The following is a 144,179-nucleotide window of genomic DNA, read 5'->3' as shown; positions in this document are numbered from 1 at the left end:
CACGTACAGATCTTTGTGTGACGGAGTTTTAAAAATTGTGGCTTCACTGGCCAACAATGTCAACCCTTCAAGGCATAGGGGGCAAACTGATAGCGCAAAATACTCTTTCTAACAAATGTTAATCGTTCTGTTGATACCTCATGTTGATACCTTTAAAATGAGGCATTGAGTACTAGAAACATGGCGTGTCTAAGACTGCGTGGTCGTCAGATACAGGTTTGGTTTATTTCAGTAAAGATATCTGTCCCTTATGCCTTTCAACGTGCTCTATTCTCGTAAGACCTTCAAGTTTGCCGACGTGGCCTTTGTTAAATGTTAAATACAATAATGATTACCCTCTACCAGGGCCACAGATTGACTTTTCACTAGATACACGTTTTCACAGATATGTTTCTAGTTAAACGATGGGAATTTTCTGACCTGCATGCGCCAGAGAAAAGTGTACATGGAATTAGCGGCCCTGGGAGATTGTTGGTTATGATACCCGCGACCAAGAAAGTTCGGAAACGTGAAATTGTTTTTCAATAACCAAAAAAAAAAAAAAAAAAAAAAAATGTCATGTGTTGGGAAAATTTTCTGTGTAAATAAACATTAACAAATTGTGGGTTCATTAATCAACAATATTTGGTTAAAATATTTACCGTAACTAAATATGGTTGTTTTATAATTATTCAAAATAACGATGTTTCCGAACTTTTTAGGGCGAAAGTACCAGCAAGGTAACGAGTGGTGACTAAATCAAATAAATCATGTAAATATAGAAATAGTCACAAGTTATTGATCTTATTAGTCAGTGACGCACACATTTTGTGTAATAATTGATGAACTGCTTTATATCTCTTTAATTACTGTCAATTTCTCAAATTTGTTCTGATTTTTTTTAGGAATGCTTGTAGATATTGATAACACCAAACCGTAAACGAGTAATTAAGTTGACCATTTATTGGTGAAATGTAATACATTTGTTGTATATGTTACACCTTTGAGATATAACTTTGTTTTACATGCATGTCTTACAGATATTCAAAGTGATTAAGTAGTGATTTAAGTGTACTTAAACTTGGTAGTTTTACAATAAAATACTTAGATATAATTAATACATAGTTGTTTGGCACTAAATAAAAACTTTCCAAATATACAAAATGTCTTAGTTATTTCTTTGACGGTTGCGTTTCTCAGCGGCAACCTGGGGTTGGGCTTCAAACTTGTCTTACGTTTCTAAAATTTCTTTAAGGTATTACGATATGTTTAGAATTTTACTTAGGTTAGTACAATAATTCCATTGACTCAATGGTACCCCTCGGGTTTGGGTTCGTTTCTTGGTTCGGGTACTTGTAAATCATTGAATACTTTTCAAGGGGCTTTACAGAAATTTCCCTTTGGTTACTATAAGAGGAAAGTCTTCCCGTGGAGGGTGGGTGGGAACAGTTAGAGGAGTAGGTAACGCGCTTGCCTCTGAGTCAAAAAGTCCCAAGTTCGAAACCTGGCGCTCCTGGGTCCCAGCAAATTACCTTTTGCAAAAAAATATTCAAATAATCAAGGTAAACTAATACAAGAGGCTCTATAGGTAAGACCTGTGAACTAGAGAACGAGAGCTAAAGGGAACAGAAGGTGAAAAATTAAAGGGAATTCAACATACAAATATCTGTACATTATTTTCATTATTTATTGTTTCAATAAATTCCAAGTAATTTCAACGAAGTTTTATACAAAACAAAATACGTGAAGTTACGTTTTTTCTACGTTCATAGCAATCATTACAGTAGTGTCAAATTTCTAAAAAATTCTATAAATTATGCTTTTACAAAAATATACAAGAAGTCTACCAGATAGTAAACTAACTAACACATATGAAGGATTTTATGCACTTTGGAAATTGCTGCTCAAACAACAAATTCTATTTATTTTTATAAAAGATAATTTCGACATAATTCTTACTAAAACAAAATTCATATAAAAAAATGACCAGGACTGGAAGATAAATTGAAATCATATCGTACTTGTCAAATTTTGTTCAAAGTTGACGTTAATAATTGATTACTAATTTCATTGAGGAGCAAAGTATCCAATTTCAGTGGTGTGAATGATATCGAAATTCCAAAATGCATATAATCTCACATAGGCGTCTTCCCCTCACGTGCACTCGCACTCACGCACGCCTTGTTCTATGCCGTCGTGCTGATTCTCGCACAGAAAAGGGTAGACAAAAAAGTCATTTTTAAGAATCGAGTGTTTTACATTATTTTGTTTTCATTTCATTACATCCTTAATATTGGTAGGTTAATGACACGACTTTGAGCGAAAACTTAAATTTGCACACATGCGAATCAGGAACAGCATAAAAACATGGTCAATTTCAAAGCTTATTCTAGTCATGACATTTAAGAAAAATATACAAACAAATCTGAAAAGATTACGCAGAAACAAAAACGGTGACTTAAAATTCATTAATCTATAAATGCTAACGCCCTTACTCTGGTCTCCGGTGCTCAGTGATCAAGAAACACTTAGCAAAAATACCCCAACAGGACGCGCGGGACTGGCATCCAATCAGACCTTTTTCTCTCAATCACCCCTCAATCACAACCAAAGAAATATTAATTAATAATAGATATTTTCATGCATATGAACAAAAGTTTTTCCAGGAGAGCACTTACATTTCTGCTTTGCGATATTGGCAAAAAGTCGAACAACACACAAATGAGCTCATGCAATGCTGATAAATTTTGGTGGTCCTAAGAAGGGACAATTTTTATCACGCTGGTAACATATATTCCCCCTACTGCAATAACGAATGCGCAGTAATTTCGTGAAAATCCCTATTTCTCTCCTGGTTTCATTTTCTTAACACTGTTTTAGACCCCTCCAAGCACAGTACATGGGTCTCTGTCACTGATCAGACAAAAATATCAAAACACCGAAACCAAAGTAAGTTCATTCTTAACATGCGTCACAAACTTAAGTCCACAATTTAAAAACAGGATCGTTTCTTATACATGGGCAATTCTGCAATCACGTGGACAAATTTGATCATTTTCCTAACGCTGTAATGTCCAAAGCATTATAACTTGAACAACAGTGTTTGTAAGTTATTTTTAATTAACAACTTGTTCATTTCTCAAACTTAACGGTCACTGTATGAAACCGTTTGTGTCTCAAAAGTTTCATGTAATGAAGTTGAGATATTTTTCTTATCGGAATCTCAGAATTCAGTTCAATTTAATTCAAAATAAATATTTCAAATATCCTCAAATGCACAGCTAAGTGACTAATTGAAGATTTGCCCACAGACAATTTTTACCTTCAACTAGAAAATCAATAGTACTGGCACCTAAAAATCGCATAATAATAATAATAATAATAATAATAATAATAATATTTGATAACTATCATTTTTGTTTTCATCCATCATTTCAGCAAAATACTTTTTGAATTAAAATTATTTTGTTAAAGGTGAACTCCAAAAAGTGCCGTATTTTTGTTTGAGAATTGATGGGTACTTCCTTCCGACACAATAATAAATATACATAATAAATAAAATACCTTGAAACGATATGAGCGGATAAAATACTGTACTACGATTTAGAAACAAATCTATATTATATAACCAGCGACATGCAGGGTCGACGCCATCCATTTCTTTCTTTTTCTCTGATCATAAGTTTCGTTCAAAATTTTTGCTGCGTACAACAATTTTTTTATACACATTTTATGCAGAATATTACTATCCAAGGTAAAGATTACATTTCATATCAAATGTCAACCCTGTAAATAAACTACAAGACAAACTTCAACAAGCGAGACAATCTTGGCATGGGCTCAGGCGATGTCCAACATGAATCTGATGTCTTTGATCGGCGACGCATCCAATCACCCGGTAAACAGCAGTTGGGAGCCACTGAAATAAACGAAGAAAATCACATTCATGACACAGTTTGATGAAGCAGTATGTGTATATCTTTACAACATGCTATTTGGAACACAAGGGATTATGTTAACCAAACACTATTTTGCCATTCCTATTCTTTTCTACCCTATGCACTGTTTAATGACAACATACTTCTTTGCATTTATACGTAAGATGCGGTATGAAAGGACCAGGTGCCCGGATAACAGAAATATTCACGGAAATGAAAGTCAGTGAATGAAAACATTTGGCAGATGCGCCCAATTAGTTTAAAATTGACAGGATCTAAAAAAGACATTATCTAGGCACATTTTCACTGACCAAGCCAGGTTTTTTTAGTGGGAGGAAACGAAGAAATACATTATCTGGATTTCGTCTAGTTTCGTTTCATGTACAATTTTTTTCCGCTTTTCATTTGTTCTTGTTCTTGTTTTGATTTGTTAATATGGAAGAGAGAAGGGATACCTCTTAAATTAAGGGAAGGACACTGTACCCCCGCCCACCCCCACCCACCCCTCACCTCCCCACCCTGGTCCCGTCCCCACCCCTCACCTCCCCACCCTGGTCCCGTCCCCACCCCTCACCTCCCCACCCTGGTCCCGTCCCCACCCCTCACCTCCCAACCCTGGTCCCGTCCCCACCCCTCACCTCCCCACCCTGGTCCCGTCCCCACCCCTCACCTCCCCACACCTCCCGTCGTTTCCAGGAATGCAATGACACAATAGTTCAACATGTTGTTACTAAACGTGCATTTGTCTGTTTGAAGTTTACTTTTATAAACATGATATTTTTGATACTTTGAAAACAGGTCAATGACCTCACCAATAAAACAATTAGGAGAATGTAGATACCTGTCCAGTCGTATTACTTGTTGAGGACTTGTTCAGACCTTTGGACAGCGGCAATAAGCCTCTCACTTCCTCATTGTCAAGTGCGTTCCTTCTCTGAAATTACAGAAAATAAATCATTCAAACTCTGAGCTGATTTTGAAATTCTAATGGAGAGTGTATTGGACATAAGTGTAATGTCCCCACAGTCATAAGGATTAAAATGTCCCTGTGCGAAACGCATTATTTGGGCAAACGTCGTCTACACAAAATACACAGCGTTATCTTATATCATCTATACAATACTACGACAGCTTCCTGTCATTTTCTGTGCTAAATTTTTGGCCTACATGTGGAAATTGCAGCAACGTACCAAGGACCTCTGTCTTCTCCATCTTCTACTGACCTTGGTGCTACCTGAACACCTCTCACCGAAATGCTCACTTGTATTACATAATAATGTACAGGGCACCCGCTTTTTGAACACAAGTTTCGATTTAAACTTGTTTTTGTTATTTGATATGGCGCAAGGCGTCCTAATCCCGGGATTAAGGCTTTCTACCATCATAATTGCAAAAATAATGGCAAAAATAATGTTATCAACCATTAAGTTTGATGTCAAATTATTTGGCTGGCTGTTTCACCCCCCCCCCCCCCCCCGAAAAAAAATTCCCCTGTGCTGGGTTGTGTTAGAGAAGACAAGATGCGTTTTTTGTTTACTGATTCAGACTAGGTGTAAATATTCTCACCTCTCTCGGGAGGATACAGCCCAGCTGCCGTATGAGAGGGCACCACTGAGAATCACCGTGCATAAATATAATGACTTTGTTTCACGAATAACGGAAAATAAAAAAGCCACATTCACTAGTCACAGGAATGGGGTGCTTCACGCTAAATAAAATGAACGTTTCACGAATCTTGGGAGGTAAAAAGTGGCTTTCAAGGGCAAGCAAAATACCTAGTATGGGGATGTGATAACCAGAGTACGAACAATATTTCCAAATGTTTTTATTACCTTTGCGAACGAAAATTCAGCTACAATACCTACTCTTAGAATATTACTTTTGCTACAATACCTACTCTTAGAATATCACTTTTGCAAAGTTGAAGATGTTACCCCTCCCCCCCCCCCCCCCCCCCCCCCCATGCACCAAATTACCAATCAAGACGCCTGAAAAACGCATGTTCTCAGGCTGTACCAGTATTTCAGAGTAAGGACGCATTTTGTGACAGGGAACTTTCAAAATTTATATGATCAAATTACATGTTTTTATGGAGCTTAGTATATATTGAGGCGCAAATATCTCCGTATGTCTTTTTTTACACAGCACAAGTCTGAATAAAGAATAAAGTAACATTAAAGAGCTAGCAACGCTGTCAATGTTTGTATGGTAAACTGTATCAAACTTCAAGGTCGAGGGTAAATATAATGCTTTCTATAATAAATATCAAGGCGAAGTTTTAATTTAGTCATTGAAATTTAGTTACTGAGGGTAAAACATGGTAAATGTGTCTTCCCCATGACCCTCAAATAATGGTAATTGATGTTTAATCACAAGAAATAATCTTTATTTAATAACAAGTAAATAAGGTGAGCTTGTCAGAACATTTACCTATGACGACCACTGATGTTTCAGTACGTGTGCCTGTAATCTTTACTGTTATGTTACAGGCCCGTAGCCAGGGGGGGTTCGGGGGTTCGAAAGAACCCCCCTTTTTGCTGGAAAAAGGTCCACTCTGTGTAAAATTTGACCTAGGTACATGGGGATTATATGGTAAAAGGTCCACTTTTTCAGAAAAAGAACCCCCCCTTTAAAATTGCTGGCTACGGGCCTGTGTTATCAGATACCATGTACTCTCTGGGTTGTGATTTCTATAATTTTTAAGAAGCTCCATTTTCAAAAGCAGACTCTAGGCTATTATTCTGTCGGCACGTGCATTTATCGGTACATTTATGGGTTTACAGTGCCGGGTGTCGTTATTTGTCAAGAGGTATCTGTCGAGACGTACCTACAGTGTATCAGGACGGGTAGGAATTGAGACTGGATAGAGCTGGATGGCAAAATGTACTATTTAAATAAAAGTAACAAAAGTGTTGTGATAGACAGGTGCCAATCAAACTCATACCAGGAGCGGATTCAGAGATATTTTCTGACAGTCTTCCAAATTATCTTTGTTGCTCCATTCTTCATTTTTGACCGTCTTCCGACAGAAAAAATTAGATACCCGTGAATGTAAACTTGAAAATCTGACCGTCTTCCGGAAGACCCAGAAGACGCCCTGAATCCGCCCCTGCATACGGTTTAATTCAACTTTGACGGAAGCTGTCAAAAGCACACGACTTTGATAATTACGCAGTTGATAACTACAGTTGTCGAGCATGTAAAGTTTCAGCTTCCTTCACTATTTGATCGACAACGTGCAAATCAAATCATTCAGTTTTGACGATCCCGTCAGGTAATAACAGCTTGATTGACAGATTATATAAACAAACGTCAATCAAATTGTGATACGGACAAGCAGACGCAGAGACAAAAAATTCCCCATCTGATCTACCAGTGAATTCAGGATCATTCGGTGCCCATTCTGGTAGTTGGGTAGGCCTAGTATAGTATAGTATAGTATATGTTAGATTCACGACATTAACTCTTAAAAATAGCTTTCCAACACTATCCATGAATTATTACTTGGAGAACATCTTTACTCCCCCAGCCCCGTAAGTGTCTCACGTTGTCTTCACTAACACAATTGTGTGGATTTTGTGGAGTTCGTCACAATCATGGTTGAGACAGCGTCATAAACCAGACACCGCAGCCTGTGGCACATTTTTCTTATGAACAAAGGTTGTTCACTTAAAATATTCTTCACAGTGGCAGATAGATTAGCTAAAAAAGGGGAATGAAAAAGAGTTTTAACTTTAAAAAGGCCAATACGAGTAAAGTAGATTTAGCAAAGACGTTAAAAAATAATCACTTCGTTTAAAAGCAGGAGCTGCCAGGCCTTATCAATGGATTCTAGGCGTTAACTAACCTTACCCGCAGATCTTTTAGCTCTAACACCCATCTATACCACATAATCCGCGCGAATTAACCAGCACACCGTAAATGTATTTACCACTGCGCTCTTCCATTTGGTTTCAAATACAACAAAACCAGCCTAGTGTGTGTGTGTGTGTGTCTGTGTGTGTGTGTGTGTGTGCGTGTATGCTGTAACACACTTTTTATCATAGTCGTAAACTCTCCTGACACATCTACTGACAATCTGCCCCCCCCCCCCCCCCCCCCCCCCCCCCGTGCCAAGCACCGACCAATCTGCGTCCTAGGTACAGTTACAGTTTGCTAGAGTCCATCATATTACTAAATTTTTCATCTACCCATCAGTACAAGTGATGGCCTTTAATTTTAAGTTTAAATAGCATGTCATCACTGCCCATGACTTATTGCGTCAGTGAAATTTTATTTTCCTATACAAATATCTCATACATATTAGACACGTGGCCTTTAACGAGCACACCCTAATGCTAAATTGTGTAAATTTGGTGACATTTGGTGATGTCATTTTAATTTAATGGACATTTCTTTGCCCCTGTGAAAATCACAGAGAAACGTCGGATTTGAGGGGGTACATGTAATAAATGTGAATAAATGGTATTAAATATTGATATCTTCACCGATAGCTTGTATTTGCTGTATCAATAATCATGTTAGTTGTGGTATCTGGAATGAAAATCACTATTTATAACAATCTTCACCTGTGATGTGATCATTTATAAATAAAAGCACATGATACTGAGGGTGGGACAACCTTTTTGACCAATGTTGTATATCCCAGAGAAATATTTTCAGTCCTTAATTTTGCTCTTCATTTATTGCAATGGAATGAGCATCGCCTGTGTTTGTATGCAGATTTTTACGGCAAGGGGCATTGAACGGGTAGAGAGCGGCGAAGTGTTCTGGCTTGACGCCGGCGTTGCATATGGCCCACTTGATTTCCATATTTTGACCATGTCGTGTCGTACACACATCTCATTAAATATATTAATATGGCATCCGCTCACGTCCCTCATAACACTGGATATTTTGTTGAAGGCTGGTTTCATCACATTGCTTTTTAATCTACCGTACAGTATATATGTAAGTTTCAAGAAATTTACTCTTAAATTAAAATAGTTTTCCAACAGTACCCATGAATTATTATTTCATTACTTTAAGAACATCTCCCCCCCCCCACCTGTCTCACGTTATGTCTTCCCTAACACAGTTGGGTGATATTTGTGGAGTCCGTCACAATTATGGTTGAGACAGCATCAAAATTAAAACATAACAGCCTGCGGTACATTTCCCTTGTGAATAGAGATTGTTTACTTAAAAAATTTTCACAGATAAACAAATAAATAAATAAGAGAAGGGGATAAAAAAGAGTTCAAGGCTAATAAGAGAAGATTTGGCCGAGACATGAATAAAAATCGAAACAATTACTTCATTTCAAAGCTGGAGCTTCTGGTCAGACGAATGAACTGCACACAAAGATTATCTCTTGTTTATAAAACAAAACAAGCCTTCAGTGTGTGTGTGTGTGTGTGTGTGTGTGTGTGCGTGCGTGTGTTTGTGTGCGTGCGTGCATGCTGTAACACAGTTTCAGCGGAGTGATAAACTCTCCTGATAGGCCTACATGGGCTGACTCTTTACCTCCTCCCCCGACCAACCACCCCCAGGCAAAGCACTGAGCAATCCGGACCCAGGTACAGTTACAGTTTGCTTGAGTCCGTCATAACACTTTCCATTTTTCATCTAACGTGCAGTACAAGTGACGAGTCATGACTTATTACTTGAATAACATCTTTATTCCCCCAGCCCCGTCTCACGTTGTCTTCACTAACACACTTGGGTGATTTTTTTTTTTTTTTTTTTGTGGAGGCCGTCACAATCATGGTTGAGACAGCGTCATAAACCATACACCGCAGCCTGTGGCACATTTTACCTTTGAACGTTCACTTAAAATATTCTTCACAGTGGCAGATAGATTAGCTAAAAAAGAGGATGAAAAAGTTCAATACGAGTAAAGTACGAGTATTCTCCAGTGTATCACTTTTTTTAATTAAAAAATGTAACTTCTTTGGAAATTGTCACCTTCTGTTTCCAGTACGTGGACGCTCGTCTTTTCACCCAGCCAACCACCCTTAATTTTGGATCTTCCTCTCATAGTAATGGGACGGATTTTCTTTCAGTTATTTAGAGGAAAAGTATGTTATTTAGCTGGTAAAACTTGTACATAAAAGCATTAAATATATCATAGCAGTCAGGAGCTGGTGGTACCGTCAACATCTTTTTTACAGCTAATACATTTTAACTGAATTACTAATATTTTCATCTTTTATTTTTTACGATCGTCAGTCCAGAACTATTATTGTCTCTGTAGCAGCCAGTTGAAAACCTTCAAAATGTCATTCTCTTAATTTTACAATAAACATTAATTTTTGTAACCAAAAGAGTTTTATTTTTCTTTCTTTTTAATTTTAATTGAGGGTACCATTGGTGTGTGTGTGTGTGTGTGTGGGGGGGGGGGTGATCACGGTTCATGGGAAATAAAATCATTAATTTACAAATAAAACTTGAATCATATCTCACTGATTATGCAAATTGAAATTCTTGATAATCACGAATCACCGAGTACAATACTTCGTTTCACAAAGGGCAAAGAATAAAGCGGCACATTCATGAGTCACGGGAATGGGATGCTTCACAGACCACTCTAAATGACATGAGCATTTCACGCATCACGGGGAAATAAAAAGTGGCTTACACAGGTAACAAATTCGAAAATACGTATACCCCGTGGGACACATTATGTGAAAAAGTTTGAAAAAGCATAATAATAATAATAACAATAATAATAATAGCGATTCTTATTTAAAGTCATTTCGGACGTCAGGCAAGAAGCCAGCACATGACTTTTATTAACAATAAATGAAGCACTTTAATAATTACTTAATTCCAATACACCAATATTTGACTTCTGATTTACATTAAAAATTTTTAAAGTAAATTCTTTTTCTAAATCTATTTTATTGAACTTTTACTTTTAATAATTAATCTTAAAATAAATAAACTATACATCGTACAAACATTTAAACACGTATTCTATGTAAGGATTATTAAAGATGTATATTATAGAATGTATAAAATAGAATGTATATTTTCTTTAATTAGACTTAAGAAATAAGCATTAAAATGTGCAGTACAATCACTTTTCACATACACAATTTTCAAAAACATACCTACACATACATATCCGTATACCCTACCATGCCTCTTTATTGCGTGCTACATGTAACTACTGTGTAAAATAAATACATATAAAGACAAGCAAAGCATTATTTTTTAGTTCAGAAAACATTCCATGTCACTGAATTACAGATGCCCTCCAATTTTTGATTTTCTGTAAATGTATTTATTTACCTGAGAAATTAGTAGATTTATTTTATCATCATTTCTGAAAATAATATCCAATGCGTAAATCTGAACATTGGCTTCCTTTCCTTCCTTAATCCAGTTTTTGAGTTTTTCACAACATCAAAGTGTACGATATGTATATCATCTTTTAATTTTTAAGAATTAAACGCATTGGACTTCACTTGATTTCGATTGATGTAAAGTTCAGTAGGTGTGGCAGACATCTAAGCTGCTTAATCTGAACTCAAATTTAGTGAGAATTCCCTCAGAGATGGGTCAATCCTGTCAGATCAATCTTGGTACGGAAACAGGTCTAAGTTAATCTACTGGTCAAGACTTGTATTTGATGAACTGAACCAGATTTGTCCTTGCTGTCATACTGATAGGAATGTGGGCTCCCAGGCTGCTTTTCTGTTGATGAATCTGGAAAATTTTCACAATATTCTTTCGGAAGATATCCATTGCTTTAATTGATCAATATGTCTTGAAATAAAGATATTATTACACTGTAAAAAAAATATATTAAATACCCAACTGCAGGAATCAAAACATGACGCTTTTTTATATTGTTCACTATGCAGATGATGGATTTGCTGCTGATAAAGTTCTTAAGTTGTTTTGATTAATAAATAAATAAATAAATAAATAAATAAATAAAACCACAGGGAGTAGTTTTACCTTAGCTGTCAGCTGTGGTACCATATGGTCTGGAGTTTGTCGGTTACCCTGATCTCCATGACAACAGGTACAGATGATCAACGGTGTCCAGAGTCACAGTAACCACCCATAATTTCTGGTCCTTGCTCACTACTTCCACAAGAAATGTGCCAAAATTCTGAAGAGAAAAATCAACTAAACAACAAATCTGACATCGATCGTACCTTTGCAGGGACTCTTGCTGAGTGCAAACAGCTTAAGTGAATGACATGTCTCCTCTTGTTTCCAACATATTTGCATAATCAGCAGCTATTTTGTATTCTATTCAATGCCTGCGGAGACACGTCATTCAATTAAGCTGATTGCACTTGGTGAGAGTCCAGGCACAGAGTTGGATCACTCTAAGTAGATCTATGGTATCTGTGAGAATGAGCCCATAGAGATCAGAATATATACACACAAATACACACATCAAACAAATATCTTCTACGCTATATGAAGCAGATTCATTTATAGGCATAAGAGGTATGTGACACAAGAATTGTAAAATACTTTTAAAAAATCAGATATTTTCACCTCAGCAGGTATGGTCTGTCTATAATAGAAGTAAAATTTGTTTTTTCATTGTTCCAAATCTTTTAGTTTGGTTTGGTTTAATTTTTTGGCCAGTCATCAATACTACTGTGTCTGTACTCTTTCAACATTTTAATCTATCAACTGAACACAACCATTTATTAACACTGGCAGTATGAGTAAACCATCATCATATTTATATAAAACCCAAATAGGTTATATAATATTGATTCATATAATATTAATATTATGTAATAGGAGAAAATATTATCTATTAGAACATCAACCTTTAGACATAGCAAATATTAAGACTGGGTTCCCATACCTAGATCAATCTAATAGGATCGATCCATCTCCAAAGGGTTTCTCACTCAATTGCTTTCAGCTTAAGTGGCTTAATTAGATGTCTGACACACCTACTGAACCTGCTAAACAATAATTAATTACCCCCTAGCAGGTTTAGTAGGCATGACAGACATCTAGTACGTGAAATAATGTACATCATTTAGAAATTATGGTAATAACTCGAAATTTTAATAATTCTTTGAATCCTTTTCTATAACCGATAACTGAAGACAATTTAAAAACTATGCAATGGAATTGCCATACAGCAGGAATTCTTCTAAACTAATTTCATAGTGATAAAACAACAGGCAGTGCATATTGTTTTTACAAACTCATGACTCACCTACATAAACACCTTTCCAGTGTTGACATTATCTAGGTCTCTGAACTCTGTGCTAAAGAGGATCATTACACAACCCTTCTTTATATCCACATAATGATACCTACAGATTTTATACCAATTCTTGAAATAAATAATTGTTTTCATTTAAATTAGTCATGAGTTTGGGAAAATTATCCAATAATTTATTTAATATACATTTTACAAAATAAATCTTTATCAACTGCCACAATCAATAAATGAAATAACTATTTCACAATTTTTCTGAAAGATCTTTTCTATACACAAATATTTAAAAATGTTTAGCTGACAGTGAGGATTGATCAGTCTTACAGTGATATTATGCAATTTTGCATTTGCCAATAGCTTCCATAATATCTGTTAATCACATGGTTTCCTCACCTCTGCTATTGATCACAGCTCCCTTTCGTCCTACCTCCTCTTTTTCTTGGAATTCAAAGACTTTTCTAAATACAGAATCCTTCATGGCTACCTCTGGCCAATCACAGGAAATATTTTCTTCATCATGGACTTGTGAAACATTGCAGCTTGAAAATATATAAATGACTACATTAAAATTATAACACTTAGGCAATTTTCATAAAAATGAAAAGAAAGGGAACTCACATATCTTTAGACTTTACAAAGCCAAGGTATCTGTTAGAATGCGGCAATGTTGTGTGTGTGTGTGTGTGTGTGTGTGTGTGTGTGTGTGTGGACATGTGTTTGGGCATGAATGCTTGTTTTACTTCTGAAATCATACGAGTAAATTAATAACGAAAATATGTTTTTCCTGTCCATCTTCCAAAAATCACCCATTTTAAACTTTAAGCCAGCAGTATAATTATAACTAGAGGATCAGAGAGGCGATACCGCCTCCGAATATTGTACCACCAGCTGGAGCAAGCGCATTCGTACAGACCCCCACATACACAAAATAAGGGACACAGCCACCAGTCTTGTGCTTGACAAGCTGTAAAAATGCAATGAACAAGAATTTTCAAAATATGCAAAAAATATATATAACTAAAAATGGTACAATCAAATTAAAGTTCATCATAAGGTAGGTCAAAGTTCAATTTCAAGGTCACAGTAAGATTGCCAGTATATGTCTTCCTATTCAAGTTCAATAGTAACTATGGACTTTTCTCTGCCAGTTTTGAAGATAAAAGGGAAGCAAAATTTGCAAAGTTCAGTTCATGGTGAAAAGAAGGTCAAAGGTCACAGTTAATTGCCTCTAATGACTTTCTATTCAAATTCAATAGTAACTATGGGCGTATCTCTGAAAATAAAAGCATTAAAAAGTTGCAAAGCATAAAAAAGTTGCAAAGTTCAGTTTATGGTGTATAGTAGGTCAAAGGTCAATTTCAAGGTCACATTTAGATTGCCAGTATATGACTTCCTATTCAAGTTCAATAGTAGCTATGGGCCTATCTCTACCAGTTTTGGAGATAGAAGGGAAGCAAAACTTGCAAAGTTCAGTTCATGGTGAAAAGTAGGTCAAAGGTCAATTTCAAGGTCACAGTAAGATTGCCAGTATATGACTTCCTATTCAACTTCAATAGTAACTATGGACCTATCTCTGCCAGTTTTGGAGATATAAGGGAAGCAAAATTTGCAAAGTTCAGTTCATGGTGAAAAGTAGGTCAAAGGTCAATTTCAAGGTCACAGTAAGATTGCCAGTATATGACTTCCTAGTCAACTTCAATAGTAACTATGGACCTATCTCTGCCAGTTTTGGAGATAAAAGGGAAGCAAAATTTGCAAAGTTCAGTTCATGGTGAAAAGTAGGTCAAAGGTCAATTTTAAGGTCACATTTAGATTGCCAGTATATGACTTCCTATTCAACTTCAATAGTAACTATGGACCTATCTCTACCAGTTTTGGAGATAAAAGGGAAGCAAAATTTGCAAAGTTCAGTTCATGGTGAAAAGTAGGTCAAAGGTCAATTTTAAGGTCACATTTAGATTGCCAGTATATGACTTCCTATTCAACTTCAATAGTAACTATGGACCTATCTCTGCCAGTTTTGGAGATAAAAGGGAAGCAAAATTTGCAAAGTTCAGTTCATGGTGAAAAGTAGGTCAAAGGTCAATTTCAAGGTCACAGTAAGATTGCCAGTATATGACTTCCTATTCAACTTCAATAGTAACTATGGACCTATCTCTGCCAGTTTTGGAGATATAAGGGACTAAATGTTATAATTTTGGGGTTACCATAATGTGCCATAAATTTCCTACAGAAAAAATTAATTAAAATCAAGAAAAGGTCATTTTGGTCAAAATTCTTGAAATGGGAGGTGCTCTGAAGTTCTAGAAGTTCAAATTTGATGAAATAATGTCATTTTTGACCACAAGTTGTCTGCTTTACCAAGCCTTATGTTTTATTTTTCCAGAGTTTAAAATTTATTATCCATTACCGTACTGCACATTTTGCTTTCACCACCAATATGTACTTTTTGATACAGCGTAACTCGAAAACCATATGGAATAAAGAAAAAACAGAGACCATCTTCAGTGTTGGGCTTTACATGCTCTACAAAATGCAAAAAAGAATGGGTCTCTAGCATTAACGGTTCCTGAATTAGAGACAGTTTTCAGTTTCGGTATCTTATGGCCGCTACTCCCGTGAAAATGCACCGATTGACCCCAAATTTAAGGATATGAAAGATGACCTGAAGGGTAACATTTTCCAATAATATTTTTGGTTAAGTCTGTGTGGTGTCTGAATAACAGCGCAAATAATTTTTTTTTCGTAAAAAAAATTCATTTTTTTGAAAATTTTGCCCGTTTGACCTTGAAATAAAGGTCAAAGGTCAAATCCAAGGGCATATTTGAAATCTACACATATGACTTTTGTAGTCTGTAGAAATTTTTCCCATAATTCCTTCCGTAGGGTAGATAATTAGCATTTCATTTTGCCATTTTTGGACAAGGGTGCATTGCAATGAATGCCACACCTAGACCCCAATACCGACAAAGCCCAAATTTTACGTGGAACGAGTTGAGATTATAAGTGACCTAAATCCAAGAGATGGGTATGGGGGCCCTTACCGTCTAGGAGGAGAAGCGGTAACGGTAACATGGCTGCGGAGCCAGCGGAACGGACCGGACGGGACTAAAACCATGTGTACCGCCAGTGCTAACGCTGGTGGTACAATTAACTGTATAATTACCACCAATTATCTACTATTCATAACATGGACATTAAAAAAATATGATTACTACTGGGCTTCATGCACGTGCGAGTTCTAAGTCCCACAATGAAAATGCCAATATATGAAATATTAAAAAAAAAGCCAATTTAACTGGTTTTCCAACTCCAGCTGTATTTTACTCCTACGTTTCTTTCATGTAAGTTTAAGAAGAGTAAGAGTTTTTAATGGTCTCTATGGAGGCAGTGCCCAAAATCAATTTTTTCTTTAATTTTGATTATATATTACATAATGCTAAACAGCATAATAACCATCAATTTTTAATAATAAAATAAAAGTATCATGGTTATTCAGAAAATATGACTTGCAAAGGTATTCAAGCCAAATAAAGTTCAAAGTCACACCCTGAAAATGTCAATATGTGAAAGATATAAATGCTTCTGCTGCCGCCAACTGGAAATGAAAATTACACTCAACGAATCACCCATTCTTCAAATTATGTCTTCCCATAATACAACAGCAATTGTTGATGTCACAATCTTCAATGTCTTCACATAATACAACAGCAATTGTTGATGTCACAATCTTCAATATCTTTCCATAATACAACAGCAATTGTTGATGTCACAATCTTCAATGTCTTTCCATAATACAACAGCAATTGTTGATGTCACAATGTTCAATGTCTTACCATAATGCTACAGCAATTGTTGATGTCACAATGTTCAATGTATTCCCATAATGCAACAGCAATTGTTGATGTCACAATGTTCAATGTCTTACCATAATGCAACAGCAATTGTTGATGTCACAATGTTCAATGTCTTACCATAATGCAACAGCAATTGTTGATGTCACAATGTTCAATGTATTCCCATAATGCAATAGCAACTGTTGATGTCACAATGTTCAATGTATTCCCATAATCCAACAGCAACTATTGATGTCACAATGTTCAATGTCTTACCATAATACAACAGCAATTGTTGATGTCACAATGTTCAGTGTCTTACCATAATGCAACAGCAATTGTTGATGTCACAATGTTCAATGTATTATCATAATGCAATAGCAACTGTTGATGTCACAATTAACACCAAGCCGTTGTTACGTTTCTAGAGACTCACTACAATCTGTGTGATCTCTACCTTTATTCTGTACAATCCAGGTATTGGTGTCACTGGTCCACTTCTATCTGCTGACTATATGTTCTACTCTACACTACTTCTGACTACTTCACGTGAAGACACAAGACTCTAATGACAGTATATTGCAAATTCTTCTCCTTATATACTAATACATAAGGACAATTACATTACATTACAGTGATTCCTTAACAAGTCAGAGATATTGAAGCCAGTTAACAGAATTAAGACATACTGCAGGAGACCTTTAACACAATTAGACCAAGGCTGATTTAAACTTTAAATAGAAGATGAAGCCATAAATGAAGTTATTCAGTCCTGAAAACATCCTGCAGAACTTTAATGTAATTTTAACTTGGACATCTAAATACATTTATTATACGCTGACATCTGACTTGATTTGTGTAGAAGTTTAATGTAATTTACTTAAATATTCACTTAATATAATTTTAAGACATCTAAATATAATTTAATTACATATAACTTGAACTAAAATAGGGATTTTCTGAAATTAAATTTGGCCATGAAATCACCTCTATGATACAATGATCAATGTCTTCCCATAATACAACAGCAACTGTTGATGTCACAATGTTCAATGTCTTCCCATTGTAACATAAACGTGCTAACTCTGTAAGCCGCCATGCTGGAACACACGTGTATTATTCAAGTCGCTTACAACATTGTAAAATAAGAGGTGGTCGCTTAAGACAAATAAAATGTTACATCTCCCTCTTTATAATCAACTAAGATTAATAAAGTAAATAAATGCATTTAAATTAAAATAAATTCTGTTTTTGGTGTTCACAGTTCTTTGTGAGTGTTCACTTTAACTTAAAGTCTTTCAATGTTCAATGTGAGAAGAGCATTCAGAGTCTCTGATCTTCTAGTCCTTTTGTAAATTTTTTTTTTACTTTAACTTAAAATCATTTCATGCTCCACATGAATGTCTTTAACAGTCCATTTAAATGAAAGAAAAGAAAATTAAAGAAAAGTCTTTGGCTGAGTCTTTGCATCATAACTTAAAACTGCTTTAAAGCAAGTCCACATGAAAATCCACATGTAGTATTAAATTAATACTGAATCGTTCACAAAACACAAGTTATAAATTTAATCTGTCTGGCGGTTTCACCACACGACCAGATCTTGTTACAATCCTTGGGGTATTAATTGCTGGTGTCACTGTTTTTGTTGGTGTTTTACACTGATCCTTGACAATATCTCGGGTTGGTGATACGGTCTCCTCAGGTACTAATGCTGATCCTTGATAGGTGAATGTAATGGCTCATCACATGGCTCCAAGTCAACAAAATTAGGGTTATAGTGATGTGCTTTTTCTGTTGATGATCTTAAGTGCTGACGATTACGTCTGTATACACGGTCATTTCCTTCCACTATGTATGATCTTGGATGTGTATGACGTTTAACAACAATGGCTGGTGCCCATGTTTTTGAACCTGGATGAGGCTGCATTCTCACATGTTCTCCAGGGTTGAAAGCTTTCAGTTCTTTAGCACCTTTCCTTTGATCATAATAATATTTCTGCTTTAGTTTCTCCTGGCTAAAATGACGTTTCACCTCTCGTTGGTTATATGCCTGTGGTTTTAACAGATTTCGAGCTGCAGGCAGTGTGTTTCTAGGTCTGCGTCCCATTAACAACTGCGAAGGGGACAAGTTTATGCCTTCCAAAGGTGTAGTTCTGTAGTTGAGTAGAGCAAGATACTTGTCATCACATTTTTTCCACATTTTCTTCACAATTTGAATAGCTCTCTCAGCTTCCCCATTTGAACCTGGGTACTGAGGACTGGAGGTCATATGTTCAATATCATACACTTTGCAAAATTGTTTGAATTCACATGAACTAAACTGTGGTCCATTGTCTGATCTGATTTTAAGAGGTATGCCATGACAACTAAACACATATTTCATAGCATTGATTGTGGCAGTTGTAGTTGCGGCATTCAGTTCTACAACATCAATGTACTTTGAATAGTAATCAATGAGAAGTAGGTACTTCTTTGCTCCAAAGTCAAATATGTCACAACCAACTTCAGTATAGGGTAGATCTGGAGGGACGGTCGGTTTCAATGGTTCTGCGGGTAACCTGTTTTGATACTCAGAACATTTTGTGCAGTCTCTCACCATGTTTTCAATTTCCATATTCATTCCAGGCCAAAACATGACTTCCCTTCCACGCTGTTTGCATTTCACAACTCCAAGATGTGACTCGTGTATCAAGCTAAGCATGTACTTCTGTAATGACGGTGGAATAACTATTCTGAGGCCTTTGTAGATTACACCATCAAACACAGACAATTGGTCTCTGGAGTCCCAGAAATTTCTAATTTCATAAGGTGTCTCTCTACGCGTATCTGGCCATCCTTGAACAATTGTGTTGTATAGAGGCTGTAGCTCTCTTTGCATTCTTGTTCTAATATCAGAGTATCTCTCGCTGCTCACAGAGATCATATCAATTAAACATATATCATCTAGTCCTGTCACGTCAGAACTGGTGTCTGGTAAGTATGCTCTCGACAATGTATCTGCTACCACCATATCTTTGCCTTTCCTGTATACAACATTGAGATTGTACCACTGTAGACGTAGCAACATCTTCTGCAATCTCATTGGAGCTGACAGTAATGGCTTCTTAAGAATGCTCTCTAATGGCTTGTGGTCTGTGTACACTGTTGTTTCCTTACCGAAGATGTAGCAGTGGAATTTTATAGCTCCATGGACAATGGCGAGCATTTCCTTCTCTATTTGAGCATAACGCATTTCAACATCAGTAAGAGAACGTGACGTGTATGCTATAGGTCGGCCATCTTGTATTAGCACTGCCCCTAGTCCACTTCTTGATGCATCACACTGAATCTCTACGGGCTTGTTCACATCATAATAAGCTAATACAGGCGGTGTGCTACACAAGTGTTTGAGTTCCTCAAAACTTGCTTGTTGCTCATGTTCCCACTTGAATGACACATCATTCTTCAATAATGCTCTCAGTGGGGCATCCACCTGACTCGGGTTTGGTATGAACTTGGCTAGATACTGTACAAGACCAAGTATTCTTCGTATTCCATCCTTATCTGTGGGTGGTGTCATCTCAGTTATTGCGTGCACTTTTTCTGGATCTGGGCTCAGGCCCTCTGCTGTGAGGATATGTCCCACATACTGAACTCTGGGCTGACGCACCTGACACTTATCAAAATTGAGCTTTAGGTTGTATTCAGTAGCTCTCTGAATAACCTTCTTGAAAATCGAATCATGATGCTCACGATCTGTGCCTGCTATCAATATGTCATCCATTATAGCTGTGGCACCTTCTATGCCTTCAAGCATTTCATCCATGATTCTCTGAAAGATTTCTGGCGCTGATTAAATACCAAAGGGTAGGCGAAGCCATCTGTACCTGCCAATTGGAGTGTTGAAAGTAGTCAAAAAGGATGACTGCTCATCAAGCTGTATCTGCAAAAATCCCTGTGTGGCGTCTAACACAGAAAACACTGTGGCTTTTGGAATACTAGCTACAACTTCTTCAATAGTTTTCAGTGGATGATGCTCTCTTTTGATTGCATTGTTCAAATCACATGGGTCTATACAGATTCTCACTTTATCATTTCTTAATGAAACAACCATTGAACTGACCCATTCAGTTGGCTCATGGACTCGGGTAATGAAGCCATCTGATTCCATTTCCTGTAATTTCTCTACGATGCGTGGCTTCAGTGATGCTGGCTGTCGTCTGGCTGGATGTATAACTCCCTTTGCTGTTGGGTCTATCTTTATGGTATGCTTGCCTGGTAGCGTACCTGTGTTCTTGGCAAGTTCAGTGAAATCATCTACACTGTTTACCTTTTTACTCTGACTCTATGGAGGAGCCCAAGTTTCTCTGAAACTTCACCGTTAATGACATTTTCCTGGTCTATGTCTACTACTTCAAAGTCAACTGGCAACTGAGTAGTATTGTATGCCACTGAAAGCTGTGCTTTTCCGATTGGGCGGATCTTGTGATTAGAGTAGGAGCGAAGAACTTTAGTTGTTTGGTTCAAGTTCTTGTGAAGACTAAGTTTTTCATAATCAGCTTTCACTAGAATGTTACATTTTGCTCCAGTATCTATACGAAATTTAAGTGGCTTGTCTTGGACATCTAGTGTCACTATCCATTTATCTTCAGCTGCACTGACAGAGTCAACATTTTCATCATCAACTTCAGTTGTATGAATGTACAGTGGATCATTGTTGCTATCTTCACTCACTGAATCATCATAGTAAACATCATTATCACTTTCCTGTAAAGTGTGTACTGCCTTGGCTTTTCGTTTTCTGCATACTGAATACCAATGGTCTGGTTTCTTACAATATCTGCATTTGGTTCCTTTTGCCGGGCAAGTATTGTTTCTATGGGCTGTTGCAATATCTAAACCACACTGACCACATTTCTTGTTCTTTTGCTTCCAAGGTACGTGTTCCTGTCTCTTAGAGGCTTGTGAGGGATTTCTACTAGCATGGCTTTCCTTACTCTTATGTGACTTGTGATTAATGGCGGAAACTTCAACTTCTGGTCTTAGAATCTTCATTTGTTGCTGGGATGACTCATACTGTCTGCCTATTTCTAATGCTTGAGCTAGAGTAAGTCTTTCCCCTTTTTCTAACAGTTTCTCTTGAACTCGAGGATAATACACCCCACGTATTATACAGTCAATTAAAATGTCTTCAGCGTCTTGGTACTCACAATCCATAAGAATCAATCTGATGTCTTTTATAAAATTGTCAAATGTCTCACCTTCCTCCTGCTTCCTTTTCTGGAGGTTAAATCTTTGTGCACGTTTGTTTTTTCTGGGTCTTACATAATTTTCAAGCTTGCCGAATATTGCTTCTGGTTTATCCTCTTCATCTTCTTCCCAAGTGAATGTTTTGTAAATTTCTCTCCCTTGTTTTCCAATCCACATGCCTAACCATCCTGCCCTTATCTTATCATCGGTTTGTGATAGTGGACCCTTGAAAACGAGCTCAGCATGCTGTCGGAATCGAGTAAATTCCAAGTACAAATTTTTAGACTCCCAATCGAAACTGGGTTGCTCGAATGCATACGCCATTTTAATTAGTGTCTCGCACAATTAAAAATGTTATGTGGCATGTGTAAGGACTCACTAATAGCTTGAAAAGTTCAACTTCTGACACCATGTAACATAAACGTGCTAACTCTGTAAGCCGCCATGCTGGAACACACGTGTATTATTCAAGTCGCTTACAACATTGTAAAATAAGAGGTGGTCGCTTAAGACAAATAAAATGTTACACCCATAATACAACAGCAACTGTTGATGTCACAATGTTCAATGTCTTTCCCTAATACAACAGCAACTGTTGATGTCACAATGTTCAATGTCTTTCCATAATACAACAGCAACTGTTGATGTCACAATGTTCAATGTCTTTCCATAATACAACAGCAACTGTTGATGTCACAATGTTCAATGTCTTTCCATAATACAACAGCAATTGTTGATGTCACAATAACAATGTCTTTCCATAATAGCAGCAATTGTTGATGTCACAATGTTCAATGTCTTTCCATAATACAACATCAATTGTTGATCTCACAATGTTCAATGTCTTTCCATAATACAACAGCAATTGTTGATGTCACAATGTTCAATGGCTTCCCATAATACAACAGCAATTGTTGATGTCACAATGTTCAAAGTCTTCCCATAATACAACAGCAATTGTTGATGTCACAACGTTCAATGGCTTCCCATAATACAACAGCAATTGTTGATGTCACAATGTTCAATGTCTTCCCATAATGCAATAGCAACTGTTGATGTCACAATGTTCAATGTCTTTCCATAATACAACAGCAAATGTTGATGTCACAATGTTCAATGTATTCCCATAATGCAATAGCAACTGTTGATGTCACAATGTTCAATGTCTTCCCATAATACAACAGCAACTGTTGATGTCACAATGTTCAATGTCTTCCCATAATACAACAGCAACTGTTGATGTCACAATGTTCAATGTCTTCCCATAATACAACAGCAACTGTTGATGTCACAATGTTCAAAGTCCTACCATAATACAACAGCAATTGTTGATGTCACAATATTCAATGTCTTTCCATAATACAACAGCAATTGTTGATCTCACAATGTTCAATGTCTTTCCATAATACAACAGCAATTGTTGATGTCACAATGTTCAATGGCTTCCCATAATACAACAGCAATTGTTGATCTCACAATGTTCAATGTCTTTCCATAATACAACAGCAATTGTTGATGTCACAATGTTCAATGGCTTCCCATAATACAACAGCAATTGTTGATGTCACAATGTTCAAAGTCTTCCCATAATACAACAGCAATTGTTGATGTCACAATGTTCAATGGCTTCCCATAATACAACAGCAATTGTTGATGTCACAATGTTCAATGTATTCCCATAATGCAATAGCAACTGTTGATGTCACAATGTTCAATGTATTCCCGTAATTCAACAGCAACTATTGATGTCACAATGTTCAATGTCTTACCATAATACAACAGCAATTGTTGATGTCACAATGTTCAATGTCTTTCCATAATACAACAGCAAATGTTGATGTCACAATGTTCAATGTATTCCCATAATACAACAGCAACTGTTGATGTCACAATGTTCAATGTCCTCCCATAATACAACAGCAATTGTTGATGTCACAATATTCAATGTCTTTCCATAATACAACAGCAATTGTTGATGTCACAATAATGATGTCTTTCCATAATACAACAGCAATTGTTGATGTCACAATGTTCAATGGCTTCCCATAATACAACAGCAATTGTTGATGTCACAATGTTCAATGTCTTCCCATAATACAACAGTAACTGTTGATGTCACAATGTTCAATGTCTTTCCATGATACAACAGCAATTGTTGATGTCACAATCTTCAATGTCTTTCCATAATACAACAGCAAATGTCGAAGTCACAATGTTCAATGTCTTCCCATAATACAACAGCAATTGTTGATGTCACAATGTTCAATGTCTTTCCATAATACAACAGCAATTGTTGATGTCACAATGTTCAATGTCTTCCTATAATACAACAACTATTGTTGATGTCACAATGTTCAATGTCTTTCCGGCAATTGTTGTTTAAATGCCAATGCTCAATAAATTTTCATAATACAACAAGAGATACCAAATTGAATACAATATGCAGCAAAGTTTTATCTGGCATTATAAGGTGGTAAAGTGACCAAAATGATTTTCTTACCTGCCTTCCCTCATGACTGGGCCTATTCTGCAGGTTATACAGTGGTTAAAAGCTCTGAGATGCTTAGGGCAGCCACACTTTGTAAAGCACATCAGATAACAATACTGTAGTATGGGGTGACTGCATGAAGCTGCAATCTTCCTGGATAGCACATCTTACAGTGTATCATATCAGTTCTCTAAGTCCATCTTCTCCTTTTTTTGACAATATACCACATCTATTTCCTAACACTAAAATTCAAAGAAATAAAATATTTAAAACTTATTTGCATTTGTCATGAAAGAAAATAATTAAAACTAGAGAACAAAGCTGATAAATATACAAACACCAAAATTTTTTTCAACAATGCTAAAACAAGGCAGCAAAATTGTCAAATGTACAAACAACAAGAGATAACTATACTGAAATGAGTTTTCAACACTTTTTTACACAAAACAAAATAATCAATTATCGGTCATTTTTATATGATCAATAAGACAATTGCTGAGATAGGAATAGTACAGAATGGTGATCTGCAGACAATACTGAGACATTCTGAACTGGTTTCCATGATTCATGCTCTGCAATAACTCACAATCTACCCATTAGAATGTTACACATTCTACATACAGTTTTTCATCTTACGGTAATGTGCCATGAATTTCGAACAGCTCTTAAATGTGTAACAATTTAAAAATCAGTCGTCTGGAGTTTCTTATGGACCATGAATTTCGACCAGTAAGCAAGTTTGCGCAATCTTGATTTTCGTGAATTCCGTACACATTAAAATCGGCCATTGGGCTATTTTTGCGCTCATAAAGATCTAACAGTCGACAATGTTGCCCTAGCGTACCTTTACCTGAGTACTTTGTGTGTGGCCCCAGGCAAGATAATGATTGGTACAGTTAGCTTAGGATGCTAAACAACATCGTCATCACCATTCATTAAGATAACAGGAGAATCAATTATGAGTTGCACTGTCGTACTGTCAATTCTTTACCGGAGTACTCAGTGTGAGATAGCAATCGGTAGTTTTGCTGAGGCGAACAATAGCATTGTCAACAGTAGGCACTTCAGTAACAGAACAAAAGAAGCAATTAAAAACTGCAATAAAGATTACCACTATTGTTTTCTTGTCTCGCTCAGATCGTTCACGATCTCCGGCTTATGAAGTCCATTGAACAAATATGAAAACTACCTTCTTGTTTCGCTCAGATCGCTGTTGATATCCTGGTGACGATCTTCCGCTAACAAAGTCCTTGGAAGAAATAGGAAAATTGCCTTTCTGTCTTGCTTGGATTGCTAACAAATATGAAAATTGCCTTTTCGGTTTTGTCTAGATTATTATCACTCACGTGTTTGTTTGAAGATGGTTTAAATCATAAAATGTACATACTTTTCAAATTGGTGCAACTATGTGCCAGGAAATCAGTTGTGTTGTCGGACAGCTGCTGGTCAAGATTGGGTTGCCTGACCAAAAAAAAAGTGGTTGTAAAAGGCAACCACACAACCATGGATACCGAGCCCTGCACCTAGGGGTACCCCCCCCCCCCCCCCCCCCCCCAACGACCTACCGTAGTATATGTGATTGTAGACAACAATCAGCAGTTATCTTGGTTGCAGTGCACGGTGGAGAGAGACCATAATACACAGTTTGACTGCTGTGGTAAAGGCTACAGTACCTGTGCGCTGTACATATCAATCTGCGGTTGTAGTTGCCTCCCTGCACAGCAGAGAGAGGCCATAATGCCGAGGCCAGCTAGTTTCGCTTTTGAAAAAGGACACTACTGATAATGATGCTGTTTTGTGTCCCTAGCCAACAGTAACACTTGTTATCTAGCACCTTCAGCCGTACAGAGTGATCGTGTGAAAGTATGTGTATCCCTTGGGTCGCAATTACCGACAATCACCCATCATTCATCATGGTAACTCTAAATAGATCGTTGAAAGAAGGTAACATAAGGCCTAGTGACGAACAGACAACTTCTGGTCAAAACTGACCGAATTCCATGAAATTTTAACGTTTGGAAGTTCTGAGCACCCCCATTTCATGAATTACAACTAAAACGATCTTTTCCCAAATTTAATTATTTTCTACTGTACGAAATTCATGGCACATTACCGTAATTCCTGTTTATCCACAAACCGAAATACTACTATCCTAGTCAAAAGTAATAGGAAGGTACTTCAGTGTTATACATTAAACAAAGTATCCATGCAACTGTAACTTATCTGGATTGAAAGAAAACAGCAAAATAGTGTAATAACCAAAGATTGTTGAAATGAATCTATCATAAAGTCCAATTTAGAAATCTAATCTGGAAGGCTATAAATGACACTATGAAGGTAAAACTTTTGGCATACATTTTTAGGATAATGGAGCTATTAAAGGGCAAAAGATTCCCAATTTTATACATTTGTATTTTATTTATTTAGTAAATTATTATCTTATCTTATCTTATCTTATCTTATCTTATCTTATAAATACTCTTTTTAAGTGCCAGGTTGAAACCAGTAATGACAGCTGCAGTATATTAATGGCTTCCATGTCATGCCTGTCAACCTGCCATTTCATACCTAATGGGAAACAATGTTTATGCATGCATGTACTAGTGTATTACACCCCATTTCCATAGATTTTTAGATCGATCTATCCCTGTGGGGAGTCTCACTAGATTACTGTCAGCTTGGCCGGCTTAAGCGTCTGTCCCGCCTACTAAAAGCTGTAAGGGGGTAATTAACTATGGTGCCCGCTCGGCTGACTGCAATTTAGCGTGAACCCCCAGGGAGTTAGGTCGATCTAAATCTTAATCTTTAGATCGATCTAAATCTCTGGGAAAGCACCCTAAGTCAGAGAAGCTAACCCTGAGTTACATGCATCCTAACATGCACCTTACCATCTTACATTGGAGAAATAACAGAAATTGACTTAAACGATTTTACTGTACTTGGTAAGTTTTCAACAAAATGTGGCAAGTGCAATAATATGTTTAAGTGGCCAACAACAAAAGATGAAATCTGGATAAGTTTTGAAAAGATTATCCAGAAACTACCTGATCCACCCTACTCTTCTCGAAAGAGCAAATGATGTTTTACAACACCACCAGACATTTTGAACGGTTTAAATGATCGCATAATTTAGACTACTGTTTTACCTAACCTCTGTTGCTAAGATAATAAAATAAACTCTTTTTCTGGTAAAATATGGAATGTAAATTCTACAGACGTAGGAATCAACATATTAGTAATGAAATGTATCCAGTAGTGGTAAAGGTATGTATGTGGTCCTTGAAAAGCAAAACACCAATTGTAACCATTTACCATTTGTTGATTTGAATAAATGTTTTATTAATTTTGCTTTCTTATCGTGTGACATTTGTCATATCTGTAATACTACGAATCCCGAATTCAGCTTCTAAAGTTTACTTTTAACTTAAAAAAATTACAAGGCAGCAAAGCTGTCAAATGTACAGACAAAAAGCAGGAAATAACTATACACAAAATAGGCTTCTGTCAATTCTGATGCAAAAGTACATTATGTTAAACTGCAAATTCAACATCAAATTTTAATTATGCTCAACAGGTAATACCAATGTAAGTAAAACGTGTAACAAGCATAAGGCTTCAGGCCCATGGGAGTTCAAGTTCACACTTTGAAAATGTATAACTTCCAGAAAAAGAAGCCAATTAGACTACTTTTCCAACTTAGGTTGCATTTTAGTCCTGCATTTCTTTTTTGAACATTTGGCAATCATAAGTAACATGGTTTTCCCATAATGGTCATCATGGCAGCAGCACCCATAATTGTTTTCTTCTATTCTGATGCAATATTACTATTGGTTAACAGCATAATGACCGTCAATTTTCAATAATAAAATATACGTATCATGGATTTTCAGAAAATGTGACTAGCATGGGTCTTCAAGCATGTAGAACTTCAAAGTCACACCTTGAAAATGCCAATATGTGAAATATGCTGAAAAGTGAAAAAAAGCATGACTTCTACAATAATGGCCTGATCATGCTGATTTTCGAACTTGACCTGCGTTTTATGAATATTCATCAGCTCTGTAAATATAAAGCCCAAAAGTAAAACTGCCTTCCACTTATCGTGTTTACAATGAAAGTGCAAGGCGCCGGTGACGGCGCTGACGGCGACGACAGACGCAAGTGATGGCAATATGTACAGACACATCTGTACATATTTACTGTACTGTTTGAGAACAGTAAGTGACATGGTTTTTCTTAAATGGTCATCATGGGAGCAGTACCCAAAGTAGGTTCTTTTCAAATTTTGATGCAATATTACATAATGTTTAACAGCATAATGACCATCAATTTTTAATAATAAAATATTAGTATCATGGATATTCAGAAAATGTGACTAGCAAAGGTCTTCAGGCCCATGGAACTTCAAAGTCACAACTTGAAAATGCCAAAATGTAAACAAGACAGCACTGTTCTGAAATGTTTTTTTTTCTCCATTTTTAACAATTTTTAACATAAAATTAACAGCTTACTGCCATTTTTATATGATCAACTAAGAAAATTGATGAGATGGGAAAAATATCAATAGAGCAGTGTTAAATGTCCAATATATTCCATTCTGAGATTCTGAACATAGTGAATGATTGAATCTGACAATCTGCAATGATATGAGTTTATTTCCATTTTTGAAACTTTATTACACAATACATGATAACAAATTAACCATCATTTTTACAAAATCAACTAACAATGTTGTAAAGATGCAGGAAATGTCAAACAAACACTTTTAATATCTTATTAATTAAATAATGAAACTGTTAACATGCCTAAGAATTGAATCTGAGGAAATGTGAAAAAACAACATAACTTCTAAAATAATGGCCCGATTATGCTGATTTTTTAACTCAACCTGCGTTTAAGCAGGATTGACCACTCCTGTGAGTTTAATGACAATTGGTCTGTTTTTCGTATATTGTGTTTACAGTGTTGCATATATGCTGAAAAGTGAAAACTAGACAGCACTGTGCTGAAATGGGTTTATTTCCATTTTTAACACTTTTTTAATATAAAACATAAACAGTTTACTGCCATTTTTATATGATCAACTAAGAAAATTGATGAGATGGGACAAATATCAATAGAACTGTGTCAAATGTCCAATTTCCTCCATTCTGACATTCTGAACATAGTAAATGATTGAATCTGACTGATATGAGTTTATTTCCATTTTTGACACTTTATTACACAATACACGATAACAAGTTTACCATCATTTCTGCATAATCAACTAACAATGTTGTAAAGATGCAGGAAATGTCAAACAAACACTTATATGTGTCTTATTAATTAAATAATAAGACTGTTAACATGCCTAAGAATTGAATTTGAGGAAATGTGAAAAAACAGCATGACTTCTAAAACAATGGCCCGATTATACTAATTTTCAAAGTCAACCTGCATTTTAGTAAGATTGACCACTCCTGTGAGTTTAATGACAATTGGTCTATCTGTTTTTCTTATATTGTGTTTACAGTGTTGCATATATGCTAAAAAGTGAAAAAACAGCATAACTACTAAAATAGTGGCCCGATCATGCCGATTTTCGAACTTGACCTGTGTTTTAGTAAGATTGATTACTCCTGTGAGTTTCATGACAACAGGCCTATCGGTTTTCCTTAAAATGTGTTAACAGGGTTGCATATATGCTGAAAAGTGAAAAAACAGCATAACTTCTACAATAATGGCCCGATCATGCTGATTTTCGAACTTGACCTGCGTTTTATGAATATTCATCAGCTCTGTAAATATAAAGCCAAAAAGTAAAACTGCCCTCCACTTATCATGTTAACAAGGAAAGTGCACGGCGCCGGCATTGGCGACGGCATCAGCGACGGCGACGACAGACGCAGGTGATGGCAATATGTACAGACACATCTGTGTCTGTATATAAAAATGAATACTGTTGCTTTGGACCTAACCTTCATTACCAAACTGTTTATTTTTCATTTGCACATTGGATATGTTTGTGCTGATTGATCTACATTCATATTACAATAGATGGATAGCACTTTGTTTATAAACAACTAGTATGATATAAAAGCCTGTTCCCAGTGATTTCTAAAATCATTGTTTAAATTGGAATACCTCAGGCTTTGTATTTATAGAAAACATGTGACTTATTACCAAAGTGTTTGCACCACATTTTCTATAATTGAAGAGAAATGTTAAATTGGTAACAATATTTTTGAATTCATACAAAATCTTGGCAACTGAATCAAAAAATGGAACCTATGACCTATGGAATGATTGAATTATAACCCAATTTAGATGTTACCTAACCTCCATAACGAAAAATTATTGTATTATGTTTACACGTGGATATTTCTTGAAATACAGTAATGGTTTGGGTTAAAATTCTTCTGCTTCTATCTGAATACCTCTTCATTAAAATATTGTGAAAAGTTTCACAGTTTTGCAAAGTTCATATTTCTGCATTTCTCATTTTGGAATTGTACCCTTTCTTCTGGAATGACCGAGATGCTATGAAATGTTAATTAGCATGGTTCACCACCTCCCCTTCTCTTTATATAATAACAACAAACTTTTTATCCAATTACATCTAGCTCAGCATGCACTCCTAATTTATATACTTTAATTTACTATTAATAGATGTTAATTAGCATTGTTCACCACCTCCCCTTCTCTTTATATTATAACAGCAAACTTTTTATTCAATTGCATCTAGCTCAGTATGCATTCCTTATTTAAATACTTTCATGATATAGTATTAACAGATGTCAGAGAAGTCTTTATTGTAACACAACAAAAAATAAATCTTGTTTTAAACTTATCAAGGAAATTGTCACAACCACTTCAAAAACATTATGCTTAACCTCGAAGCCACGAAATACCCAAAAGCTCATGTTAGTCTGAATGAAGTGAAAACAATGATTTAAAAAAATGGGAAGGACCTAAGTGCAAGTGTAATCTCTGCAACGCCATGGAATGATGTCTCAATGTAAACTTAATTAATTACCCACTATAATCATGTATCATACTATGTCAGCTGCTAGGCCTTATTTTCCTGTTGTAATTTCAATCAACAGAAGTATTTAGAAACAATAGTAGTAAACACTGTATCATTATTTAATTTATGGTGACAAGCTGTATTTCAGTCCTACCATTCTTTTCTGTAGGTTTGAGAATTGTAAGTATCTGGTTTAATTACTTTAAATTGCCATTACTGTGGCAGTGCCCAAAATAGGGTTTTCTTCAAGTTAGATGCAATACTACATACATAATGCTTATAATCACCACCAATTTTAATGTTGTACTGCACATGATAGGTATTTAGAAATGAGACTAGCAAAAGTCTTCAGGCCCATTGAAGTTCAAAGGCATACTTTGAAAATACCATGATGAAAAAAAATTGAATTTTCCATACACACAAATACACACACATACACACAAACTCCTTTAATTACAACAAAAAAAAAAAGTACCGGTATACTATCAGACTGGTTTTAAAATGCCAGTTGTATCAAAGTCATAAAATATTCAGTATTGAAAGTTTAAAGACAGGCAATTTTTTTCCATGAAATAGGGTATCTGCATTGCATATTACGTATATATATATGTACTGGTAAGAATAATACATACTGAAAAAAAAACATAACTTTTAAAAAAACTGATGAAGCTGGTTTTGAAATCCAACCTGTATCTAAGTCACATTTGTCAGTCCTATAAGTTTTTATGAAAGGTGTTATCTTTATGCCATATACTATATGCTGAAAAATAAAACAAAAAGCACATAAATTCTAGAAAAATGGTCCCATCAAGCCAATTTCCAGACTCATCCTGTATATTGATACTATTGATCAGTCCTTCAGTCCTGCAAGTTTGAAGACAACAAGCCTGCCAATTTTCCTTGAAATGTGTTATCTGTATAGCATATATTACAGTGGCAGATTTAGAGGGAGGGGCCAGGGGGGTCCTGAACCCCCCCCCCCCCCTTACGATTTCTGGTCTCCTCTTGAAATTAGAATTTTGACTAGCTGAATCATAGTTCTAAACTGTACCAAATGCATGGCACCGTTCGCCCTCTAAAATACCAGAATTTTTCAGGGCCCTCTGAAGGGCCCTAAACCCCGTGCCAAGTGTGTGTGTGTGTATATGTTCTGCCAGTTTGAAGACAACAGATCTATCAGTTTTCAACTTATTGACAATGAAAGTGCACAACTAAAACAAAAATGCAAGTTAGCAATAGTTGAAATCACAATTTCCAATGTCTTTCCATTATAAAACAGCAATTATTGTTATTTAAATGTTCATTCTTTTAACACAACAAGAGAAACCAATGTGAGGCAAAGTTCTATCTGGTGTTATGCGGTGGTAAAGTTACCAAAATGATTTTCTTCGATCCCTCATAACTTTGACCCATTCATTGTATGTATGTTGCATTATATGTTGTGTAATGTACGTATATGACAAACATTAAAATAGTATATATGAACTGCAGAGGTTTAATTAGCAAGAACCAAGTTCAAAGATGAGATATTTGATTTTTGTTTGAGAAAGTATGACATTGCTTAACTGAATGCCAAGCACTATGAAAACAAGGCAGCAAAGCTGTTAAATATACTGTCATACATGTAAAGCAGATAATAATAATTCAACAATGTACAAAACAGGTTTGTTGTCAATTTTTATGTAATATTACTTTGTTTGCCAGCAAAATCACAATCACTTTTCCATAATGTGCACAAGTAAATAAAGGGATAACCATGCTTATACCACACTAGACAATGGTTCACCTATCCTTTCCAACATGTAAAGTTACACGGTGGTCCACTGAGACTACAACACACTTTAAGGTGATGCCAGATGCAAAACAAAGACAAACCCATCCCTATATGATAATGAAAAACTATCATAAATCAATCACTTCTGTCAAAAACTCATAAAATTTCACCGACCAGAAATTAACATGTTAATGAGAGCCCAAAGCAGCCTAGAGAGATTGCAATAAGGTCGCGCGACATGGTTATTTAAAGTAACAGCCCGGATTATCCACGCTGGCTCCGCAAGGTGGCGCCAGTGGTAGGCGGGCATCACAGTGACACGGCTCATACAGACAACAGTGGCGAAGGTGTCAGGTGCTTTAAATATTTCCCTTGACAGTGATTATTTTTCATTTTATTCACGAATTTGGTATTTATACCGCAATGGTACATAAGCATTGTGCTTCTGGCACCTGTAACAGCGACTCAAGGCACGCTGACAGGCCGCATATGGCAGGTGTTTTTTTCGTGCCATTTCCCAAACCAAAAACGAATGTGGAGAAGTGCAAGCGGTGGGTTCATTTATGTGGAAGGCATGTGGAGCAGTTCAACATAGACAAGGTTTCTAAATACACCTTCTTGTGTAGCAAACATTTTGTTGGTGGAAACGGGCCCACAGAGGAAAACCCTGATCCGATATCTGCACGAGCGTGTCCAGAACAAGTAAGTACATAAAACAGTAGGGCCCTGTGTTTTTACGGGTAGAGTCCTGAATAACACTACCGTTACCGATACTTTGAAGAATGCATCTTAATTATACATCCGGACAAAATGTAATACGATGCAATATTTATTAAAGACATAAAAAATAAAACAATTTTCTCAGAGAATTTTTAAAGGTGTAATATAATACTACCGGTTGGTTTTACCGATATATGCATTTCATATCAAACAGGTGTCCAAGATAAACCGCCGTCAGAGAAAAGCCCCCAAGCAGAGAACATTTCAACTCAGACATACTGAGAAACTGGCAAAAAATGAGCAACTAGAGGTTGCTGAGGCTTTATTAGATTTGGGCAGAAATCGTCCGCCGACATGTCAAACCCCTGAAATCCATAAATTGTCTCTTGAGATCAGTAACGCTTTGCCAAGTCAAGAATCTGAACAAGAAATCACTCTGCAGGTAAGCTAAATTTTCTATTGGCGTTTTTGTTATTTAATCAACTAGGTTGTTAACTGGTAGCCCTTTTCATAATATTAGTGACAAACTCTTTCAGATAACGATCTCACACTAAAAGCGGTGTAAGACCAGTTATCAGTGCTGTCATCTTTACCTGCCAGGTGGTTAGCTGGGCTTGTCATTTGAATGTGTTCACTTATTTAACCCTGCTTTTTTCGAAATTTTGATTTGATTTCCTAAACTCACATTTGTGACTGGCTTTTCGCCACAATTACATATGGAATGAAAACGAAACTGTTTTGAGTAACACATTCCAGTGCAGTTTTTAGGCATTGTGCAATCTTCTGTTGTTCGGAATTATTTTAATAATTAAAATACCTTTCTTGCTTTTGACCATAAAAAATGTCACTTTCACTTGTAATGGTTTTATTTTTCGGAGGAATTATTCACTGTCATGCATTTCAGTATCCGTCAACATGCCAAACCACTGAAATCCAAGATTTTGCCATTGACACCTTCAACGATCCGCCTTATCAAGAATCTGAACAAGGCAACGTTCGACAGGTATTATTTAATCTCTAACATCGTTTTTGTGATTTTATCAACTGTGTTGTTTAGTGCCAGTCCTTTTCATGGGTACTATAGTAGCAAACTTCCTTAGAAAACCATCCAACACTAACAGCGGTGTAAGACCAGTTATCAGTGCTGTCATCTTTACCTGGCAGGTGGTTAGCTGGGCTTGTCACTTGACTGTGTCACTTGATTTACGCTGAATCAAAGTCGCTATTTAATTTTTTATTTTAAAAGTTTGATTTCTAATTTGCTTCTTTGTTGATGGCTTAACGCCAGCATAATAAATGAAATTAAAATGACACTGTTTTAAAGAAAACGACGCAACTGCGGTTTTTAGTCATCGCGCCAATTTTATTTTAATATTAACACCTTTCTAAATTTAAGCAAGTAAAAGATAACATTCACACATTTGATTGTTCTTCTTTGTGTAAGAATTAGTTTTTCATTTCAGTATCGCAGCTTCGGGGTACAGACAGATGACCTGTTATGCAACTGCAACAAAGATGTGGAGACCACAGATGCCTCAGCACAGACCGTGTACACGAAATACGAACTCCAAGCAAAGATTGAGACCATAGCCCTAAAAAATGAACTAGTTCGTGCCCGGACTGTCGCCCCAACTAAAGCTTTCCAAGATAAGACAGACGCTCCTCTGCTGACAATTGATGGTATAAAGGATGATAAAAAGACATTCTTCTTTTTCACCGGTTTGGAGTATTTGCACTTTTTAGCCTTGTTTACTTTCCTCGGTCCGGCAGTTAATAATTTGACATACTGGAACGGCAAATCAACAAATAAATTACCTAGCAGAAGAAAGACCAAACCCATTGATGAACTTTTCATGACACTGGTTCGGCTTAGGAGAGGTTATTCTTTTTTTAGTATGAGTTTTTTCTTTAAGTTATCACAGACAGTCATAAGGTCAATATTTACAACTTGGATTCAACTTCTTTATCATCATTTTAATGACTTACGACCCCAGATGTTTGCAGACCGCCTTGAGGCCATTTCTTCCTAAGTCGTTTAGAAGTTTCCAGAATGTCCGATGTTCAGTGGACTGTACCGAATTTTATGTCCAAATGCTGAAAGATTTCGCCCGACAAGGGAATTTATACTCTAGTTATAAGCATCATCACACTTTCAAATGTTGCATAGCGGTAGCCCCGAATGGTTCTGGTGTATTCGTTTCTCATTTGTTTGAAGGGTCTATTAGTGACAGGGAAATTTTCAAAAAGTGTGGTATTTTAGATTATCTAAATCCTGGTGACATGATTCTTGTAGACCGTGGATTCACCGTAAAGGACATTTTACAAGAATTACATGTTGATGTCAACATGCCAGCTTTTTTAAACGGCCGTGAGAGCCTCACTCCCCAGGAAGAACTTTTGACTAAACGATTGGCAAAGGCACGAATTCACGTTGAAAGATATAACGGCAGAGTGAAGAACTTTAAATTAATTTCAGGCACGATTCCTTTGAGTTTGGCTCCACTAGCCAGCCAGTCAGTATTTGTAGTATGCTGCTTGGTCAATTTTCAAGACCAGTTAGCTAAGTGATCTGTACATACAAAACTCATAAGCATAATAATATTTCTATTATACCAGTGGTGCGTTTTATACATTTCAGTAAGGAAGTAAGCTGTGATGCTTATATATATTTGCAATTCTTCATCATTTTAAATGAAAACAGCCTTTCAATGCTATTATGCAATAACTGTATATAATAACTGGAGTTGTTTTGATTATCTGTTTATTTAGAAGAAATAATAAAAGGATATCATATTTGATATATAAAACAATGAGTTTATTCCTTTGGATGACTTCTCATATTTTTCTGAACATTTTATTATGAAAAATGATGCTTACTTTCGGACACATGCAAATACAACTGTAATAAAACCCTCCAGATACATACAGATGTACAGTACCAAAAAATTAAAATACCATCCAGACAATGACCACCAAGGAATTCATTATGCATAAAAGGGTTAAAATATCACATATGTGTATGGAAGATATTTCTACCTGGCATTCAACATTCCTGAATTCTTCATGAATTATTAAATTTGGACATTCATGTAACTTGGTTTGTTTGTTCTAGATGACATATATTAAATAGTTGTAAACGAGTCTCCCTCCCCCTCCAAATATTTTAATATTTTAGTCGGATTTGATGAATATATTGAAAAAAAAAGAAAAAAACCTAAAGACTTTTGCATTTTATATAAAGAATTTTTTAAATGCTAGGGTAACACTTGCTCTACCTGAATGCAACTATAAATACATATTTCATCCCTTATTTTGCTATTAAATCAGTTTGTATCCTGGGACTGAAAGCATATTATTTACAAAGATCTAAGGATGGTTTACTACCAGTACTCATTTCAACAGTACACATTTTTAGAATACACTTAACACACATTCTTTCAATACACTAAACCACTATGAATGGTTTCAGCCCTCGAGGTGCTCTCATTTCAAATATCTCGTAGGCAAAAGCTGACTTCCAAAGATTTCTACAAGACTTAAACATATCTTTTACAAAAGCATTGTCTCTCCAAATTCTCTGAACATTAGGTTGACCCTTAGCTGACCAGAGTACAAAGTCACACCATTCTCTTCCAGTGATTACCATTTGAAATTGAATCTGATAATAATATGCATGACTTTCTCTGAGCTTTATCTCACCCTTATCATTAATAGTGAAGCATTGGCCAGCAAGATCCTTTGTGCTTATACTACCATTTGCATACTGGGCTGCTACATCTTCTGGGGCAGACTTCTGAAACACCTTCAAAACTTTAATTTCCAACAGTCCGTCAGGGTCATCTGATGAAGTATCAAAAACAAGTCCGTCTGGAGAACAGGCAAGTTCTGGCACTGCTGGGTCAACCCAAAGGCCAGACTCACTGACCTTTGCATTGCTAATACTGGCATAGTCTTCCCGTGCCTGTTTTTCCATGGAAGACCCATGTTGCATATAGTATGTGCTGACGGCATCTAAGCCCCAAATGTGTTTTCTGAGTAACTTCAATACTCTCTGGCGTATGCCATCAGTGACTCCCTGCTCACTGATGGCCTTCCATATCTTCACTGCTTCATGTGCCACTGATGCTGTTATTCTGCGGGACCTCTCTTGAAACCATCCTGCACAATCTGCCTGTGATTTAGTGCCTTCAATCATTACTGGCCAGCAACCTTCCGGTGTAAGATCATGCAGCAGAATAAGTTTCAAGTCTTTCAAAGTCAACAACCTTTCAGAGGAGAGCTCATAATCCAAATATTGATAGGTAAGAAGGGTTTCCCACATGCTAACTGTGCCGGTGTTAGCATTAGCAAATGACAAACTGGACTTGAATGCATTGAGATCTTCACGGCTTACTTTGCTTCCAGGTGGACGCGGGTCAAAATTGATAACATCATTCCTTACTACCTTGTAGGAGGTGTAACTGGCTTCATGTAGGGCTGAAGGGTTCCTCCTCTTAGAACCTTTCTTCCATGCACATGGTAGACTAGTGCAAGAAGGTTTCTCATGCAGGAATATCAGAAGCGCAGCTACATGACTACACCTAATAACAATAAAAATCATTTGTTCATTTCATATAAACACAAAATATAAATCTGAAACTGGTGCAAATAAAACTATTAAGATGTGGAAATACAAAAAAAAAAACTGTCAATTCATGTATTTAACGGACAACTGAACAAAAAAGGATAAAAAAACGTATCCGAAAAAAATATTTATGTAAAATGATGAAGTTTATATGAAAATAAGATGACCAATTAATTTATGTACCAAAAAACAATAAAACTGAAATAGTTAAAAAAAAGTTTAAGGTTTATAAACTCTTTGAAAACCTATTACTGTTTTTAATTACCTGTTCAAAGAAGATGCCTTGCAGTGGCAACTTGCAGCCTTCACTGCACCACTATTAACAGACAATATAACAGTCACTGTGTACTTCTCATTACGCATAGATGCAAGAACAACTCCTTTGAAGTATACTGTGGAGGAGTCTCTCTTATAATAAATCTGCCCTACATAACCAGACTGCACATATTGTGATCCACGACGCAAAGGTTTCTCTGTGGTGTCAAAACTTGGTAACGACTCAACCAGCCACTGGTAAATATTGCCATAGTTAAAAACTTGTGGTACGGCTTCAGGTACAAGCCCAGACCAACTTCCGGAGTTTTCTTGCTGTGATGATGGATCTTCATTTTCAATGTTTTGTTCACGTAGTTTTCTCTGGTACCATTTCCCCTGATCCACACTCACATCAATTTCTCCAGCCTTGCCAGCAGCTATACAATTTTTGCATCTGCAAGTTAAAAAAAAAACTGTATTATAACATTTTCACTTGTTAAGACATATGACATGTTGCTTTCAGGTCAAGACAAAAGAGATATCATGTCATAATCAACATAACTGGAGTAAAATATCCTTGATCAGATAGCTTATTGTGCTTATGATGCTTTTATCCTTAACTTTAACTGAAGTTTTTCCTTGGGATTGTAATAACATAGCCACTGTGCTAGAACAACTTATAATTTAAAAAAAAACATGTTGGAGCAAGGGGATCAACTGCTACAAAATTTAGTTGACATGCACTGGGCAACCTTGGAAATAATATAAGGTATCAACTTAAGCAACTCTTATATCATACTTTGAACAACACAAGCATGCTGCCATGTTACTTTAAATTTCGTGTATTACTTCGGTAGTATATGCTCCCAGCCTACCGTACACCGCTCCCCACTACCGTGCACTGTAAGTTTTTTGTTTATTGTCATCACGTTCGAATACTGTTGCTAGTTTAATCTATGTATCTACATTCGTATAATATAGTTTGAGAAGTTATTTGCTAATTTAATTTTGTTTTTGCAACAAAGATTATCATTATCTTACGTAGTTCACGTGTACAGTACCTTGCTATCAATTCTGCTCTTTTCCCGCTCACTCTAAGTCCACGGCAGGCCAACCATCGTTTTAAAACAACATTCGTATGCTCCTCCACATTTGGAGTTGGTAGTTTTGCCCCTGGGACATCTTCTTCTGATAAAATCACCGTATGGCTTTCACTCATTTTCACACTGCTTCTAAACAAAATGTCCGCTTGTTGCCCCTCCAAGGGTAAAATCTTAGCGCATGCGCAGTACCGTACTGCATGTGACGTATAGCGCGCTCGTCGTTATTGTCTTTTGAGGAATAAAAATATCCCACGGTACAGTTCACTGGGACTTCGATTCACCTTTGGGTTAAATCAGATTATACTGTCAACCTCTTTTAAAGATCAGAACTGAATGAGGAAAGATGTTTAAAGGATATACAGACTGAAACATTGACTTAGGGCAATTTTCAAATGCCTACAGTGTGCAAGACTTTATATGCTGTAATAAACATTTTATCATAAGTTTGACATTTCAGCACCTTTTACAAAATTTATAACAATTTATTGAAAATAAGACATTATTTTTAGATAAGGAATATGAATTTACCTCTTTTTGCAGAGCAAACAATGGATTCAACACATCTGCATCAATCATTTTGTCACAAACATCAACGCTGTCATTTAGAGTCAACTTCCAGAAAATTATAAAGCAGATTTGAAAAAAAAGTTTATCTTAACAATCATATCATTTTTTAAAAGCAAATAACTTCTCCATTTACAAATATTTGTTGATAAGGCAATAAATATAAATCAAACAAGATCAAATTTAAGTCTTCTGTAAAAAGAAATCAAAGTTTTTCTGATTAACAAAATATGTGTACATTTGTAGGATAACTGAAGAAAAGAAAATGATATTCTTACATCAAAACATTAAAATATAATCATGTCACATGTTCCGAACTATAACATCTATTCCAAGACCTGGATGCTGTCATTAGGTGTTAACTGTGGCTATCTATCTGGACACTGTCCACAGGCATGTGAGAATACAGCTACATGTGTTAGTGTACTGGTTAAAATTTTTATTATTTTTTTCACCGAAATAAAAGAATGCATTTCAAAAGTAAACAGTTCTGCCGACGTAGAACTGAATATGTAGATTTCAAAACATGGAAAAGTGGTTCAGGGAAAAAATATTTTCTGTTCCTCTGCGTACACTGATTTTTACATCCTATCTGCACAGATTCCCAGAGCGAACTTTTAGACATAACAGAAAACGGTGACAGAAATCCTATGCCTGAACCCAGAAAGATACTGATGATAGATAAACATAGCATTGATACCAAATAGATTTATATATAATAATATCAATATAACCCACTGACAGTGACACTGACCACTGCATCGAGTTCACTGCTGACCACATCTCTAATCAGTTTACCTGAGTGTCCCAGGTACGGTCTTCCGCGAGCTGAGGGAAAGTATATAAATGTTAGTCCACAACACTCTCTCCGCTGAATACTGACGTGGTTGCAAATGTGTGTGTTGGGGGAGGGGAGGGGGTTAACCCACCCCGGCTACTGTGTGCACGTATCCGGTATCGTTGTCGGGTCTTATGCTGCCACAGGGCGCTGGATTCTCTGCGTTTCCCGGGAGCGGAAGAGTTAACGCGGTCAGCGCCATTTTAGGGAGAGGCAGATAAAATATAAAGATATCATACTATCTTTAAAATTGTACTCGCTGAAATTGATTGAATGGATTTTATTTTTTAGCTTTTCTTAAATTTCCAGTATATTCTGCTTTCAGTTATTCTAGGCATTCCAAATATTTTTGGTTATTTGACCTCACTCTATCTTCACCCTCCCCCTAAAATGTTCCACGTTAGTAAAAAATCAATAATCGTATGGGAGAATAACACAGGCAATTGACCTACTTCACCAGTCATCGCTATTTTACTACTTTTACTACTTTTGACTTGGGAGAGATTACGTCATACACGTCTGGCATATGTTGTTTTTATGATTATATAATTAATAAATTACACATATTGATAAAATATCTATAAATATGTCAGTAAAAAAGGAACATTGCCTTTGAAAAATAATGAAAAAATATGTAAAGGACCCAACAAAAGATAAAAACTTCATTTTTCTCATATATGCAAATTAGATTGTCTGTAGTAATAAAGCTGACAGGAAGTGATGCTTAAACCAGAGATTTCAAAGGTGGTGATCTTGATTAATCTATATTTTGGTATTTAATCAATTTGATAATATTAATAATAGTAAAATATAATTGAAGCTACCAAATCAAATATTCCTCAAGAGTTTTTTTTTTCTAATTACGAACCAATGCTCGACTCGCTCCTGGCAGGGAATCCGATATAATTCCTTGCTCCTGGGATGAATTTAGTAACAGCCAGAAGGGCCTGAGAGTACCCCCCCCCCCTCCCCCCATGTGGTCTACATTTGTAAAGGTATGCCCTATCCAGACAACATTTACCTTCTACACACTGTAATTTTATTTATATCTATTCCTTTTTATGAATGAACGATTGCTAATACTGAGGTGCTTATAAAAAGTAATTGCTATATATCTTTATTGAGTTGCGATTGGAAAAATTAGAGTTGTTTACAGGTACATCAACATTTCTAAGCGTCCCAGTAAAGAGAAAACGTGGCTGGCCAAGGTTTGGATGGAAAACCAACATACAAATGGACAAGAAAAAGTTTAACAGAGGTCACGAGGACGGCAGTTGATAGAAAGAAGTAGAGGGGCTTGGTCCATGGAGTGTGCCGACAATCTTCGATATGTGGAGGATCGGGATAATGATTATCACATCATAGTGTGTGTGGGAGGGGGGCACATTTTTTTTTTTTTTTTTTTTTTTTTTTTTTTTTTTTTTTTTTTTGTCTACTAAAAGGAGTGGGCCCAAAAATTAAGCCATTCATTTAGGGTGGGTCACAAGCTAACTAAGTTTTATTTTTGGCAACTACATGTACTATGTAATTGCACCCAGGGGCGGATCCAGGATTGTTTAAGGGCTAGGGGAGGGGTCCCGGATGCGAAGCGCCCCCCCTCTCCCAAATCTTGGCGTTGGGTTCGGGGCTCGCTGAAGTGGCCCAAAATTTTTTTTGGTATTTTAGACATCAGCTTCATTTTAATTGGCAATCTACACCTCCGTTTACATTGTTAGATATACCTGTATCTTCTGCAACTCATACGTGTGTGATAAGTTTAATAACTGACACAGAGATATTAGTTTAGATTTAGTTTAGATACATGTATTCTACATAAGGGACATATAAAATGTGTGTCTGTTAAAACAAAATTAAATTTCCTCAAAATAATTGTTCGTCCAGGTGTCTTGGAGACAGCTTTTGCAGTTTAATTTTTATGTAGAAATAGCGTTTCTCTCTCTCTCTCTCTCTCTCTCTCTCTCTCTCTCTGTGTATAATACATGTAGCTACGGAGTAATATTTTGATAGAGGTAAAAAAAAGATGAAGCAAGTAAATCCAACATTTGTCTTCATCATGATTCCAAGACACTTTCATATTCTCCGAAATCACATTCATCGGCAAAAGTTTACTCAGTTTTCATAATTATTCCAGACCTTTTACTATGGACCAGCGAGTAGGCCACTTTCTTGGCTTAACTCATTTAACCTTTAAAGGGATGATATTCAGGGAAGTTTAAGAAGAATGACTCTTTCTAAAAGCTATAGATATAGCCGTGTGAGTATTTAGGAGTGACCTTCTGTGCCAGCAGAAAATCTAACATTTGCCAATACAAATCTCAGGAAAGGTTGCCATAGTTACTGTAGATGCACAGGGAATAGGTGTAGTCTGTCTGTGAGGCGGCGGATGTCGGTGACTTTATTGTTCTTGCATGCGAGTGCGTACGCGAGAGAGTATTTATTAAATGTATATGTACTTTGTAGTTACCTCCGCCAAGGAGGTTATGTTTTCACCCCTGTCTGTCTGTCTGTCTGTCTGTTTGTTTGTTTGTTTGTTTGTCATCAACATAACTCAAAAAGTTATGGACCGATTTTGATGAAATTTTCAGGGTATGTCAGAAATGGGTTAACTTAGAAGTGATTAGTTTTTGGTGGTGATCCGGATTAACAATCAATCAATAATCAATAATAATCAAATATAGTTGCCTTGGATGAGGTCTGCGCTCTCGGAGTGCTTTTCTAGTTTAGTATGGAATTCAGGGGCGGATCCAGGATTATTTGAAGTGGGTCTGGTTTTTAGGAATGACAGGCAGCGGATGCGAAGCCGATCCTCGCCCCCCCCCCCCCCCATACCCTTATCGTGGGGTCTGGGTCTACTGAAGGGCCCCCAAAAATTTTGGTATTTCAAAAAGCGAACGGTGCCATTTGGTACAGTTTATACTATGATTCAGCTAGTCAAAATTCTAATTTCAAGAGGGGATTGTTGGTGTAATTGTTTTTCAGAAATCAAAGATGTGTGTGTGTGTGTGTGTGGGGGGGGGGGGGGGGGAGGGGTCAGGACCCCCACTGACATCCCCCTAAATTCGCCACTGGTATTAAACTTTACAATGTAACTTCTTTGACTCTCATTTGAGAAAAGAATGTCCTTTTTGAACGTGGTAGACATCATGTTTGTAGAATTTGACGTCACTTACAATGACCAATTGGAAAAAGAGTTTAAAATGACAAGGTTTTGCAATAACAAAAATAACAAAAATTGTCAAATTCAGGAAACATATATGTAACTGCATGTTTCTATTCGGCTGCAGATTTTTGTTTTTTTCTGCAACCCAAATGCAGTAAATTATCAGTTGATTTTGTCTTTTTAACTAAGAGCACATTCATTTATCTGATTTCTGAAAATTAATCGCATGATTTACATTTCTCATTTTTATTGCAGACTAAACAGTTATCTGAAAATTAACTTTCTGTGAACACATGAAATGAATAATCAAGAAAATTCAGATGCAACACTCGTGATAAACATATTCGGTTAAAATATAAACATGGTTGTCGTGAGGTACCAGCTAACATCACTGTGAGTTCCAGTCTTTCTCGAAATAGAATGCACCTCGACGAAGAGAGAATTAAGACACTCATCGTGTCATAAAAACCTATAAGTAGGGGAGACCGGGTAAGTTGGCCCCCTGTCAATTTATGAAAAAGTAACTACGCGGTAAAAAAATTGGCCACACACTCTTGTAAAGTGACTGTAACCTACAATGCTAAGTGTTATAGTGTGGAATGACGACAGCAGTTTGGAGCTTTCGAACGTTTATTCACCGACTCCCTCTTCATACAACTTCACAAATATATATAATCAATTTCTCCGTACTGATCACGCACTTACTTGTTTTCTTTTCCATTGTCTTTGCGTGATTACAAAATATTTTCCATTCGCATATTGCAAGTCACCATGCAACATTTCCTTATTAGGTAATCCCTTAGATACTTGTTTCAATTAAAGATATCTAAAATATTATTTGGATTACTCATACTTGGACCTTATCCAAAACTCAGTTATCATGTGATAAATAGATGATCAAAATTAAAATATGTTATGAAATTAACCAATCACATTAACTGTTACTGACTTTGACCTTTTCCATCTTTTTCTGACACTAAAAACATGTTCTACACTTGTTGACTCTTGGAGAAACTTAACTTACACTCAATAACTCTTTGTCCCTTTTACTCATTTGATTCCGCTTTAATTATTATCTGTGATTAGTGAAAGTGTTAGTAATTTGCTTTACAACATACACCCCTTCTTCAAAAGAATTCGTCCTCGAATTCTAAAACTTTACAACATACGCTCCTTTTTCATTTTTTTTTAAAGCAAAGCAAATACTAAATAACATAAAATTAAAAACACATTCGACATGAAACAAAAAACATAACCTGAAGGAAGATAAAGTAATACTTTTTAGAAAATGCAATTCTTCGTGGATATAGTTCGTATTGACATTTACAGCATTTAATGTGTAGTCCAATAGCACAGATACTTTTTGTTTGTTTTCTCATGCGGATATTTAAACCTGTTGCTCTCTTATTATGGTCTCTCTTTTATTGGTTGTCATTTTAGATATAGTAGGAATGCATTAAGTGAGACGGTACCTTCCCTGCCTAATGAGCAGTATTCACCACAACGTTGCGACCAGCGCATCGTTCATGACGAAGTACCTGTTCATCTTCATATTTGTCTACACTCTAGCTATCCTCTGTGATGACTATAAGAGAAACACTTGATCATATCAAATTCAATCCACGAATTTTATAAAATTATACCGATAAATAATTAAGTCGCAAAATGTGAGAATCTTCCTTAATGCATTTCATCAGTTTCATGTCATCATTATTAACAATCAAATACACTTTTTATATAAAACAATAATCATCTGTTCAAATATCGATAACCAACAATCATAAGATCAATATGCAATATGTTATTAATATGCAGTAACATTGTAAAGTAATTAAAATAAAGCATGCTAATAAATAATGACCATGGTTAACACACAATAAAATGTTCATTATTATATATCATAGTACATAGTGATTAAAAATTAATAATAATATTCATCAGAGCTTAATTGTCATGTTAATTCCGTGCATCTCGCACAATCTCAATGATAATAATCTGAAATGTCTGAAATCATTGAAGTAACAATAAGAATGAATCATAAAGTCATTAATATTTTGTGATCGTACACACACTTCTTACACCAAAAGTTCACTCGCAAAAATTAATGCGTTATGTTTATTATAGACACGTGTAGCAAGTCAAGTCAAATTCAGATTGGATTAAAATTAATCTGCATTGTGTTTATATGTTTCGAACTGAATATAGAAAAGTGCACAAGCATGTTAAATGCGCAAACATGTACAATATTCGTTTTTGAATAATTTTCTGGGATAACTCATTCTAAAATAACGTTTTTGGTTATCTAATGTTTATATTTGTCAAGCTATGCCAATGTTTTGACAGATGTAGTCTGTAGATACAATTACTTAAATGAACTTTTCTAAATTATTATAGTTATTACTTCACTTCGTAATATGAATGGATCTGTGGTTCTAAGTTTCTTCGGCTTATTAATTAATTTTGTTGCGAAATTTTATGATCACTACGGTATAGTAAGCACGTATTGTTTACGTGTACTTCTTTTTAGTAAAGTTACTACTAATGCCAATTGCTTGTCCTTGATATACAGACCAAATTTCATTGTGAGCAATAAGCTCTATGTCTCGAATAAATTTAAACTAGTATTTGAGATTAATCATCTGTAGAAAATATTTCGTTTTAGAATAGCATCTGCCATACAAGTATAAATTTGCTCTTGTCTCTCTCTGTTGTTTGAGTCACTTTCATAATCTCAAATAATCACTAACACTATTGGCAAGAACATGAAGAAAAATTGTTGAAATAGGGTTTATTAAATAAATCATTGCGTTTCATGTTGAAAATATGCATATTGAATGGAAATACTGCCACAACCCAATATTTATGTGATGTTGCTGTGCTATCTTTAGTGTTGTTTTGACAACTTGACACTTGGTTGGAAAATAAAAAATTCATCTTAGTTCACACTGTAGTAGCAAAAAAAAATTTTGATTGACACATTAATGACAACTATTTAAAGAGGTCGTTGTTCTAGGGCACTCCGGGGTAATGTCAGCGACTGACTTGTCAAAACATCTCGTCTTTATTTTGTCAGTTTACTATGCCTTCCATTATGATGTTAACCTTGTGATAACTTGTATTACATCGTTCGGATGTAACGTTTACTCATATGAATAAAATCAATGTTCTTTTTTAAACAGTTCTTCAGAAACAAAATTGTCTACACTCAACACCGCTGAGCGCGCTAATGCTGCCACAACATTACAGTGAGAATTTATAGAATCATCATTTCAAAAGGTCAATGCTCATGTTTTTTTTTTAGTGCACACTGCTTTAACTAAAGCCTCATTTGAGAAAATAAAGAGAGGAAATGAGATAGATAAGATAGATAGGAAAATAGTGAATCGATTCACATTTAGGGTTCAGTTAAGCTGGATCACTGTGTTGTCCAAATTATACATTTGACCTTTGTGTACTTTTTTTTACAATGTGTAAGTGTACTATCTTTTTATTTACCAGTGTATCGATTATCGAACTCGTCTCGAAGAGATGTGTTTCCTTTTTAATTTCTACGTTTTCTTCGTCTTCCTTGTAACGTCTTATTAATGTGATAATCTCTTTTTAATGCATCTGAAATATTTTCTTCAGGTTCCCAGGAAGTGTTCTTATAACCCTTCCATTTTACTTTGTAATGTCTCTTTGCGTTTATATTCTTACAACATAACAATTTTTCTACTTCATAATATTCGTACGCGTCTTGCTTACTGTCCGATGCAAAATCCGCTTTTTCTGTGTCATGAATGTCTCTATCTTGTGTTTCACTGGTCGTTTTATTCCCATTTGATTTGTTGTCTTGTTCATAATTACTTTCATTCAGCCTTTTATATTTATTGTAATCTTTAGGGTCATAATACATTTTCAATCTATTTGCATGAACAGGCGATTTATGTTCCTTGTGTGTTTTACAATCTCTCAAATAATACGTACACCCTGTTGATAATATCTTTGTAATGTAATATGGTCCTTTGTACTTGGTGTACAATTTAGAACTTAATCCTTTAGGTGTCATTGGTGTATATATCCAAACTCTATCACCTACTTTATAAATCGGTTGCTTTGACTTTAGGTCATACCTTTCTTTATACTGTTTCTGAGTTGCTTCCCTATTCTTTGTTGCAATTTCTTTTGCCGTTTTAAGGGTATCTTTCAGTTCTTCAATGTACTGAGGTAGATTTTTATTCTCATGACATTCAGGGATCAAATCACTATCCAATGGTGTACGCATTTCTCGTCCAAAAACTAAATAATAAGGAGAAAACTTTGTGGACTGCGTACAAGGAGTTGCACGTAATGCCATCATTACTCCTGGAAGTATATCAGGCCAATTAGTTTGATCTTTCTCACAATATGCTCTCAAAGTTTGAGCAATTATTGAATTAGTTCTTTCACAGGCTGCGTTACTTTGTGGATGCCATGCACTAGTATGATAGCGCTTTATGTGGAATTATTTACATAACGATTGAATAATTTGAGATAAAAAATTCTTTCCTCGATCAGAAACGAGATATGACGGACAACCATATCTTGTAAAGACTTCTCTGTAAAGAGTCATGGCGATTTCTTCGGCTTCCTGAGTTTTCAAAGGTATTGCTTCAGCAAAATTAGAAAAAGAACGCGTTACCAACAAAATGTACTTATATCCTTCTTTTGATTTGATTAAGGGACCTAATATATCCATGTGCATTTTTTCAAACACGCCTGCGATGGGTAAAGGGTTCAAAGGTGCTGAAGCATCTCTACGTAAATGCTTAACCTTTTGACACACTTCACATGATTTGACGTACTCCGTGACGTCTTTGTAAAGTGATTTCCAAAAATACTTATTCCTAATGGAGGCAAAAGTTCTATCACAACCTTGATGACCACCGGCTGTTAATGAATCATGATATGCATGTAAAACATCACTCCTTAGTGTTACTGGAATTACTAATTGTCTTATTATTCTCATCTTTTCTGGCATTCCCCGTGTACGAGGTTGATACAGATGATACAAAATATCATCTATCATTACATATTGTTCTGATTCTGCGATGATTTTACGCGCTTGTTTTAAATCACTAGGTAAATCACTTTGTTCTAGGTAACGTATTGTATCTTGAAACTCGAGGCATTCGCGTTGATCTTGTTTTAATTTCTCTTTATCGTTTACATTTGTTACATCAACACTGTTCATGTTATCATATTCACTTAAATCATGTTCAATTCTTTTATCTGTATGTTTTGGTAAGAAAAGTTTAGCTTGGGTCCAATGTTTATCTTGACACATGTCAATATGACCTTTTCTTAACTGACTGTTGTTAACAGTATCCAAAACATTTACTGGTTCATATTCGCGTCTTGATAATGCGTCAGCTGGGTTTGTTTTTCCAGGTCTGTGTATTATTTCAAAATCTAGGACTTGTAATTTTAATGACCATCTGATAAGCCTGCCAGATGTATGTTTAACATTTTGTAACCACGAAATCGCTTTATTATCTGTATACACTTTGAAGTGGTTGTTGGCCAAATACTGTTCAAATTGTTTTATCCCTTCAATAACTGCCAAACATTCTAATTCATGAATTGTGTAGTTCTTTTCGGCGTTGTTTAAAGATCTTCCTCCATACGCAATGACTCTATCATGGTTGTTGTCATTCTTTTGACCTAAAATATAACCTATAGCTGTAGTAGATGCGTCCGTCGTTAGTGTAAACTCGCGCGACATATCTGGATAAGCCAGTATTGGTGGTGACATTAAAGCTTCTTTTAATGTTTGAAATGACGCTTCACATTCAGGACTCCATAAGAATTGTACATCTTTCCTTAAAAGTTTATTTAAGGGATCTGCTATTTTGCTGAAACCTTTTATAAATTTTCTGTAGAAGTTACACAATCCTAGAAAACTTCTTACATCTTTTACAACTTTTGGTGTTGGAAACGATTTTATGGCTTCAAGATTTTTCTCGTCTGGTCTTATTCCATTTTTATTTATTACATGACCTAAATATTTAGCTTTTGGTGTTGCAAACTTACATTTTGATGGTTTAAGTCTGAGGTTTGCAGATCTTAGTTTTTGGAATACTTGATTTAAATGTTTTAAATGATCTTCAAACGTCTTACTCATGACCAAAATGTCATCAATGTATATCAGTATTGTTTTCCAATTCATGTCTCTAAAAACGTGACTCATTAAGGCCTGGAAGCTTACACCGGCGTTACGAAGGCCGTACGCTAAACGTAAGAATTGGAAGTGCCCGTGGTGTGTGATGAACGCAGTCTTGTGTTTAGTTTCAGGGTCAAGAGGTAATTGCCAGTATGCACCTGCCATATCTAAACTAGAGAAATATTTAGCACCTGATGTACCTATCGTTTCAAAAACATCTTCTAAACGTGGAAGTGGCCAGTGCATTGGTTTTGTAACTTTGTTCAACTTCCGGTAATCAATCGCGAACCTGTATTCTCCATTTTTCTTTTTTACAAGTACTACTGGACTACTGTACTCACTCATGCTTTCTTCGATTATACCGTGTTGTAACATTTCGTCTACTTGTTTGACAATTTCATCTTTCAGCTTCGGTGACGTACGATAAAACGTTTGTTTCACAGGGATATCATTTATTGTGTCAATTCTATGCTGATACATATTTGCTGAACCTAATTCTGATAGATTGGTAGCAAAAACTTCACGATTACGTCCTAACAACATTTTCAACTGTTGTTTCTGGTCTTCACTCATGTCTGAATTGGCAAAGTTTATATTTAATTCATCTGCATTCCGCAATGCTTCTTGATCTGATAACGTAACACCTTTTTGTGCTGTGTCTCCTTTTGACATTTCATTTAAAGCACTGATGCTTGCCAGACTCACTGAACTCGCAACAGCTAATATTGTTCTTTTAGGAATGAAAATACTTTCATCGCTAGGGTTCATTATTCTGTAAGCAGATTTATTTTTATCAATGGAAACCAAACATTTTGCTCCGATAAGTTTTTTTCTTTGACTCGAGCTTTCGTACTGGTTCTAGTAAAGCTACTGAAACAGAGGAAGAATGTGATATTTTCACTGGTATTAAGCATTCACATCTTGGTGGAATAAATTCTGATTTAAAGTTACGCACTAAACCTAATACAAGTGGACTATACAAAGGTAAGAGCAAATTATAATCAGGCAATGCCATGCTATCAGACGATAAATCAATTTTTACATTGTGTTTTCTTAAGAAATCTGTGCCTAATATCAAACCTCTTGGCAATTGACTAAATACGTGGACTTTATGTTTTATGATCACATCTCCAAAACAAAGAGGTAACTCTACTTTTCCTAGAACTTTAATCACAGATCCATCAACAACTGAAACTTCTTTTAATGACGGTTTTTCGTATTCATTTCGATCCTTTTTTTCCTAATTTTGATAAAAGAGATTCTGATACACAAGATATGACGGCACCCGTGTCAACCAAAGCATTGACATGCTGTTTGTCGATTTGAATTGATATTAGGTTATTAGCTTGGTAATCGGAAATAATAGAAATTGGCACTTTTCTATCTTCAATCTTGTTATAAAACCTTTTTCTTTTTCTTAGTCGTTTGTTTACACGTGCAGAATGACAGACTTTTGCTATGTGTCCTATTTTACCACAACAATTACAATTAAAATTGCGAGCAAAACAATCAGGTCTAAGATGCGTGTACTCACCACATCCCTGACACATCGACCATTTTCTTATTGGATTTCGTTGTTGAGGATAGTTTTGACTTCCAGATGATGTTAATTTGTACTCTGAGCGTCGCAGATGCCTGCCACGTTGGTGCATACGTCTGGGACCTATGAATTTTCCTGGATACGCGAATGGGCTTGCTCTCGTAGGTAAAAAGTTTGTTTCATTTCTGGTTTCGCTTGGTTCGTGCAATATATGGATTGCAGACTGTACATTGGCGGTGTCCTTAATTGAACTCTGAAGAGTGTCTATTTTCTCTGTTATCATTTTTATGTCATTTCGTTGACCTCTTCTCGTCGGCTAACTGCGTTTTCTGCAATGCGCGCGTGGTGCATAAGAGAATCAAAGTCAGAGGGCTCCTTTTGCAATACAAATGGGCGGAGTTCGGGTAGTAACCCATTCATTACCACTGTAAAGGCTGTTTTCTCATCTAAACGCGCACGTTTGGCGTCGTGACGCATCGACTCGATGTACTTCTGTACTGGTTCTTCTGGAAGTTGATGACGCTTGAAAAATTCTGAGGCTTTCTCCCAAGTTTCTCCGGATTTCAGTTCATATCGCTGTCGGAACTCGCGGACAAGCGATTTCCAGTCTTTCTGTACTTCTACTTACCAGTTTAACACTGTTTGATTCAGTAAGAGAGGAAATAAGGCGGTGATTTGTTCATCTTCTAGTTTTTTATACTGCGTATAGTTTTCAAATTGATTTAACCACCTTTCTACATCTTCGTTTGTGTTACCAGTAAACTTTTCTGGCGCTAAAGTCAAATCTGACAACATCTTCATTTCTTTTCAGTTATTAATTGTTGCTTGGGTAATGACTTTTGGCGATTTTCAATACCCAGCATACTCAGTTTTCGCTGCACTGAGGCACTGACGATGTTTGCCCTTGGGTGGATGGCATGAACCCATCGGTGTCTATGCTCCTGCCGCCGTCATCACCATAACTGTATCACCGTTCCACTTGCCTCGGTAGAGCGGGGATCGATTTTTCCTCCACCACTTGTTATAGTGAGGAATGACGACAGCAGTATTTGGAGCTTTCGAACGTTTATTCACCGACTCCCTCTTCATACAACTTCACAAATATTTATAATCAATTTCTCCGTACTGATCACGCACTTACTTGTTTTCTTTTCCATTGTCTTTGCGTGATTACAAAATATTTTCCATTCGCATATTGCAAGTCACCGTGCAACATTTCCTTATTAGGTTATCCCTTAGATACTTGTTTCAATTAAAGATATCTAAAATATTATTTGGATTACTCATACTTGGACCTTATCCAAAACTCAGTTATCATGTGATAAATAGATGATCAAAATTAAAATATGTTATGAAATTAACCAATTACATTAACTGTTACTGACTTTGACCTTTTCCATCTTTTTCTGACACTAAAAACATGTTCTACATTTGTTGACTCTTGGAGAAACTTAACTTACACTCAATAACTCTTTGTCCCTTTTACTCATTTGATTCCGCTTTAATTATTATCTGTGATTAGTGAAAGTGTAAGTAATTTGCTTTACAACATAAGGAAGTGTCGGGCATTAAAAAGTTTTACTTAAGAGGTGAGTCGAAATAAACGATTTTTGCACCTAAAAATAATTTTGTTTAAGAGGTTTAAAAATCTATTTTCATATGCTTTTGATCGAATATAATATATGTATAAGGCATCAAACTGAAGCTCATTGTTTCAAGTTTAACAGAGACGTATTATCGTTTCTCATTCTATGTGCACCCGGGGCTAGTTTGCCCCCGTGGCTCGGGGCAAGTTGGACCCTCGTATTACCCTCAAATCTTTACGACAGAGCTAGAGACCATTGTTGAAACAAACTTAATGGTTTAAAACTGAAGTTGTTACTTTCTTTTAAAATGAAAATTTATTTTTCGTTTTCATTCATTAAAAGCCTGCTTTATACCATTATTAATTTATTCTTAATTAAAACAAAACAAATTTTATTCATAGATATTTTGGTTCTTGCAACACTTACCCCCCCCCCCCCCCCCCCCTACAACGTGACGTACGGAAACCTCAATAAATCTGCCTCGTTTGAACTATTTATTCATCAAAGACTCTCAAAAATCAATTTAATAAATTTAAAAATGTATAAAATGTATTTCAAGGCATTTATATGTGATACTTCATTATCGTATAGGGAGCCAACTTGTCCCGACCCTGGGGCCAACTTGCCCCGTGGCGGGGCAAGTTGGCCCCCCTGACGTCAACTGCGTTTTTTGTCAAATTGTGAGCCATCTGGCATTATGTTTGAAAAATATTGACGTTGGATACGTAGCTTAGTTCATGGGGCTTACTTTTAAACCGGTTTTGTTACTGTCACTCATTCCTAGTTGGCACTACAAGGCCAAAAGTGTCTAATTGGGCCAACTAGCCCCGGTCTCCCCTATTTCACAGTTGACGTATTAACAATCACTCGAGGATCTAAGACTCTGTGTTGAAAGAGGAAGAGTGACATAGGATAAAATGTGTCTCTTTTCGCTCGGCTAATGTAAAACAGTGTAGTATGACACAAATAAAAAACACACTGTGTCTAGCGCTATGGTATTATACATGTACATTGCAAGTAATACTTCTTATTACAGATTTATGAACAACTTCATTCTACATTTGTCTTCTGTTTTTTCTGATCGGTAGATGAGGAACCAAAGTGCCAAGAGACATGCATTAAAACACTTTAACGATATTCTTTATTGAGAAAATGGTTAAAAACCGTTGATTTAATGGCATACTTCATGTACATATTTACAGCTGCCACGAGCTTGTCACATCATAGCACATTTCCATGAAATCTGTGGTTGTCGTCACAGCCATGTTGAGACAGGACAGAAGCCAAAATATACCGCGTGTAAAAATTGTTTTTAGTAGATGTCAAATTTAGTAGAGTAACTTACTTTACAATTACTTATAATATCATTTTACTTTGATCAGAATAGCTAGAAGTGCAAATGTGCGTGGAAGAGGGGTGGGATTGGGAAAATGTGTATTTCAGAAGTTATAGGTATAAAGGGAGGGGCACGTGGCCCCCTCCCTCTTAGATCCACTGAATAAGTGACCAAATCATAAAAAAATCCCTCTTACAAGTAATACTACGTTTGAAAGATTCATGAAAAACTTAATATTACAATTTCAACAATCCGTATCAGTAGATGAGGAAAACCGTTTAACAAGATATTTTAGGTAAATGGTTAAAAATCGGTTATTATGGCCTACTATATGCGGCTTGTCACATCTAGCACATTTCCATCAATTTTGTGGAAGACGTCACAACCATGTTGAGACAAGACAAACGTCAGAATATTACCGCGTATAAAAAGTAGTTTTTACATATGGACCGGGGCCCCTATGTCAAAATATCATTTCTCGGGGAAATAAAATACATGCATGGCTTTAAATTCTTATATAAGATAAAATTGTGTAAAAAGTGTTGTACTGGCATGTCAAATAATCATGTAATTTATGATATGTGTTGAAGACGTGTATTGACCGCTTGAAATGAGTGGAGGATTGGAGAGTTGTAATAAACCAGTGCCGATTTAGTCCCTTCGGTTTCTGTCCTCGCCACTTCACCTAACCCCAGCAGCTGAAGTCGCAAAAGCAACGGCACTGTGAGGGCGTTTTGAACTACATGCATTTTATCCACGCTTTACTGCAGTAAAATAAACCAACAAAATAGTTACAAGAGCGAAGTAGCGGTTTGTTTGTTAAGTAAGATAGTAATATTTTTGTTAAAAGTTATATTTTTCTTTCCCATCCACTTATCTTATTAACAAAGGTCCTAACATTTAGTCCCGCAAAAATTAAACCACTTACCTCAACCACAACACGAATGTCGCCTTTAATGAAGATGAATTAGTATCGTTTATTTATTTATTTATTTATTTATTTATTTATTTATTAATTTTTTTAAAATTTATTTGCAGAAAGTCTTTGACGATAAAAGAACCTGTCAATATTCCACTCAGCGTTGTCAATATTCCACTGCGCGTTTTGGAAAAAAACATGGAGTTTATGCTCCACCAAATACCGGACGGTCATAGGTTCTTCATTACCAACCATGGCTTGATCCGAGAAAAAACTCCTGAAATGTACAGAAGAGGTCAGCAGAACACGGGGGATAACACAAACACAATGAATGTGTGGACTGGGAAGCATGTTAGCAATCATCCAGGGATTTTTAACGGCCAACCACACCCAAACCCAGGGTTAGTTACCGCTCAAATGGGCCAACCTGTATATACTGTAAATAGCGTTCCAATTTTTAGGCCCAGAGTTCCTTCACCGCAGCTTTCAAGTACTCCAAGATAGGATCTAGTGGAGGGGAATGTAACTAGGAAAGAAAATGCTTCAACTTTAAAATTGTCTGTAACCATCTATACTCTTGACAGGCACAACCCTGTGGTTGAAATCTTTGTTGCTTATCTGTGGTTGCTTAAGATCAAACCGAGTATCACTGGTTTGAGAGATGGCATATTGATGTTCATAGTGTACATATATGTAACACATGAAGGTTCAACTTCTCGAAAGTATTATAATTGCGATCTTTATTGTGAGTTAGGAGGAAGTGTTTTGAATCATTCTCAACTGATCACAACTGACATAGTCGGCAGTATGCCTAGTAGACATGTTAACTCGATTTATTCTAATAGTCAAATTTCTACTAGTATAGCAAAATGCAAAACGGAGCCAAATTACGTTATATCCTTATTTTCATTTTCTTCTTTATCTCCAACACCCGTAACTTGCTGCTGGTTACCTCTGGTGACTATTATACTTCTACTGCTCTTAATTTCAGGGGAAGTCTACCCAAGCCCCGGTGACTCTCAGTCTTGGAAAGTGGAAACAATTTTAGTGTCTGCTACTTTTAATAACAGTACAAATTATCTCAAAATATACAATCGAAATAATGTGCTAAACAATAGATTGGCCAAAAGTATGTCTTTTCTTACCGGTACCTTTTTTCCATCCTCTCTGTTTATCTTACCAATAACTCCTGGTCTGCCCTATAAAACTAATTTATGTCTATTGCTCCTAATTTCAGGTGATATCCACCCAAATCCAGGCCCACATAAACGTCTGCAAAATCGGGTTGAGGAAGTCAATTTTTTGTTTTCAAACATCAGAAGCATCAGTGCGGAAAATGGTACAAGATTTGAGGCCTTAATGATCCGAGCCAAACTCCTAAAAGCGTCAATCATCGGCTTATAAGAGGTGGGAAAGTTATCTTCTTATCAGTTAAACACTGTCTACAACATCGAGGGTTACCATTCTCCCATCTACTACAACATTGGCCAAGGCTTATTAGGCTTCGTTCACATGCAATGTCTATTTTCTAAATTCTATTTTCTATTTGCGGTATGTCTTATGATCACGGTCTGTGCACTGAATATCCCGCCGCGTAATTATTGGCAGCGCGAGCCAGTTACTATAAGTTACTATAAGTAACTGGCTCGCGCTGCCAGTAATTACGCGGCGGGATATTCAGTGCACAGACCGTGATCATAAGATAGCGCGAATAGAAAATAGAATTTAGAAAATAGACCTTGCATGTGAACGAAGCCTTAATCTTTGTCAGCTCGAAAATAGTTTACAAAGAATGTCCTGAGTTAAAGAGTGACGATCTCAACTGCATTTGGATTGAATTTCAGTTACAGTTTAAGCGGTTTTTATATGGCATCTTCTATAGGTCGCCTAGTCAAACATCAACCGAAAGAGACAAGTTTGTGAACTTATGTAAAATGAGTCTCGAAAAAGCATGCCAACTAAATTCAAACGGTATTTTTATTAATGGAGACTTTAATGCTCACTCTCTTAGTTGGTTCAGAAAAGGTAAGGAAGACCTCACGGGTAAGCTTTTGAGCAGTTTGTTTCTAGAAAAAGGATTCGATCAACTGATCCACGAGCCTACCAGGATACAAGGAAAATCCGCTTCTTGTATCGATTTGACTCTGACAAACAGACCCGACTTAATTAACAGTGCCTTCGTTGACCCGCCCATTGGCCAAACGGATCATAGTACCCTCGTTACTGAACTTTGTATTACTCAACCCAAACACGATCCTGTATATAGAACAATATGGAAGTACGATCAGGCTAATTTGGTGGCTTTAGACAAAGACATAAGCGAATATGACTGGGAAACTTTATTTTTTAAAAATAATTATGATATGAACGTAAAAACTGAAGTTTTTACTGATTCTTTACTCTCTTTTTACAAACGCCATATACCCCATAAAAGGAGGCTGATCAGGTCAAATGACAAGCCATGGTTTAATGACCAAATCAAGCATGAGTTAAGAGCTTGTCCACGAGAGAACCAGCCCAGGGTGGCAAGGTGGGGGTCAGCGGATTTCAACCAAATTTGTTGTATGGAGGCATATTAGGAAGTTATTCATGAGTTAGGAAGGAATCCCAAAAATATCCTTTCTTCAGAGAATTATAGCCTATTATAAGTCATGGCTTATGTAGCCTCTTTGAGACTCCATTTTTACCTTGGAAAAATAATGATATATTTTGTGTAAATTAAACAAAAATGGAGAAAACTAAAAAATATTAGACCTTACAATCATTGAAAACAATCATTTGGCTTGCCACAGATATATGTAGAATTCAGATAAGACCCTGCTTGGGCGAGCCACACCCATTTATAACACCCCTCCCCCCAAAGTCCAATTTTGATACTACCATCTTTAATTGCATATATCTCCATCTTCACAGGGTTTACAGCTATAAAACTGCATGAATATTTTAGGCAGATATGGGTCATTCCAAATCAAGTTTCAAAAGTTACTGCTGTATTAAAACAGGTACTGAAAAATACCTCCAAAGTTGGCCATTTTTAAGGCAAAAAATCGTGGTGGATTCATTCAAGTCTATGTAGACGATAGGTTTGATTAATTTATTAAACCATTTTGCTCTACAATGATGTTACTAAATTAATAGGGCTGGTGAACATGGAAAGTGGGTGTGTACTAATGAATATCAGGTCAGTAGGTCAAGGTCACTGGGCTTCATATTTGTAAATTGCCATATATGGACTTCTTAATTTATATGGACAAAAAATTTAGAGGAAATAAATCATAGATTCTGTTACTTTGGATAGGCACTGGCAATTAACTTGAGAGTTTACAAGATAATTTTAATATATATTTTTTTTTTAATATCATCAATTTGGTGAATACAAATTAAAATCTTAGTTTAGTAGCAATTTCTTTTTGGTGCAATATTTATCATATAGAGATCAGGATATGCCATAGTATTTATGATAGCAAAGCCAGAACAAATCTTTTTCAATTATCAAGAGTTTTTTTTAAATCATCCACACCACTTTTTGGTGACTATTTATGAGCATACAGTAACTAAAAAATTATTCAATTTAGTTTATTGTTGTCTCAGATGAATAATTACAAATAATAAAAAAAATCACAAAATTATAATATAGCAATACATGCAAAGCAGTGCAACATTAGTTGTGATCATTACAAACTATATCATAATGTAGCAAAACAAGATAATTTTCTATTCAAAAAGCAAAACTAACACAACAAAATATATCCTGGTGTTATGAAACATCTTTGCAGTTTTGTATCAAACATTACAGCTCATAACATCAAAGTTTTTAATACATTCAAAAATAACTGCCGATTTTTTCTTCCTGAAGAGTCTGTAACCCTCCTTACTGACATTTCAATCTCATCTTCATGCTCACAAATGCTAGGTTCTGCTGGCCTGTTTCTTGTGCCCTTCTAAACTCCTTCAGTAAAAACTCCTTTACTTTATTTGAATATAGTTTCAAAGGTTTAGATGACTTTAAAGCTCATCCATTGTGTAACTCAGTGAGATATTCAAGAGGGTGGAGTTCTCTCACAGCTGATGTGCTTTAAGTTTTTCTTTAGTCAGATTGTTGGCCCACTAGACTTTAATTTGATCAAAAGCTTTTTTTTTTTTTGGCACATTTCATAACTGTGGTCTAAAAAAGGACCTTACAAATACTCTTCAGTCTTAGTAGCAAAAGATTTCAGAGAAAACTTCTCTGGACAAGAAAAAATTTCCCTGTTTGTGATCTTGCTTGGTATAGTCCCAGTTGGCATATTTGCCTCAGAAAAACCCAAATTAACTTTAACATCAGTATCACTCATGTTAAAACTGCTCAAGGAAGGAAGACACCTTTTCTCATGTTGTAGGAATCAAGAAAGCTAAATTGTTGTAATTGGACACTCCAGTCCACGCAGGTTTGGAAGATGTCTGTCTAGCTGGATGTAGAAAATGGCTCCAACTGCAGAAACTAGGGCCTCATGCATCTCCTCAGCATTTGTTATATTGTGGCTTTCATTTACATACATGCCTTTCTACAACAGCCATCATTTCCACACTAGTTTCAGTTTCTGCAAGACTTTGGACTCTTTTGCTGACCATAAGATCACTGTGTGTCAAATGACACTTCTCAAATATGCCTGAAATATAAATATAGCTTACTATAGACACATGAAAACACTTATCTGAAAGTTAATTGATACATTGATGAAAAATAAATTATTATCCCATTTGTCCATGTTTTATAAGTAAGGCATGGTTTCGAATATTAATTATGATGAGCCTAGCAATTTTGCCAAGACCAGCCCTAGCTTCAATCTAATTCCAATTGTTACCCTTAAATTTATTTTACCCAAGTACCATTAAACCTACATAAATACCCACACAAATATAGCTTAAAAGATAAAATTATCACAGGTCCTTAGGCTGCAATTTCATTATTTGAAAGGGGGCATTTTTCTTTTTAAAAAAATGGAGCGTTTACCATTAAAAAATTACACCTAGATCATTTTTCTGAGTGAACTTTTTTTCTGGATTTTAGCCTGTATTAAAATACAAACAAACCCGTTTCTTACCTGAACCAAGTGGCATCAGTATATTCAAATGGCTTTTTGTCTACACTGACATCTGCAGTTAATCCCATGACATATTTCGTTATAGGCTCGTTTTCCCCTGTGTGGATGGTTTCCAGCACAAACCAAGCCCATATCCCAGTGCTGGTCACATGGTGTAACCCATTTATTCTCCCAAAGATACTTGAAAAAGTCCAATTGCTGTCATCGGATACAAAAGAATTCACACCTGACAAGAATCAGTGTGCTTTCGTAACTCACGCTGTTTTGCTTCACGTAAACGCGACGAAGATGACTGTTAATATCTCTGTTGCAATTTTTCAATACACTACATGTTTTTTATATCTGTAGACAGAGTATAAACCACATGATATACGACTTCGTTGAGGAAGATTTGTAAACAAACAGTCTGCGATTTCCGCCATGTTGGATAATGACGTTGTGTTGTTCTGACGTTAGTACATTAGTTTCACATGGTTTTAAAATGTGTTAGATGCTTGTTTTAACCAGAAAAAAATTAGAATAGGTAAAATGAAAATAAAAAGTTCAACTAACAGTGTTTTAAACCATTCGTTGACTTGAAAGAGATGGCTGAAGTTCAGTGCACCGATATACGTGTTCGGATATATTTACGAAAAATGAAGAAATATTAGGTCATGTTCTATCTGTTACAACGGACAAGTTGTAGAACAGCAGTAAGTTTTGATTTCATGTATAAATAGATTAATGAGTTATCTGTTAGTCCTGAACACGCTTTACCCCAAAGACCTGTGAAGATGAAGATATTGTCAAAAATAGAAGGGGGGTGTTCAAAGCATGTGGTTTGTAGGCCTGAGAAAAACGCTTGGTTTGTTACCATGGAAACAAAGAGAGTGGAAAAAGTGTATATCATTTTAATCCCCTATCTTTAGGTTAAAATATATCACCAAACTAAATCATTTGGTGACACCTGTATAAACTTTAAGGCCAATCAATATAACCCTGTTTTTCAGAAGAATTTTTGGTTGATAAACCCCCCAAATTGTCACTGGCCATAGGCCCTATCTCTGTAAGTAGGGATTTTTTTCAGGAAATATTGCAGCCTCAGATATTGTTCATATAAAGGTTCAAACACACCAAATATGATGTAAATCCGTTCACCCCCACCTTGCCGCATTTTCTACATTTGGTTTGGTTTTCTCGTGGACACACACTTAAATAAGAAAAAGAAACTATATAAAAAAATGAGGATTAAACCTTCAGAAAGGAATGAAAATAATTACAAAAATCAGGCGATAAAAGTTAAAGAATTAATAATTAAAACAAAAGAATCATTCCTTAATTCTAAAATAGAGAGCCTCGACAATAAAGGTGATGATAGTAAATCATACTGGACCGTAATGAAAAATATTCTTGGGAAACAGCGATCGTCTTCTATTCCTATTCTCAATAACCCGAGAAATGGATCTGTCGCTTCTACTGATCAAGAAAAGGCTGATGAATTTTTGTCCTATTTCTCATCAATGTACCACTCGGACTCTGTAGCAAATGTTGGCGAAATTCTCTTTCCTGTAAGAACTGATGCTTCCCTATCTCAGATACAATCCACTATTAATGAAATTAAATCGATAATTGATGATTTAGACCCATCTAAAGCTAACGGCCCTGACCTGATTACCGTCAAGATGATAAAACTTACCAAAAACTCCGTGGTGAAGCCCCTAAATATTCTGTTTAACTCAATTATACAGTCTAATACCTTCCCCAACATCTGGAAAATTGCCGAAATTTGCCCAATCTTTAAAAAAGATGATAAAAAATCTATTTTAAACTATAGACCAATTTCTTTACTTAGTATTATATCTAAGATTTTAGAGCGAATAATATATAATAGAGTGATTAACTTTATTCTGAACAACAAGCTCCTATACCCTAAACAATCCGGCTTTTTGAAGGGTCATAGCACAGAGCACCAGCTCTTGGCGATTCATAATTTAATTACGAGTAATTCTATTAATGGTTATGACACCAGAGGAGTCTTTCTCGATATAGAGGCTGCATTCGACAGAGTTCCCCATTCACTCCTTCTCCTTAAACTCAAGTCTTACGGTCTAACCGGCAAACTTCATGCACTATTGTCATCGTACTTGACCAATAGAAGAGTTAAAGTACGTGTTGGTGGGAAATCGTCTAATTTATCTAAGGGAGGTTACATAAATACAAGTGTACCCCAAGGTAGCATACTTGGCCCGTTACTTTTTCTCATATATATAAATGACCTCCCTGACGGACTCTCTACTGATTGTTTCATCTATGCGGATGATACTTCCCTCTTTATGCCCTCGCGTCGGGGAGATGTTGATTCACATGCTATATTACAAGGTGACCTACGTACCATTGAAAATTGGTCCAATTAACCCATTACAGTGACGTCATATTTGCTCCGTAACACTCGTCCAGCGGCCATTCTGGAGGGAAAGAACGACGGGGAATAGTAGCGTAAATATAGGTGAACCAAATAAAATGAAATAATCTTCATATCGTGATCAAGTACACCAAAAGGAAAATAGTATATATATATATATATGTGAAAACTTCAGCTGATCAGCGTGATCGACCCATATAAACTCAAGACAGTCCAAAGACTTGAAATCCTGACCTACCCCTGTATCCCAACATCGTGGAATGTTGTCAGAAGCTACTGTAGTTCAGTTATCTTGTACTTCATTTTTCTTGTTCATTGGGTAATAACAGTTATAGTTTTAGAGAGTTTACTGTGTAATCATAAATTCAACCTTTCATAGAAGCAACTTTTTACATAAAGGATAGATATAAGGAGAAATTTGAGCTGACTATCGGGATCAACCCTTACGGACTCAAAGAAGACAGTATGCAGGGTTGTGACAAGAAATATTGCTGTCAGATATGATTTAACTATACATCATGAAGCTGTCAGAAATTATTTCAGCATTCTTGTGCCTCATTTTGGTTCATTAGGAAGTATTTGTAACATGACTGTTGTTTGAGAGTTCAACATTTTACCATGAATTCAACCATTCACAGTAGCAACATTGTTAGCATTTTATTATTAGTCCAGACCTTCACAGAAGCAATGTAATTTTCAAACTTATGACATTCAATGTAACATAACAACAAGTCAGTTCATGAATTGATCTTTATTTGATTGAAAATATAGGAAAATGCACATTTTGTATGGATAAAAGTAAACATAAAATGCAAAACATTGTTGCATAATTCAATGACAAATTATCAGGGTCCCTTTCCTTTTGGTTGATAACACTGACATGAAAATTATTTCCATACTTTTAATGATGCAATGCAACATGTACATGAGCATATTAAGTCGAATCAAGCCACCATAATTTGAGGAACCTGTTTAGTATATTTTTAATCTATGTCTAGAGAAATGCTTGATTGAAGACTCACAATTGATATGTGCTGTGTGGGTATGTAAGGCCTTAGATGGTGTTACTAAGCAGTTTGTAATTTTGTAATGGAAACTCAATTTTAAACCGGCAAAGTGCCGCGAAATTATATTCGGCAAAGAAAATGATAATAGTACATACCCTGAATTGTATATAAACAATACCATGATACCTAGGACAAAGAGCCACAAACACCTGGGACTAGTACTTGATTCAAAACTAAATTTTAATGATCATACTGATCATGTTTGCGAAAAGGTTCAACGGGCCGTAAATGCACTAAAACCTCTATACTGCAAAGTTAGGTCCAATCATTTAAATGTTATATATAATGCCTTTATCCAATCACAATTTGATTACTGTGACATCTTCTATCATAACTCACTCCAGAAGAAATTATCGAAACTATCGTCTCTTCAATACCAAGCCGGCAAAATAGTACTGGGAGCCTTACCTAGCTCTTGTACCTCCAAAATATTTGAACAACTAAATTGGATTTCTCTATTTGATAGAAGAAAAATGCATGCTCAAAAAATTATGTTTTCAGTCATGGCGAATTTGGTCCCCTCCTATGTTTCTGATATATTCCGCCCATTCAGAAACCCTTTTCCAATCATAACCCGAGAAAATAACAAAAGAGACTTTAAACTTCCTCCTAAATACCCCCGTACCTCAGTTAACTATCTTCTGATGTCTTCATGGGATCAACTCTCCTCCTCCACTAAATCTTTACCTTCAATCTCATCTTTCAAGAACTCGATAAAAAAAACACCTCACTGCTGGGTCGCTTTCAACAACAACACTTAACTTGAACAGAAATCATGAAAAAATTCTTAACAGAGCGAGGGTCGGGTGTTTATTTAGAGCAGAATTGTTTAGGCATAACTGGACTACTATTGATACACCACACTGCACCTGTGGTGCCCTTGAAACCCCTCTTCACTTTTTCTTCAGATGCCCTTTACTCAATTCAAGGTACCCTCCCCTTTACCAAAAAATAAATGAAACTCTACATGCAAGCAAGACCTCTTTCAAAACACAAAAAGAAAAGCTGTCGTTATTTCTCTACTGTCATAAATCCTTATCACCCACCCAAAATGAAATTATCTTCGACACTGTTGCAAATTTTCTTCTCGTAAACTTCGTTATCACTTAATAGGTACTATCTCTTTTCCTCTTCTTTCTTTCTGTACTTAACTTGTGCTCCTGATATATATGAAGTTTTACATTTACTCTGTTGTATATATGTATATACCTATCCATTTGTTTTATTTATTTACTTATTTACTTTAATTTTGTGGAGAGCATATAATGCTTCCAGCGCCTTGCCTCCACTTCATTCTTTTGAATAAACGTTGTTTAAAAAAAATAATGCAGAAAAAACATTTATTCTTCCTTCTTCCACGCACAAACTGGGGCACAAAGTTGAACTAATTTTGAAATGACCCAGCGCTACCTCCAGAATAACGTCAAATGTCATATTTCTTTACTTGAATCTGTTTTTAAATTAGTTTCTTTTGCTAAAATCTTCTTTTTTACAAAATAGTTTGTAATCTAGAGTGTCGTATTAGACACGCCGAAGGGTTCAAAAAGAGAACTAGTTTTGGAAACATGTTCCACATATTCTCTTGGAATATTTTGCAATTTAATTACTAACTTCAGATTTTAGCGCTCTCTTTTGGCGTACTCACTGTTTCACAGCGAAAGTATTCACAGTGCGCGATGATTGACGTTTGTTTATATAATCTGCCAATCAAACTGTTATAACTTGAAGCAACTATAAAAACTAACTGAATTTGATTGGCACCTTGTCAATCAAAGGGTGTAGGAAGCTTGAACTAAACGTGTTCGACGACTATAGTGATCCACTGTGTAATGATTGTGATTGACGTTTGTTTATATCACCTGCCATCAAGTTGTTATTACTTGACAGCAGCTATCAAAACTAATGAATTTGATTGGCATCTTGTCAATCAAAGGACATAGGGGTTTTTACATGTTCGGAGAGAAGAGTGTAATAATTGTGTTTGACCTTTATTAAAAAAAAAACAAAAAAAACTGTCATTCATAGTCGTGTGCGCTTCACAGCTTCCATCAAAGCTGAATTAGCCTGTTTGAATTTGATTCATACCTGTCTATAACAATACATGTCGTAACATTCTGGAGGTAGGGGGCATTTTCTTTTCTTTTCTTTTTGCAGCGTTAAAAAACGCCAGGTTCTTTATTTCAACCGAGAGACTGAAATTTAACAACGTGAAAGAATCCCGGGTTCTTTCACAGGCGTTTTTAAATGTACTAAAATCAGTTGTCATTCTTTTTCTGGATATGATGTAAAATGACTATACATGAATTAACGTTGTTGACGATGTTTGTTGCTCCATAATCCTTTCTTTGGTGCTCGTACGAAATCTGAACTTCGTATACGAACTGAACATAATACTTTTTTTAGGATCATTTTAAAAAAACGGATGGTATAAAAAGTAAAACCTTGTCATTTTTTTCATGAACTACGGAGAGAAAAGGCCGAGATAATGATGTTAGTGACCAGGTAAAATTAAAAACTACCGGTTTTGTTCGTTCCTTATAAAGGGCCGAGACAATAAGTAGCCCGTCTTTGTACAGACTTGACATTTAATATGGAATATTTCAGTTTCGAAGGTATACCTAGGCAAAAATGCGTTCTTTTTTAAAAAAACTCCGATCTCATATAAGATTTGTGAATGGAGAAGTGTGCAGTCAGGCGTGTCGCTACCAAGTAACTGACTTTCATGTCCGTTGCGCTGCTACATTATGTAATATGCAGTGATTTAATTGGGTAGTGTTCCTTTGGGCTGGTCAAAGCTTGGCTTAGGCAAAGCTTGGTTCTGTCAAAAAAGTATCCATATGTCGGCAACTACTGCATAGAAGAAATTGAAATTTTGCATGCAAGCGGTCAGTTTTGCAGTGCGTAAGATGGGTCAAGTAGTGCATTTAAAATTTATTAATCTATGGCAGAATGGCGCGAAAAAGACAGACATTACCAGACAGATCATAGAGCCAAACGGAACAGTCCATACAGTTTTATAGAGTAATGCCCAGACTGATGTACCTACACAGATGTCACCCCCAATGTATCAAAATCTTACCTACAGGGTACAGGACCCACTGTCTTTCGAGATACGCTGCTGCAACTAAACAAATAACACTTAGTCCGTTCAGAACGAGGGGTGAATTGCCACCAAAATGCGTTTTTCAAAGCCCTTAGCGAACACCAAACTGGTTTTAGCAGGTAAGAACACCAAACGACCTCCGAGGCACCCACTGTAAACAGCAAAACATCGTCGTCTGTTTCTCTAATTAATTGGAGGCCATAATCGTTTCTTGGTAGAACACTGAAACAGCGTGGCTTTCTTTATTGAGGTCAGATTTCACCTTTACCGCCCAATTAGTCAAAACAGAGTTAACAGATATCCAGAAGAGGCCTACGACGAAGCATATGCCGGGTCTAAAGTGACAAGGGTGATTGACAGCGTCAGTATTTGGAGTGGATACCACATTGGTGCCAAAACACCAATGGTAGTCATCGACGAAAACCTGAACCAGATCAAATTAAGGAATAATCTCGGAACCACTTGACTATCATTTGATAGGGGACACCTTAGGAACAATCTTAGGTTGCACGGTGAGGTTGCCGGTTCACACAGAGCACTTTTAATAGCAGATAACTTACAGAACCACGGGAATGAGCAGCTACCCTGGTCATCAAAATCGCCACATTTGAGCCACATAGACAATATTTCGGTAGGACATTACTCGCCGAATCAACTGCCCACATGTCCTACAATAAAACTGGACCAAATTGGACAATTTTAGACCGATGCCTGGAATTATATTCCAGATTGAACTAAAAAAACCTACCCCAAGGAATGCCTTGCCGCTTGAGAGCGCTGGCAACAGCCAGAAGAGGCCAGGCGTAACAGCGACCATTACTGTGACTATAGCAACTGACATGAGGGTCTTTTGTGGAGCGTATAACTCTTTTACAGACGATAATTAGGAAAATATGGAGACCCAAAATACCACTTTTAATGGAAAACGTATGACATAGAATAGGCAATGTGTTTTTGTTTGCTTCTCTGGCGAATTCCATTAATTAATTGATGTCACAGTGACATCAAAGAGATAATTTAAAGTTATTAAAACACGATTGTAATCCTTATTTTCATTCATCAGTCAGCAAAATAGAAAAAAAAACTGATGAAAAATGATTTGGAAAAAATATTCCATATTAAATGTCAAGTCTGTATATTGACAGGAGCCTGCGTGAAAACTGTTGTTTTCAAATAAACTACACAATAAGATAAAACTGCCAAATTAAAACTAAAACAAGTTTATGCAATGAGTTAACAATCTTTCGAGCGTCTTTCGAGCTTTAATCTGCTATATATTGCTAGTACTTCATAAGTATAAAAACTCCAGATTTCAATAACGTGTGAAAATAAATAAACTAATAGTGGAATAAATCGGTCTGGTTTAATCAAAGACTTGAAATTCTTGGTTTAATTTATTGAATTTGTTCGTTCAATATTTTATACTGTATTTCATCAGATTGGTAAAAAATCTTTTCATTATACACGTATATAAAATGGATGCTACGCCGTAAAAGAATTAATATTTGATCGAATATTTACTTGAAAACATACTTTTTTATCTAATTTATTTTATTCTATTTTTAAATTAACAAAATTAATTCAGCATTAACAACAGCATCTTTGTTTTGCCTCATCAAGTACATTCTGTGAATTTTTGTCCGAAGGCGCATATATTAATGTTAAAGATTTGTTATTGTTCTTATATTCTTATTGTTCAACCTCTCTCTCTTCATTTATTATAAACTATTTTAATATCCATATACGTAAGAATGATTTAGAATTTACTCAATAGGGAATCAGAAATTGATACAGGCTTGATATAAAAAGTCGTTCCATTTATTATTGAACTGGGTCTTTTAATGGTTTACAGTAACGCGTCTTCTCATGAACAGAGCAATTTTTGTAGAGAGCAATACGCTGTCTACTATAGAGACTAGTCCCACCTAGGTTTGTAAATTTTATTCATACAAGGCAGTCTATCTTCCATTTTAAAGACCAATATTTGATTTACATGACATAATCACAACATCAATGGCTTATTTCAAAATATATTGGGGGAAGGCCTCCTCCTCACACACATACTGCTGCCCAGGGCAGTCGGAGCGCGGGCTATAAAAAGAATGGTGTTTTTAAAGCCCCCTGCCCACTTTTTTCACGTCAACACAGGAAGGGACAGGCTGGTTCTTATATTTCTTCTTCTCTTTCTTCTTCTTCTTTTTTCTTTGTAGGATCGCAAACTAGTCGAAAGTTAACACTTTTTGAGACGTTTCCTGCCGTGCGTAAGCACAACCAGTACAACGTATGAATTTTGTGCTAGCCGTCACAATGAGACTATATAAGACCGCAGCACAGGCAAAACACTGCAGTCTGAGCAGTGGCTGGTTTAGGGGGGTTTCAGGGGGGTCCTGCCCCCCCCCCCTTCAGTTCCTGGATATTAAACCACACCAATACTCCTCTCTTTATATTAGAATTTTGACTAGCTTAATCCAAGGAGTTATAACAGTTATAAGTAGCAAATGGCTCCGTTGCGGACGTGAAGAAGAAGAGAAATTGTTCACCGAATCTTTGCAGGTAAGCGAGTTATATTTACCAAAAGTACTTTAAAATGGGAAGGTGGCAGTGGAAATCAAAATGTCTGGGAGTGGAAGTTAAAAAGCGTAGATAACAGCTAATAAACGTTTCCTCGGGTAACGCACTCGCAGCCAAACCACTGGGTACGTACTACTAGTGACATGAAGCGAGGGAGGGCGTCTCGATAGTCCGAAGGTTCATTGGTCCGAAGGTTCATTGGTCCGAAAAACGGTAACATTTTTATCGGTTTTTTAATCAAGGGTTCGTTGGTCCGAAGTTTCTGTAGTGAACATTCGGACCAATGAACCTTCGGACTATTGAACCTTCGGACTATTGCTACGGCCCCGAAGCGAGGTAGTGCACCCCTGAGGTGTATAGTACTGTAAAGCAGGAGGATACCCTTTTCTGCTCAATGTGGTCATCTACCAGTACTTACAGACTAACCTTACACCACATTCTCGCAGGGGAATCCCATGAGATATACAATGTAACTCGAGTACTAGTGGGGATAGAGAGTGTTCTTTGTATAACACGTAACTACGTTAACTTATTTGTAAATTTAATAATATTGTCAATGAATATGATTATAAGGAATGGATTTTTATTTAGGCTTTCAGATGACGAATTGGGTGATACACCCCTTCAAGCACGAGTGGAGAGATCAGGTATGTTAATAATTTTAGCAGTACAGCCGGTAACAGGGGCGGATCCAGGATTATTTGAAGGGGGGGGGGAGGGGTCAGATGCAAAGCCGACCCCCCCCCCCCCCCTCTAGTTGGCGTGGGCTTCTGGGCCTCCTTAAATTTTTATGTACAGACGCAGATGTGTCTGTACATAGGCCTATTGCCATCACCTGCGTCTGTCGTCGCCGTCGCCGATGCCATCGCCAGCGCTGTGCACTTTCAGCGTAAACACGATAAGTGGAACACAGTTTTACTTTTTGGTTTTATATTTACAGAGCTGATGAATATTCATAAAACGCAGGTCAAGTTCGAAAATCAGCATGATCGGGCCATTATAGTAGAAGTTATGCTGTTTTTTTCACTTTTCAGCAATATATGCAACACTGTAAACACATTTTAAGGAAAACCGTTAGGCCTGTTGTCATGAAACCCACAGGAGTAATCAATCTTACTAAAACGCAGGTCAAGTTCGAAAATCGGCATGATTGGGCCACTATTATAGTAGTTATGCTGTTTTTTCATTTTTCAGCATATATGCAACACTGTAAACACAATATAAGAAAAACAGATAGGCCAATTGTCATTAAACTCACAGGAGTGGTCAATCTTACTAAAACGCAGGTTGAGTTTGAAAATCAGCATAATCGGGCCATTATTTTAGAAGTTATGCTGTTTTTCCACATTTCCTCAGATTCAAATATTAGGCATGTTAATAGCCTTATTATTTAACTAATAAAATACGTAAAAGTGTTTGTTTGACATTTCCTGCATCTTTACAACATTGTTAGTTGATTATGTAAAAATGATGGTAAACTTGTTATCATGTATTGTGTAATAAAGTGTCAAAAAAGGAATCAAACTCATATCATTGCATTTTGTCAGATTCAATCATTCAGTATGTTTAGAATCTCAGAATGGAGGAAATTGGACATTTAACACTGTTTTATTGATAATTTTCCCATCTCATCAATTTTCTTAGTTGATCATATAAAAATTGCAGTAAACTGTTTATTTTGTTTTATGTTAAAAAAGTGTTAAAAATGGAAATAAACCCATGTCAGAACAGTGCTGTCTTGTTTACATTTTGGCATTTTCAAGGTGTGACTTTGAAGTTCCATTGGCCTGAAGACCTTTGCTGGGCACGTTTTCTGAATGTTCATGTTGCTAACATTTTATTATTAAAAATTGATGGTCATTATGCTGTTAAAAATTATATAATATTGCATCAAAATTTGAAGAAACCCCTATTTTGGGCACTGCTCCCATGATGACCATTTAAGAAAAACCATGTCACTTACTGTTCTCAAACTTACAGGAAAGAAACATGGGACTAAAATACAGCTTCAGTAGGCAATGCAGTCTGTTTGGTAAATTTTTCTGGCAATTAAACAGTTTTTTGTGAAAATTTAATTTTTCACATATTGGCATTTTCAAGGTGTGACTTAGAACCTCCACGGGCTTGAAGACCCATGCTAGTCACATTTTCTGAAAATCCATGATATGTTTATTTCATTGTTAAAAATTGATGGTCATTATGCTGTTAAGCATTATGTAATGTTGCATCAAAATAGAAGAAAACAATTTTTGGTGCTGCTGCCATGATGACCATTATGGGAAAACCATGTTACTTATGACTGTCAAACTTTCAAAAAAGAAACACAGGACTAAAATGCGGCCTGAACTGGAAAAGCAGGCTTCTTTTTCTGAAAGTTATACATTTTAGTGAAATATTCATTATTATTATCGTTTTGGCATATTCATTGTGGGACTCAGAGCTCCCATGGACATGAAGCTGAATGGTAATCAAGTTTTCTACATTTCCATGCTATTTATAGTCAACTATCAAAAATTGGTGATAATTATTCTGTTATTTATTATGTAATGTTACATCAAAATTGACAAAAATCTTTTTGCACTGCTACTACAAACATTATGAAAAGAAAACTGTGTTACTTATAATTATTTTCAACTTACAAGTATGATTTTTAGGATTGGCATGCAGTTCAAATTAGAAAGCCAGCTCAATTGGGTTATCATTTATTATTGAATTTATGCAGTTTTGTGTGAAATTTTCATTTTTCTCATTCTGGCACTTTCAAAGTGTGAACTTGAACTCCCATTGGCCTGAAGCCTTATGCTTGTTACACATTTTTTAGTATTTTAGAAGGTGAACAGTGCCATTTGGTATGGTTTATCACTATACTGTAGTGAATTAGCTAGTCAAAATTCCAATTCCAAGTGGGGAATATTAGTGTGTTTTTTTTTTACATCAGTTCTTTGAAACCATGTGTGATTATGTTATTTCTTCTTGTGGCCTTTATGATTTAATGCAGCTACAGATATTTAAATTTAATTTTTTTTTTTGCCATATTATAATCAGACTTGCTTCTTTATTAAAAGCTGGTTATCATGTAGTGATCATGCCCTCTAATTTGTTGATTTTTGTTAAAGAATAGTGATGTTATGATAATATCAATACATTTTTTCTTCATAACCATTTTATGTAATTTTACTATTACAGTGCCTCAAGTTATATCTAGAAAACTCATACCAGGAAGCACTCCAATCTTTCAATACTGCATCACTTCAATGTCGGCGTGACAAAAGACTGCTGTGTGTAAAAGACTGCTACAAAAAATTTGCATTGATGACCACATGATCCACCACCTTTTACCAAAACCAAGTGAACAGTTTTATATTATAATGCCCATGTACATGTATTTCAATTGGCAAGACTGAGATCAGCAAGAGCCTCAAGGACTTTATTTTCTAGGCATTGTCAACTCTTCAATAATTTTATAATTTTACCAAATACATCCAAAGATTCAAGTCTAATGCAAATCTTGAAAACTTTTTTAGAATATCTTTTAATGTCGAACATGTTTTTCTAAGAACTAGCCCTTTAGTAAATCAACAATATGTACTGTTATTATTAATTAACATATTGTTTTGTACAAAGCATAAGCTGCAGTATCAATGAAGCATTAACTGGGTAGAGATTATGAATGAAATAAAAGTTTAAATATTGAAACATCTTTTATTTTTATTTGGCAAAAATACAAGAATAAACAAAGTTTGCTACATAAGTTTGGAATTCGGCCAAATCATCTTTATTATTACCTGTCACGTGTAATGAATAAGACATATGCAGATTTTGTAAGTTAGAATGCATAATTATTTTCATACTTATTAATGCTCTCTTCATAAATAAGCCTTCCATTCAAGCATTCACAAACTTTCACATTGTGCAGTACACATTATAGTACGGTAACATTTTTGAAAGAGACTTATTAACAGCCGGGCTATCAAGTTAAGAGTCTGATGTACATGTACATGCAGACCCATGAGCATTGCAGATCAACAAATTATCCCCCTCTCTGTCAGTGTATTGACTCATGTGAGCTGATACAAAAGTCTCCATGCAAAGGGATGTGTCATAAGAAGGGACTAACCCGACTTACACAAACATAAATTGTTTCATTGGTAAGATATTCACACATACTTTTCCAAGACGTGCAGGGAATAAATAGAAAGGTATAAATATTTCTTTAAAAATACAGGCATGGCTTCCCTGCATGAATTCTAAATGATGGCTGAGTGGAGAATTGAATACGGGCACAAGTGTTCACTCAAATCATTTTTGTAGGTCTTAAAAGAAATGACATACAGCCATTTGCCAAATACAGAATTTTATGCTGTAACAAAGTCACAAAACTCTGCAACTGGTGATCTTACAAAATCTGACAACACACTGGTTTAAAATCAAGTTGAAGTCACAATATGCCACCATTGCCATATTCCATAAAACATTTGATGCCATTTAGATTTAAGAAGTAAATACTGGACCAAAATGGTTTCTTCTCAATATCAGGCATGACTTAGGTTTGGGAGGAAAGACCGACTTGACTTCCAATCTGTCTGCATTGTAGCATACATGCCAGTGCTAGATGGTTTGAAGTCAACAGATTATGCTTTGTCACTGTGGCAAGATGAGTTCACTGAATATATCCTGTAAGCAGCACTCGAAAGTCAGGAAAAGTCTCTCACTATCCAACTCATCCCCACTTTAGACCCTCAAGAAAAGTTCCTAGTCTTTTGGTGGAGAGCCATGGAGTTCCTCTTCCATGTAAAAAAAACTCTTCTTCAGGACATCATACTGGCAGTTGCTCATAATCTTAAGGTCTAAAAAAGCAAATCAAAATTTACATTATGTGTCGCCAATATGGAAAAATAATTGATAAAAGAGAAATCATGCACCTATAATGCCTAATATAAGATGAGTGAATATCAGCTTATTAAAATTCTGCTTACTCTAAAGACATGTTTTAGTCCCATGTTGGATCATCAGGATCCTTTAATTCCCTCTTCTTCAGCATCTTCCTCCTCTTCCATCTGCACTTCTTCCAGTTCAGGCATCCCATAGGAAAAAGTTACCTTGATACTGCAACCAAAAAAAAAAGCAACAGTACATAAAATTAAGATTGGTTTAATCTCTGAAATACTGGTTGGACGCTAATGTAAAAAATTGTATGATCTAAAATATTACTCTGGACTATTTAATACATTTTAGTGATATACCAAACATAAACATGCAATATCCCCTTTCTGATTTATTTATCTATTTTTAATGTAAAAAGGAGACAAATTGTCTTTAGAATATAAAATCAAAATACATCTCAAAGATATTTTCAATTATAGTTGACATGGCATTTAAAATTGAGTTAAACTTAGATACAATAACAGCTTAGATCTGCACATTTATTTTGGGATTTAGATGCCTAAAGAAATAGCATCTTGGTCATCTTAATCACTGTGTTTTGTATGCCTAGATGTTAGGGCACAAGATATGTGCCCTCGGTAAGTCAACAATTCGCCTCGGTCATTGTAATGTACATGTAATGAGACTAGTATCTTCCACCATGTCCATTTCTATTTAAACTTTCTTTGCTCTATAAACTATCCCAAACTCTGTCAGAGTCGACATATGAGTCATCGATACCACTCATATTAGTTACAATTTCATGGCATATTTTGACAGACGAGCCTGACAATCATTAAGAAATACAACGAACACACGTTAATAAACATTAATCTCTGTGCTTAATAAATATTTTCACTGGTGTCTTATCTCAAACATTATTGTAAATGGTACTCACAAATCCATTAAATACTTCGCGGCCAAGCGATCCTTCCTATCCATGGCCACCCAAGCAGGTTTTCATCTGTCCTTTTAAGAACTCGGCAAAAGTTGATGAAATAATGTTAAGAGTTTTACAAGTAAACCCTTCTTATTTCATACCGTATACGATTTATTTGGGCATTTTGTGACGGGGGCTTTTACGGATGATAAAAGCGCGTCACTGTATAGTTATGAACAACTCCCTTTTTCCTGTGAAAGGAATTTTATTTTGCTCATACAGACTACATCGAGTTGAAGATGTGACCACGATGTCTCTCCCTCAGTTTCTCCTTCCTATGGCTCGGATACGCTTCTTTTTTCGACTCGCCGAACACACCGAATGCGGCAAAAATGCTGCATTTTTATAATAAAATTATATTACGTTCACATCTCACGTCATGGATGGGAATTTTGATTCAACATTTACTTAATTATTAGAAATAATGATTCTCGACCTTCAACTTAAATATTGTGATTTGCCCGGTTCTTTGATTATTAATATTTAATTTTGACTGAACCGGAACTGGTCATTTTCCTGGATTCATCGAAGTGTCTCTTAAACATTCATGCATTATACCTTAATAGACGGAGGTGGTGTGTGTGTGTGTGTGTGTGTGTGTGTGTGTGTTCTGGGATTAATCGCTATGAAAAAAAATATAATCTTAGGTTCCTGTCAGAAGCCTTCGTAATCAAAACTAAATGAATGTAACATGAAAATAACAAAACATCTAGTGAAATCATAAATTTCTGTCAGATAACGCATTAGTAGGCCTAATGTAAATTACCTGAGTATTGCGTAAAAACGATCAAGTAGGATAATAAATTGCTGAAAGGATTAATATGCGTACTGTCGTTTAAAAAAATTGCATTTTATGTACTGAGTAGTATACCAACCATTTTGAGCAATAGTGTACCTGTAATGGATCTATCGGTATTTGGATCTAAAAATACGGGGATCTATAGGTATGCGGATTTAAAGGACGTGGGTTTATGAGGACGTCGTATCTATAGGAACGCAAATATATAGGACGGTGGTAAAAAATCGGATCTATCGGTATTTAAATTTAAAAAGACGTTTTTCAGTTTTTCCTTTATGTATCTATCGGTAACGGGAGTATAGGGACGTGTAATATTTTGGGACTAAATTTTATCCGTACGTACCCTCTAAAACGAACATAAGGAGGAAACAGAGAGAAAAAATTACCCTAACAATAACAGTCAAATATTTAAAAGTAAAAAGATTTCAGAGTTAAAAATCTTGTCGGCCAGTGGCGGATTTAGAGGGGGGGTCAGGGGGTCCACATACAAAGATATCTATAAATTTTTATTTCGATGCCAGTTTCATAGTCGCACAAAGGATGCAGAAAGGACGCCTTCCATTGTTAAGGGGTTTTAACTGAATATACGTAGATCAGCGGATGGGTAGCCTTTGGAATCTCCACTACAAAGACAAATGTGTACCTCAGCAAGATGGGACTGGAGTGCACAGAGTTGGATTTATCTTTATCTGAGTGCTGGTATAGTAATGAAAGACCGAGTCCTTCTAAATAAACACTGACATCTAAAACAGTACGGAATATCTATACACTTAATTTACAAAGAATTGATGTTCAAAGGTTCATTTACAAATAACGAAACTGAATGTATTTCTAAATTTAAAATAAAACAAAAAAATTTTAAAAATGGAGTAAACGTTATACCCGTCAAAAGTGAGAATTGGGTAAGGCTTTCACTTTTTGAATATGAATAAGCTTTAATTTTTTTCGTGTAAAGCTCTCTTTTGGCAGAACAATAAGACTTCACACTATCTTATTTGATGTAAAAGTTTCATATCGATAGCTGAATTAATAAACATTATGTTAATTCTTAATTCTATGTTAAACTCTAAGTCACCTCTGTACCAGTCACCAGTTCGAAGATACCCTCTCATGTGGAAACAGATGTGACGATTATTTCCCTTTATAGCCGAAATCGAATGAAATGTCCCATCATGGCATATCTACCTCGGCTCCAGCTGATCACTTGATCAACATTCCATGTTGCCATCTTAAGCTACATTTCCACACGTGAGCGCCACTGTCAAGTCTTCTACAGGTATATCCAGCGCCATCTTCACCCCCAGCATCAGGTGCGCCCCAGTGAGCAAGCCGTCTGGCTTGCCCCCTGAAGTAAGACCATGGCCGTCAGAGATGTTGCACTTGAGTGTCGTCTGTAGTCGTAGCATTAGTATTCCTTTAAGTGGTCGCCACGGGGCTGTGATCGTCCATCTCTTTCAGAAAGGATTGCTGTAAAATATGCCCACGTTCACAGATACTAGTATGTGTAGTAGACTAAACAAAACTTGAAGAAATCGACGTAATTTGAAACCTACTGACGATATTTCAGTGGTTATTATGTAACAAAACTGGATTTTAATTTGAACTACACTGTACACTGTATATCAACGGGTGGTGCGTGTGTAACTTATTGTTTGGTACATTGTAGTAGATAGCCTAATACGAGCTTCTTTTATGTAGTTCGATATTGAGACATAATTTCTATCTAAAACGACTATATCTGAAACGCAAAATGTAATTTATCCACGTTTAACAACCTACACACGAACAAATAAAAAGACAGAAAATCAAATGGTATTGAACAAGTAGGGTGGGGATTACTGCCTCTACAATGCTAAGAAAAAGAGAGATCTACAGTAAAGGACATTGGTGTAATATCAGCAAGTCAGTACTCTAATATGATCACTCAATAAGCACTATCTGTTCTCTACTTGACCTAACTGATTTGATTTTATGATTTCCTTTGTTATTAATGTAATCCAAATTGTATTTAGTTGTGTTGTACAACATTGGTCAAAAAGGTTGTCCCACCCCTATTTCCATGTACTTTTATTTACAAATGATCACCTCACAGCTGTAAATTGTCAGAAAAAGTGATTTTTATTTCTGATACCGTGTCTAACATGATTAATGGTTAAAAAAATACAAAATAGTGTTGAAAATACAGTATACACATTTTATACCATTTAGTAAAATTTATAAGAGGTACCCCCTCAAAACCACTTTTTCACTATGACTTCTACAGATGTAAAGAAAAGTCTATTAAATTGAAAAGATGCCATCAAATGTCACCAAATTTACACACAGTTAGCATTAGGGTGTGCTCGTTAAAGGTCATGTGCCTAACAGCATGTGCGTCTACCGCGTACTGCAATTATCTCCTGTAGACGGCGCGACAAGCCTTCAACACAGGCAACAATTCTGTAATGTGGGATATTTAATTATTTCTTTTAACTTTTGTGTTCCAATACTGAAATCTTTGAAGTTATTATATATATATATATATATATATATATATATATATATATATGATAAAAAGAAATAAAGAACAGCAGTTATTTTGCCCTGACCAGTTTCATTGCATCTTCAGGGGGTTTGTTTATTTTGGTTGCTAAGTGATGTCATAAAGACTCAATGTGATGTCTCTGACAATGGGTATTAGTCCATGGGCCAAATACTGAAACCCTCCCCCCCCCCTTAGTGATTTTCGTTCACTATGTTTTTTTAATAGCTTAGGTCCTAAGCTTAAATTTTCTGCTTGTTTGCCATTAAACTGGTGGTGGGTGTGTGTGCTACAGCCATTGAAAGTTTTGGCATGTTTGACCTTGAAATAAAGGTCAAAGGAAAAATCCAAGGGCATATTTGAAATCTCCACATATGACTTTCGGTCAGCCATCTGTAGAAAATTTTCCCATAATTCCTTCGATATGGGAGATATTTAGCATTGAATTTTCAAAAATTTTGACAAGGTACATTTCAACGAGTGTCACGCCCAGGCCAATGCACCAACTGAGACAAAAAAAAACAGGAGGTTCAAGCTGAGATTACATGTGACCTAAATCCAAGAGATGGGGACACAGGTCCTTGCGGTCTAGGAGGAGAAGTGGTAACGGTGACTTGTATCCCACACCATCCTGCGGAGCCACAAGAGCCGAGATTTAATGACTGTACCCCCACAGGGACGACGCATGGGGAGGCGTGTGAGAGGCAGGGAGACTATTAAAAGATTAGGCGGTTTTCCTTTCATGTATGTCCGCCATATTTAGTTCGTGATTTTGTAGAGCCATGGCTCAACTCGATGTGAATGCAGTCTTTGACATCAATAGATGTTTCAAAGTCTTGATACGAGTTGAATTACCAAAGATATCCTATTTAATAAAATTACCACTTCAACAATACCCCTATCATGACAAATACACTAGTAGTTTGATAATGGAGCTTGTTTTATGAAATCCCAGGCACATTCCATCAAGCAAAGCTTGGATATAATGAATAAATGCAATCTTTCATGGGTTGGAGGTTATAATTAGCTTTCAGACTGGTCTCAATCTTACTTTGAGGAAACTTATACCTCCTAAAGTGTTATACCTCCTACTTAAAGTGTTATACCTCCTCAAATAACTATCAGACAATAAAGTACTGTAATGAGATTGCGTTCATCTTCATCCTTAACCCCCAATTTTTTCTTGCAATAATGGATTACCCAAGGGGTTCTGTTAGATGACAATTCATACCAAAATGATTAAACTACATTGTACATGAAGAAAAACCAGAATCAACATGCATAAATAAAAATATTTCCTCAATCAAGAGAACTCAAAGCAGAATGCCCTATGCCTTAATCATTTTACTGATGTTTCATAAAGTGTCCCAAGGAATTACTCAAGGGCTTCTGCTAGAAGGCAATTCATACCAAAATGATCAAACTTGCTTTTTAACTGTCCAATCATCTGGTTATAACAAAATCTGGTGCATACATCCTGTTCAAGTTCTAGACAGTGAGCTGCAAGTAAGTGTTTGTACAATGAAATCACCTCGGACTGGTATTTTTGCATCTGGACAAATGGCATACTGTGGCCATACACCACTGGTGACTCCACTTTTTCTTGTAAATATTTGATTAAGCAGTGTCTTGTTTGATGCAAAACAGTTTCAAACTCTGCCTTATCATCACCTTTATTCATAGAGTTATCTTGTTCATGTCCCAATGCCTCACCAGTTGTAATGGGTGGTTTCCCACTTGTTTCTCTAGGTGGAGCTGTTGAGACAGATTGAATACCACACATCTCTGACAAAAGCTGCTTGGTAGCCTGTCCTTTAATTTTGTTAGCAGTAGCATATCTGCTATCCATATGGCGGAAATCAGGATTCCTAACCTGAAATACATTCTCCAGTGAGAGGACCTCAGATCTTTTTGTAGTGTTGATAAAATCATCATCAGCCATAGAGGAAGCTGGGGACTCGCCCTCATCTGATGACCAATCTGGGAGACTTTCTTTTGTGAGCACACTACTTTGATTTAAATTTCTAATTTGCTGTTCATCTACGCATGTGTTTTGCTCAGTTTGCATAATAAAAGACTTTTCATCCAATTCTTCATTAGTTCTCATCATGTTTGGACTTGCATGTAAACTTTTCATGCCACTTCCTCTGTTCATGTAATGGAGCAATTTTTGTAGATGTTTGGCTAAAAGCTGAGCAAAAGCCACCTCTTCTTGATAGGTATTTATCTCTCCCTTGTCAAATACACACTCTTCCATCTGAAAAAAAAATATGCAAAATTACAATTTAAATGGTTTGGCATTTGAAAGCAAAACTGACAAAGCTTTCAATGTCAAAAGAAAGAAAAATGTGTAGCTTTCGCAAAACAATGCTTAATTGTACACATCCTAATGAAGCTCTGAAACAAAGCTGACATATAGACAGAACCTCTATGACAGTTTTCATTTTCTTATATATTTGTTAGAACTGTACACCATTTTTTTTTTACTTATTTTGATTCAAATTACACCATTCTGATGAGTGTAACCCCCACAGATTTTCTATTATGTGCTCATGTTACTGTTGATGAATATGTATAAGAATTCGAAGTCACACCTTGAAAATGCCAATATGTGAGAAATTAACATTTCACAAAAATACTGCAAAACTGACAGAAAAATAATATACTTTTAGTCCTGTGTTCTTTCCTTTTAGTTTGAGAATCATAAGTAAAATGTTTTTCTTTCAATGGCGACTACGGAGGCAATGCCCGAAATTTGGCTTTCTGCCAAGTTTGATGCAATATTACAGAATGCTTAACAGCATAATTACCACCAAATTTTAACTAGAGGATCAGAGAGGCGATACCGCCTCCGAATATTGTACCAGCAGCTGGAGCAAGCGCATTCATATAGACCCCCACATATACAAAATAAGGAACACAGCCACCAGTCTTGTGCTTGACAAGCTGTAAAAATGCAATCAACAAGAATTTTCAAAATATGCAAAAAATATATATATTACTAAAAATGGTACAATCAAAGTTAAGTTCATCGCAAGGTTGGTCAAAGGTCAATTCCAAGGTCACAGTAAATTGCCAGTATATGACTTCCTATTCAACTTCAATAGTAACTATGGGCCTATCTCTGCCAGGTTTGGAGTTAAAAGAGAAAGAAATTAGCAGAGTTCAGTTCATGATAATAAGTAGGTCAAAGGTCAATTTCAAGGTCACACTTAGATTGCCAGTATATGACTTCCTATTCACGTTCAATAGTAACTATGGACCTATCTCTGCCAGTTTTGGAGATAAAGGGGAAGCAAACTATGCAAAGTTCAGTTCATGGTGAAAAGTAGGTCAAAGGTCCATTTTAAGGTCACATTTAGATTGCCAGTATATGACTTCCTATTCAAGTTCAATAGAAACTATGGACCTATCTCTGCCAGTTTTGGAGATAAAAGGGAAGCAAAATTTGCAAAGTTCAGTTCACGGTGAAAAGTAGGTCAAAGGTCAATTTTAAGGTCACATTTAGATTGCCAGTATATGACTTCCTATTCAAGTTCAATAGAAACTATGGACCTATCTCTGCCAGTTTTGGAGATAAAAGGAAGCAAAATTTGCAAAGTTCAGTTCATGGTGAAAAGTAGGTCAAAGGTCAATTTTAAGGTCACATTTATATTGCCAGTATATGTCTTCCTATTCAACTTCAATAGTAACTATGGACCTATCTCTGCCAGTTTTGGAGATAAAGGGGAAGCAAACTATGCAAAGTTCAGTTCATGGTGAAAAGTAGGTCAAAGGTCAATTTTAAGGTCACATTTAGATTGCCAGTATATGACTTCCTATTCAACTTCAATAGTAACTATGGACCTATCTCTGCCAGTTTTGGAGATAAAAGGGAAGCAAAATTTGCAAAGTTCAGTTCATGGTGAAAAGTAGGTCAAAGGTCAATTTTAAGGTCACATTTAGATTGCCAGTATATGACTTCCTATTCAAGTTCAATAGAAACTATGGACCTATCTCTGCCAGTTTTGGAGATAAAAGGAAGCAAAATTTGCAAAGTTCAGTTCATGGTGAAAAGTAGGTCAAAGGTCAATTTTAAGGTCACATTTAGATTGCCAGTATATGACTTCCTATTCAAGTTCAATAGTAACTATGGACCTATCTCTGCCAGTTTTGGAGATAAAAGGGAAGCAAAATTTGCAAAGTTCAGTTCATGGTGAAAAGTAGGTCAAAGGTCAATTTTAAGGTCACATTTAGATTGCCAGTATATGTCTTCCTATTCAACTTCAATAGTAACTATGGACCTATCTCTGCCAGTTTTGGAGATAAAGGGGAAGCAAACTATGCAAAGTTCAGTTCATGGTGAAAAGTAGGTCAAAGGTCAATTTTAAGGTCACATTTAGATTGCCAGTATATGACTTCCTATTCAACTTCAATAGTAACTATGGACCTATCTCTGCCAGTTTTGGAGATAAAAGGGAAGCAAAATTTGCAAAGTTCAGTTCATGGTGAAAAGTAGGTCAAAGGTCAATTTTAAGGTCACATTTAGATTGCCAGTATATGACTTCCTATTCAAGTTCAATAGAAACTATGGACCTATCTCTGCCAGTTTTGGAGATAAAAGGAAGCAAAATTTGCAAAGTTCAGTTCATGGTGAAAAGTAGGTCAAAGGTCAATTTTAAGGTCACATTTAGATTGCCAGTATATGACTTCCTATTCAAGTTCAATAGAAACTATGGACCTATCTCTGCCAGTTTTGGAGATAAAAGGAAGCAAAATTTGCAAAGTTCAGTTCATGGTGAAAAGTAGGTCAAAGGTCAATTTTAAGGTCACATTTATATTGCCAGTATATGTCTTCCTATTCAACTTCAATAGTAACTATGGACCTATCTCTGCCAGTTTTGGAGATAAAGGGGAAGCAAACTATGCAAAGTTCAGTTCATGGTGAAAAGTAGGTCAAAGGTCAATTTTAAGGTCACATTTAGATTGCCAGTATATGACTTCCTATTCAACTTCAATAGTAACTATGGACCTATCTCTGCCAGTTTTGGAGATAAAAGGGAAGCAAAATTTGCAAAGTTCAGTTCATGGTGAAAAGTAGGTCAAAGGTCAATTTTAAGGTCACATTTAGATTGCCAGTATATGACTTCCTATTCAAGTTCAATAGAAACTATGGACCTATCTCTGCCAGTTTTGGAGATAAAAGGAAGCAAAATTTGCAAAGTTCAGTTCATGGTGAAAAGTAGGTCAAAGGTCAATTTTAAGGTCACATTTAGATTGCCAGTATATGACTTCCTATTCAAGTTCAATAGTAACTATGGACCTATCTCTGCCAGTTTTGGAGATAAAAGGGAAGCAAAATTTGCAAAGTTCAGTTCATGGTGAAAAGTAGGTCAAAGGTCAATTTTAAGGTCACATTTAGATTGCCAGTATATGTCTTCCTATTCAACTTCAATAGTAACTATGGACCTATCTCTGCCAGTTTTGGAGATAAAAAGGAAGCAAAATTTGCAAAGTTCAGTTCATGGTGAAAAGTAGGTCAAAGGTCAATTTTAAGGTCACATTTAGATTGCCAGTGTATGACTTCCTATTCAAGTTCAATAGTAACTATGGACCTATCTCTGCCAGTTTTGGAGATATAAGGGACTAAGAGCGCATTCTCAACGAATTAAGCCAGGCTTTACAAAGCCGGTGACCTAAAAATGGCGGACGTACATGAAAGAAAAACCGCCTAATCTTTTAATAGTCTCTCCGCCTCCCCACACGTCGTCCCTGCGGGGTACAGTAATTAAATCTCGGCTCCGTTCGCCATGCGGAAGCTACCTGAGAAATATTAAGTGCGCATGCTCATCAGTTAAACTCGTGGTGAAGAAAGCATGGCGGCTGAAGGCGATCGAAGGAAAAAAGCTCTTCTGTTCTATTATCTTTGAAAACAGAGGCGAAAAAGGAATAATTTGGCCCGTAGAGCAGCAATGAATCGACTATCTACGGAGATAATATCACCAGAGATATTCACGGAAATATTAATGTTCGGAGCCGAGATTTAATCACTGTACCCTGCAGGGACGACGTGTGGGGAGGCGTGTGAGAGGCGGAGAGACTATTAAAAGATTAGGCGGTTTTTCTTTCATGTACGTCCGCCATTTTTAGGTCACCGGCTTTGTAAAGCCTGGCTTAATTCGTTGAGAATGCGCTCTAAATGTTATAATTTTGGAGTTACCATAATGTGCCATAAATTTCCTACCAAAAAAAATTAATTAAAATAAAGAAAAGGTCATTTTGGTCAAAATTCTTGAAATGGGAGGTGCTCTGAAGTTCCAGATGTTCAAATTTGATGAAATAATGTCATTTTTGACCACAAGTTGTCTGCTTTGCCAAGCCTTATGTTTTATTTTTCCGGAGTTCAAAATTTATTATCCATTACCGTACTGCACATTTTGCTTTCACCACCAATATGTACTTTTTGATACAGCGTAACTCGAAAACCGTATGGAATACAAAAAAAACGGAGACCACCTCCAGTGTTGGGCTTTACATGCTCTACAAAATGCAAAAAAGAATGGGTGTCTAGCATTAACGGTTCCCGAATTAGAGACAGTTTTCAGTTTCGATATCTTATAGCCGCTACTCCTGTGAAAATGCACCGATTGACCCCAAATTCACGGAGATGAAAGATGACCTGAAGCGTAACACTTTCCATTAATATCATTAGTTAAGTCTGTGTGGTGTCTGAATAAGACCGCAAATAATTTTTTTTTTCGGCAAAAATTTTGTTTTTTTGAAAATTTTGGCCCGTTTGACCTTAAAATAAAGGTCAAAGGTCAAATCCAAGGGCATATTTGAAATCTACACATATGACTTTTGGAAAGCTGTCTGTAGAAATTTTTCCCATAATTCCTTCTGTAGGGGAGATAATTAGCATTTAATTTTGCCATTTTTGGACAAGGGTGCATTGCAATGAGTGCCACACCTAGACCCCAATACCGACAAAGCCCAAATTTTACGTGGAACGAGTTGAGATTATAGGTGACCTAAATCCAAGAGATGGGTATGGAGGCCCTTACCGTCTAGGAGGAGAAGCGGTAACGGTGACTTGGCGGCGGAGCCGCAGGATCCGGCGGAGCCGGCGGAACATACGGGTCGGGACTAAAACCATGTGTACTGCCAGCGCCTACGCTGGTGGTACAATTATGCACTGCAGGTTACATAGGCCTATAGTCCCATGGAAGTTCAAAATTACATCTTGAAAATGCCAACATGTAAACCAGAGACAGCTAGCTGTACTGAAATGATTTCATTTTCAACACTTAATCATATAAAATACAGTAACCAATTTACTATCATTTTATATGATAAACTAACAAAATAGTTGAGGTGGGGAAAACATCAAAAGAACCATTTAAATGTCCAAAGAATGTAAATGTAAAAGAACCATTTAAAGGATTGAATCTGACAAACTGCACTGATATGAGTTTAGTTTCTTTATTACACAATACAAGATAACAGATTTAACATAATTTTTTTATTATCAACTAACAAAATTGTTAAGATGCAGAAAATTTCAAAAGAACACTTTTACATATCTAATTAGTTCAATACTGAGACTGTTAACATGAATTGAATCTGTGGAAAAACCACTTATATACAAACAAACAGCATAACTTTAAAAAATAAACAATCAACCTAATATTCAAAGTTGACATGTATATTAGTCTCAAGAATCAGTCCTGTAAATTTCAAAGCAAAGCACAAAATGGTTTTGTTTCTGTTTGTATAATGATGGATAATGTATGCAGAAAAAAAACAACATAACTTTTGGAAAAATGTTCCGATCAAGCTGATTTTTTAAACTTGTCCTGTAAGTTAATGAATATCCATGAGTACTGTAAACTTGAAAACAAAAGATAAAAAGGTTTTCATTTTATTAGAATAACAGTGGATAAAATATGCTGAAAAAAGCCAAAGAACACCATTATTTTTGGAAAAATGGTCTGTTCAAGCTGATTTTCTAACTCAACCTGTATTTTATGAATATTCATCAGTTCTTAAGTTTGAAGACAAAAGATCGCACAGTTTTCCACCAATCTAATAACACTGAAAATACACGGCAACCAGTATGATCATCATTAGTCTTTGCTTTAACCCTTAAATACACGGCAACCAGTATGATCATCATTAATCTTTGCTTTAACCCTTTACCTTTGGGAATAGTATTTAAAACCACCACTAGAGGGATACTTAGGCTGCAGGCTCAGGGATTGGTCAGCTAGCTCACGTGGCGCATTCAAAATAACTGGCAGTTAGAGCCTGGCAGTCGTTAAAGCTGGACAGCGTGTAAGGGCGCTTGAGCCCATTTTGCTTCAATTAGAATCGGCTTAAGCATAAGCGTCGAAGATTTTCCCACCCTCCTGTCCCTAATATGGGCAGAAGGCGCCTCGTACATTGGCATTACACAATCTGCTACATGATCTTCACTTAGTATCGGGTATTTTGAACAACTGCGCTTAGTAAATGGGAATTTAGAAATATTGCTACCTGTATCTGAAGTGTTGCAATTCATTAACATACGTGTTTGATGTACTTTGCTGAGTAGTTACCGTTTATTGTAGTTATAACTTTTATGTAACCTTTTATGTAGTTTTAATAAAATTTTCAAGCCCAATGGTGGTTCTGGTTTTAAACTAAAGATATCATGTACATTAAGAACATGTAAGTAGCAATGCTGCTTCAGTTCAAAACCCCACCTTAAAAATGCCAATACGTGAAAAAATGTATAATTCACTAAAAATTGCATAAAGAAAATAATCTTTTCGGGCTGCTTTTCAAAATAAAACTGTATTATAATTCTAAGAATTATTCTTGGAAGTTTGAGAGTAGTAAGTAATAGGGTTTTCCTTAATGCTAAAAGTTGCAGTGCAGAAAATAGGACTATGGGTTCATCCCTTATGACACTATCTAGTCTAATTGTTCTAGGCAGATCATTCCAACTCTGCAGGGCCTCTTGGTGAATGTAAACAAAGTAACAAATATTCCATTTCTTGTGTTTATGATGAAGAGCACAAAATAGTTTATTTTTGGCAAATTTTGATGCAATATTACATAAAGCACTACTAAAATACTACAGTTACTATGAATTGTGCAATTTATAAATTTAGAAAAAGAACTGTAACAGGTTTTCAGATCCATGGGAGTTCAATGTCAAATGGAGAAAATGTCAATTCGTGAAAAGTGTGAACTTAAGTAACCTGCATTTTTTTTTTACAAAACAAAGCCACTTAGAAAATTAAAAGTAAATATTACATAAAGCACTACCAATATACTACTGTTACCATGTATATTTAGAAAATGTGACTGTAACAGGTTTTAAGACACATGGGAATTCAAGGTCACATGGAGAAAATGCCAATTTGTGAAAAGTAACCTGCCTTTTTTTACGAAACAAAGCCACTTAGATAATTACAGGTAAACGAAAAATTTAATATGGTTTGGCAATAATATGGTGAATAAAAAGCCAGCAAAGCTGTTGAATGTACAGATAAAAAGCAGAAGATAATGATCACAGGGCAGAAAATAATATTGCACAATACCTAACAGCATAAATCAATTTTTATTCGTCATAATTTATATCTATTAAAAAGATATCTCTTTTTTTTTACAAGACCATTGATACAATTATTTATTTATTTAAATACTAGCAGTATATACTAATCCCTACAAATAGGTGGTCACATTTTGGTTGTGAAAAAAAAAACATGAATGCTTTCATGAATCACTTTCAAATACCTTTAAATTAAAAAGTGCATCAAAAGTCAAGACCTCAAAATATGTGTTTACTAAGCATACTGACGTACCTCCACCTTCTCTTCACTGAGCAACCATGTTGCCAGTAATGTAAAGCACTCCACAGGATGTGTTTGGTGATGAAGTTCTACCATGGTCTTCATGCAGATATCTATAGCCATAGAAGGCTGCAGGCATTGGTTTTTCTTTTCAGATTCTAAATAATAATAATAATGATAATAATTAAAACTTTTAATCACAATTAAATGCTTTCAATATTTGCAAACCAAGTAAGTAAGTTAATTAGAGCTTAAAGGAGCTCTCTATAGGAATTACAATGAATACATGTATGACTGTGGGGAATATTCAACACATGGAGAGTTCCATTAAGAACAAATCTGAAATAATGCTACTTCTGTGAATAAAGAACCTTGGTCTATTTCACTTTTTCATTTGTCTTTGTAATTAAAAATCACCAATTAATATTTGATGCATACATAAACCAATGCAATGGGTCTAAAATGTTTGTAAAACTATAAACTGTCTTTACCTTCTTCACAAGCAAAATTGTTCAAGTGATCCACAGCCCTGGCAGTGATATCTTTTACTAACATATCTTCATCTTGGAGAAGTATGATGACCGATTCCCATAAATGAAGTACATGGTGCTCTACAAGGTAACAAGGTAATTTGAACTGAAATGAACTATGGTACCTCTCTCTCTGGAACCATTCCCATACCCTGTTGTATTACCAGGATCGATCTATGTCTGAGGTGTTTCTCGCTAAATTGCATTTAAGTTAATTATCCCCCTAGCACCCTAGCAGCTTCAGTGGCCATGACAGACATTTAAGCCACTTAAACTGAATGCAACTTAGTGAGAGTCCTCTTGGAGTTGGATCGATCCTGCTAGTACAATAGGATTATGGGAACCCAGTCTCTCTCTCTCTCTCTCTCTCTCTCTCTGTATGTGTTGATGTGTGTGTGTGTGCATGACAGTGTTTATTTCAAGTGCAATGACAATCTACCTAAAACACGATTCTCATCCCTCAAAATACTTGTCATCTCTGGTTGAGCCAGGACCATAGCACAGGCCTCTCTCACAGAAACATTCTGTTCTGAATCACAGCTGGCCTTGATAATGCTGAGGGAATCTATAAGCAGATCCTCTTCAAACTGGTCCTGCAATCATTACAAAAAATTTAGATAAGATAGATTTTGTAGCTTGATTGTAGTAATAATTATTACTGGCAAAGTTATTTTGATCTTAATGAAATATCACAGCAGTGTGTAGTACAATGTACAAATGTAGTATTTCACATGGAATGATCTAGGCCCCATTCCCATAGACACATAGGTCTACTTGGATCGACCCAACCCTGCAGGGGTTCTTGCCAATTGCAATCAGCTTGATAGATTAACATGCCACATCCTCTTGCCAATAAGTAGAACATAGAAAACACTGTGCCGACCAGGATTCCACAGGCATTTTGTCTTTGTGCATACATGATTTACAGCCACCTTTACTTTAAACAGAGCCTGAATCCTTAGGAAATTAAACTGATGTCCACCTAGTCCACTTTAACATTCAGGTACACAATCATACTGAGGCCTGTTTAGTATGAAAAGTACCAACAGCCCCACGTGTAAGTTTTCAAAATGTCGACTATTGCCAGCATAGGACTGAATTGGCACCAGTGCCACCTGGTGCCAAGCGGGCTGGTAAACCCCATTAAAAAGTTAAATTAAAAGATGTTTTAATATTTGCCAAAAATGTACTCTTTACCTGCTCCAGCTGGTTGTACAGCAATGGCAGAATGACTCCTATCAGTCTGCAAGCTGCACTTCTCACCTCATCCCTGGAAAACAACAAAAACTAGACATCAAAACAGGTGACCAATATCAGTTTAACACATACTGTACAGGGTACATGTTAGCATCAGTGCCTGCGGAAAAGGGGATTATCTCACAAATTCAATAATAACAACTGATTTCCTCAACAAAACCTAATATTGACATTTACATTTTTGAAAGCAAATACTTACAGCTGCATTTCTACGACTGCTAACTATAGGAATGATAGTAATTTATGTATACAAAAACATGTAGTCCCTTCAATATGTTTTTTTTAAAAGTCCAATAAATTTTTTCATTTTATTGTGTATATTTTTTTCTTTTTCTTCAAGTATTTTTTATTGAAAATCTAACACAGTAGTTTCATATTATTTTCCCCTAATCATCTGCAAATGTCAGGGAGATAATTGTAGTTAAGAATTTTAGTTTTTACATGCAGTAAGCGACATCTTGTCTGGTGCTAAGCAATCTCAGAAAGGTCAGCGCATTTGGCGCGGAAAAAAAAGGGGAGAAAACATTGAATTTTGTATGAGATGGCTTGTGGTTCTAATCCAGTGGTGAAACAGCGAATATACACAACGTTCTGGTACAAACAGAAGAAAGATTAAAATGTTTAGAAGCCTCAGAGGTCTCCACAACTGCAGGCATTGAGCAACCACCTGGGTTTGCGTCACTGGACCGAGGCCCACCAGTATATTCAACGGTGCTCTTGGTGAGGAGCTACAGGGAAAGTTCCTGACATTAAAGGACTCCCTATAGAAGGTACGTCTTCCAGACGAACTAAAATTAAAAGAAACCCAACAAGGGATAAAGAAATCATAACTCACAGCTTATAACATCATAGCTAAAAGCGCTCGTCTGTGGAAACAACAATGAAACTCCTAGCATCCATGGACTCACCGGAGGAAACAAGGAGCCTCACTTCAACAGAAGAAGAATTGGGGAATATTCTAATGATTCAGTCGCTCACGTGAAATATCTGCAGGAAGAATATGCCACTCTGCTGGTGCAAAGCCAATGACCAGATGGCATTGCTAAGTGGTTTCGAAATTTAGGAAAAAATACATCTACCTTCACACCCGAGGTATGTGATAGACTCAAAATGGCAGTTGAAATAAATAAAGCTACCGACTCCAGAGACAATTACCAGTACAAACAGCGTGGTATTGGAAGAGGCTACCCTTACCGTGGCGGTAGAGGCAGGGCAATTACTATAACAGATTTGTAAAACCTGTCAATCAAGCAAATGACCAGTCTGACCTGGATTATGCACAGTAGCCCCAGGTGACTAGAATGACTTCACTTTCCGAGAATATTGATTATTGGATTAAGACTGGTGCATCTGACTTTTTACAGTCAATCATACTTGAAGGCCTTAAGATAAAATTTCAAGGTACCCCAGAACAATATGAGTTGCCAAATAGGCCAATAACTGAACAAGCACATGTCTTTTTAACTACAGAAATCAGTTCACTATTTAAATTGGGGTATGTGTCTCTATGTGATGAAAAACCACACTGCGTATCTCCTATATACTGTATACCTAAAAAGAAAGGAAAATGTAGACTTGCACAAACTCACTGAGTCGTACAAGCCTCCAAAGTTTGTCATCGAGGATATTAATATTGTCAAGAACATTATACAGGCTAATGATGAGTTGGTAACTCTGGACATTAAAGATGTTTTTTTCATGTACCAATCCATAAAGATTTTAGACAGATGTCATTCAGGAACACAAAAACATTGTGACATTTAAGTATTACAAAACTTCGGTTGGAAAATTAATTGGGACAAGTGTTCATTACAGCCCTGTTATTCAGTGGAATATATAGGATATCGAATAATTACAAAGATGAAAGAGGGGGTTCCTATTATAAAAGTTCCCTGCACCCGTACAAGAAATCTCCGTCGACTTATAAAGCATGCAGTAGAGACACAACATCTAACTGCACGTAGATTTGCAAAGATTGCAGGTACCTGTGTTGCTATGACTAAAGCAATCTTACCTGGTAAACTATTGGTAAGAAATACTTATCATCTACTAGCCACACAGGAAGGCTGGGATGATGTACTCATGTTAGATAAGGGAACAGTTAAAGATTTACTATGGTGGAAGGAAGCAACACTTTCCTGGAACAGTGCTCCCAAATCCTTAACTTAGCTTCGCTCCCTCATAACAACCACCCTTGACAATTAACATTGGCATGGCTTAGTAGTGAGTCTGCCGGCAGTACATGCAGGATGAAAAACTCATCAAAAGACACATATTTTGGTCTAGACTCAAAAGTATTATTTCATGCCATGTGAAATATATGTTTTTGATTATCATAAACATACAAAACCCTCAAAACATGGTTTTAGCCCAGCCTCCCACCACACCTCTTAACTCGATTGTTTTCAACTGAGAACAACAGTTCATTGAACACTGGCAATGTTCTTAATGAGAAAACCATCTGCAAACTTGATATAATACTCAACATTGTTTTCATTCTTTCTTGTAAATTAAATACATAAAATATATGATGCAAACACCAGCCAAATAATTTACAAGAGAAGTAAACCTACCTGGAGGAAGTCTTTTGGACTTTGATCAGGAGGTCTTGCACCTGCAAACAAAGGATATTGATTTTAGGCGTGTTTTAAAATAAATTTAAAAAAACCACTAGAATATGAGTTATTACTGTACAACTGTATATGTAAGATTAGGGCTTTGTAATTTATTTTTTATCAATTTCGAGAAGAATCAACATTTTTTTAAATATAATAATAAAAAAACTTTTAGATTAGTTAAATTAAATATGGGATTTAGCTACCCGACTGGACTGCCAAAGGCCACTGGAAAGTTTCCATGGAAATTGCTTGGCACAAGGATGGTGAACCAGAACTAAGAAAACCTGAATATTATTAAGACAAAAATGATCATTATATCCATAAAATTATCAAACAAATTTATCTCTTTAAGAACAAATGGGGGTGGGATGTCAAAAATACATATATATGTACAGATGATACAGAAAACTTTTATCATCAGAATAAACTACTTTTTCTGTCTTTCTCAAGCTCCAATTTTGCACAAAGTCTGAAGAATCCTATCCTTTCATTATCTTTTCTGTAACCATTTTGATTTGTGATGTCCCCAGCTATACTTATCTACCATCCAGATCGATATCATAAGATTAACGATCACCAAATTAATGTTGTTCTGCATATTAACCAATAACATTCCTATTCGAGGGTCCACAATGTGCTCATCAGGTTTTATATCTTATTAGGTACCTTTTTGAATCCCTGTCAAACTAGCACTGTCTGGATATTCAGTTTTAAAAATTTATTTATTAAGCAACCTGACTTTTAAGATGGCTCCATTAAAACAAATTACTACTGATTGCAGATTTAGTATAATAACTGTACAAATGAAAATATCAGGTAAAATATTTGCCTACATTTCCACTTTTGATTTTTCAATAATAGTGATGTGCTAGGATGTAGTCAAGTACCCTACCATGTTCCACTGAGAGAAAATACATTAACAAGAGCCACAAATAAAGTATTTCTGGTTGTATTTCTATTTTCCCTCAAAAATTGACAGCCATATTGAAAAATGCTCCTAAGTAGCAACCAAACTAACTTTTCTTTTCTAGCCCTAAGGGATGCATTTCTGTAATAAATGTTTACAGGAAAGAAGATTGCAGGGTGCAACTATTGGGCCTATGGGAGTGAGTAGATATTTGTCACTTTGTATTGAGTAATATCACCCACTGACGTTACTATGGCATCATTGTAGTCCTCATAGATATGAACAGTGCGTGCATGTTTCTTAAATTTATTAAAGATATAATTAGCGTAAGCATTGGTAGTGCACATTTTGGTGAAATCTGGATGTACATAAAAATGCAGAGTCAGCATATTAAACAAAGCCACTTATCTGGTTACTGATAAATTTCAGAATGGCCTCCCTATCCAAAATTGGCAAATACCCGATGATCATTCATTGCAGAAAGTTTTTCATGCTTTTATCAAATTTTGCACAATGCTAGAAAATGTTTGGACTTAACTGCCAGCTGACTTTTAAGATCTTATTTTATCATTTTTCAAATTTCAACAGATCAACAGATCAGTGTTTGTGCATACCTGAGCTAAACACCCTTGGTGGTGTTCCAATCCTGTTGCCATGGAAATCAACTTCTGAAAAAGCCTATTGCTTTCCTCCAATTTTGAGGATTTACTGACTGGGGTAGACATAAGCAAAGTCAAGTGCTGAAGAACAAGTAAACGAACTTCATAGAACGGAGACTCAAGAAAAAATGCAAGTAGGGTCCCATCGTCTATGTTTAGGAGCTCTTTCAGTTTGTTCCACACTTCATCACAGTTAATACTCAAGTTGGCCATGGCAACATTAACCTCTACGGATCCAGGAGAGATGTAACCTGAGGGGTGTTGGCTTGAAAGCTCCGTGAACACAACCTTGGCGAGATGGTCCACCAGAATATGAAGCTTGTCCACCTCTGCTCTCTGGCTTGACTGTAGCATTGCTTGAGCAACATGAAAGTATGCTGCCCTTGTAACTGGACATCTATTCTCCCTAAAATAAAGTAATATCAATACTGAGTTTCAGATAACAAAAATAGTATTACCTTTAAGGCCAGTTAGTGCAATAACAACCTGGCCTACAACAAACTTCATATATTTGCAAAATTAAATTTCCCCAGAAAAACATATTGGTACATGAGGGTCAAGCATTTTTTATGTATCAAAATTATTTTGGGTTGATAAAAATGTTTAAATCAACATATGACCTTTGATTAAAAGATTGAGTCACTCCTGTAATTCCTTACCTGAAGATAAGCCACTTTGCCTCCATAATCCCAGTCACTGTGACATCTAATGCTTCCTGCACAATGCTAGAAGGCAGGTTACTTAGTTCTTTCAGTAAATGTTCAACCTATTTGAAATATGATATTTGCACGTATATTAATTGTAGTTTACCATTTAGTATAATACAAAAAACTAAACTCAAAATCTTAAAGGACGTGGTACCCTTTAGCTACTGTGCAACTACGAAAGTGTAAGAAAATAAAACAATATTTATTGTAGAAAAGAGAAGAGAAACTAGAGGATCAGAGAGGCGATACCGCCTCCGAATATTGTACCACCAGCTGGAGCAAGCGCATTCGTATAGACCCCCACATACACAAAATAAGGGGTGCAGCCACCAGTCTTGTGCTTGACAAGCTGTAAAAATGCAATCAACAAGAATTTTCAAAATATGCAAAAAATATATATAACTAAAAATGGTGCAATCAAAGTTAAGTTCATTGTAAGGTAGGTCAAAGGTCAATTTCAAGGTCACAGTAAATTGCCAGTATATGACTTCCTATCCAACTTCAATAGTAACTATGGACCTATCTCTGCCAGTTTTGGAGATAAAAGGGAAGCAAAATTTGCAAAGTTCAGTTCATGGTGAAAAGTAGGTCAAAGGTCAATTTCAAGGTCACAGTAAGATTGCCAGTATATGACTTCCTATTCAACTTCAATAGTAACTATGGACCTATCTCTGCCAGTTTTGGAGATAAAAGGGAAGCAAAATTTGCAAAGTTCAGTTCATGGTGAAAAGTAGGTCAAAGGTCAATTTCAAGGTCACATTTAGATTGCCAGTATATGACTTCCTATTCAACTTCAATAGTAACTATGGACCTATCTCTGCCAGTTTTGGAGATAAAAGGGAAGCAAAATTTGCAAAGTTCAGTTCATGGTGAAAAGAAGGTCAAAGGTCAATTTCAAGGTCACAGTAAAATTGCCAGTATATGACTTCCTATGCAAGTTCAATAGTAACTATGGACCTATCTCTGCCAGTTTTGGAGATAAAAGGGAAGCAAATTTTGCAAAGTTCAGTTCAAGGTGAAAAGTAGGTCAAAGGTCAATTTCAAGGTCACAGTAAAATTGCCAGTATATGACTTCCTATTCAAGTTCAATAGTAACTATGGACCTATCTCTGCCAGTTTTGGAGATAAAAGGGAAGCAAAATTTGCAAAGTTCAGTTCATGGTGATAAGTAGGTCAAAGGTCAATTTCAAGGTCACAGTAAGATTGCCAGTATATGACTTCCTATTCAACTTCAATAGTAACTATGGACCTATCTCTGCCAGTTTTGGAGATAAAAGGGAAGCAAAATTTGCAAAGTTCAGTTCATGGTGAAAAGTAGGTCAAAGGTCAATGTCAAGGTCACAGTAAGATTGCCAGTATATGACTTCCTATTCAACTTCAATAGTAACTATGGACCTATCTCTGCCAGTTTTGGAGATATAAGGGACTAAATGTTATAATTTTGGAGTTACCATAATGTGCCATAAATTTCCTACAGAAAAAATTAATTAAAATAAAGAAAAGGTCATTTTGGTCAAAGTTCTTGAAATGGGAGGTTCTCTGAAGTTGCAGAAGTTTAAATTTGATAAAATAATGTCATTTTTGACCACAAGTTGTCTGCTTTGCCAAGCATTATGTTTTATTTTTCCGGAGTTCAAAATTTATTATCCATTACCGTACTGCACATTTTTACGGAAGCCGACTGGTGCCATATGTTGAAAAAAAAAATTATCTCGAAATTTCGAGATAGCATTTTTTTTGTTCAAATTTCAAAATACTATCTCGAAATTTCGAGATAAATTTTTTTGCTCAAATATCAAAATGCTATCTCGAAATTTCGAGATAATTTTTTTTTTGTTCAAATTTCAAAATGCTATCTCGAAATTTCGAGATAAAAATTTTTTTTGTTCAAATTTCAAAATAGTATCTCGAAATTTCGAGATAATTTTTTTTTCTACATATGGCACCAGTCGGCTTCCGTACATTTTCCTTTCACCACCAATATGTACTTTCTGATACAGCGTAACTCGAAAACCGTATGGAATACAAAAAAACCGAGACCACCTCCAGTGTTGGGCTTTACATGCTCTACAAAATGCAAAAAAGAATGGGTCTCTAGCATTAACGGTTCCCGAATTAGAGACAGTTTTCAGTTTCGGTATCTTATGGCCGCTACTCCTGTGAAAATGCACCGATTGACCCCAAATTCACGGAGATGAAAGATGACCTGAAGGGTAACACTTTCCAATAATATTATTGGTTAAGTCTGTGTGGCGTCTGAATAACAGGGCAAAAAAATTTTTTTTCGTAAAAAATTTCATTTTTTTGAAAATTTTGACCCATTTGACCTTGAAGTAAAGGTCAAAGGTCAAATCCGAGGGTATATTTGAAATCTACACATATGACTTTTGGAAAGCCGTCTATAGAAATTTTTCCCGTAACTCCTTCTGTAGGGTAGATAATTAGCATTTAATTTTGCCATTTTTAGACAAGGGTGCATTGCAATGAGTGCCACACCCAGACCCCAATACCGACAAAGCCCAAATTTTACGTGGAACGAGTTGAGATTATAGGTGACCTAAATCCATGAGATGGGTACGGGGGCCCTTACCGTCTAGGAGGAGAAGCGGTAACGGTAACATGGCGGCGGAGCCGGCGGAACGGACCGGACGGGACCGAAACCATGTGTACCGCCAGCGCTAACGCTGGTGGTAAATTTTTTGGTTCAAATTTCAAAATAGTATCTCGAAATTTCGAGATAATTTTTTTTTCTACATATGGCACCAGTGGGCTTCCGTACATTTTCCTTTCACCACCAATATGTACTTTTTGATACAGCGTAACTCGAAAACCGTATGGAATACAAAAAAACCGAGACCACCTCCAGTGTTGGGCTTTACATGCTCTACAAAATGCAAAAAAGAATGGGTCTCTAGCATTAACGGTTCCCGAATTAGAGACAGTTTTCAGTTTCGGTATCTTATGGCCGCTACTCCTGTGAAAATGCACCGATTGACCCCAAATTCACGGAGATGAAAGATGACCTGAAGGGTAACACTTTCCAATAATATTATTGGTTAAGTCTGTGTGGTGTCTGAATAACAGGGCAAAAAATTTTTTTTTCGTAAAAAATTTCATTTTTTTGAAAATTTTGGCCCATTTGACCTTGAAGTAAAGGTCAAAGGTCAAATCCGAGGGTATATTTGAAATCTACACATATGACTTTTGGAAAGCCGTCTGTAGAAATTTTTCCCGTAACTCCTTCCGTAGGGTAGATAATTAGCATTTAATTTTGCCATTTTTGGACAAGGGTGCATTGCAATGAGTGCCACACCCAGACCCCAATACCGACAAAGCCCAAATTTTACGTGGAACGAGTTGAGATTATAGGTGACCTAAATCCATGAGATGGGTATGGGGGGCCTTACCGTCTAGGAGGAGAAGCGGTAACGGTAGCCGTCCGGCGGAGCCGGCGGAGCCGGCGGAACGATCCGGACGAGACCGAAACCATGTGTACCGCCAGCGCTAACGCTGGTGGTACAATAACCCTCCCTCCCTTTTTTACCAATAAAACTATCACCTTCATATTTGAAAAATCAGTGCTGAGATTTATCATCTATCGTAATTTATCGATCTTTTCAATGGGTAAACAAGGCAGCAAAGCTGTCAAATGTACAGACAAAAAAAAAAAAAAAAAAAGAAAATAAAGATGCAAAATAGGTCATTTTGTCAATTTTGATGCAATAATAAATAATGCTTATAATAGCACTGTCAGTCAACACTGAATTTTAATCATGCACAACAGGTAACATGGTCAATAACAGGAGCAGACCCAGAGATATTTTCTGACAGTATTCCAAAGTATCTATGTTGATCCATCCTCCATTTTGATGGTCTTCCAACAGAAAAAAAAATAGATACCGGTCAATATAAACTTAAAAACCTGACCGTCTTCCGGAAGACCCAGAAGATGGTCTCAATCCACTCCTTCAATAAGATTACAGTTTCAGGACCATGAGAGTTCAAATTCACATGATGAAAGTCCCAATATTTGAAAAATGATGACAGTACATAAAATAATATTACATAATGTTTAAAGACATAAAAACCAATACAACTGCTTATGTGGAAATACAGAAAATGTGCAGAGCCGCAGGCGGATGGGAGTTAAAAGTCACAAATGCCAGTGTTTGAGAAAAAATTAAAAAGGAAAACATAACAAAACTAGAAAAGCACCCCGAGAGCACAGACCTCTGCCAAGGCAGCAATTTTTTTATTGTTATTGATTATTGATTGATTATTGATCCGGACCACCACCAAAAACTAATCATTGTCCTGCTTGACGCACTTCTGACAGTTCCTGAAAATTTCATCAAAATCAGTCCATAACTTTTTGAGTTATGTTGATGACAGACAAACAGGGGTGAAAACATAACCTCCTTGGCAGAGGTAAATATTATTCCAATGAAGCTGCTATTCAAACTTTTAATCGTTGAGTTTCATATATATATATATATATATATATATATATATATATATATATATATATATATATATATATTAAAAACTAATTTTCAATATTAAACAAAATTTACCTGCATAATTATCACTGCTTCCTTATTATAAATCTAGTAGAGAGCTTAACCTTTGGGAGTTTACAGGGAAATATCAATAAGTGTGCTTTATGTAATCTCATTTAATGGCCTATTAATTAGGCAAATGACTTTATAACTCTAAACTTAGCCTAGTGATACCCAAGGGAAATTTACAGACTGACACTCTCAAAGGTCTTCAGGCCCATAAGTCACACCTTAAGAAAAGCACAAAACAATAATGCACAAAATAGAAGACTACCAATTCTGATGCAATAATACATTATGTTTAACTGCACAGTCAACATCAAAATTTAATTATGCACAACAGGTAACACCAACGAAAGTAAAAGCATAAGGCTTCAGGCCCATCGGAGTTCAAGTTTATACTTGGAAAGTGCCAGAATGAGAAAAATGAAAAATTCACAAAAAATGCATAAATTTAATACAAATGATAATCCAATAGAGCTGGTTTTCTAATATGAGCTGTATGTCAATCCTAAGAATCATTCTTGTAAGACTAGTTGAAAAAATAAAAGTAAGTTTTCTTTCCATAACGTTAATGGTGGCAGTGCACAAAGTAGGTTTTTTGTCAATTTTGATGCAACATTACATAATGATTAACTGTATAAATACCACCAATTTTTAAATATCTACTATTAAAAACATGGACTTTAAAAAAATTTTGATTACCACTGGGCTTCATGCCAAAGGGAGCTCTGAGTCCCACATTGAAAATTCCAGTATGTGAAAGATAAAAATTTTCACAAAAAACTCTACAACTTCCAGAAAATTAACTAATGAGACAGATTTTCCAACTGAAGCTGTATTTCAGTCCTATGTTTCTTTCCTTTGAGTGTGAAAAGAGCAAGTGACATCGTTTTCCTTTCACGGTCACTACGGAGGCAGTGCCCAAAATAGGGTTTTGTTCAATTTTGATGCAATATTACACAATGCTTAACAGCATAATAACCATCAGTTTTTAATGATAAAATAAAACTATCATGGATATTCAGAAAATGTGACTAGCCCATAGAGTTCAGAGTCATACTTTGAAAATCCCAAAATGTAAACAAGAGAAAACTGTATTGAAAGAGTTTATTTCCATTTTCAACACCTTTTTTACATAAAGCAAAATAATCAATTTACTGTCATTTTTATATGTTCAATCAAAAAATATGATGTCAAAGCAAAAAAATCAATAGAACAATTATAAATGTCCAACTTGCTCCATTCTGAGATTCTGAACATAGTGAATGGTTGAATCTGACAAACTGTAAAGATATGAGGTTTTTTTTTTTCATTTTTGACACTTATTACACAATACACAATATCAGGTTTACCATCATTTTTATATTATCAACTAACAATGTTGTTAAGATGCAGAAAATGTCAAAAGAACAACTTAACATATCTAATTAGTTCAAAAATGAGACTGTTAACATGCTTGAGGATTAAATTTGAGGAAAAAACACTTATACAAAAAAAAAGGTATAACTTCACCAAACCTTTACTGATCAAGCTTATTTCAAAACTTAATCTGTATTTCAGTAACACTGATCACTACTATGAATTTCAAGACAATTGGCCAATTGATTTTTCTTAAAATGTGTTATAGGTGTTGCATATATGCTGAAAAAAAGTGAAAAAACAACAAAACTTTTATAAAAATGCCCTGATCATGCCAATTTTCAAACTTGACTTGTGTATTATAGACATTCATCAGTTCTGTAAGTTTCAAGCCAAAAAGGTAAAGCGGTTTTTCACTTATCGTGTCATCAGGGTTTCATATATGCTGAAAAAAGTGAAAAAACTGCATAACTTCCATAAAATTGTTCCTATCATGCTGATTTTCGAACTTGACCTGCGTGTTATGAATATTTATCAGTTCTGTAAGTTTCAAGCTACAAGGTAAAACGGTTTTTCAAACATTGTGTTATAGGTGTTGCATAAATGCTGAAAAAAGTGAAAAAACTGCATAACTTCCAAATAAAATTGTTCCTATCATGCTGATTTTCGAACTTGACCTGCGTATTATGAATATTCATCAGTTCTGTAAGTTTCAAGCCAAAAGGTAAAACGGTTTTCCACTTATTGTGTTATCGGTGCTACACAAATGCTGAAAAAAGTGAAAAAACAGCATAACTTCCCCAAAATAGGCCTGATCATGCTGATTTTCAAACTTGACCTGCGTTTTATGAATATTCATCAGTTACGTAAGTTTCAAGCCAAAAGAAAAAATGGTTTTCCACTTATCGTGTTATCGGTAAAAGTGCACGCGACGACGGCGACGGCGACGACAGATGCAGGTGATGGCTATATGTACAGACACATCTGTGTCTGTACATGAAACAGTTTTCCGCTTATCGTGTTATCGGTAAAAGTGCACAGCGATGACAGACGCAGGTGATGGTTATATGTACAGACACATCTGTGTCTGTACATAAAAACAGTTTTCCGCTTATCGTGTTATCAGTAAAAGTGCACGGTGACGACAGACGCAGGTGATGGCTATATGTACAGACACATCTGTGTCTGTACATAAAAATATCAAACTTTTAGATACATAATTTAATGATCATAGAGATTATATTTCTATAACATTTGTGTTGCTTTTACTGCATAGAATAAAAATACAGAGAAGTCTGCTTTTTAATTATGTTGCTACCACTCAAAAGGGATATTCTAATTTTAAGAAATTATGACTAAAAAAATGCAGTCTCTGTAAAATTAGCAATTTTCCCCATTGAAAAGATTGAGTAATTACCATAAATGTTAATATCAAAATCTATAGTAAATTAGAAATTATAATGAATACTTGAATAAAATAAAGAACATTTCTCAGAAACAAACTCACCTGAAGTAAGATTCCGTGTGTCAAGTTCTGAGAATGTCTCTGCTGCTGGTCTTTTGGCAAATATCCTGTGAGCTGAGCAAGAACTGATCCAAGCTGGTCTTTAAAAACCAGAGGTCTCAGGGCTCTGCCTGCCATGACTCTGGTCTTGAAAACTCGACTACCTGCACAGCTGCCAAATTATAATTATGCCTACACTTTAGTTCAGCATTTGATAACCAACAAAAAAGTCAACAAAAAATGTGTCAAGGTTGGACCCTTGAAAACATATATATCCATTTTGCTAACAATAAACTGTCTTAAGGGTCTTAGTTAAACTATAAAATACTGAAGCTGTGTTGTGTTTTAAATTTATGAAAGTTTAAGTTTGGTCAAGCATTTATGAGTGTGTTACACATACCTAGGCAGAACAATTTATATATACTGTTAACCACAATTTGCTAAATTGTTGTTGTCTTCTAAACTGACACACAAACATCACTCCATCCTCAACATTTAATTAAAATCAATCACTATTCATTCTAAAATTAAGACATTGCTTTCATGACCAATAAAAAAATGCAAATCCATACATGTATATGGCAATTAAAAACTTGAGAGTAGTTCAACTTTGAGCTATGCAAATTCTGTGAGCATTCACCTTGCCACCCCTGTCTAGTGCTCACTAAGTACAAAAACTTGCTCTTTACTTTGAAACATCAGAATCTCTAAATATTACTCAATAAAAGAATATGTTTCTTTCAATCTTTAACTTTGGTTTTTACCAGCACAAGTGAAAATTGCTAGTCTCCATCTCCATAATTAAACCTTTCTAAAAAATGCAAGGCTTAGAACTAAAAAACAGGATAATCATAATAATTTTGTCAACAGTTCTGGATATGGTATACCTCCTCCATTAAAAGAAAGTGTTCAAATTTCTGGGAAAACCAATATTGAGGTGTAGCGTTCATTGTGTACCTTTTATTAAATTTGTCTTCATTATATCATATCAAAATGTGTACCTGATCACAAAGGGAATGTACGCAGGCAGGTTCAGTTTGGGATCATTCCCCTCAACCATGGCAGGGAATAGTCTCCCCATTACCATTAGGATTGGATACAACCCTGGATGAAGGTGAAGCTGACCTTGGTCACTAAAAAGTATAAATAAACAAGGCAGCAAAGCTGTCAAATGTACAGACACAGAAAAAATACCCTATTTGTTACATTTTGAGATTCTTGACATGATTTGAGTTCATTTCCATTTTTGATAATTAAAGAATATACAATAACAGATTTACCATCATTTCATTATATTTAATCATTCAAGTAACATGACTGCTAGGATACACATAATGTCAAAAGAACACTTTTACAAATCTAATTAATTCATTACTGCGACTGTTAAAATGCCTTAGAACTGAATCTGAGGAAAACCCACTTATATTAAAACAAAACAGCAATAAAAATAAACTGATCAAGCTTATTTTTGAACTTGATCTGTTTATTAGACCATGAATCAGTCCGGCAAGTTTCAAAGCAAAATATGACATGGATTTTTTTTTTTGCATAACAGTGGATAAAACGTTTAAAAAAACAGCATAACTTTTGGGAAAAGGTCCATTTTTACACTTAACCTGAATTTCACAAATATTCACCAGTTCTGTAATTTTAAAGCCAAAAGGTAAAATGGTTTTCATTTTATTTGTATAATGGTGGGTAAAATATGCAGAAAAAGTGTAAAATAGCATAACTTCTGGGGAAATCGTCTGATAAAGCTAATTTTTAAACTTGACCTGCATTTCATGAATATTCATCCATTCTGTTAGTTTGAAAACAAAAGGTCAAACTATTTTTCACTTATTGTTATAAAACTGAAAGTGCACAGCTACAGCAATGACAGACCCAAGTGATGGCTATATGTACACATCTATTTCAACTTATTTATTGTTCCTCCCCACTTAATCGTGTTGAGTGGTAGATTTCATGATATATTTGTTTATTATTTTCCTCCCTACTACATTGGAGAGGTCCAAACCAAGTGTTGAGTGGCATGCTTTTACGATATATTTGCTTACTGATTTATATTTTTTCCTTCCCTGCTACGTCTGGTTGAATGGCATGTTTTTCTTACATACTTGTCTATTTAAATCTATATCATTTGTGGGGTTTTCCTTGGCCTATGTGAATCCAAGGTTATGGCCTCTTTGCAACCCCACAAACTGAAATATGACCCAGGCAGGTTCAGGCTGATTTATCATCTCTCCTTTCCCTCGGAGCGGTCAGTTATTGATGGTAGTGACAAGGAATTCTCCTCAGTCCAATATCATACTATTGAAAATGCTATATAACTCACAAGGTATAAGACCATCTAGATTGATGTAACAGGATCGGTCCATCTCCACAGGGTCTCTTGCTAAATTGTTTTCAGATCAAGCTGCTAAACGATAGTTAATTACCCCCTATCAGCTTCCGTAGGCGTGACAGACATCTACACTGCCCAAATTAATTGCAATTAAGTGGGAATCCCCTTGGAGAGAGTTCGATCCAAAGTTAGTATGATAGTCTCTGGGAATGGTCTCTTAGTCAATCTCAAATGAATTTTCCACGAAGACCCTTTGTCGTATAGTTATAAAAATTTTGGCATATCTGGAAAAGGTTCCTACTTTGATCATTCCATACCTTATATTTTTGGTACCTTCATCCAACCCTTTCAGGAGAAATTGAAACAGGCTTGGGTATCGATGAAAGAACACTCTACCTGTCATACTATAAAAAGACAAATAATAAATTTCAATTTTAATTCAAAGCAATTGAATCTAACTAGAAGGCAAAGCTGGCAAATATACAGACACCAAACAAAGCAGTTTTTATCAAACAAAAGTAATCAGAAAATTTAATTTGGAGGTTTATAGGGTAAAAAACATAAATAGTTGTAACAAAGGGCCAGACACAGCGATCAGAAGATATATATATAGTGATTATACATAACGTGCAAGAGAAAATTTTAAGACCTACCAGTTTTTCTTGGACATGTCTTCTTTGCTTCGTTTAACACCAAATATCCGAGTCATCATGGCACTGAACAGAAGGGTGGATGCATTTCTCACCTGTAAACATTTAAACAAAACATTTGTACATATAAAAAGACAATAAGCTGAAAGCTAGCAAACAAATAAATCTTTTTCATTGCCAAACTGGGAACTTTATCCCTGCTTCAACCCCTAAATGCTCAGTGCCAAGCAGTGAGACAGCAGGTACCATCTGTAAAGGACTGGTATGTCCCCTGATAGGTTAAAACTCACATCCTCCTTTCCTTAGGTGGACACTCTGACGACAATACCATCCAATCAATAATAAAACAAACTCATCTGCAATTTTGAAAATACCATGCCACTACTTGCCCATTAAACAGTAGCTCAGCAGCAGAGGAGGATAATTGTGGGGTTGGATGTATTCAATCAGCTGAACAGCTGGAATTATTGTATCTGACTCTATGGGAACTGATCACCTCAATTTCCACAGGATCAAATAAACTAATTTTGTAACAGACTACTAGCAGACCCTGTGGTCAGAGTGTTCAGTGTGAGGGATGTGAGGGGATATAATTGCTAAACCACTTAACTGGAATCAGTCCAATAATAATCTTACTCCTCCAGGGTTAGATCATTTTTTTTTTATCTTAAAGCAGTCAGTCCATGTATAGAGTTGGGTTGAACTACATAGACCGATGTTGTGTATGGAAATGAGCCCTTAATCATTAAGAAATGGTCTTTATATGGACTGACTGCTTTTAAGATTAAAATATGGTGTCTATGGGAATGTGTCATAAGACCAGGTAAGTTCATGTCTGATCTGAAGTTGCAGACTCAGACCATAAGTAATCTTTCATAGTAGCCACTGAAAACATTTTAAAATATGGTTGTCTTTGAATTTAGGCTTTCTGTCATTCAAGTCAGCCACTTTTTATAATGTATTTAGTCAATGTAGCCTCTATTTACATATCAAAATTAAGTCTACTTACAGCCCAGTAAGGAGAATTAAACCCAGCAATCCCAGCCTGTAGTCCATCTGCTACATAGGGGGCCACAGCTTCACCTAACCTGGAGTCTCTGAACAGAGCTCTGAGAATATTTAGAGAATGGACCTTGAAGTAGAAAACAAACAGGTTTTGTTGTTATACAATATGATGGTTTAATGTTTACCTTAACAGATACTTAAACATATCTAAAAAATTAACTTAATGTATATTATCTTTAACATCTTCATACCTAAGGATAAACAGATATTTAAATTTTGTATTGTAATATTTGAACTATTCTGAGAAAAATGAAAAATTTGCAAGAACATTTTAAGTTTGCAGTAGTTTGCAAGAAAGTATTCGTGCAAATTAACAGCAAAGTTTGTGGGAGGCCTAATATTTTGCTAAGGTATAGCTGGCCCATTTCTAAGGGAAAGCCATTCCTCTCACCTTCATGTAACTCACCTGTGAAATCCTTTCTTGCTCTGCTTCTGAACTGGGTAAAGCTAATTTTAGAAGCAATTCCAGTGCCTGGATCAAACATTTGCCTCCTGTGGAAGCTGGCTCAGTGGTCACAATAGCCTATATACCACAAAATCACAGTGAAATAAATTTAGTTTTTTATTTCATTCACATTTGCAGTGACTACAACAACCATGTTAACAAATTTTAAAACAAAAATTCAATAATATGTACTGTATATATATATATTGTAGCAATTATGGCAGTAATTACAATAACCATGACAACAAAATTTTTAACAAAAATTCAACAGCATGTGTGTACTATACATATTCAAAATGTTCTTGGACATTATGTGAGTGAAATATACTATTCAAAAGAAGTAGGGGAAGACCCACCATTTAAGATGCACAAGTTTCACCCGGGTCTAATATATACTATCATTAGAAATTATCTTAGACAGTCATTCTGTATTGAAAGATATTTCTACTTTAATTGTTTTGAAATGAAAATAACTTTTGTACTCATTAAAAGTAATAAGTATGATCAGGGTGAAACGTGAAAATTGGATACATTTGTTATATATAATGGAGAATGTTGATCTCCCAGCTGAATTGAATTGAGGTAAATTTGGATATTTTTTTAAAATTCTGTCTAAAATTTATTTCCCGTCTTTTACAAACAAAGAATTAAGTATATACTAAAGTGAACTTACTTGAACATAGAAAGGAACACCTGCACTCCTCCTTGTTGCACACAACTTGGTACCTGACTCATCTTGAATGTCCTTCATAATATCTAGTAGCCAAGAAGATGGCAGTTGGTGTAGGTCCCTAACTGTGCACCTAATTAGAAAACATTTAATCCAAATTCAAACTGTGCACCTAATAAGAAAACATTTAATCCAAATTCAAATCACATTTGGCCCTGTTTTGCAAATACATTCTTAAGTTATTGAATATCTAATGTCTTGTGCTCTTGCACACTTCTATTAACACACCATGTTTCCTTCATGCATGCTTGTTGCACGCTATTCTATATAGGCCCATAGCCAGAGGGTTTGAACAAACCACCCTTTTTGCCAGGAAAAGCTCCACTCAGGGTGAAAAAATGATATATTAAGCGCACAAAGGTTTCAAGGTAAAAGTCCACTTTTTCAAAGAAAAGGACCCCCCCTTTTAAATTGCTGGCTTAGTGCCTGCTGTACTTTAGAAAGTGTGGGGGTTGCAGGGTCAAAAATGTTTGTTGCATGCACATGCACTTCAAAGCTTATACCTGCACACTCTAGAGGCTGCCTCAAATAAAATGTCCTTTACACTTTTCAATTTGCTAAAGGTAAAGAGCTAGAAGACATATAGACCAGGCTCATAGGCAGGGGGGGTGGAGTATTGGAACAAATTGCCCTTTTAGTTGGGAAAAGGTCCACTATGAACCAAAATTTGATCCAGGTAGTAAGTCATTTTTCAAGTTAAGTCAGTTGCTTGGGGCTTGTCACCTATTTAAAAAAATTAACTTTAAGTCTGCTTATAAAATAAAATGCTTATAATTTATTACAAACAATGCCCAGGTAGCTTTACAAACAACAGTTGTGTAGTGGTCTGTCATCTGCAAAAGGTTTGGATGGAAGTGACCTGAAAGGTTCTCACACAAAGACCCAACATGGTTTTGTACTTGGCATTTCCATCCTACTGTTAAATGTAATCACTACACAATAAGTGATGCTGTGAAAGCAATAATGTGGCAGCACTTTTTTGTGAATGAAAACAAATGTATAAAGTATAAATTGTTAATTAAAAAAGGACAACTATAAGTAAACTTAATTTTGTAGCATGTGTATTCCCAATATACTTAAGGATTTCATCTTATATCCTCACCTTGGTACAGTGTCTGTATATAAAGACTAAGGGTGCTTTCCCAGAGATTTAGATCAATCTAAAGATTAAGTTTTAGATTGACCTAACTCCCTGGGGGTTTTACTCTAAATTGCAGTCAGCCGAGCAGGCACCATAGTTAATTACCCCCTTACAGCTTTTAGTAGGCGGGACATATGCTTAAGCCGGCCAAGCTGACAGTAATCTAGTGAAACTCCCCACAGGGATAGATCGATCTAAAAATCTATGGAAATGGGGTGTAAAAGAATCAATTAATGTCTTTAGACTAGAGTATAGCCTTACCTCCATAATGTATGACACATCTTAATAAATCCTGCATAAGCAAGTTCAAATGCTCCTCTGTGAATTGACTCCAGCAGCTGTTTTTTGAAATATTCTCCAATTGAAAGGATCTAAAAATATTAACAAATCAAAAGCACAAAATCAATATTGTTGTAATTCTCAAGTTAAGGTTATATATAATATCAAATTTTCCGTGTATCATATTTGTGTCTTTTAATGAACCATGCTGACATTCCATCGTACTAAATTATTACTTTTCAAAATTGAAGTTGTAACCAAATGCATTGAATTAATGGCTGTCATCTAGTATACTACGATTGAATGGCCTTCTGGTCAAAGTGTCTTCCTCGAGAGTGGGAGGACATGAGTAAGACCCCATTCCCAGAGATTAGATCGATCCAAACTAGATCAACCTAACTCCCTGGAGGTTCACGCTAAATAGCTGTCAGCCAAGCGGGCATGAAAGTTAATTACCCCCTTACAGCTTGTAGTAGGCGGGAAGGACATTTAAGCCGGATTATCTGACAGTAATCTAGTGAGACTCCCCACGAGGATAGATCGATCTAAATGTCTGCGAATACGCCCTAAGACCCTGTCCAGGGACAAACATGGACCAGTTCTTCATAAACGGTACCTGCTGTCTCCCCACTTGCCACTCAGTATTTAGAGGTTAAAACAGGGGTAAAATTCCTGGTCCAGCAGTGAAAGACATTGTCCGTATGCTAGCTTTTATCTCCTCTGATGACAGCTGGGCTGTATCCTCTCCCAGGTGGTGAGAACATGTACACGCTGTCTGTATCAGGGCTAAATATGACCAGGCGTCACATGTAAACTGCACCAAGACGCATGTGGACAAGAAATGAACTTAACTTTTTTATATTACCTGCTGGAAGCTGAGCAATCCTCCTGCAGCATCTTCTTCTCGTTTTATTGGTGCTGTTTGAGTAAGTTGTCCCAACAATAATGATGCTTCTTTTACACACCTCCAACAGCAAACTACCAAATATTCTGGCATCAATTTAACTGCTATACCCTTTTTGCCTAAGTCGTCTTTATCATCCTCTGTAGTTCCTTCTGTCAACCCAGAACCTGGATACAGATAAAAAGATTTTTTAAAAAAAACACTCGTGTGCAAATGTTTTTTTTTCTATCATAATTGCAGTAAAATATTTACAAATATTCAAAAATAAAAACTCATTTATGATTATATAAACCATATACATGTACTTAGTATATCAAACATAATCTGACCAAAACCAGCACGTACTATGTAAACAAGTTTTAATATTTTTTAAAATTAGGATATTATGCACACTTTGTCTTACATGATTTTCTTTTACACCTATATTATACATTGTATATCTATTCTTTATGTATTATGCCCATTTTCAGACCCTCATTATCATAATTTATGATATTATATATGTTAAACAGTGTGTTTCATAGCAAGGCAAGGTAATGTTTTCTTCATCATATTAGTATTAGTAAAGAGATTACAAATAAAAATCAAGTACAAGCAAGAGTATTTTACTTAGAATGTCTTCATCTTCTGGTATATTTCCCTCTGGAGAGGAATGGCTAACCACAGGAAGTACAATGTCAGACACTTTAAAGCACAGGTTTAAAAGCTGTTCTAGAAGCTTCTTCCATTTTTCTGGTAAGGCAACGGACCTGAAATATCATTTTTGCACACATTGATGCCACAGGTAAGATTGACATGAAGGGAGATTTAAAAACAGCCTAGGCCAAACTGAGATCCCAAGTCACAGACATTAACTATTAAGTAGATTAATCACTTCCCTAATAAAGCCAATGTAGTTATACAATCTATGGTTAAGAACATCTTTAATGAATTATGATTTGGTTGACAATTGTTTACAATATTAGGAGCAGTTGATGTGGTTGAGCTTGGGTGTCAAAGTGGGTGTTAACATTACATGAGCAGTATAGAGTGGAATATCACATGCATGATAAACAACAGAGAGGGACAAAACAATATGAGCAAAGGTGGAAAAGAAAAATTGAAGAACATGGAAGTTAAAGAACAGAAAACCACTCAAAATAAGCCACTCATTGTTCAGGTGCAAAAACTGTTGTTCATTACACTTTTTTCAGGGTTTCTTAAAAAAAAGCCTGCTAGTTCCTACCTAAGATCCATGTCATCCAGTAATAACCTCACACAGTGCAACACTGGATACAAAGGACCAGTTGCTGCTGCATGGAGTAGATTCCTCCTAGCTGTCCCAATCTGACGAGAGAGATGAACCAAAAGAATTTCAAGCCACAACTGAAAAGCCCTTTCATATTCTGTCACAAATTTAGCAAAATGACTTTCATTATCGTGCTCTTCAGAGATGAATGATGTTTGGTCAGTGCGGTCTATTTCTAGTGGACATTCACCATCTTTGTCAGCATCCAGTTCAGTGCTGTCATTCTTTTCTTGCTCACTGCCAATACTGGTAAAGGTCTCCAAAAATTGCAAAAGGGTTTTATATATCCCATCTTGTCTAAGCACCAGTTTCATGAGATAAACTGCTGTGGTACAGTCTTGGGGTTTGGTTGAATATACAAGCTGCAAACAGGCAGTCAGAATTTCTACTGCTTTTTCCTGATTCTGAAAAGGAAAACTCAACTAGTCATTACGGTAGAACAGTAAACAATCAGAGAGGCAATACTGCCTCCTTGGTATATCCAGTAAAAGGATGATAACACAAAATAACTAACAAGGCTGGAAAGTTGTCAAATGTACAGACAAAAAGCATGAAATTATGATGCCATAATAGGATAGGGTAAATCTTTAAAACTTTCATAACAGGTGTTTTCTGAGGTGGAATTTGATGCTGAACACAAATTTAACAATCATTTCCTTCTAAAACAATTTTTTAGGTTGGTAATTTGGCAATTTACAAACTGGCAGCCAAAACTGTGAACAACAATTAAAGGTACTGCAGTTTGTCATATGTCTTTTCTTATGTTTTAAGGGTTGCAGAATCCAGTTCAAACGTTAATACTGTGACTGGTACATTTCAGAGCATGTTCAGTTACCATATGAGCTGACCATTTACTGCCAAGCTAGACTGATAGGCCATAATCTTTGATAACAGAGACAATGAACCACTTTAATCATATTGGTCAGTCAAATGAGATGTGATAAGATCTGTCAAAATCTGTTGGATGGGAATTAAAAGGAAGAATCAATTATACTAACCAACAAGGCAGCAAAGCTGTCAAATGTACAGACAAAAAACAGAAAATAAAGATGCAAAAAAGGTCATTTTGTCAATTTTGATGCAATAATAAATAATGCTTATAATAGCACTCTCAGTCAACACTGAATTTTAATCTTGCACAACAGGTAACATGGTCAATAACAGGAGCAGACCCAGAGATATTTTCTGACAGTATTACAAAGTATCTATGTTGATCCATCCTCCATTTTGATGGTCTTCCAACAGAAAAAATAGATACCAGTCAATATAAACTTAACAACCTGACTGCCTTCCGGAAGACCCAGAAGATGGTCTCAATCCACCCCTTCAATAAGATTACAGTTTCAGGACCATGAGAGTTCAAATTCACATTATGAAAGTCTCAATATTTGAAAAATGATGACAGTGCATAAAATAATATTACATAATGTTTAAAGACATAAAAAACAATACAACTGCTTTTGTAGAAATACAGAAAATATGCAGAGCCCCAGGCAGAAGAGAGTTAAAAGTCATAAATGCAAGTGTTTGAGAAAAAATTATAAAGGAAAACAACAAAACTAGAAAAGCACTTTGAGAGTGCAGACCTCTGCCAAGGCAGCAATTGTTGATTATTATTGATAATTGATTGATTATTGATCCGGACCACCACCAAAAATTAATCATTGTCCTCTTTGGCCCACTTCCGACAGTTCCTGAAAATTTCTGCAAAATCGGTCCATAACTTTTTGTGTTATGTGGATGACAGACAAACAGGGGTGAAAATATAACCCCCTTGGCAGAGCTTGAGGTAAATATAATTCCAATGAAGATGCTATTCAAACTTTTAATCTTCCAGTTTGATATATATATATATATATATATATATATATATATATATATATATATATATATATATATATATATATATATATATATATATATATATATATATATATATATATATAACTTATTTGCAATATTAAACAAAATTTACCTGCATAATTATCACTGCTTCCTTATTATTAATCTAGCAGAGGGCTTTACCTTTAGGAGTTTACAGGGAAATATCAATAAGTGTGCTTTACGTAATCTCATTTAATGGCCTATTAAAGCAAATGACTTTATAACTCTGAAATTGATCTACTGATACCCAAGGGTAATTTACAGACTGACCCACTCAAAGGTCTTCAGGCCCATAAGTCACACCTTAAGAAACGCACAAAACCATAATGCCCAAATTGGAGACTACCAATCCTGATGCAATAATACATTATGGTTAACTGCACAGTCAACATCAACTTATGCACAACAGGTAACACAGACGAAAGTAAAAGCATAAGGCTCTAGGCCCATCAGAGTTCAAGTTTATACTTAGAAAGTGCCAGAATGAGAAAAATGAAAATTTCACAAAAAATGCATAAATACAATAAACATGATAATCCAATAGATCTGGTTTTCTCATGAGCTGAAGGCCAATCCTAAAAATCGTACTTGTAAGTTTAAAATCATAATAAGTAGCACAGTTTTCTTTTCATAATGTTTGCAGTAGCAGTGCAAAAAGATTGTTGTCAATTTTGATGTAACATTACATAATAAATTAGAGAATAATTATCACCAATTTTTGTTTATTGACTATAAATAGGATGGACATGTAGAAAATAGGATTATCATTTGGCTTCATGTCCATGGGAGCTCCGAGTCCCACAATGAATATGCCAAAAAGATAATGAATATTACACTAAAATGTATAATTTCCAGAAAAAGAAGCCAATTAGACTGCTTTTCTAACTCAGGCTGCATTTTAGTCCTGTGTTTCTTTTTTGAAAGTTTGACAGTCATAAGTAACACGGTTTTCCCATAATGGTCATCAAGGCAGCAGCACCAAAAATTGTGTTTTCTTCTATTTTGATGCAACATTACATAATGCTTAACAGCATAATGATCATCGATTTTTAATAATAAAATATAAGTGTCATGGATTTTCACAAAATGTGACTAGCATGGGTCTTCAAGCCCGTGGAGGTTCTAAGTCACACCTTGGAAATGCCAATATGTGAAAAATTAAATTTTCACAAAAAACTGTTTAATTGCCAGAAAAATTTACCAAACAGACTGCATTGCCTACTGAAGCTGTATTTTAGTCCCATGTTTCTTTCCTGTAAGTTTGAGAACAGTAAGTGACATGATTTTCCTTAAATGGTCATCATGGGAGCAGTGCCCAAAATAGGGGTTTCTTCAAATTTTGATGCAATATTACATAATGTTTTACAGCATAATGACCATCAATTTTTAATTATAAAATATTAGTATCAATTTTTAATTATAAAATATTAGTATGCATTTTAGTCCTGTGTTTCTTTTTTGAAAGTTTGACAGTCATAAGTAACACGGTTTTCCCATAATGGTCATCAAGGCAGCAGCACCAAAAATTGTGTTTTCTTCTATTTTGATGCAACATTACATAATGCTTAACAGCATAATGATCATCGATTTTTAATAATAAAATATAAGTGTCATGGATTTTCACAAAATGTAACTAGCAAAAGTCTTCAGGCCCATGGAACTTCAAAGTCACATATTGAAAATGCCAAAATGTAAACAAGACAGCACTGTTCTGAAATGGGTTTATTTCCATTTTTAACACTTTTTTAACATAAAACAAAATAAACAGTTTACTGCCATTTTTATATGACCAATGAAGAAAATTGATGAGATGGGAAAAGTATCAATAGAACAGTGTTAAATGTCCAACTTCCTCCATTCTGAGATTCTGAACATAGTGGATGAATGCATCTGACCAACTGTAATGATATGAGTTTATTTCCATTTTTGACACTTTATTACACAATACATGATAACAACTTTACCATCATTTTTACAAAATCAACTAACAATGTTGTAAAGATGTAGGAAATGTCAAACAATCACTTTTACGTATCTTATTAGTTCAATAATGAGACTGTTAACATGCCTAAGAATTGAATGTGAGGAAATGTGAAAAAACAGCATAACTTCTAAAATAATGGACTGATTATGCTGATTTTCAAACTCAACCTGTGTTTTAGTAAGATTGGCCCCTCCTGTGAGTATGACAATTGGCCAATCTGTTTTTCTTATATTGTGTTATCAGTGTTGCATATATATATATACTGAAAAAAGTGAAAAAACAGCATAAATTCCCTATAAGTGACCCGATCGTGCTGATTTTCGAACTTGACCTGCGTATTATGAATATTCATCAGTTCTGTAAGTTTCAAGCCAAAAGGTAAAATGGTTTTCCACTTATCGTGTTATCGGTGCTGCATATATGCTGAAAAAAAGAGAAAAAATAGCCTAAATTCACTAAAAATGACCCAATCATGCTGATTTTCGAACTTGACCTGCGTATTATGTATAATCATCAGTTCTGTAAGTTTCAAACCAAAAGGTAAAATGGTTTTCCACTTATCGTGTTATCGGTGCTGCATATATGCTGAAAAAAGTGAAAAAACAGCATAAATTCCCTATAAGTGACCCGATCATGCTGATTTTCGAACTCGACCTGCGTATTATGAATATTCATCAGTTCTTTAAGTCTCAAACAAAAAGAAAAAACAGTTTTCCACTTATCGTGTTATCGGTAAAAGTGCACGGCGACGGCGACGACGGCAACGACAGACGCAGATGACGGCTATATGTACAGACACATCTGTGTCTGTACATAAAAAGTGAATATTTTAAAATTATTAAGATAGGATGAATGATACACCTTTGCTCACTATCATGAGCTGAGGCCAGCAAAGAAGTTGCCAAGGAAACCTTCAGTGCCGGAATCTCCAAAAATATTTATCCATTCCCATCTTTCAGAAGAGCATTCCCAACAGAAGTATGTTTGATGATAATGCATTCAGGGAACTGATTAAACAGTACCTGTCTGTGAAATGCAAGTATTAAAAGTGACGATATACGAGGCTGAAAAAGTTCTAATCTTGAAAAATAACATTTATGATTTAAGCTCTAAATGGTTTGACAGGCCTGATGTGTTGGATGGTGATAGCAATGACACAGTGTTCAAAATATATAAAAAACAAATTTACACTTATGGGATACATTCAAAATTGACCAAAAATAGTTAACGAAGGTATATGTACATCCATGAAATGAACATAATAATTGATAAAAGACACATTTATGATGAGAACAGACAATACCTGCATTCCCATCTGCTCAGTTGACAGAGAGCTAAGAACCTTTAATGCAGATCTTTTGTTATCTTCAAATGTATCCACCAGGCATTCTAACAGAGTTTGAACTCTTTCGCCATTCACAAAGGCAAGGGGGTTAAAGAAATCTATAAAATAAAACAAAAACAAAAACAAGCAAGCCACAGCTGACAAAAGGATACACAATATTTAAAAGAGTCAACATGGAAGAGTGACAACATACACGTAATACAGCAATCAACACATTTTGGGCCTTGTCACCTTACCAAATACCAAAATGTGCTGTAAATGCAGTAGGGGCAATATTACTGAGAGTGTTATTGAGCTAGATGGCTAGGTGGTGTCAAGAATTATTCATCCTGAGGATCCCCATCCCCTGGTAGCTTTGTCACTGTCAAATTAACCTTAATAAATGATTCAAGTATGATTACGAGGTAAAAATCTGTAGTCTACCTTTGTGTTGATCTGATAAGATTTCTGTTAAAATGGTAAGAGCACCAAGAGCTGTAGTTCTTCTTGAAAAGGCAGCTCCAGGATGAAGACAGGAAAAGATATGGTCAAGCAGCCAGTGTAAAAACACCTGGTAAAACAAATCAACTACAAAGTTGGCAAATACACAGACACTGAATGGGAAAATCATCAGAACTACATTAAAAAAATCAAAATGAAGGATAAACATTTCTGCATCCACTGAACTGGCAATAATTTCATAATTTCCAAATATTGATGTTAACAATATTCACTTTATTTATATTACCAAATATAAAGTAGTAATTTAACAAATCAATAACTTTAATCAAAAATGTTGATTTTCAATATAATCTGCCAAATTTAGTTTTCAGTTTTCGTATCTTTAAGTTGAATCAATTGATACTAACATTAAAATGCATAGTTTGACCCCAAACTATATAAAATATATATAAAATTAAATGTTTTTCTGTACCTTGTATAACTCCAAAATTTCAGTTGCAGGACTGCTTTCCATTTTCTTGCACTTCAATGTCCGATATAATACCTGGCCACTTTCTTTTACTCTGCACAAAAACTAAAAAGGAAAAATATATAATTTTAGATGTCCTTACATGCTTAACAATAATTATCAACAGTCCAATTTTCTCATCAAACATCTTATTTTAAAGGTACATATGAACCGAGCATCGGTGGAACGTGGATTCCCAGTAACACATGTAAACCACTTCTACTAGATTCTTATATGACTCATATAAATTCGACATGCCAAGGGATAAACTGAATTGATCACTCGATCAGCCATAAAAGACCTTTAGACTGCTCCTTTCTTTTAATTTTTGGTTGTAAATTTAACCTACTTTCGTGACCTACTTTCCTGCCCCATTGACATACAGCTTAGAATGCCAGCAGAAAAATCCGTTCAAACATCATTTTCAGGTAAAATTAAACAATGCCTTTTGGTAATTCTCTTCGTTATGCTACTTGAAACTATATGCTGGCATTTGGTTGGTTTTTGTGACCAAAAATTGACTTTGTATGCATCTTTAAACTCATGGAAGGTTTTGCAAGTTTTAACTGGATTTTCCTCATACATGAAGCACTGACTGTTATAAAATGAAGACCTACCCTCTTCAAAAATGCCAACATAGTTTGTCTGAAAGCTGGGGATTGACTGTTCATGTTGAGAGGTAAGAAGAACTTGACAAGTTCAAAGTCTGTGCTGTTGATTGTCTCTGTGGTTTTGGGATTTTCACACAGGAGTCCCAATGCGTCAAGCCTCACCTAGAAATGAATTAAAAATGGCAGCAAAGCTGTCAAATGTACAGACATAAAGCAGATAGTTACGATGTATAAATAAGATTATTTTGTGAATTTTCATGAAATACTACATAATGCTCAACAGCAAAATCAACACAAAAATGTAATTAAGCACAACAGGTACGATGAATATTAAGAATATGTCACTAGCATAGGACTTCTGGCGTATGAGACTTCAAAAGTCACACAATGAAAATGTGTGAATATGAAAATTTCACCATAAAAATCATTACTTTAAGAAAAAGTATCCAAATAGGCTGATTTTCCACTTTAGGGTGTATTTTAGTCCTAAGAATCTATTTTTGTAAGCTTTAGAATTAAAATGAACACTGTTTTCCTTTCACACTTATTATAGTTATATCATGTAAATGACTGAAGGCTGGGGAAATAAATGTTGTCAATTTGATTATTCTCATACATAATGAAAGTTGTAAAATCTAACAACCCTAAAAATGTAGCTGGGGTACAGGGGTGCAGGGTCCCATTGGGTCCAGGGCATGCTCCACAAAACTTTCATACATGTATTTAAGATTTTACAGAGCACTTGAAGATTTTTTATTGAAGGGTAGGTATGGTTACATGTGAAGTAGGTTGGGTAAATATTGCGAGAGTATTTTATGAGGAGAAGTAGGATAAAGGTCAAAATCAAGTGCAGATGATGAATATTTTGTGATTGTTTGTGGAATATGCGACTTTTTGTAAGAGTTGTTAATGTATGTAGATTATATTTTTGTTGATAGTGTTAATTTTGTTGAAGTGGGAATATTCAATATGTTAGTGGTTACAGGAAGTTACAGGAAGTAAAGTATGTAAAGTATGAGTAAAGTATGTGTTTGGAATTGTATCATGCTACCACTTTTCAAGATGTGTATCAGTACGCGTCGTCCTCTTGGCTGGTACATGATGAGATAGCAATGATTCTGCGAGGGGTTGGAAAGTAGTAAATCTCATTTATGCGATCAATAAATAATAATCAACTGTTTTTGATGCCAAGCCTAGCAGTAGTAAGTATGTTTTAAGTCGGATGACAGGTAGAGCTCACAGTCCTCGTACAAAATTTGTCCCAGGGTATGATACTGTGAAATGTGTACTGATACATGTACCTTGAAAACCAGTAGCGCGATCTGATGTACCAGTGAATTCTGGATCCTTCAGTGCCACATCTGGTAGTTGGGTAGGCCTGAACAAGGCCGATATTTCAGCACCCCCCTTATGGTTTATATTTTTATGCAAGTGCAGAAGCATTCTTCTATTGATGGTGCTAGCTATCGCTCACAGTGGATATTTTAAATCAAGTCAAGTAGATTTAAGGCAGGTAATTATTCCTGCTGCCTTCCCACAGCTTGTGTTAAATCCCCTATAATTAACACAATCAATAACATGCATAACAAGGGGTGAAGTTTATAAGCCTGGGTTATTAAAGTGCAATCTTAAATGTAATTGTATTTGTGCTAAGCTGATGAACAATTTTGCTCATCTGGGTATTTTATTCTTTACCTGGTCATCAGAATGACACAATGCAGCTCTTAACACAAACACAGGAACTACTTCATTCCACTTCTCTTGCTCTTCAGGTGATGTTTTAAGAATTCCAATGCTCTTAGCTCTCTTTAGGCATGTCATAAGAGCCCCCAGTTGACTGCTGTTGTCTCCTTTTAAAAAATTAAAAATGAAACAGAAAAATAAGGGATTATGTAAAAGCATTTAAAAATTAGAAGTTGATGCACCAAACAAAAAAAAAATCAAATAAAACATGCCCCAATTTTTATCATATGTAATGCTCTCGACCATTTTCTTACTTGTCTTTTGGGACTGACACAAAAAATAAGATCTTCGCTTAAAAGAACAAACATAGTGCACTGAAAATCATGGAAGTAAAACTGGAATGGAACAGAAACAGGTGGGAGAGTGGGGGCATGACAATTTCCAGCAATATCATTGGTCCTTATCAATAAACACCTGTTAATGATCAAAAGAGCCATATAAGTCTGTTACGTAACATATGAAGTTGCCATCTTGAAACATAATAATAAGATTTCTGCAAATTTACAAGTGTTTATGAAAATTGTGAGTGTGACATGCAAACATTACTTCTGCAGTACTTTGGTGAGAAAAGTTTGCCAAAATTTGTAAGAAATGGTGGTAGATAACTGAGACATATGACACGTGCTGTGAGTCCCCACTTTGGTGTTTTCATACACCTTATAGGATTTTTTAGTTTAGGGTTCTTTCTACGGCCAAAACATGTTATTTGCTTTTTTTTTTATTTAACTCAAGTGTATCAAGCATGCAGTGGGTTATGTAATTTTGATTCTTACCTTGCAGTTTTGACAAAGGAACCAGATTTTCATCTAGCATTAGTCAAGTGGTTTTGACTGAAAATGCCAACTTTTATCTCAACATGTTTTCAATATTATAAATGGAAAATGGTGAACTGGCATCTGATGTTTCATGAAAAACAAGTCTAACACTGTGCATAAGTGTACAAAAGAACTTCAGAGTAAAAGGTAGCATCAGTTTTATTTAATTTTCTGTTGTGGCACTGAGCTGGCTCATTATTGGGAAGTTGAGACTCTTCCTGTGGTAAAAAGACACCCTCTTCCACAGCATTTTCTACTGCTACAGAAACATAGGAAAGTTTAGCGTAGTCAAACGACATTTTATGGCGACAACAATCTCCAGAGCTTAGTTACGCACATGTGCATTCTGCACATGCTCAATTGTGCCCTAGAGGGGTAATCTCCATTGAGGCACATGTTGCTACTTATACCATGGGGCATCACTGCCTGGCCTCGTTTTGCTTGATTCATTCTGTTCACGCACATGATACAATTAAGCTACAAGTTATCTCAAATCTTCAACTGAAATCTTCAGTTCAAAAAAAATTCATTTTACCTCTATGGGGACTTTCCAGCAGTTCACTCGATCTGTTGAAGCGTACAGTGACAGATTCTGCAACTTCAAGCAAGGATCAACAGTACAATTGCCGACTGTTACATGAATGCGGTAAGTTTTATTTTCTCTAGCGATTTAGCAGTTGATGTTGACAAAACGTTGTTTATCCAGGAGTTTCTTGTTTGCTAGTGATAGCGGTCACTGTGACTGCACAAAGAAATTAAGGGTCCTTGCGTGTAGAATCTCCAGTCACCTGATGACATGCCTCTTTGCAACCCCACAAATGAAATTTGTGCAAAATTGTTGGTAAATAATAACTTTTGCTGACTCGTCGCATCATAATGTTTAGGATGATGAGTCTTATTGAATATTGGATATATAATTTTTATCCCTAAGGCCATAACATTTAATACAGGCAACAATTTGCTACATTGTTATTATTGTTAAAACGATTAGGATAGAGGGGTTATATAATAAAAGCGGCCTTGTTTGGCCAAATCACGAACAATCAATATTGTTGCCTTCTTTCTTGCTAAGAATGAGACTATAAAAGTTTGTGGTACACTGAGATGGAGGAGACATAAAAACTTGTTTCCACTGGCCTCAATCTCTATGACATCATCATTAATCTCAACTTTATTGTATTCTGTCAAAATATTGCCTAACTCGGCACCAACAAAAAAGTTATTCATGCATTGCTCCATCTTAATCTGACTTTTGCCAGTTCGTTTCTGTGTGTTCTTGCAAGTTAATGGGACACCCTGTCACTTTGGCATGTCACCCGTAGCCTTTGTCCCCTTATTACAGACATGCTGAAACTGTCAGTCCGATCTGTCACGACCGGGAAAATTTGTCTGGACCTGTAAAAAATTGGACTTGGTCGGTCCAAAGGACCGACAAGAGTTTAAAGAACCGCAATTTTGAATTTATAGTCATCATTCGACATACCTCACTAATAAAATTATTTAAAACCCAAAGCGTTTTTTCCTTCCATTTCAAACCTATCAGTATCACATTCACAAACAAAGTAAGCTACCTAATCGTACTGGTAGTATCTGTCTCAAACGAACAGGGTGATTTTCGGTCCGACAAAAATCCATTCGGTCTGGCCAATTTTTCATTATTGCCGGTCCAAATGTCCGGCCATTCTGAAAAGTTTTCAGCATGTCTGCTTAATGTACATCAGACAAAAGACTTCAACCTGTTTCTATTCCATCCAATTATTTTTCTTGTTTAAATACATGTCATTTTACTAAATAATCAATGTAGAAAATGTTTGATTTAAAAAATACCTTGGTGTTTCTGCTTGGTGATGGTAGTGATAACATACTGTACACAATATGGCTCTGCTCTTAACAACTTGGGAAGAACATACTGAAAAAGCAATACTTTACAGTTAAATATCTCAATTTTCTGACGCAAACATTCATACTAAATTAAATTAGCATTTCTTGATCTTCACAAGCACTTTTTTTACCATGAATTTACACAAATTACACAAATAGATATATCAGAAGTTAAAAAACCATACTTCTATTAGCTGAGTCTTCAACTGCTTGCAACCAGTACAAAGCCCTTCCAGAACTGGATCTACCCAGGTTGTCAACCACAAATGTTTCACCTCTTGAACATTTATTGCACAATCTAGCTCCATCTGGTGGTCAATAAAGAGCTTCTCCAACAGTTCACTTGCCTAAAATAAAAAATATTACATCTGACCATAATGTCAATAGTAAGTCTCAAGCACTTGAAGATTAAGCACTTACTGTATAAGTTATAAGTATATTTTTGATTATTTCACTCTTTTATGTTGTCCATCCACGTCAATAACATTCCATTGTCAAAATACATGCAAATAAAAGCGAACTCACAAGAGAGAATATTTGTGTTTAAATGTAGAGTGTGGACTTTTAACCAAGCCTGTAAGCCTGTGTGCCTTGCTTATTTTAAATTGATAATCAGTAAGTCTGCCTTTATGAGGTAGTCTGAATACACCCTGAGCTTCAGAGCTAACTTGACACTAACCTTTTCACTCCATCGTGTCAAGTAACCTCTGACGAAAATAGTTTGACCTAGTTTATATAAGCCAATCAAATCCATGTTTCAAAATTTTTCACCAAAGTTTGGTGAAAACGCTGATTGGTTGACCGTCAATCGGCAATCCTCGGCTGATTCCGCAAGCTCCATACTAACAACATAGTTATTGTCGAGTGCGGAGACATCCGAGTAGTTCCGAGTGTATTACCGTACACAAAGAAAGCAAGGCGAGTGACTACGAAAAAGAATGTGTTAAGTTATCTCTTGATTCTTTGCAAAATATGAGTAAATCGGAATTGAAACCATAGGGTCTAGCAGTTTGAGGCCCTGCATCATTATCTACTGAGAGACGATGTAATTTGCGTGCTGCCCACAGGTTACGGCAAGTCCCTGATATTCAGCCTTATCTTTGATTGGCCCGGATTTGAACAAAGCGCGCTTTGACTCGTTCGCGTTCATTGGCTAGATCGTTTAATGAGTCATTGAGTGCGGGCTTTTAAATTTGATTGGCGGGCGGCGGAGGCAATCGAATCTGGTCAGAGGTTACTTGACACGATGGAGATAGGCTACAGTGAAAAGGTTAGTGTCAAGTTAGCTCTGAAGCTCAGGGTGTCTGAATATGATATGTCCACGTAAAAATGAAAACATGAATGAACAATAAATGCTTAACTTCAAGTCAGACTTGCATCTGGCGTACATGATGTCAGGCACAAGCAATATAAAACAATCATATTTACCATGTATAAAAGTAATTTCTTTAGATTTGGACAAAACATCAACATGTTACTTATTAAGTGAACTACATATACAAAAAGGAAACACTATTGGGCTAGATTTGGTGTTTAAGTGCAATTTAAGTTCACAGGTGATCTTACATGATCTTAATCATTACAGCAGTAGTCTTAAAATGGACTGAATCTGATTTTAAGATCAAAAATGATCTAACATCTACTTAAGTGGTCAAGCAGTTTCCTCCCCTCACAATGGGGGATACCTCCCCTCACAATAGAGGACACCTCTGCTCACAATAGGAGAATGTGTAAGGGGAGACAACTTAATTGGCTGTCAGACTAGAAATGGTCTTACTCATGTTTTAAGATCATGTAAGACTATTTGTGTTCTTAAATTGCACTTTAAGATCAAATCAAGCCCACTAGTGAAATGCTCTGATTTTCCCCAATTCTTATTCTCATTTTCTGTTGAACTTACATGGCTAGCCATAGCTTGTTCAGACAGTACTTCTAAGAGGTCTTGACACAGGTTGGGTTCCACTTTAATCAATGCCTTGGTGCCTACATACTCTACTAAACAGGACAAGGAGGCATACTTTCCCTTTAAATGCTTATTACTATGAATCAGTTTTTCTGCAAGTGTGACAAGAAAAGTGCTCTGCCTTGGATCTGTAACAGAAAAGAAAAAAAAATTAATTACCAAAGAGTACATCATATTCCTTCAGAGATTAATTAATTCAGCTATACATCTTATATCTTATATCTTAATACCATGCATAACGCACTAGATACTGAATACCATTAATAATTTGCTGAAAACATAGATAAATAACATAAAACATTCCTACCCGTATCCAATGTATAATTCAATATTCAGGATGGGATTTCTGAGGTTGCATTCACAACAGATGATCTGTGGACTAACCCAACACAGACTAAATATGGCTGACCCTACCTAAAAGCAATGCAGCCTAACCCCTTGATGGTCTCCTTGCCTCTGCATGCACCATCCCGGGACAGACCTAGCACTTACACCTCTGAACTAAAAGTTTATCCATTTAATCGCCAGGCCCTTGCAGGCCTGGCATGTGTGGTAGGCAGGTAGAATATTAGGGAATTAGCAGCATTGTTTTCAAGAGGGGTCAGCCATATTTGATCCATGGACCCACTGGGATCAACTGTCCTGAATGCAACCTAAAGTAACTAAAGTTCAACATTCTACCCAGAAAGCAGATTGGGTATATTTACCTTCTTTTGTTGCTAGCAGGTGCAATTTTATACAATTCTCAAATATTACTTTTGATTGATGTTTTACAGCCTGGAAAACAAACAAACAAATAAATAAATAAATAAATAAATAAATAAATAAATAAATAAAACAAGCAAAACAAGCTATCAAAGCTGTCAAATGTACAGACATAAAGCAGGAAAAATGTCCATTTTCAACACTTTTTTTACATAATACAAAATAACCAATTTACTATCATTTTTACATGACCAACAAACAAAATGTTGAGATGGGGAAAAATATCAAAAGAACATTTTTGCTCTCAAATTGAAAAAAAATCCCCTTAAAACTGTTGAAAAACAATATCAGAAGAAAACCTTATATCATATATGTTGGCCAAATTACTTATAGGTCTAATTTTGTAATCCTAATAAATTGGCACATAAAACAACAAATATAAATACTACTTATGCACATGTGCTCAGATTTCAACAAGTAATTCATTTCTGCATAGCATAGCGATTTTCTCACAATGTATATTATAAGCTATTATTTACATCAATAGGGTTTTCCCAATGAGTCCAGACATACTGCAGTAAAGTATCTGATACGTGGTGATTTCCTTGGAACTGTAGCTGCATGTTTGCTGGTAAGCTTGCCAGGATGGAACTGAAAGACAAATTTTCATCAAACGTAGAGAAGTAACTTTATATGTATCATGCTTGAAACTTATGTTTACAATTCTTGTACTAAATTTAATACAGAAATGCAATTCTTCTTTTATCTGCTTTTGCAATGGTGTTTTTAAGGTATAAATGACTGTTGACTATTCAGAAAATGGTCAAATGTGTTTCCACCTTCAGATGGCATGTGTCAAATCAATTTTGATAGAATTTATTATAAACATGGAAATCATCTTTTTTATTGATATGGCATAAAATAAGTTTGTCTTACCAAGCTCTTGTAGTCCACAACACCAAAGTTCTGGATACTATAAGTTTCGTGGTTGCATCCGACATCCTTTACGTAAATATTAGAAAAACAACATTCAGTTTGGCACTCCATTTTTTTATGTGTGTACTTGAGCAGATGACTTCATTTTTGAACTTTTAAAGGACAATGGACACACCGTCAGAATAGCCTGAACGGAACATATTCTTCAGAAAACATGCCCAACTAACGATATCTTCATCCAAATACACAAATTAAAAGCTCATTTTGTAAATTTCTGGCTTTAAAAAACGTCCTATTTGCTCGGCCTGGGAGTTAATGAGCTACATGGTCACGTGGTCCGATGACGACAATTGTGCCACCAGAGAACAGAGCGTGCTTAGCTGTCAAACTGAGCTGCATTATCTACCTGTAAGATGACTTTTCTGGCTTCTGATAAAAGTTTATACTCATTCAAATCTCTTACCCGAAGGGTCTAAATCCTCGTGAAGCTGTGTAAAACCATTTCCCGTCTAGTCAATTCTTTAACAAGCATTTAATTATGGTTATCCCAAGTTGTATAAAACACTGCATTTGAATGAGTTAAGGGTACTGTTGATTATTGCATATGAGGTCCATGTTATTTGTGAAATTCAATTTATTTTATTAAACCGCTGACACCCCGTCTTGCATACTTTTTTTAAACTGAGGTAAACAATGCCCGTTACCTTTACAAGTCCTATCTTAATCATCCATCTAACTGGAACTTCCTTTACCTCTTAACTAGAGGGTTAAATGGCATTCAATTCTCCTGTAGCCTTTGTCTTGCGAGTATCAAACGCACTCTCGCTGGGGATATTTATCTCAGGTAAAAATCTACCTGTGCGTTAGTTTCAAAGAGTAGCTCGCGCAGACCTGGGGGTACTAGATAAAATCTGAACACCAGGTTTATCGAGGAGCTAGAGAAACAAAGGAAGAATTTTTCCTGCACAGCTTCATAGGAATTTTAACACGGACTTGATCCAGCTTAGCTAGCCTCCTTTTAAATAAATATACCATTCTGGGTAAATTAGAATATTTATTAAATCGTGAGAATATTTTTGACTTAAATGATGATTTTATTATTAACGGAAATTAAGCTACTATATGAGGTACATTTGCTGTGATTACGCTGTCCTTCATGTTTTGCGTTAGTCTACATTTTGCTGTACATGCTTGTAATTTTTTAAAATCTGTGCGTACAATTTTTGCAGGTCTGGTTACGCCCCTGTTATGTGATGAAAGTCTAAATTTGGCAATTAGTTCCTTAGCTTATTTTAATAAAATTGCAGTGTAAAATTTTCAACAAGATGTTGGCGCAATAGCCCTTTACTCTTTGTTGATATTTCCCCCATCAAAGTTTGTCTAAAATTATCTTTCAATCTTTACTCTTTCAAGGACAGTATAAAGTTATCTGACATATTTTCGTGAAAACTTAATGACAAGCCAAGTGTCTCCAGTTCATTCCGTACTCAATTTTACCCAAGCAAATTCTTTTCTTGAGTAGATCTTTATAGCACGGTGTTATAATACAATTTTTCGAAGAGGGGATTTAAATCAATATTAAAAAAATTGTAGCTTCATACTTAAAAGAATTGGGTATCTCCCGCTTTTCATAATATACTAAGTTATATACAATGAACTAAGTTATCAGTAGTGCTCTTTTTTTACAGCCAACATTCTTTTTTAAAAATACGTTTGTGGCTTTCTTACATCCCTTACCAGATTAAATCTCCATGCATAATTTAAAATGTACTAACGTACGTAAAACTGCACATTTAGTAAACACATTAAATTAATGATTTCTTCCATGCTACTAGTAGCAAACAATGCTCTTTTACCTTGATCTGCTACATGTACATGTTTTTGGGTTTGACAAAGCTTACAAAGTTTCAAAAAGTTTTGCGTACAGATGCAGAACTTGCGTTTCAAGTTATAAAATGATAAATCTGAGAGCAATTTCTTTTATTAATGTTCGCGACCGTGTTTGAATTTAATTGTTTAAATATTGATATTTAACGTCATTGTCAAATACTAATATGAAATAAATGAGATATATTGAAAAATATGAAAGCCCACCATGACGAGTTTGATACCTGTTATTACCTGGCTTGGGAATTGCAGCGGTGCATAATTAACAGGTTTTATTGTTAACGAGCTCTTGGTCAACTACAATGCATTTAAAATGCATCAGCAATTAGTAAGCTTGCCAACTGATGACAGTAAATCTAAAAGACTATCAGCTTTTGATATGATCTAAAACACCTGAGGTGTAGAGATCTCGAGCATCGCAACTATTGTCACCAAAGTTAGTAAGTAAGTCACGAAAGATTGTCAAGGAGTGCTGCAATTTTGGTGAATCCCACGGCAACACACTGAGGCATAACGAAAATTGCTCAACTCCATTCAACACAACTGTCCTAAACTATTCTGTCTGTATGCACCATGCAGCTCAGTTAAGTCTCATAGACCTTTATCCTCATTATCGTCACAGTACCACGTGACCCAGATCTGTTGCTTCATTTATGCATATTAAAGTGAGGTTTACTAAAATGACTTTTTTTCTACTAATAGATTGTTTTTATAATTTTTAAATGGCGGGGATCGATTAAAACATACCTCTAGTGTATAGATTGAGTGCTGAATCTTCAAAATTCGAGAAAAGGATTTTTATGTGTCTATTGTCCTTTAAACTATAATGTGTAAATACATATATATTTAACTTTACGGTGCCAGTTACTTATTTACAGAGTGATTAACACAGACTTTAAAATGTAATAATCATAGTGTGTACCTGTTACAAAAGGTCTCCAGTTCTGCAAACAAAACATCCACTAAAAGACATTTTTCATCACCCAATAGAGTCAAAAGCTCATCTTCAGTCAGTACAGCCAGAACCCCATGACATAAACATGCGTATGAGACCAGGGGAAGAGTGTCCCTGTTGAGTGCATCTGAAAACCTGGCAACCAACCATTCAGTGCCCCCTTTCAGCAAAGCTCCACTCTGATTTTCAATCAGTTTGTCACTTTTGACATTTGGGGATATTAGATTGATCACCTGAAATTTAAGATAAGGTTGTAATTGGTTAAGGACCATTGATGTTTCTAAATAATATCATTACCCTGTTTAAAATATTTCAGAAGAGCTATAAAGGTTATATAGCTATAAGCTATGACATGATTACTTAAGCACAGAACTGAACTGAATGAAAGACTCACAAGAAACTGATTTTTAAATAAATATAACAATAATAACTAACCATGGCCACAGCTTCAGTATCACAGCAGATTTTTACAATCAGGGAAACTGCTATTCCACATGTCACTCTGCAGTCGAGGAGGAATGTATCTATCAACAACAATATTGTATAACAAAAATATAATAAAACTGGAGGATCAGAGTGGTGCTACCACCACCAGGTATTGTCCCACCAGCGACATTAATCCCATTCATGTTAAATGGTAGCTATGGATGTATCCATTTTAATTGTGGAGAAATATGGTCTGGTAACTATGCATACACTGTAGTGCATTTTATGAGGAAAAGTAGGTCATATGTCAAATTCATGGGCATGTTAAGATTTTCAATATATGACTTCCTATGAACTGTAACTATGGATGTATCTCAGCCATTTTTGGAAATATGCAGGCCAGAAAATTGGCAAACTGCAGTTCATGGTGAAAAGTAAGTCAAATGTCAAATTCACGCTGGTGGTACAATAAGAAAGTTAATTCCACCTAAAATCAGAGAGAGAGAGAGAGAGAGAGAGAGAGAGAGAGAGAGAGAGAGAGAGAGATCTGTTTCTTAGCCCACTCAACCAAATTCATCTTGGAATTCACTTTAGAAACCCTTTATGATCTTTTGATTATTTTCTGTCATCAAAACAAACACCACAAGTTTCATCGGTGACTTAAAAATAGTAGCAACTATTAGGTTGCAGGTCCAACGATTCAAATATGGTAAATTATGCCAAATTTTTAAAATAGGGACACTTTAGCTTAGATCAACAGAATGGCTACCAATTGTCCTCATAGCATCAAAGATGCATTGTTTAGCTTAGACATATACAAGTCTTTGTGACAACTAGGCCCATATTGACGCTGGAAGCTTATAATAGTTTCTACTCACATTCTATGTTTCATGTACCAAAAATGACTTCAGCACCCAAAAATAAAAAGTCACAACATTTCAACATTCTTTAGGAAAACAACAATTTCAAAACAGTAAATCATGCCTAATTTCAAAATGGTGTCTGGCTGCCAAATTGGAATTGAGGGACAACAAGGCCACAAACTGCCTCATAATGTCAAAAATGAGTTGGGAGTCTCTAATTTTGTTCTAGACAAAGAAAAAACACTGATGGAAATACGAAACATTTTATTTTGGCACCTAATTTTCATAATTCATGCTATTTGTGTTTATTTCTGTATCAATAGAGATTGTCTCTATGGACAATTTTTTTTTCTTTTGACCCAAGGAACATTCCTACCAAGTTAGACATTTGTCCTGCAAAATGCAGGGTTCGCCTAATTTTGATTCTTAACAAACCTTCTACATGGTATTTCATACATTTTGTTAACAGTGAAAAGTGCACAGCAAAGACCTTGTCGGCAGCAGACACGGGTAATAGAAATATGTACAGATACACAGTGTCTGTACATAAAATCAGTGTTCAAGAATCAAATAATGAAAGTACTTTGAGATATCTTACCATCAGCCAATATATCCGTCACACTTTCACAGATCTGCTTTATACTGGAGAGCAAAGATGCTTTGCGGCCTTCAAATAGTTCTAGTGAAATAGGTTTTAGGCATTTCTGTCCTATTTTGGTCACTGACTGAACAGCAGTCATAATGTCATGCATCCTTTCTTTTCTCTCTACAGGACTCTTGTTAATTCTATTAAGCAGAAAATTATAGTAAGGTTGCATTAAAACATATACAAAGCAATATTCCCAATGAATCCTACTTTGATTTAAAACAATTTTACACAAGCTTTTTCCTAAAAGTTTGAATAAAATGTTTTGTTGTTCTTTTTCTTTATTATTTACCTATCTAGGCCAAATGTTCTTCATCAAACTCACTGATACAATTATATCACTAGTGCACCTGAAATGGTATTTATCTGCAATTTCAGATCACATCTTACACACGCACACACTTACTCAGTATCTTGGTGAAACTGCTTTAGAGCCCTTGCAAGGAATTCTAATGCTGTAATGAAATATGTTGAAATGGATCGTCAGTGTGGTTAAGTCAATAGATCAAAAACATTATTTTGTCAAAAACTTGTCAGTTAGGTGCAGTGAAACAATAATCTATGGCAAAGATGGTCTCTATGCAATGTTTGTATAGTCCTCTATATTACCTTACCTGTTAGACATATACCATCTGATATTACCGGGGGGTCTAAATAGAATTCAAAACAAAGGGGGGGGGGGGGGGGGGGGAAGTGGGGGATGGGTCAATAAAGATAATTTGGAAAACTGCCTCTGTATTAATTAGCTGTTGATCTTAGTACACTGTGAAAATTGTATAGTCAGCTGATTCATTTAATTCATTGAAATAATCAGCCTCAGCTACCAGCCTGTAAGTGATTACTATCACTAAAATGTAAAATATAATTCCTTGGCACCAAAACAATCTTATTGATTACATTTATGGTTTGTAATTAATTATCCTTGAATATATTACATTTTGTTGATATTACTCTCAGCTTGATGATCAAAAGTATAACAACTGTTCATCTGAGCCAAAAGATGAATTTTCCTGGGGTAAACAATTTTCCCATACTTACCAATGGTTAATGTATCCATTTTACATTCAAAGTTAGTTCCTGGTTTATTCTAAAAAGTTTGTCTTGATTATTACAGAGTACAGCCACCTAAGGAGGTCATGTGGTCTGATGACAAGCACAGATTTCAGAATAATTGCAATAACTGCGGTTTTTGTGGCAAAATAGAATATATTATATTTCTACATGTTGTAAACAATGTATTTATTGATCTCATATGAAGAGTTGTTATCCCTTTAACATATTTAAAATGACCTTTAGCCTTAACAAAATGCAATATCTAAAACTATAAACTTCAATAAAATTTCAAATGCATAAAAAGGTTTTACCTTCAACATAGATTTCTGACACACACAGCTCCCCAATTGGAAAATTTTCACTAAGTGAATGAAGCATGTCCACTAAGTCTCTTATCTGCTTCAGTGCAGGATTATTGCCAACACCAAGTAACATGGAACATATTTGCTCCTTCAGTGTATCTTTTATCTCTTCCTTAAATATTGATCCAAAACACTGGAGGCAGCTGAAAGTGCAACAAAACAAAAAGGTATACCAAGTACCGAAAATGACAACACGGTTACTCAAAATGACAACATGATCTTGACTTCAAACTTGATACAGTTACTCTATTTGTGTACATGAAAAAAAAAACAAGGCAGCAAAGCTGCTTAACATCCAGCCCTTGAAAAAAGTCTACATTTGGATCAACAAGAAAATACTGACACAAATGTAATGATGATCAGCAACCTCAGCAATATTTTATACACCAATTTCAGCATGTCTTGTAATCTTTGCAATAATTATTTTTATTGTAAACCTCTCCCAATACCTTATTAATTTCAGTAATGACTCAATCTTTTCCATGGCAAAAATTTACAGATTCTGTTACAGTGTATCATTTAAGGCATAAAGTCTTAAAAGTAATGATCCTATTGAGAGGTAGTAACAAAACTGAAAATCAGGCCAATAGATCTAAACTGCCCAGAAAAATCACCACAAATGCTACTCAGAAATATATATTTTAATGATCCCAAAATTATATACCTGAAACTTGATCATTTTCCCAATTGAAAAGATTGCATAATTATCATAATACTCCCACTCTTTAAGGTAGTTTTTTTATTTTTCATTCAAAAAGCAATATAAACCATGTCAAATTAAAAAACATGACCACTTTGTTATAAAGGTAAACAAAGGAACTGTGTAAACATAACTTAAATTCTCAGTGAGATCTGAAATCCTACTTTCCCAACTAAATTAAGCACGTAGATTAATCTTGTGTAAAATTGTACAAATATTCTCACAGATCTTCTCAGGATAATAAAGATGTGCGTCATTCAAGGGAGCAAGCCTGGTTCACTTCAGGCTACACTATTTGCTTTCCGTAAGATTTGAATGCCAGAAGATAATTAGTTTAACTTTGTTATTCAAGAATACTCATCTCTGTAAACAAAACATAAAAAGCCTTACCTGACTAAAGCCCTCTTTTTTGGGATCCTTGCTGCCATATGAAGGTATGCATTCACTAGGACTTGAATACATAAACTCACCTCTCCTGTTTGAGCATCGGCAGTTTTAGCTGCAGCAGTTATCTGAAAATTCAAATAATGTAGCTAGTGTTTTTGTCAATTTGGATGCAAAATTACATCATGTTTAATAGCATAATCCCCACGACTTCTTATTTATGTGTAACAGGTAAGACAGACATTCAGAAAATGTAAATTACATAAAAGCTTAAGGACAAAATGATTTTTTTCTCGAAATAACAATTAAAATTGTTTGTATAGTTAAGAAAATTACTGTAACATATGTAACCTACCACTCAAAAATAAAACATGTTGCTATATACATGAATTTATATTTTTTGTCTTGCAGATCTTTTTTTGGTCTGACAGATTTTTAGATTTTATCAGACTGAACGTCTGACACTTTTTTAACTTTTGGGAAGTCTCCTCACCCCTCCTTCTCGAAATCACCTGACACAATCCACTAGTTACCATTTACCCACGGCTATGGATGTTGTCTAAAATATTTCATCAATTTAAATTGTTCTTACTTGCTTAATGATGGATATTTGCTGTTTTTCATCTTCTTCTTGCAAAAATCCACAAATGAGTCTTGAAATATCTGTCTCACATGGGCTATCTGTAAAAAAGGAAACAATATACAGTATGGATAGATAAGTAGCTGGATATATACAGGCTCGGCTGTCAACTTGATTGGTCAATAAAACCCACAGAAATTTTCATTTTACACTTACAAAATTCATGTTAAAAAACTTGTGCAACACATGTTAAAAATTCAATTAAAACAGAAACAGCCATCAGATCATCCTCTAACCAAGCACTAGTACTTCAACTTTCAACTATTGCCATCGAATTGAGGCGTGCTCCTGGCTACCCATGTGCAAAGCATCCTCCATCCAACTGGGTCTTCACTCAATAGCATTGTTGCCTCCCTCAACTTGGTCAGCCAACTGGTCTTTTTTTAACCTCTTCCTCATTTCTCCTCAACAAACTCCATCATCATCATCATCATCATCATCATCATGGCTTCCTTATCTTTTGCTCTAATCATGTGTCCAAAGTAATTCAGCTTCTGGGGTAGTGCTAACACTCGCCAATTTAGCCAAATGCTAAAACTGACTTCAACAGGCTAAAGAAAAAGGGCTTGATTTGACATGTTTTAGCCAAATTATAACCATTTTGATAACAAATTGACAAAAATTTGGTGATATGGCTAAGCGAAAAAAATTACTAGCGCTAACCCAGAGCTTATTTAATTTTTGCCAGAATACCATACAGTTTGGTATCCAGGGCCCAGTGTTCATTCTAGGATGCGCCCTTGCATCATTGGCGCAGAAAAAATTAGGTTGACGCAATTCGTAGAGTGAGCTGCGCCAACAAAATTCAAGAGAATTAACAGCGGCGCATTTTTGTGTTCTAAACGCGCCCTCCAATTCGGCAAATTCACGACCGAAGTTTGATTGTTTACTCGACATCTCTTGACATCAAGATCTTACTTTAGACGTAATGAAGACATTCTTTGCTCGTCGCAGTTTTTAACAAATATCTTAATTTATGCTGACGTCATGCTTTTTATGCAAATCAGTGGCGATCGCCCCTCCTTTCTTGAATCCCTGATAGGCTGAGATTAATTGTCCATGTAAATCAATTGATCAACTCGTACATTGTACATGATGGCGGAGAAGAAGCAAAGTGTTATTTTAAGTTTTTTTAAGAAAGTCGATCCCAAAGATCACCCTAAAACGGATCAGAATAGTAGCGACGGAGACAATGATCATACACAGCAGACATTTCCACCGGAGAAGAGAGCTAAAGTAGATGTATGTGCTGCTGTCACGACTTCTGATACCGCGTCAACTAGCAATGCAACTTCAAGGTCATTCCAAAAAAGTGGAGAGATACAAGTGGCTTGTATACGACAATAACGCAAACTTGATGTATTGCAGCTTATGTGTTGAAAAAAAGAAGGACAATATATTTTTTCAAGGGACTAATAACTTTCGAACCAGTACCCTTATGCGCCATGAGACATCTGCTGACCACAAGCTTGCCATACAAGAAACGTCGGAATCAGCTCAAGCTAAACAGGCTTTTTGCAGAGCTTTAGAAGGTAAGATATTATTTTTTGTCAATATTTATTTATAACATGGAGCATGAGCCATCAAAGTGACACTAGTGTACGTTGTTGATTATCGTGACGGTCCCGGACCCACGTGTTGTAGTTATATTTGTGTAGGTTGAAGAACTCTCGAAAGTGCATTCTGGGATATCGCAATGCTGAACAACTATGTAAACAATGCCTTTGCTGCGTAGCATTGGCACAGGGCATTACGCTCATGTTTTTTCCCTGAACATTATTTTTTGTATATATATAGATAAAATTTTCACATTCATTTTGGAGTAATGTTTGCGGGTACCTTCAACACTATTTAACATTTTATGCAGGTTATAATGTCCAAATTCAAATTTAAAGTAACGTTTATAAAACATTTATAGGTAAAGATGGAGCAATCATGTCAGCAATGAAGTCCGTGTACTGGCTAGTTCAAGAGGGCATATATAGCAATTCGAAAGTTTGGAAGCCTAATAGAGTTGCTACGGCACCTGGATTGCCCCAACCTTTCATACTTAGACCAAGGTGACAATGCAAAGTATAATTCTGATACAGCAAGGTGGGATATGGTTGCTGCTATTGCTGCCACAGTTGAGGAAGACTTGCTTCAGAAAATGAAGTCTTCACCATTTCTAACAATACTAGCAGACGAGAGCACTGATATAACAGTAACAAAAAAGTTGGTTATATGTGTCAGACTTTTAGATGATAACTTTGTTCCTTCTACCCACTTTGTAGCCGACATAAATGTCACAGATGGCAAGGGTGCCACAGTTGCAGTAGCTATCAAAGACTATCTTAAATCAAAGGAGATCCCCCTTAGTAAGATATATGGTTTTGGTTCTGATGGTGCAGCGAGCATGACCAGCATGGGAAATGGAGTTGCAGGCAGACTGCTTGCTGAAAATCCTGCGATGGTTCACATACACTGTATTGCCCACAGATTGGCTTTATGTACTAGCCAGGCAGCAAATGCTATAGACTATATGAAGGACTATCAATCAACTATTACCAGTATATTTTATTACTTTAAAGCATCATCTGTCAGGGTAAACAGAATCACAGCTATTCAGGAGCTGCTGGATGAACCTATTTTAAAGTGCAATGAAGTCCATGAGGTTCGATGGTTGCCCTACTACAAAGCAATAAAAACAATCTACAGGACTTATGGGTCATTAGTGTCCTATATGTCTGAAATGGGGGCAAGTGATGCCAAGGCAAAAGGTTTTGCAAAGAAACTTTCACAATTCAGTTTTGGTTTTGTCACCCACAGCTTTTGTCCATCCTCAGCATTGTCACAGAGCTATGTTTACTCTTCCAAAAGAAAGATCTTGACCCAGCCTTGGTGGATGTTAATGTGAAGCATGCATTGAGAGAACTGCAAAAGCCCAGGGACCATGACACAAGTAGTGAAGGGTTGACTGGTAAACCTGGCAGCTACATCGAGGAATTTCTCCTGAAGGTGGGAACAGGTCAACGTAAATTCTTCAGGGACCACCTTCTGACTTGTTGTGCTAATTATGAAAAACAATGCAAGGCAATTCAGTGTCAATTTATTGACAATCTCATTAACAACATAAATGCCAGATTTCCCCAGGATCACTTGGATATGGTAACAGCATTTGGGTATTTGAGCATTAGACCACTAAGCTTTTTGTCTGAGTCAGAAAGAGAAAATTGGGGTGAAGTCCCTATACAGAAACTTGCTAGCCATTATGGTAACATTGTTGAACATCATGGGTCCAAATCAGTGCCAATAATAATTGAAAAACAAGGTATGAGTGAATGGTCTAAACTCAAAGAATTGGTTTTCAGAATGGGGTATGCGAGAGATGCCACCTACAACCTGTGGAGCATTATCAAAACACACCATAGTGAAGACTTTCCCAATTTGTTGAAGCTGGCTGCAATCTCCCTCATCCTTCCGATACACACGTCAGATTGTGAGAGAACATTCAGTTCTCAATACTACATCAAAAACCACAGAAGGAACAGACTGTCTGAAACAAGACTTCAGCAGTGCTTGCTCATTATGATAGAAGGAAAGGCAATTGGGGACTTTGACTTTAAGAGTGCCTTAGATATTTGGAAAAAGGAAAAGAAACGTAGAATTTACAACAAGCAGTGAGCTGTACACTTTGTAGGTATCAAAAAAGGGACAGATTCTCTTAGTGATTTTTATGTTTGTGATATCATTCAATCTGGTAGCTTTTTATGTGCTATCTCACCTTATATAATTAATTAAATTTCATGGATTTTTTCATAAATTGAAGCCAAAAATGGTTTTAAAATCTTGTTTTAGTAAGAATTTGGTTATTGGTGAAAGAATCATCAACATATTTCAGTGTAATCTTATATTTGTAAACAAAATTTCGAGCGTGAAGTCTCTTATTTTAGAAAGTTGGGATAACCTATTGAATGTGAACTTGCAAGTCAAAATATTATTTTTATGATATAAAGTATTTTTCATCTCTGAATATTAAAACCACAGCAGTAAAACACGTGTTACATATTATTATTTAAAGATTTGAAAAAGGGCCCACTTCAAAATGTAATGACCCACTTCTTTTTATGATGGGGGCCCTTTGTCCCATATTGAAACATTCCTAGAATGAACACTGAGGGCCCGGTTGCACCAATGGGGCGTAAGTTTGCTTGGATACAACTGCAGTATACTGCAAAGATTGGCATCCATGTGCCAGGTTAACTCTCCCTGTCTACGCATGTTGCACCAAGACAAAACACGATTGTCTTAACTACACCCGAGCAACACTTCATTGGATCAGTGCTCAGCAAGCCGAGGTTCGTATATACTGAGCTTGCAGCTTCAGTCATATAGTAGAATGGAGTCCAAACTGTCCAAGAAAGCTAGGAAGAAAAATTTCAGTGACAGAGAAATAAGGAAACTCCTAGAAATGTATGCTGAAAATTCCACCATTTTAAACAACAAACTGAGCAACTCAACCACTGCCAAACAGAAAAAGAAACTCTGGCAGAATATTACACCCAAAGTCAATGCTGAAGGTACAGCTACTAGTAATCGAACTGCAGAGGAGTTAAAACACAAGTGGAAAGATTTGTAGTCCAAGCAAAGAAGGACCTCTCCAACTGAAAGCAACCCAAGACAGGAGGAGAAAAACAGCCAGTGGAAAGTCCTTACATGGATATAGTTTTAGATACAGTTGGTAAAAATGCCCCTTCATTGACAGGAATAATTGGAGGAGGAGAAAGTCGTGTAATTGAGTCTGAGACATCTCAAGTGCTGGATACAGGTAGTAAGACTTGTTTTATCATTGTACTGTCAAATTGTAGCAGAAATTCATCTTAAATTTTTATTGATTAATAAATTTGATATTTCACGTGTTCCTTAACTGTGAAAAGTAACACTGTTATGTTAAAAACTCATATATAGTTCATACATGCTCATTTATATATGGTTCTCGATATACTGCTACATGAAGTCTAAAAAGTGGTTTTATTTCGTATTTAAGTATTTCCTTTCATATATGAAATCACCATTAGAGGGTAGTGTAATGGCAGTTGCGTCAGTAGAGTCTGACACAGACTGCCACAACAAGTAACCCACGTCAGCGTCCACGTCGACATCACCAATGGGACCAATATCAGAGTTTCATGCATCAGATGCCACCTTAAGCACATCAAAACGAAAACAATCTAATTCAGTCGCCTCATCAGCCAAGAGTAGACCCTCTGCTACACCTTGTTTAAAAAGAGAAGAACCGCACAAAACATTTCTTACAGGGGAAATTGAGAAAGTTAAATTGGAAAAGCGCAAAGAAATCGTGAAATGCAAGACAGCATCACATATCAACTGCACCTGATGGAATGTGCCATCTGCACACTCAATGACATGTGGAAAGCCTGCGAATGTGTAGAACTTTCCCTTCTTTCAGCAACACTTGCATCATCAAGGGACATGCCTACAAATGCATCAAACCTGCATGCTATTGATGATGCCACACAGTTTATGACTCTACTTGCTGTACTTCGATGCACGTTTACCATGTCTTCTGCCAAAGACTGGAAAACATCCTGATGCAAAATAACGTAGTAACTTGTATAACAGGCAATAGTGCATTGTTTCGGCAACTCTAAAAGTGCGAGCAATTTTCAGACCTACTTGCTCGACAGGCAAATGCCTCAAAAAAGTTTAAGTCAAGCCCTGTCAGATGTTAGGAATATGTAACTACCGTAAGGACAATGAGATTTCAAGTTCACACTTTGAATTGCCACAATAACAAAATTGAAAATTTCATTAAGGACTGCACAGTTTCCAGAAAAAAAATGCAATCAGACTGGTTTTCCAACTCGAGCTGCATTTCAGTCCTATGAAGTCCTTTTAAGTAAGTTTTAAAATCATATAAGAAACATGGCTTTCCTTAAATGCGATGGTTTTTCTTCAATTCTGATACAATTTCACAAAATGCTTAAAAGCATAATGCCCATCAATTTACCCCATGGTAGTTCAAAGTCAAACCTTGAAATTCCCAATAACTGAAAAATTTACATTTCACTAAAAACTGAATAACTTTTAAAAAAATAATAAATAAATAAATAAATAAAAATAAAAGAAGAATCCAATAAGGCTGATTTTCCACCTAAAGCTGTCTTATGTTTGTTTTCTTTTCTGTAAGTTTGAGAGTCACAAGTGAAATGGTTTTCCTGAACTGGTCACTATGGTGGCAGTGCCCAAAATAGGGTTTTCTTCAACTTAATGCTCAACAGCATAATCACCACAAATTTTTAATTATGCAGCTAAGACCCCATTCCCAGAAATTAGATCGATCCAAACTAGATCGACCTAACTCCCTGGGGGTTCACGCTAAATAGCTGTCAGTCGAGCGGGCACCATAGTTAAGTGTCTTTCAGTCTGTTGTCCACAATATGTTTGAAGATACTATGAAATATTGTTTTTAAGCTTTCATAATTCTGCAAGACAAAATATTTTAAAGTAGGAGGCCTACCAAAAAATTTTTTTACAGATAAATTGATTTATCCATAATTATCCAACTAAACCAAAGTTTTAACAAAATTCACTGAACTAGTATAATGCTACTGAGGAAGAGGGGAATATTAATCACCGATATCTCACAAGTTTATATCTTTAGTTTCCATAATTGGAAATAATTTGAAAAACAGCAAATATGCCTTTTAAATTTTATTTCTGAATGAAAGCACCACTAAAATCTTGATTGGTTATCAAACCTAAAAATCCTTTTTGACTATTTCTATAACATCATGAAGCTTTTAAGTGCATAGGACAGTCATGATCAAAGAATAAGAGCATCGATTCCATAACAAAATTTAATTGTTGTGTGTTTCTTATAATTGCTTTAAGTTTGTAATATGGGTTAACAGATTCTGCTAAGCAAACAGTCTCTTCCAGATGTGCATGTGTTCACTGATAACCCCTCTTGCATCCTGTCTACATGTTGAAAATCTGCCATTTATGCAGTACATTGTATGATAAATAATCATTGAATATTAATGTGCCAGTATGTAAATTTTATCATCCTGTCCACGATCTTCTGGCCGGGGTTACTTGGGTATTTAATAATTGCATATAAAAATTGTACAAATTCTCAAAATAGCAAGTAATTTTAGGGTGCTTTCCCAGAGATATAGATCGATCTAAAGATTAAGATTTAGATCGACCTAACTCCCTGGGTGTTCACGCTAAATTGCAGTCAGCCGAGCGGGCACCATAGTTAATTACCCCCTTACAGCTTTTAGTAGGCGGGACAGACGCTTAAGCCGGCCAAGCTGACAGTAATCTAGTGAGACTCCCCACAGGGATAGATCGATCTAAAAATCTATGGAAATGGGGTGTAAGAAATCAAATCAGAATAATAAATTGTCCTTACAGCTCTCTTTCCGCTCCTCTCTCAAAGAAAATTAACAATCACTCCTTTGAAGATCATATCTGATCTACTTGTTCTTATTCTCAGTAATGGCACTGACATTTAAGATCACTTAACTTCTGCCAGTTAAATCACCTGAAAGGGCTTTCTGATTGTTTAAACGATCCAGGTAAGTTCTATTCAATCGCTGCCAGTGGGGAGAGCCCAGAGAGACATCCGAAAACAGGACCACGACAAGTCCAATTTAAACTGTAATTGCAGCCCAAATAATTGCACCATTGGAGTGGTGCATTTCTTTTGCCGATAAAATCGACATCAACACTTGATGGCCATTTCCTAGCACTGAATCATCATCATTATCAGCCCGATCCTCCGTATATCGAAGATTTTAGGCAAACTCCTTGGACCAAGCCCCTCCTCTTCTTTCTGTTAACTGCCGTCTTAGTGACCTCTTTTCGTGGCACTGAATAGCCATATGGATATATATTTTTTAACAAGTCGAGTGCAATTATATCCACAACAGGTTTGATCGATAAAACGATCAAAATTCACTGATTGAGGCAAGCCCCATGTCTCATGTTAGTCTTCTACTTTATTTTAGAGGCCCCTGATACATGTATTAAAGTGTACATGTACATGTAGCTATATGCCTGTGGTATGTGCCCTACCTTTAAACTTTTGGGAAATTTCTCGGTTAACAAAAACCAATGATCGTTCAGTTTTTCTCAAGTGCCTCTTGTACTTCATGTTTCTAGTTGTCTTCCAACAGCTGAACAGTTTTTTCGGAGCAAAACATTGCCACCTGATGACAGTTTATTTCATTCGTACGGTCGGATAGCCGGGCCCGGATATCCGACGTGATACACACATGCGCGCGCAGATTAAAGAGCTTCGGAGCGAGAAGGCACCCATCCCTGGCAACCGTATTCAGTGAAGTGGAGCAGGTGGCATAAAAATGTCAAATGTTTGTTATATAACTGGTTTTTCATCGCGGTAATAAACAATAATAATCTTACACTCTCCACAATACCGACTTAAAGTTTTATAAGTGATAAACGGCTTGCAACTATCAACAGGACAAGAATTGATAGATGCAGTGGCTGATTTAGGGGGGTCGGGGGGGGGGGGGTCCTGACACCCCCCCCCCCCCCTTCGATTTATGAAAAAAATCCCCAAGGGTCCCATCTTGAAAATAGAGTCTTGACTAGCTGAATCAAAGTTCTAAACCATAAAAATGGGCCCGTTCGACATCTAAAATACCAAAAATTTTCGAGTCCCGAACACCACGCCCCCCTTCAAATAATCCTGGATCCACCCCTGTATGATATTGATGGGAGCAGAAAAGAAAATTACATGGTTGTGCAATTATTCCAATACTTGTTTTCCTTATTACTGTTTTTCTGGTAATGAACTTGCCACTCTGTTGCATGCAGCATTGTTTGAGCCAGTGAGAGATTTACAAGACACTCTTGGGTACAAATACTCCTGATTGGATATTTTATTCCATGCCGCAGTGGCAATACCCTTTCAATAACATTTTATAAATGAACTGCCACCTGATAGGATTCAGGTGAGGGGGTATGTG

General features: G+C 35.8%; 6 protein-coding genes and 3 long non-coding RNA genes across 19 annotated transcripts; 3 read left to right on the top strand and 6 right to left on the bottom strand.

Moving 5' to 3' along the window:
• Positions 1-1,652: 1,652 nt before the first annotated feature.
• On the bottom strand, positions 1,653-5,374 carry LOC147763551 (uncharacterized). Of its 5 annotated transcripts, none has more exons than XR_015333148.1 (3): positions 5,041-5,074; positions 4,759-4,851; positions 1,653-3,898 (listed from the first exon to the last, which is right to left on the bottom strand). XR_015333148.1 is itself a non-coding variant. In XM_087006358.1 (3 exons), the coding sequence occupies exons 1-3, from the start codon at positions 5,339-5,341 to the stop codon at positions 3,791-3,793; spliced, it is 435 nt and encodes a 144-aa protein (XP_086862484.1). In that variant the 5' UTR covers positions 5,342-5,374; the 3' UTR covers positions 1,653-3,790. The 5 variants fall into 5 exon arrangements, 4 of the variants coding, with proteins under 4 accessions (XP_086862484.1, XP_086862485.1, XP_086862486.1 ...); XM_087006358.1 differs by lacking the exon at positions 5,041-5,074 and adding an exon at positions 5,108-5,374; XM_087006359.1 differs by lacking the exon at positions 5,041-5,074 and adding an exon at positions 5,141-5,373.
• A 5,275-nt stretch (positions 5,375-10,649) lies between these two features.
• LOC147763549 (putative actin-related protein 2/3 complex subunit 2) lies at positions 10,650-41,735 on the bottom strand. 6 transcript variants are annotated; one of them, XM_087004560.1, is made up of 6 exons: positions 41,508-41,735; positions 24,676-24,905; positions 13,538-13,649; positions 13,105-13,224; positions 11,865-12,021; positions 10,650-11,609 (listed from the first exon to the last, which is right to left on the bottom strand). In XM_087004560.1, the coding sequence occupies exons 2-4, from the start codon at positions 24,765-24,767 to the stop codon at positions 13,105-13,107; spliced, it is 324 nt and encodes a 107-aa protein (XP_086860686.1). In that variant the 5' UTR covers positions 24,768-24,905; positions 41,508-41,735; the 3' UTR covers positions 10,650-11,609; positions 11,865-12,021. The 6 variants fall into 6 exon arrangements, with proteins under 6 accessions (XP_086860686.1, XP_086860690.1, XP_086860689.1 ...); XM_087004564.1 differs by having other exon boundaries at positions 13,105-13,204; XM_087004563.1 differs by having other exon boundaries at positions 10,651-11,609; positions 13,105-13,156; positions 13,504-13,649.
• LOC147763550 (uncharacterized) lies at positions 33,663-36,224 on the top strand. The gene is made up of 4 exons (XM_087004557.1): positions 33,663-34,145; positions 34,378-34,605; positions 35,068-35,166; positions 35,627-36,224. The coding sequence occupies exons 1-4, from the start codon at positions 33,867-33,869 to the stop codon at positions 36,191-36,193; spliced, it is 1,173 nt and encodes a 390-aa protein (XP_086860683.1). The 5' UTR covers positions 33,663-33,866; the 3' UTR covers positions 36,194-36,224.
• On the bottom strand, positions 37,310-40,667 carry LOC106157950 (uncharacterized). Its single transcript, XM_013533758.3, has 3 exons — positions 40,104-40,667; positions 39,053-39,496; positions 37,310-38,743 (listed from the first exon to the last, which is right to left on the bottom strand). The coding sequence occupies exons 1-3, from the start codon at positions 40,259-40,261 to the stop codon at positions 37,609-37,611; spliced, it is 1,737 nt and encodes a 578-aa protein (XP_013389212.2). The 5' UTR covers positions 40,262-40,667; the 3' UTR covers positions 37,310-37,608.
• Positions 41,736-59,831: 18,096 nt separating the features above from the next.
• On the bottom strand, positions 59,832-62,377 carry LOC147763548 (uncharacterized). The gene is made up of 2 exons (XR_015333028.1): positions 61,354-62,377; positions 59,832-60,918 (listed from the first exon to the last, which is right to left on the bottom strand). It is a non-coding gene; the product is annotated as an uncharacterized LOC147763548 (long non-coding RNA).
• Positions 62,378-69,916: 7,539 nt separating this feature from the next.
• LOC147763547 (uncharacterized) lies at positions 69,917-74,191 on the top strand. The gene is made up of 3 exons (XR_015332724.1): positions 69,917-70,477; positions 71,087-71,142; positions 73,682-74,191. It is a non-coding gene; the product is annotated as an uncharacterized LOC147763547 (long non-coding RNA).
• Positions 74,192-74,243: 52 nt separating this feature from the next.
• On the bottom strand, positions 74,244-76,310 carry LOC106167252 (uncharacterized). Its single transcript, XR_001238915.2, has 2 exons — positions 75,472-76,310; positions 74,244-75,342 (listed from the first exon to the last, which is right to left on the bottom strand). It is a non-coding gene; the product is annotated as an uncharacterized LOC106167252 (long non-coding RNA).
• Positions 76,311-80,529: 4,219 nt separating this feature from the next.
• Positions 80,530-143,472, bottom strand: LOC106167243 (tRNA (32-2'-O)-methyltransferase regulator THADA). 2 transcript variants are annotated; one of them, XM_087003508.1, is made up of 40 exons: positions 143,263-143,472; positions 135,130-135,218; positions 134,544-134,665; positions 133,403-133,596; positions 132,445-132,493; positions 131,991-132,178; positions 130,539-130,627; positions 130,071-130,336; positions 127,262-127,327; positions 126,865-126,976; positions 126,328-126,397; positions 125,558-125,748; positions 123,843-124,004; positions 123,604-123,685; positions 120,914-121,068; positions 119,225-119,380; positions 118,572-118,673; positions 118,082-118,208; positions 117,617-117,756; positions 112,383-112,849; positions 111,767-111,906; positions 111,119-111,324; positions 110,236-110,345; positions 108,777-108,906; positions 108,065-108,181; positions 107,603-107,725; positions 106,597-106,688; positions 106,261-106,347; positions 104,601-104,732; positions 103,603-103,771; positions 96,127-96,233; positions 95,423-95,873; positions 94,105-94,185; positions 93,857-93,897; positions 91,224-91,296; positions 90,466-90,619; positions 89,988-90,107; positions 89,509-89,654; positions 81,801-81,935; positions 80,530-81,551 (listed from the first exon to the last, which is right to left on the bottom strand). In XM_087003508.1, the coding sequence occupies exons 1-40, from the start codon at positions 143,339-143,341 to the stop codon at positions 81,054-81,056; spliced, it is 6,018 nt and encodes a 2,005-aa protein (XP_086859634.1). In that variant the 5' UTR covers positions 143,342-143,472; the 3' UTR covers positions 80,530-81,053. The 2 variants fall into 2 exon arrangements, with proteins under 2 accessions (XP_086859634.1, XP_086859633.1); XM_087003507.1 differs by having other exon boundaries at positions 80,530-81,935.
• LOC106169991 (zinc finger protein 862-like) lies at positions 137,254-138,617 on the top strand. Its single transcript, XM_087003509.1, has 2 exons — positions 137,254-138,324; positions 138,528-138,617. Exon 1 carries the CDS (start codon positions 137,279-137,281, stop codon positions 138,071-138,073), a length of 795 nt encoding a protein of 264 aa, XP_086859635.1. The 5' UTR covers positions 137,254-137,278; the 3' UTR covers positions 138,074-138,324; positions 138,528-138,617.
• Positions 143,473-144,179: the final 707 nt, after the last annotated feature.

This window comes from Lingula anatina, chromosome 2 (genome assembly GCF_051362555.1).
Source record: "Lingula anatina isolate TDL-2025a chromosome 2, LinAna3.0, whole genome shotgun sequence".
In the NCBI taxonomy this organism is placed as follows: domain Eukaryota; kingdom Metazoa; phylum Brachiopoda; class Lingulata; order Lingulida; family Lingulidae; genus Lingula; species Lingula anatina.
Note: the sequence above shows the minus strand (reverse complement) of the source record. Positions and strands in the feature narration are given on the sequence as shown.

What these genes read in the sequence shown, in the direction of transcription:
- LOC147763551 (XM_087006358.1), bottom strand. Translation starts at nt 5,341, where the DNA reads ATGGTTGATAACATTATTTTTGCCATTATTTTTGCAATTATGATGGTA. An exon ending in GGAGAAGACAGAGGTCCTTG is followed by an intron (nt 4,852 to 5,107) that starts GTACGTTGCTGC and finishes CTGTAATTTCAG; the next exon opens with AGAAGGAACGCACTTGACAA. An exon ending in CAAGTAATACGACTGGACAG is followed by an intron (nt 3,899 to 4,758) that starts GTATCTACATTC and finishes CGTTTATTTCAG; the next exon opens with TGGCTCCCAACTGCTGTTTA.
- LOC147763549 (XM_087004560.1), bottom strand. Translation starts at nt 24,767, where the DNA reads ATGTGCTTTACAAAGTGTGGCTGCCCTAAGCATCTCAGAGCTTTTAAC. An exon ending in CCAGTCATGAGGGAAGGCAG is followed by an intron (nt 13,650 to 24,675) that starts GTAAGAAAATCA and finishes TATATTTTCAAG; the next exon opens with CTGCAATGTTTCACAAGTCC. An exon ending in AATTCCAAGAAAAAGAGGAG is followed by an intron (nt 13,225 to 13,537) that starts GTAGGACGAAAG and finishes ATTTATTTCAAG; the next exon opens with AATTGGTATAAAATCTGTAG.
- LOC147763550 (XM_087004557.1), top strand. Translation starts at nt 33,867, where the DNA reads ATGGTACATAAGCATTGTGCTTCTGGCACCTGTAACAGCGACTCAAGG. An exon ending in AACAAGAAATCACTCTGCAG is followed by an intron (nt 34,606 to 35,067) that starts GTAAGCTAAATT and finishes CATGCATTTCAG; the next exon opens with TATCCGTCAACATGCCAAAC. An exon ending in AACAAGGCAACGTTCGACAG is followed by an intron (nt 35,167 to 35,626) that starts GTATTATTTAAT and finishes TTTTCATTTCAG; the next exon opens with TATCGCAGCTTCGGGGTACA.
- LOC106157950 (XM_013533758.3), bottom strand. Translation starts at nt 40,261, where the DNA reads ATGAGTGAAAGCCATACGGTGATTTTATCAGAAGAAGATGTCCCAGGG. An exon ending in AGAGCAGAATTGATAGCAAG is followed by an intron (nt 39,497 to 40,103) that starts GTACTGTACACG and finishes TTTAACTTGCAG; the next exon opens with ATGCAAAAATTGTATAGCTG. An exon ending in AAGGCATCTTCTTTGAACAG is followed by an intron (nt 38,744 to 39,052) that starts GTAATTAAAAAC and finishes TATTGTTATTAG; the next exon opens with GTGTAGTCATGTAGCTGCGC.
- LOC106169991 (XM_087003509.1), top strand. Translation starts at nt 137,279, where the DNA reads ATGGTTGCTGCTATTGCTGCCACAGTTGAGGAAGACTTGCTTCAGAAA.
- LOC106167243 (XM_087003507.1), bottom strand. Translation starts at nt 143,341, where the DNA reads ATGAAGTACAAGAGGCACTTGAGAAAAACTGAACGATCATTGGTTTTT. An exon ending in GTCAGAAATCTATGTTGAAG is followed by an intron (nt 132,494 to 133,402) that starts GTAAAACCTTTT and finishes ATTTCATTACAG; the next exon opens with CATTAGAATTCCTTGCAAGG. An exon ending in ATTGGGAAAACCCTATTGAT is followed by an intron (nt 126,398 to 126,864) that starts GTAAATAATAGC and finishes TTTGTTTTCCAG; the next exon opens with GCTGTAAAACATCAATCAAA.